The sequence below is a fragment of the Nicotiana sylvestris genome, chromosome 3, assembly GCF_000393655.2.
Source record: "Nicotiana sylvestris chromosome 3, ASM39365v2, whole genome shotgun sequence".
Classification (NCBI taxonomy): Eukaryota; Viridiplantae; Streptophyta; class Magnoliopsida; order Solanales; family Solanaceae; genus Nicotiana; species Nicotiana sylvestris.
The window spans coordinates 103021973-103166151 of NC_091059.1; the positions used below are offsets into that span (position 1 = coordinate 103021973).

The 144179-nt window shown below is 38.8% G+C and overlaps 1 protein-coding gene across 1 annotated transcript; it reads right to left on the bottom strand.

Moving 5' to 3' along the window:
* Nucleotides 1–100833: 100833 nt before the first annotated feature.
* On the bottom strand, nucleotides 100834–101950 carry LOC138887771 (uncharacterized). Its single transcript, XM_070169555.1, has 2 exons — nucleotides 101645–101950; nucleotides 100834–101550 (listed from the first exon to the last, which is right to left on the bottom strand). The coding sequence occupies exons 1-2, from the start codon at nucleotides 101948–101950 to the stop codon at nucleotides 100834–100836; spliced, it is 1023 nt and encodes a 340-aa protein (XP_070025656.1).
* Nucleotides 101951–144179: the final 42229 nt, after the last annotated feature.

Here is a 144179-nt window from a genome sequence, read left to right on the forward strand (position 1 = left end):
AACAATATCAACAAGGCATGATGTGAGCCTAAAACTACCCGGACATAAGCATAATTAATAGCTACGTACGGACTCTCGTCACCTCGTGCGTACGTAGCCCCCACAAGTAGAAGCACATAATAATTTAGTTTACCTATGAGGTTAATTTCCCCTTACAAGGTTAGAGATGAGACTTACCTCGCTCTGAAGTTCCATAACTGGCTCTCAAGCCCTTCAAACACTCAATGCTCGACGCTCCAAAACTAGTCAAATATTGAGAAATTTCATAAATATATACTCTAATATTCATCATAATCCTATTTACAATAATTTTCCAACTCTGTTCGAAAAGTCGATAAAATCACCCTCGGGCCCATGTGCCCGGATTCCAAAATTTTTTGAAGATAAACTTTATCCACAACCCCACGAATTCAAATATATAATGTATTTCTAATTCCATGCCCAAAGTCGTGGTCAAAATCCAAAAATACCAATTTCTAGATTTTTCTTCAAAATCCCTAAATTTCTACAATTTTACATGTTTAAAATTCATATATAATCCTTGCATTTAACCCATAACTAAAAGAAATCACTTACCTCTTGATGACGACGGAACCCCATCTCAAATACTCTAAAAAATCGCCTAAGACCAAGTGGGAAATGAGAGAAATAGGCTAAGTCTTGGAATAAAAAGCCCTTGGTTCCAGTCGCAGATATCGCATTTGCGACAGGGAGATCGCAAATGCGATGAATGCATCGCAAATGCGACCCCTGACTGAACTGGCCCATTTCGCAAATGTGATACAGGGTTCGCAAATGTGAACCCTTCAGACCTCGCAAAAGTGACCCATTTGTCGCAAATGTGAACCATCCCCTTAACCGCCCATGTTCGCAAATGCGAACAAAACCTCGCAAATGCGATGACCGCATTTGCGACCAAAGCATCGCAATTGCGATCGCACCAGTACCATAAATCCACTTCTCAACAAAATGCTTCGAAGCTACTCTGAAACTCTCCCGAGCCCCCGGGGCTCCAAACCAAACACCCGCACAAGTATAAAAATATAATACGGACTTGCTCGAGGCCTCAAATCACATCAAACAATGCTAAAATCACGAATCACAGCCCAATTCAAACTTGATGAACTTTAGAAAATCAAACTTCTTCATTCAATGCCGAAACCTATCAAATCACGTCCAACTGACCTCAAATTTTGCACACAAGTCACATTTGACATTACGGACCTACTCCAACTTTCGAAATTGGAATCCAACCCCGATATCAAAAAGTCCACTTCCGGTCAAACTTCTCAAAAACTTTCAAATTTCTAACTTTAACCAAATGACTCCAAAATGACGTACGGACCTCCAAATTTACTTTCGATCACGCTCCCAATACCAGAGTCACCATACGGAGCTATTCCTAGACGTAGAATTCCAAACGGACATCGATAACAGTGAAATGCACTTCAACCCAAATTTATGAATTTCTTCCAAAATACCAACTTCCACTATAGACGTCGAAACGCTCCCGGGTCATGCAAACCCCGATGCGAACACACGCCTAGGTCCAACATCATCATACGAACCTGTTGGAACCTTCAAATCTTATTTCGAGGCCGTTTATTCTAAAATCCAATCTTAGTCAATTCTTCTAACTTAAAACTTTTAAAATGAGAATTTTCTTTCCAAATGAAATTCGAACTCCCCGAATTCCAATTCCGACCATGCATACAAGTCATAATACCTGAAGTGAAGCTACTCATGGCCTCAAACCGCCGAACGACGCGCTAGAGCTCAAAACGACCGGTCGAGTCGTTACATTCTCTCCCACTTAAACATATGTTCGTCCTCGAACGTACTGAGAATTGCGGTGGAGGTGTCTGAAATTATTATTTAACACCTCGTGCACCTAACCGTGCTACTACAACTCAGTTGAGCACATTAGCTCGATCAAATATGAAGATATTCTCTTTTATTCAAACAAATAAGCTTAGAACCCCATTTCCAACATCTGAATTTCTCTGTCAGGTCTGCTCCTAACATAAGAACACCGTATCAATCACCACACGATGCACCGATACATGATTTCCTACCTTTTGCTGAATTCACACTATGTACTTCATAACTCACATGGCCATAATAACATCCTCTGATAACAATAGCCGAAATTCCACGAATCTGATGCACCTCATGACATATATAAGTCTTGTCCCAACTTTTGCAATACCGCCAGGACGGAAGAGATGTGTAGAAACTCATAACCAACTGCTGAGTCAACAAATCATTGAGTCTATTCTCCTGACAGGAACCATTACCTCATTATGAACTAAATAACGATATTTGCACTTTAATATACTTAATATAATCTGATCGCACTAATCCTAGATCCAATAATCGCGTCTCACCCAGTATAAGCTAACCAGACAATAAGCCACCTCAGTCACTACTAAAAGTCTCATATGATGCCACAGTGTGCCAATAAGCTGCAAACCTGAATATGACACATAAGGAAAATGAACTCTAGAAAGGATTACTCAACCCGCGTAACTAAGACAACCGAAAGGTGTCATGAACCTTCCTCAGAAAATGGAAAACAAAACACACCAAAATAGCTATAGGGGATTGTACCCAACATCACTTTGTTGTGGCGTGCAACTCGATCCAAACAATATACCCGTGGTGTGGCACCACCCGATCCACACACAAAATCTACATAAGGAGATACTTACCGAGCTAGAACACTCATAACTACGAAATACCTAAATATTGGTCACAAGCACGCCAAGTGCATAATACCATCCTGGAGGGACAGATAGCGCCATACTCTACAAAACTCAATCACAACTAAGGTGCGATATACGATCTGCAGCTCGAGAGCCATCCTACTCACATAACACCATCGTTGCACGGAACCTCAACACATATGAATTTAACAAGTCGTTTCAAAACTCACACGACATAAAATAGTACTACATGAAGTAGCCGACGACGAAACAACATCCAACATTCGAATACTCCTCCATGAAGAGCGCTATGCTGAAATGAACACGTCTGGCCTGATATAGAACCCATATTCATATTTAAATCCATTCACAGACCTCAAGCCGATTTTGATCACACCGTATTAGGCTAATAACCTTTTAAGGGTTCATTTTAACCCCTTCTTCCCATAACACACAAGAACAACCATCATAAACTAAACAAACTCCCACAGTCCACATCCAACTGAACCGTGCGCCCTCCAGGCATAAATTCTCAAATACGCGATATTACCACATTCTTCATACTTAGTTTAAATCTTCAATCAATCGAGTGACTACAATGGCACACTTGTACAATCTTCCCGTGAGATATGCTTCCACGACCTTCCACACCAGATAATAAGTCTGCGCATCCATACTACCGGCCGCACAAATGTCTAACCATCTGAATCCATTCCCACTCATCCGAGATCTTGACATTCTTGTCGATACCAAATTGTAACCTTGATCCTCAACTTTGGAATCCCATGCCAATCACTACACATAATCATGCCAATGGGCAAGAGCACAAGAATTTCATCTTAACTTCCAAACTACCAATAAGGTAAACACTTCATCATATAGAAACCTTTTAATTAACTCATTCCAAGAGAACCATTGCAACACGCGGCTGAATCCTCATATCCGCAGAAAATACCAACCTCAAGTAGTGGTCTAACCTGCCATAACCCTTCCGGGATCTATCTGCACATAACAGGCCATAATACTCGAAAGCCTCCAAATAAGATTAGTTACAGTAACCGTCAAACCTCGCATGTACCGTTACAAATCACATAAGTAACTCAACACGCTGAAGGAGCTGATCATTGCCATCATCATGCCGATTCAACCATTGCTAACCGATCTCACTTCTTCTAATTTACCCTGGACTTGCCTTAGGAATAATAGTAGCTCCATTCAAAACATAACGAACTCAGTCTGCACTCATCTTGAGTGACCCCATTTCACAAGACCACATTGTCTCAAAACTCACGAACCATTTCATACCCTCCTTGTGTGCATAATCACGTCTTCAACCGGTACACCCATTCTGCCAATTCTTCTATAAATCCAAAGTTACATGCTCCCATTCCTCTCATAATACCCCGTATACCAAATATAACACGGAACACTCCAAGCTCCCTTATCATAATCCGCTGCAAAATCTCGATATTCAATCATACTATGGACTCGAAATCCTTAGGCACTACACTTTAACATTTGACTCCACTAGGGCCGTTGTTGAGAGTTACCCACTCTGACTTAGTCCCTAATAATAATCAACCCCAAGGCTCTTCTAGCACATGAACACTCTCTCGATGAAGTACCTGATTGAATCACTTCCCTTGTAAATCACCTTTGTACGAAGCATAAATCCTGAATCTTCCCAAAGCCTAAACATGAGTCAATAAGGCCAATTATAGCACACAATCATCAAATCCTTTGCTCAAGTTACCATTTATGTTCTCTTCCCTTATCCGTAATAATCCACCAATACGCTGATAACCGAAAACCTCACCAGTAAATAACCATGCAACCTAAATCGTAGGCGATAGGACTCTCCCACTTAGCTTGGAGCCACCCATTATATAACTCTGGAACCCACCAAGATTCCTTCTTTATCGTCGACCTGATATTGCACAACCAACTTGCCAAACTCCCCGAAATCCTTCTGTTTGACCTTTCATGAACAATCTGGATCACTAACCACATTCACATATTCGACCTCTTACCGGATAGCCAGTAGAATTCTTCGTATCAAGTAAGCTCTTTTCTGTCGCATCCGGTCCCCCGCCGTATAATAGCCAATATTCCAAGTTAAGCCCATAGACCTAGTCATTGTCCACCATAATTCCCAAATCACTCTAAACTCTTCTCATGGCATGTAATCATCCTACTACAGAACCCATGTGCTACTCTTCCACTCTCCCACTTTGGTCAAACTCACTCCGTTAAGCAACCATTCGACTCCCGTTCCTCACTCTTGACCTTACAGAAAATTTAACCACTGCAAGGCACCCCCCACAAGTACTTACTCATCCTTCGCTGCGCAGTTGTTGCCTTAAAGGAAAATCTATTTCTGTAGCACTTGAACCAATAGATTGCTACTAACTTTAAACCCCTTCAAAGGTCATCTTTCTTGAGTCATCAACAGTAGGAACACCGATTCACTCCTGAACCACCGCACACTGTGATCTCTGATAGGTGCTTCTCTGGCACTATTCACAATACTCTACCCCAAAGGCAAATTGGAGAAAACCATGATACCAGCAAACTTAACGTATTTAGCAGGGACAATGACCACCTCAGAGATGAAAATTCCACCACGCACGGAAATACCAAGTCTCGTTACTCCATCAACCCAAATTTGAACATTCTTAGTCTGATTGTCTTTCCTCTATCGGAAATAAAATATTGAACCTCTGAATCATGCACTGAGTAAATCTTTCGTTCAAGTCATTCACTGCTTCGACGCATAGACAAGCATCCTACCATCACACCATACTGTAAGATAACAATGCACGAATCACCATCACAATCAATGCCAAATCTCAAAACTTTAGGTAGTACTGATGCTGAGCTGAAATGATAGGGCAACCTTCCGAAAGACGACGGTAATGGCCCAATCAAATACGCAGGTAAAAACATCCTATACCATATCTGTGGTACCATGACAATTCCTCAACTCTCAATCCATAACAAGCGCTTCACGTCACATAAGATTGAATAGGAAAGAACAAAGGTACGAGCCTCAAAAAGATCAATTCGCACGATGAGGAATCAAGAAGGAAAATACTCCTAACAGCCCCGTAGCCTCTCGAAGATAAGCACAGATGTCTCCGTATCAATCCGCAAGACTCTACTAGACTTGCTCATGACTCGTAAGACCAAAGTGAACTAGTGCTTTGATACCACGTTGTCACGACTCAAATTCCATTAAAGGTCGTAATGGCGCCGGACACCACTGTCAGGCAAGCCAACATTAAATAATCGATGTAGTTCTCGTTTTAGTATTTTTGAAATCATAATTTTTTTTCTTTAATTTAACTGGTAAAAGATGGAATTTACAGAATAAATAATAATGTTTTAACAATTTCAATACTGAATAACCCATAATAATCCCAAAACCCAGTGTCACAAGTGCATGAGCAATTTCTAGGAAGTAAATGTAATATAATAACCGTCCGGAATACAAATTGGACGGTAGAGAAAATACAATACAATACTCCGAGAGAGACTCTAAAGGCTGCGGGTCGTCTTGAGAGATGCAGCTCACCCAAGCCTCTGTATCCACCATGCCGCTGCGCCCAACGAGGCCACTAGACGTACATGTGCCTGTGCAACAAAAATGCACAGCAAGTGTAGTATGAGTACAAAAATAAAGCGTACCCAGTAAGTATTCTGTCTAACCTCGAAGAAGCAGTGACGAGAGATCGACTTCGACACTTACTAATGGTCCAATAATATCATAATATAAAGTTCTAATTTAACATGATATGTAGAGAACACAACCAAACTCAAAACAAGAAGAGAACTGGACAATTCTTTCATTATTATTAAGGAACCCCAAAACACTCCCTTCATTTAAAATAAATGATCTTTCAACGATGAATTTATACAAATTATAAAAAGGGTTTCCAGATATATTGTCACACATAATTTTCACCGAGGACGTTCGACCCGATCCAACATAAATATAAATTGTGCACTACCGAGGGTCGAACGGTGTGAACCATAGATGCATCTATTTCCCCGCTCTCGAATCATACATGTGACGCAGTCCCCGCTCGCGATCATACATGTGACGCAGTCAAATATAAATTTAAGAAATTACCCCGCTCGCAAATCATACCTGCGACGCGTTCAAATATAAATTTAACATTAAAATCATATCTCTTTCTTAATTCATTTTAAAATAAGGGAAATTCAGCTTGTAGCTTTTTTAAGGAAATTACCCCGCTCGCGAAACATACATGCGACGCGGATGCACATAGATTTCTTAAGCTGTTATAATATTCCTCAATTCTTTTCGAAATTACGAAGTTCAAATGAAACCTTTTAAATATTAAATTCTTTAATTTCAACTCCTTTCAAAATATTTAATAAGCAAACTCAATCTCGCTCCCTCTCAAGGCAACAATAAGCATAGATCAAAAACAATATCGAAAAGGCATGATGTGAGCCTAAAACTACCCGGACATAGGCATAACTAATAGCTACGTACAGACTCTCATTACCTCGTACATACGTAGCCCTCACAAGTAGAAACGCATAATAATTTAGTTCACTTACGGGGTTATATCCCTCTTACAAGGTTAGAAATGATACTTACCTCGCTCCGAAGTTCCATATCCGGCTCCGAAGCCCTTCAAACAACTCAAATCAATGCTCGACGCTCCAAAACTAGTCATATATTGAGAAATTTCATAAATATATACTCTAATATTCATCATAATCCTATTTACAACAATTTTTCAACTCTGTTCGGAAAGTCGATAAAATCACCCTCGGCCCCACGTGTCCGGATTCTGAAATTTTTTAAGATACACTTTACCCATAACCCCACGAACTCAAATATATAATTTATTTCCAATTCCATGCCCAAAGTTGTAGTCAAAATCCAAAAATACCAATTTTTAGATTTTTCTTCAAAATCCCTAATTTCTACAATTTTACATGTTTAAATCCATATATAATCCTTGAATTTAAGCCATAACTAGAAGAAATCACTTACCTCTTGATGATGATGGAACCCCTTCTCAAATGCCCTCAAAAATCGCCTAAGACCAAGTGGAAAATGAGGGAAATGGGCTAAGTCTCAGAATAAAAAGCCCTTGGTTCCAGTCGCAGATGTCGCATTTGCGAAAGGGAGATAGCAAATGCGATACAGGGTTTGCAAATGCGAACCCTTCAGGCCTCGCAAAAACGACCCATTTGTCGCAAATGTGAACTATCCCCTCAGCTCCCAGGTTCGCAAATGCGAACAAAACCCCACAAATGCTATGACCGCATTTGCGATCAAAACATCGCAATTGCGATCGCACCAGTATCAGAAATCCCACTTCTCAACAAAATGCTCTGAATCTACTCCGAAACTTACCCGAGCCTCCAGGCTCCGAACCAAACACTCGCACAAGTCTGAAAACATAATACGGACTTGCTCGAGGCCTCAAATCATATCAAACAACACTAAAATCACGAATCTCACCCCAATTCAAACTTGATGAACTTCAGAAATTCAAACTTCTTTGTTCAATGCCAGAACCTATCAAATCATGTCCAACTGACCTCAAATTTTGCACACAATTCACATTTGACATTACTGACCTACTTCAACTTCCGAAATTGGAATCCGACCCCGATATCAAAAAGTCTACTTCCAGTCAAACTTCTCAAAAACCTTAAAATTTCTAACTTTAGCCAAATGACTCCAAAATGACTTACGGACCTCCGAATTTACTTCCGATCGCGCTCCCAATATCAAAGTCACCATACGGAGCTATTCCCAGATTTGAAATCCCAAACGGACATCGATAACACTGAAATGCACTTCAACCCAAATTTATGAATTTCTTCCAAAATGCCAACTTCCACAATAGACGCTGAAATGCTCCCGGGTCATCCAAAACCCGATCCGAACATACACCCAAGTCCAACATTATCATACGAACCTGTTGAAACCTTCAAATCCCGATTCCGAAGCCGTTTACTCTAAAATCCAATCTTAGTCAATTCTTCCAACTTAAAAATTTTGAAATGAGAATTTTCTTTCCAAATCAAATTCGAACTACCCGAATTTCAATTCCGACCATGCGTACAAGTCATAATACCTGAAGTGAAGCTACTCATGGCCTCAAATCGTTGAACGACGCGCTAGAGCTCAAAACTACCGGTCGGGTCGTTACATTTAGCTTTCAGATTAATTTGGAATTAGAAAGATAACCCAAAATGACGAATGAGCAACTGGTGAGGAAAAAAATAAATGAGTAATAGCATCTAGCACGTGTTGTGTCTACATTTAAACATGTATGCTTGCTATTGACATGTGAATTATAGAAATGTCCTTGGTCGTACCAAGGCACTTCCACTTAAAGGAGTACCAAAAGTAAAAAAAACAAAAAAAACAAAAAGGCAACCAGAAGAAAATTAAACGGAAAGGGAGAATCACAAATTAGACAAAATGGAGAACCTTGAAACTGAGATAAAGACCCACGAAATGAAATAAACCATGAAAGTAATGCACTGATAGAATATATATAAAAGAGAAGTAGATGAATGAGAGAGAGAAACCATTGAAACCGAAGTGGTTAGAGGATCGTACCTTTTTCCAGAGAAGAGATGAAGTGGCTGGACATTAGACAATGGAAAGTGTAATAGAAAGGCAATAAATGGTAAAGTAAAAAGTTGAGCACGTGGAGAACAAAAGGACACATGTAGTCCACTTTCAATGAGTCTTGTATTAACATAATAATGGGTCAGGTTCGAGATATATCTATGTATGAAATTATCAAAACACCCTTGGTCGTCGAAGGAACCTTTGCTTATTATATAGTTAAATACAAAAATAAATATAATAATATAATTCATAGAATTTGTATTTTTTATTTGTCTCTTTTCATATAAAAAGAAAAGAAAAGAGCCATGAATTATGCTATTGATTATTTTTTTAAAAAGAAGTGGAATTGTATCTAGAAGCTTGAAATGTTATGGTTTTCTCACACTACTTCTCATTTTAAAAGAATCTTGGTATTTCAATCTTGTCATTTAGCAAGGTGCCTCAAGGCTTCGAAATATCTCCTTATTCAGATGAAGTTTCATTATTAAAATATTTCAATATTTTACAATAAAAAAATTTATTTTCTAAAAATGACTTTATGCATGCTCAAGGAAAACTTAAATGGATTTGATTTTTTTTATTTTCGATTTTCAGTCTATTATTTAGGGTCAAAGAAAATAAGTATCTTTTGATCTGGATAGTACCAGGACCTTGTGCCCCGACCCTTGATCAGATAAAGATGCCCGCCTTATAATCCACTGTTACGATCCGGATTTCCCACCCTCGGAAGTCGTGATGGTGCCTACTCATGAAAGCTAAGCAAGCCGCGTAATATAGAATCACTAACCCTTTTATTTAGCTCTTTTAACAATTTAAGTTAACAATGAAATAACAGTGACATATTAACGATAAATAGATACAAGCGGAAGACTTAATTTGATAAATTAACCATAAACAGTACGACAATGCCAATATACATCTCTGCCCGGAATCCGATGTCACAATATCACGGAATCTCTATGAATACTACATACAAATGTCTGAAAAGAGAGTAAAATCTGTCTCGGACGCAAATGAAAACAGAATACACATAAAAATAGAAGAGAACGTCGGGCCTGCGGACGCCTGCAGGACTGCCTCGGGATCTCTAACTGGACTGAAGGCAGCCACCCAATGCTACTGTACAAAAGTTGTCGCTCCAGGATCTGCACATAGTGTAGAGTGTAGTATTAGAATAATCGACCACATGTGCTGGTAAGTGCCTGGCCTAACCCCGGCGAAGTAGTGACGAAGCTAGGACCAGACTACCAAATAAATCGTTCAGTTATATAATATGCAGCGGAAAAATAAAACAGGAATAACAAGTAAAGATGGGAGGGGGTACATGCTGTGGGGGGAATATCAGTACCAACAGTAAATTAAGAGAAAAACATAAGAACAATTTAGGATTTACAACAAAACAATAAGGAACTCGTAACCAATCTATAAACACTTCGTATTATCAATTGTTGCGGCGTGCAACCCGGTCCCAAAACATAATAACTCTGTTGCAGCGTGTAACCCAATCCATATCATTTATCACTATTGCGGCATGAAACCCGATCCAATTATATTACTGTTATGGCGTGCAACACGATCCAAATATAGTATTGTTGAGGCGTGCAACCCTATCCAAATATAATATTGTTGCGGTGTGCAACCCAATCCCAATATAATATTGTTGCGGCGTGCAACCCAATCCAAATATACAGTTCAACACTAATCACAACAAGGGTCCCGGTAAAGGATCAATGAAGAACAACACTATCCCGGCAAGGAATCGATAGTATAAGTAACTACGTCCCGGCAAGGAAAATCAGCTATAACCAAACTTGTTCCAATATCTAACTACCTCAATTAGCTCAAATACTCAATCATAAGTATTTCCTATGAGAATAATCATAATCCTTACTCAACACAGAGAATCTAAGGGTGTATTATGGGCCGGACCCAGCCCAGATCAAACGGGCAGGTCTCTAGTGGTGCAAAAGCCCATAGCGGGCCGGTCCTTACCAAAAAGCCCGCAAGCCCGGGACCGGCAGGGGGGCCTGGGCCGGTTCAACCAGGCCAAACGAGCCCAATGACTAATTTTTATTTTTTTTTAAAAAGGGACAACTGTCAAATATTTAAAATGTAGCCGTTGGACTGCATTTTTAGCCGTTTGGCACTTTAAAAAATAGCCATTTTGGCCCCAAAATTTGTTTTAACCCCAAACTTTTTATAATTACACTTTTCCCTATTCTCAACTATAAATATCTCCTCATTCTTTCATTTTTACTCACGAATTCATCAATCTCTCTCTAATTTTCTTCTATAATTGCTTATTTTATTATTACAATTTCGTGAAAAATTGTGAAGTTGGTCAATTGAAGTATTCAAGTCTTCAACGATATTCAATTTTCAAGAAGTTGTTCGTCAATTCGGTAAACTCGTTTCAACTCTTAAGTTTTAATATTATGGTTTTGTGTGTTTTATTTAGTATAATTATAATTAATATGGACTTTTCTTTGAAAAAAATATTTGGGGGTAAGGGTAAGGGAAAATCTAAAATTGGTGAATCTAGTCGCCAAGCTATTACTCTTCCTCCGGCTCCCCAACCCAGACCTGTTACCCGTCCTCCTCCACCTGTTATTCTTGATAGTGATAACCCTTGTTTTCAATTTTTCGATAGTTAATTTTGCCATCATGTTGCACCAGGTCAACAATTAAATGAAGAAGTTATGAATGCTCTTTATCCTAATCAAACTATCTTTGAAAATATAGAGGAAAATGATGATTTAGATGAAACACAACCGGATTTAGATGATACACCTACTAGTCCTGTTAATAACCCAACCGATGCCCCGCCTGACCCTCATGTAGTAACCCCTACTTTTAATAGACAACCTTCTAAATGACCCGAAACATCTCTTGTTTGGCACTTTTTTACTCAACTAAGAGAACAAAATAAGGCTAAGTGTAAAACTTGTGGGTCTTTGACGGCTCATAAATATACTGGAGACTGTAGCGGTACAGGTAGTTTGACTAGACACATAAAGACACCCTAGAGATAAAGCTAGATATTTACAAATGAAAGTTGCGCAAGAGGGGACAAGTGTAGATAGTACGGTTAACCTTAGTACAGGGTCAAATCTAGTTCAACCGGGAATTAACACTATTACCGGTGGCATTTTATATTATGATCAAAATAAAGATAGTGAAGAATTGGCAAAAATGGTTACTGTTATGTGCTTACCCTATAGTTTTCCTTCTAACCCTCATTTTGTGCATTATATTAGAAGAGTTGTTAATGCTACTTATAAAGGATGACCTCGCACAACTGTAAAGAGCGATATTTATAAATATAAACATGAATATGAACAATATTTGCACTATTTATTTACTCATATAGATTGTCGCATTGCTATTACTACTGATATTGGTAGAAGTGGTAATGACTGTGATTATCTAACTATTACAAGTCATTGGATAGATGAGGACTGGATAATGCAAAAGCCACACAGCTAAGTTTATTGCTAACACAGTTGCAGATATTTGAAGATATTTTTGCATTAGAGATAAAATTATGTCTGTTTCAATGGATAATGCTTCTAGTAACACTAACACTATAGGCTTGCTTACAACTACACAAAATCCTGCATTTAATAATATTTTTCATATTAGATGTATTTGTCATATTTACCATTTAATCGTCGGTGATGGTATGAAAGTTTTAAATGTAGAAATTAAAAAGGTTAAAATGGCTCTTAATTGGCTTTTTTATTCAAACCGTAGAAGTAGACTTAGAGACTATTTTAAAAAATGTGATAAATTTGGCCTTATAGAAAGAAAGGTTCCTAAATCTTGTCCGACTAGATGAAATTACATGTATGAAAGTTTAGTTGTTGCATATGAATATAGGAACCCAATAAGCGCAACATATAATGCTCGTGTAGGTGATGATGATGATGATGATGATGATGAGTACCTTACAAATCAAGATTGAACTAATGTTAAAATGCTTGTAGACTTTTTAGAACAATTTCATATTGCTACAAATGAATTATCTGGGCAATATTATCCTACTATTTCTAACTGTTTAGTTTATATTGCAACACTTGGAGATTTGTTTACTCAATTTTCAGAGGGTGGGGTAATTTATCAACTTGCTATTGATTCTATGAAAGCTAAGTAAAGAAAATATTTTTTCCCTATCCCCCCTATTTTTGGTGTTGCTACAGTGTTAAATCCTACAATAAAATTAGGAGGTCCTCACTTTTGGTATTCAAAAATTTATAACGCTTTATCACTTTCAGCTGAGGAATATGCTACACTTGGAGATGCAAAAACCTCAATTAAAATAAATGCTCAAACAATTTATAATGCTTATCAACTTGCCTTAGATCATACTAGACCAAATGTTCCAACTCCTACTTTGTCTAGTTCACAATCATCTAAAAGAACTGAGGGCCTAAAAGCCCTTAGTTCTTGGACGGAGTTTAGGGGTTCTCAAGGTGATAATATTGGTGATAGTTCACAACTAAATGAGCTTCAAGTTTATTTGTTGCAGGGACTTGAATCAGAGAATCCCGACGGCTCCTTCGATGTTTTGGAATGGCGGAAGGACAAACAAAAATACTATCCGGTTCTTTCAAGGATGGATCGAGATATTTTAAGTATTCAAGCTTCAACAGTTGCATCAGAGAGCGCTTTCAGTCAAGAGAGACTTCAAATCAGTGATCATAGAGCGTCTATGAGGGAGAGCTTGAAAAAATCAGTACTCTTCAGAGATTGGATCCGTTCGGAAAGAAGAAATTTTGGACTTGCAGAATCACAACCGGAGATAGATGAAGCTTATGAAGAAATGCTAGCGGAACTTGCGCAGGATGCTGTTTCGCCCAAAAGTGGTGATGAACAAGCTTCTTTTCCACCACCACCAACGGAAATTCCTCCGGACCTTGAAGGATTTATGAGATTTGTTAGAGATAATACATTGACTAATATGTAACTTATATTTTGGCACATCTTCCTTAGTTTTTTTCCTTTTAATGGTGGTATTAGTACCTTGTTATACTCATTCCCATTAGGGGGAGGAAGACTAAGAAAGATATTGCCATTTTTTATTAATGTCGTAATAATAAAAATTATAAGACATTCCCTTGAATATTTCTTTGCAGTTTATTTTGTGTTTAAATTTGATATAGTATATATTATATATCTAATACATATAAACTCTCTCTCTCTCTCTCTCTATATATATATATATATATATATATATATATATATATATATATATATATACCAAGGAGAGAACCGGATCGCTTCCAAATAGGGCTCGAGAATACAAGAACACCAGTCTTGGCCTAGCCACTAATCTCTAGGGAAACCTTAAACCACGATGCTCTTCACAACCCTTCAACGGCCACCTGCCTAAACGGGTTAACGAGCACCACCGGTTAGCTTGGGACTAACCAAGGTTTACTGTTGAGACTAGTAACTGCCTAGTCTATATACTCCTTAACCCAAAACCCCATTGGGTTTGATACAGTAAACTCTTAACTACCATAAACATGAATAACAAATAACCATTGAGAACCAAGTTTAACACTTACCTGTTTAGCCTGTCATTTAGGCTAACAATATCGTATAAATGGAAGAGGGAGGGAGCAGAACAATACCAGCACAGAGACCCTGAGTTGTGGCCAAGTGACCTTTTAAATTTTTTATTTCAGAACGAAAATATTACAAAGGGGAATTTTTACAGAGAGAAACTAGAGAGAAGGTAGAGCTAATGTTGGCTAAAGCCTCCCTTTAACTAAAGAAGAGTGATCCTTATATAATGGATCTGTCTACAAACAAACAAAATGAAGAAGTAAAAATGGCCGACAAAATAATTAAAACGTGGCCAAAAGAAAAACCACATTATTACAATCGGACAAACCACTTTTATAAAAATAGATTCCTTCCGATAATGGAGGGACCCCTTACTTTATTAAAGTTGTCTGGGGGACTTATTACTTTATAAAAGTCTTTGTCTTTTTACCCCAATAATCAATTGGTGGGGCCTTCTATTTCTTTATTTCTTTATGCTTTATCCTTTCCTTTGTCATTTTTCTTTACAGAAGATGCTTCTGCACTTGCTTTCAATTTGTTGATGAAGTCTTCAATTTTTGTATCACTAACTTCATCTGTATCTGATTGATTTTCTGCTTCTCCGGCTAAACACACATCTTCATTCGAAGTACTGTCAATAGAAACCATAGAGATATCATCTCCACAATTAGTACCAAGATTTTTTGCTAAATCCTTTTTTATTTCTTCAAAATATGAAGCAATGATTTCTTTATGTGAAACAGCTCCCTTCTTCATTTGGAGCCTCTTGCTGATAATTTCCAAAGGACTTAGATCTTCTTCTTCATCCTTTGTATGATCGATTTGTGAATAAGCCTCTATTTTGGCCTGTATCTGTTGTATTAATTCTTCCCCATATAACTTTTCTTGCTGGTTTGACTGTAGCAATTTGGACCAGAACTTATGATAGAAAATTCTGTTAAGTCAAGGAATGTCTTCACTAGTATAACCGGCATGTACATCCCATTTCATAATCTAGGGAATAGAAAATTCAATAAAGAAATACATGGTAGCAATACCATCATAAAAAATATGATCTTTTTGGAGAGAAATAATTTTGGGAGATATATCTACCCATTTAGAATATAATCCTTTGAAGAGAGGGTTTAACATCTCTAATGATAGTCCGTATAACTTCCACCATTTGAAAACCCAGTTCGGAATTTTGTTGTCCGAATAAATTAGGACAAAGTTTTATAAACCAAGAATGTTTTCTCGTAGGATTTTCATATAGAAAAGTTTTATTAAAACTTTCTACATAATCCCAATAATTGAATTTGACCGAAATCTTTTGGTCTGGATGTATATATTCACGATCCTTGAGTGTGCTGATTCCCCATTCATCAGAAGGTATAACCTTCTTAATTATAATCTTCGAAAAACTATAAGTCTTTCTAGTATTAGCAGGATAGAAATACTGAATATCTGCAGATCCTGTTGTTGAGAGTATAATCTCATAATGCATTCTGTATTTTTATGTAGGAGTAGCGTATGACGCTGTATCAAAGTATCTTGCCATAATTTGCCAAGGATTATCCTTCCATTTAAGGTCGGATTGTTCCAAAAGAATTATTAACTCTTTGGATTCTTTTTGACTATAAGTCTCAAAATTGTCATTAGCATCCTTTGATATAACTGAGGAGTATGTAGGTACATTAGATGATGACGTACCTTCATCTTTTTTGGATTTTATAAAATCCATAAATTCCTTGTATAAGGGATGTTCGGTATTACCTTCTGTAATATTAGCGGCTATAAGCCTTTGATTTCCCATTTGGGCAAGAATATTATTCTCTCTGCTATTAGTAGCTGCCCTTCCTCTTCCTCGTTGCCGAGGAGGCTTGTATATAGGTCTCATAGTCTATAGACAAAGTAGTAGAACTATTAGTTCAGGTATTCTCTAGTAAGAAAATCAGGAAGGGTATTATCTAACCCTTTTTAGTATATAATTTCAAAATCAAAAGGGGCTAATAAAGCTTGCCACCTTGCAAACATTTGTTTGGAAACATCATGCTTGAAATCTTTATTAAAGATAAATTTAGCAGCCTGACAATCAGTTTTAATAATAAATTTTTGATTATATAAGTCAGTCTGAAATTTCATCACACATTTAACAATAGCAAGGATTTCCTTAGCTACAGTCGCATAATTTTTCTGGGAGTTATTCCATTTACCAGAATAAAATTGAACAAGGTATTCCTGTTTATCTACAGGGGAACATTGTTTCAGTATTCCGCCATAACCAATATCAGAGGCATCAGTTTCCACAACTTTTTCCCAAGTAGGATTGGCGAGAGTCAAACAGGGGAGGTTATTAACCTTCTGTTTAATTCTCTTGACTACTTCATTATGACTGTCAGTCCAAGCTTTAGGATTCTTCTTTAATCTTTCATAAAGAAGAGAAGTGTCTTAAGCAAGGTCCTTTATAAAAGGGGAAATATAATTTAAGCTTCCTAAAAATCTTTGGAGCTGAGTTTTATCAGTAATAATATCGGGGAATTTGGATGCAAATTCAACACTTCTATTAATAGGGATAATCCTACCCTTCTCAATGTTATGACCCAAAAATCTAACAGAAGTTTGAAAAATCATCATTTTCGGTTTTGATATAACTAAACCATTTTGTATAATAATCTTTTTAAATAAATCAAGATGTTTGAAATGAGATTCTATATTTTTTGAAAATACTAGAATATCATACATATAAACAATTATGAAATCCGTATAAGGAAGGAAAATATCATTCATAATTTTTTGAAATTCTGAAGGTGCATTTTTCAAACCAAAGGGCATAACATTCCATTCATACTGATCCATTGGTACATTAAAAGCAGTTTTGTATCTATCTGATTCAGATACCTGGATTTGCCAATAACCTGATTTTAAATCAAATTTTGAAAATATAATGGCATCATGAAGTCTATCCAGTAAATCCTTTTTATTGGGGATAAGGTATATGATCCATTTTAACACCTTATTAAGGGGTTTATAATTTATGACTAATCTAGGAACTCCTCGTTCCTGTTCTGCATGCTTATTAACATAAAAAGCAGTACAAGACCATTTGGAATTTGAGGGTCTAATTAAACCATTCTGCTTTAAGGAATCAATTTCCTTCTTGCATAACTCCAAATAGTCGGAGTTCATTTGACAAGGTCGGGCCTTGGTAGGGATATTATCCTCAGAAAAGTCTTCTTCATAAAGATGACTTCTATATATCACCACATATAGAAGTAGCAAATTGATTTTTGAGAAAATTAATCTTTTCTACTAGTTTGGGATTTTTTAAGTCCCGTTCTATAGTAATGGAACAAATCTCATTTTTCAAAAATTCAATCTGATTGATTTTTGAAGAAATATTATTAGAAATTACTTCGTTCAAAATTCTTTGGACTGGCTCGGTTATAAACTCAAAAGTAATACTCTTACCATTATAAGTACCAGTAAAACTCTTTGTGTCCCAATATAAAAAAGGCATCAATTTTATAACAAATGGGACTCCAAGTATCACTTCCTGGTGGATGTCTTTTACTAAAACAAAACTTTCAGGAATGCATGTATCCTGCTGACAAATATAAGCTTTAGGTAATTTATACGAAATACCCATTGTTCCACCGCTAGCATTGTTTAAACGGTGAGTGATTTTATGAAAATATCTGGAGGGTATAATTCCTTCTTTTACATAATTCAGATCTGCTCCACTATCAAATAGAGTGACAAACTCTTTTTTGAAATTGTAATAAATTAAAAGAGTTATTTTTATTAAAAATTCTTGAGTGATAAAATATTGTAATTTTTCTAAAAATTCATCTTCAGGAAAATCCATTACTGCCAATAAAGTACTAGCAGTCTTTTCTTCTGAAGGACTAGGAATATTATCTATCTCAGTAATCTTAACACCAAGATCTGTATTAATCCCCTCAGAATTTTCTAATTTTCTAATTCTTTCATCTAAAGCTATATTTGAAGCTTTTAATTCCGAGATTTCTTTCTTCAGATAACTTATCTCAGTACCTAAATCTTGGACAGTAGCAAGCCTTTCAGGCTGGGAATTATTTTTCACCATCTTCTGATTTCAGACATGGTGTAAGGTCCTTTCTGAGATGGAATTTCTTCCACCTCTGTTCCTACCTCTCGATTTGTAGGAATTTTATCTATTAGTTGGGACCTTAATTCAGGGTCTTTAATAACCCTAAACAAATCAATCAAATTGTCATTAGACAAAACATTAATCTTTAAATCCCTAAATTGAGAGTATATATTAAAAAATTCATCGTCGATATTACAACAATGATTTGAGCATTATCCCTTATTACAGGAATCTTTCTCTTCTTCAGAAGATAAAGTATAACTTTCTTTATGAAGGACCCTTAGGTCTTAACTTGTTGATGAAGTTCCTTCATCAGTATCAGATATTTCTGGAGAAGAATTCAGAAGAATCTTACATAAAGAACCTTTGATATGATCATCTAAATCCAGTTCTTTGATCTTATCTTTGATCTTGCAGTCTTTTGCATAGTGGCCTACTCTACCGCAATTGTAACAGGTCTGAGGGTTCTTTGATTTAACAAAACCCTTTTTGGCTTTATGAAAAGCCTTTCTTTTTTGGGTCTTTTCGCGCCGTTTATCCGGCGAACCCCTTTTCCTTTTGAAATCCTTTTTATGAGATTTCTTTCTTCTGGATGGTATATAGATGGCGAATTGTTCACAGAATTCACCTAATTGTTGTCTCTCAGTGAGACGATGTTTCTTGATTTGTTGGCTTAGCTTGATCTCATTACATAAAGCTAAATCTTCCTGAGTGCATACACTAAAAAGTTTACCGTATGAGTAATTATTATAATCAATACTCATTCTTGTGCCTCTAAGGACCTTTCGAATCCTTTCAGCAAATAAATGAGGGAGTCCATCTATGAATTTAGACTTCCAATGAGTACTATTACTCTCTGGTAATTCCATCACTCTGGACAAGAAAACATCTTTATACCATCTAAAAGATGTGAGGGTTTTACACCTCAAATTCTGGAGCATTGTTCTAATGGTCTCACTATTATTAGACCATCTTCCAGAAAAGTGCTCAACGATATTCATGACTAAAGAATAGACTGAGTTTTGAACAATCTTATCATCTTCAGTCTTTGTGGCATGCATTATTTGAAATCGCTGGTCTTGGGTGAGATAATTATCCCATCAGCCTTTCAGTTGACCAGTAAATCCGGCAATAATCATTTCTGCAATTGCCCTATCTGTATTCTTATTAACTTTACATATAGTATTGTACATAAGCATTCTATGTACTGTCGTATAGATTTGTCTTTCAGCAAGACCATCTCTACTCCATTCATAAATATCAGACCCACTATAACCCTGGTGGTAATGATCATTGTCCTGTTCTTCTATCAAGACATCTTGAGGGGTAGGTCTTGGTTAGTAAAACATTCTTTGGTATGGTTTTCGAGCATATTTCTCAGAGATTTTATTAATCTCGTCATCTACTTTGGTACTGCTAGTAGATGCATGCTCTAAACTTAGAGGACTAGCTCTAAATTCTCCAAATTTCTTATTAAGAAGTTCCTCAATATCATCAAGACTTTTTAATTTAAAGTCTCTTACCTCAGGAGGTGGTTGGATACTAGTAGTAGCGATTTGCTCTTTACCTTTAGTATCCTTCTGTTGGATTTTTTGGACTTCAGCTATAAGCTTGTCCAATTTCTCATGAACCTTAATAACCTGTTCACCTAGAATACTCACATACATATTAGTATAATTATTTTGGATAAGCATGGTATTCAAATTCTTAGCAGTTATGGTAACAACATCATTTTCAAATATTTTTGAAAAAGCAGTGCAGTAAATGATTTTATCTTTTTCCCCTATATGAAAAGATTGTTGGGGTGGGAAAATAGAATTAACAATATTACCATTTGTGAGCGTATAATCTCTTTCCAACACAGAAACATAGTTATAAACATGCTTAGACATAAACCAAGGAACAAAAGCAATAATCTTATTATTCTTGCTAATGTCTGTATAAAAGTCATGTCTAAAAAATTGTACTAATTCAGGGGACATATTTTCAAGAAACCATTTTCTGAAAACTGCCTATCTAGGTTTTAGAAATTCTTCTAAAATCATTTTTCTTGCCGGTGAACCCGGACTAAAATCTATTTGGTTTTCAGTCATTTTTAAAACCATTTGAAAAATCCATTTCGGATGCAGTAGGTTCAAGGTCTGAATTATTATTGACCTTAACAATATTATCACTACCAATGCTGACTTCATTGATTCTATTATTTTCTCTAATTTGTGATGTGGATGCTCTCGAAGGAAATTCTACCACATGATCAATTGGAGAAATATAAGAAGAATTAGATCTAGTTAATCTAGATGATAAACTGATATTATCAGTTTGATCGGGTTCATTGAACCTGATTTTGATAGTGCCATCTAAGGTTTGTTCTAGTTCTGTAATCTCAGTATTACCAGTGTTTCGAGGGGCAACAACCTCTTCTATGAACCATTCTTTTGGGAAATCAATTTCATCCCATTTAATAGGTATTCTAGTAGTTACTTTGGATTTACCAAAGTTGGTTTCTATAAAAATAGTTTCATTCTTCATATCCATTATCTTACACATAGGATTCAAAGTGTATAATGGTTTGAAATGAATCCTATAACAGATGCATATAACTTCTGTACCAGGCAAATAGTCATAACCATGTAATTTGATGCTAAGTATTAAAGGATTCAAAGAATTTTCATCATTAAGGGAAATTTGTAAATTAGGATAGGCATTAAAATAAACAGGGCCATAGGCCAAACTGGTTTGCATAGTCCCTATAAGAGACTTTTTTCAGTTTTGGTTTCTGCCATCTTTGAGTGCTGCTATAAAGCTTTCAGGTAAGGCTCTTAGAGTGAGTGGCTTGAAGACAACTTGTATTAAGCCTATATGCAAAAATCTATGTGAATCCCTATAAGGGGCTAGGTCATTTTCAGATAATAATCTGAATGTAGCATGGTCACTATCTACCGTGAGTGTTTCTTCAGTAGTTTTAACTACTTGTTTTAAACCTATTCATTCAAAAGTACCTAATTGGTATATAACAGGCTTAACCATTAGAATAGTCCACTTATTAAGTAGGTCTAATTGTTGGGGAAGCTCATATTCTTCCTTTCTACTGTTTTTAACAGTATTCTTTTTCCTAATGATATTCATTAAGAAATTAAGTGTTAGACTTAGACTCTAGGTTTTCTACAAAACACGGCTCTGATTCCAAATGGGGTCCTTCTAAACAGGTAAGTGTTAGACTTGGTTCTCAATGGTTATCTGCTATTCATGTTTATGGTAGTTAAGAGTCTACTGTATCAAACCCAATGGGGTTTTGGATTAAGGACTATATAGACTAGGCAGTTACTAGTCTCAACAGTAAACCTTGGTTAGTCCCAAGCTAACCGGTGGTGCTTGTTAACACGTTTAGGCAGGTGGCCGTTGAAGGGTTGTGAAGAGCATCGTGGTTTAAGGTTTCCCTAGAGATTAGTGGCTAGGCCAGGACTGGTGTCCTTGTAATTCAATTCCTTAGCCCTATTTGGAAGCGATCCGGTTCTCCCCTTGGTATCAGAGCCATGTTTTGTAGAAAACCTAGAGCCTAAGTCTAACACTTAATTTCTTAATGAATATCATTAGGAAAAAGAATACTGTCAAAAACAGTAGAAAGGAAGAATATGGGCTTCCCCAACAATTAGACCTACTTAATAAGTGGACTATTCCAATGGTTAAGCCTAAGGTTATATACCAATTAGGTACTTTTGAACGAATAGGTTTAAAACAAGTAGTTAAAACTACTGAAGAAACACTCACGGTAGATAGTGACCATGCTACATTCAGATTATTATCTGAAAATGACCTAGCCCCTTATAGGGATTCACATAGATTTTTGCATATAGGCTTAATACAAGTTGCCTTCAAGCCACTCACTCTAAGAGGCTTACCTGAAAGCTTTATAGCAGCACTCAGAGATGGCAGAAACCAAAACTGGAAAAAGTCTCTTATAGGGACTGTGCAAACCAGTTTGGCCTATGGCCCTGTTTATTTTAATGCCTATCCTAATTTACAAATTTCCCTTAATGATGAAAATTCTTTGAATCCTTTAATACTTAGCATCAAATTACATGGTTATGACTATTTGCCTGGTACAAAAGTTATATGCATTTGTTATAGGATTCATTTCAAACCATTATACACTTTGAATCCTATGTGTAAGATAATGGATATGAAGAATGAAACTATTCTTATAGAAACCTACTTTGGTAAATCCAAAGTAACTACTAGAAGACCTATTAAATGGGATGAAATTGATTTCCCAAAAGAATGGGTCATAGAAGAGGCTGTTGCCCCTCGAAACACTGGTAATACTGAGATTACAGAAATAGAACAAACCTGAGATGACACTATCAAAATCAGGTTCAATGAACCCGATCAAACTGATAATATCAGTTTATCATCTAGATTAACTAGATCTAATTCTTCTTATATTTCTCCAATTGATTATGTGGTAGAATTTCCTTCGAGAGCATCCACATCACAAATTAGAGAAAATAATAGATTCAATGAAGTCAGCATTGGTAGTGATAATATTGTTAAGGTCAATAATAATTCAGACCTTGAACCTACTGCATCCGAAATGGATTTTTCAAATGGTTTTAAAAACGACTGAAAACCAAATAGATTTTAGTCTGGGTTCACCGGCAAGAAAAATAATTTTAGAAGAATTTTCTAAAACCTAGATGGGTAGTTTTCAGAAAATGGTTTCATGAAAATATGTCCCCTGAATTAGTACAATATTTTAGACATGACTTTTATACAGACATTAGCAAGAATAATAAGATTATTGCTTTTGTTCCTTGGTTTATGTCTAAGCATGTTTATAACTATGTTTCTGTGTTGGAAAGAGATTATACGCTCACAAATGGTAATATTGTTAATTTTATTTTCCCACCCCAACAATCTTTTTATATAGGGAAAAAAGATATAATCATTTACTGCACTGCTTTTTCAAAAATATTTGAAAATGATGTTGCTACCATAACTGCTAAGAATTTGAATACCATGCTTACCCAAAATAATTATACTAATATGTATGTGAGTATTCTGGGTGAACAGGTTATTAAGGTTCATGATTGGACAAGCTTATAGCTGAAGTCCAAAAAATCCAACAGAAGGATACTAAAGGTAAAGAGCAAATCGCTATTACTAGTATCCAACCACCTCCTAAGGTAAGAGACTTTAAATTAAAAAGTCTTGATGATATTGAGGAACTTCTTAATAAGAAATTTGGAGAATTTAGAGCTAGTCCTCTAAGTTTAGAGCATGCATCTACTAGCAGTACAAAAGTAGATGACGAGATTAATAAAATCTCTGAGAAATATGCTCGAAAACCATACCAAAGATTGTTTTACTACCCAAGACCTACCCCTCAAGATTTCTTGATAGAAGAACAGGACAACGATCATTACCACCAGGGTTATAGTGAGTCTGATATTTATGAATGAAATATAGATGGTCTTGCTGAAAGACAAATCTATAGGACAATACATAGAATGCTTATGTACAGTACTATCTATAAAGTTAATAAGAATACAGATAGGGCAATTGCAGAAATAATTATTGCCGGATTTACTGGTCAACTGAAAGGCTGGCGGGATAATTATCTCACCCAAGACCAGCGATTTCAAATAATGCATGCTACAAAGACTAAAGATGATAAGATTGTTCAAAACTCACTCTATTCTTTAGTCATGAATATCATTGAGCACTTTTCTGGAAGATGGTCTGATAATAGTGAGACCATTAGAACAATGCTCCAGAATTTGAGGTGTAAAACCCTCACATCTTTTAGATGATATAAAGATGTTTTCTTGTCCAGAGTGATGGAATTACCAGAGAGTAATAGTACTTATTGGAAGTCTAAATTCATAGATGGACTCCCTCCTTTATTTGCTGAAAGGATTCGAAAGGTCCTTAGAGGCACAAGAATGAGTATTGATTATAATAATTACTCATACGGTAAACCTTTTAGTGTATGCACTCAGGAAGGTTTAGCTTTATGTAATGAGATCAAGCTAAACCAACAAATCAAGAAACATCGTTTCACTGAGAGACAACAATTAGGTGAATTCTATGAACAATTAGCCATCGATATACCATCCAGAAGAAAGAAATCCCATAAAAAGGATTTCAAAAGGAAAAGGGGTTCGTCGGATAAACGGCGCGAAAAGACCCAAAAAAGAAAGGCTTTTCATAAAGCCAGAAAGGCTTTTGTTAAATCAAAGAACCCTCAGACCTGTTACAAATGCGGTAGAGTAGGTCACTATGCAAAAGATTGCAAGATCAAAGATAAGATCAAAGAACTAGATTTAGATGATCATATCAAAGGTTCTTTATGTAAGATTCTTCTGAATTCTTCTCCAGAAATATCTGATACTGATGAAGGAACTTCATCAACAAGTGAAGACCTAAGGGTCCTTCATGAAGAAAGTTATACTTCATCTTCTGAAGAAGAGCAAGAGTCCTGTAATAAGGGACAATGCTCAAATCATTGTTGTAATATCGAACGATGAACTTTTTAATATATACTCTCAATTTAGGGATTTAAAGATTAATGTTTTGTCTAATGACAATTTGATTGATTTGCTAAGGGTTATTAAAGACCCTGAATTAAGGTCCCAGCTAATAGATAAAATTCCTACAAATCCAGAGGTAGGAACAGAGGTGGAAGAAATTCCATCTCAGAAAGGACCTTACACCATGTCTGAAATCAGAAAGATGGTGAAAAATAAGTCCCAGCCTGAAAGGCTTGCTACAGTCCAAGATTTAGGTACTGAGATAAGTTATCTCAAGAAAGAAATCTCGAAATTAAAAGCTTCAAATATAGCTTTAGATGAAAGAATTTTCAAATTAGAAAATTCTGAGGGGATTAATACAGATCTCGGTGTTAAGATTACCGAGATAGATAATATTCCTAGTCCTTCAGAAGAAAAGACTGCTAGTACTTTATTGGCAGTAATGGATTTTCCTAAAAATGAATTTTTAAAAAAATTACAATATTTTATCAATCAAATTTTTTTAATAAAAATAACTCTTTTAATTGATTACAATTTCAAAAAAGAGTTTGTCGCTCTATTTGATAGTGGAGCAGATCTGAATTGTGTAAAAGAAGGAGTTATACCCTCCATATATTTTCATAAAACCACTCACTGTTTAAACAATGCTAGCGGTGGAACAATGGGTATTTCGTATAAATTACCTAAAGCTTATATTTGTCAGCAGGATACATGCATTCCTGAAAGTTTTGTTTTAGTAAAAGACATCCACCAGGAAGTGATACTTGGAGTCCCATTTTTTATAAAATTGATGCCTTTTTTATATTGGGACACACAGAGTTTTACTGGTACTTATAATGGTAAGAGTGTCACTTTTGAGTTTATAACCGAGCCAGTCCAAAGATTTTTAAACGAAGTAATTTCTAATAATATTTCTTCAAAAATCAATCAGATTGAATTTTTGAAAAATGAGATTTGTTCCATTACTATAGAACAGGATTTACAAATTCCAAACTAGTAGAAAAGATTAATTTTTTCAAAAATCAATTTGCTACTTCTATATGTGGTGATCATCCGAATCAGTTTTGGAGTAGAAAGAAGCATATTATAAGTCTTCCTTATGAAGAAGACTTTTCTGAGGATAATATCCCTACCAAGGCCCGACCTTGTCAAATGAACTCCGACTATTTGGAGTTATGCAAGAAGGAAATTGATTCCTTAAAGCAGAAGGGTTTAATTAGACCCTCAAAGTCCAAATGGTCTTGTACTGCTTTTTATGTTAATAAGCATGCGGAACAGGAACGAGGAGTTCCTAGATTAGTCATAAATTATAAACCCCTTAATAAGGTGTTAAAATGGATCAGATACCCTATCCCTAATAAAAAGGATTTACTGGATAGACTTCATGATGCCATTATATTTTCAAAATTTGATTTAAAATCAGGTTATTGGCAAATCCAGGTATCTGAATCAGATAGATACAAAACTGCTTTTAATGTACCAACGGGTCAGTATGAATGGAATGTTATGCCCTTTGGTTTGAAAAATGCACCTTCAGAATTTCAAAAAATTATGAATGATATTTTTCTTCCTTATACGGATTTCATAATTGTTTATATTGATGATATTCTAGTATTTTCAAAAAATATAGAATCTCATTTCAAACATCTTGATTTATTTAAAAAGATTATTATACAAAATGGTTTAGTTATATCAAAACCGAAAATGATGATTTTCCAAACTTCTGTTAGATTTTTGGGTCATAACATTGAAAAGGGTAGGATTATCCCTATTAATAGAAGTATTGAATTTGCATCCAAATTCCCATATATTATTACTGTTAAAACTCAGCTCCAAAGATTTTTAGGAAGCTTAATGTCACGACCCAAACCGAAGGGCCGCGATGGGCACCCGGTGCTTTACTCAACCGAGTACCAACGTAACATATCTTTCTTATCATGTTATCATGAGTAAATGAGCCAGAAAACCCGTCATGAGATAACAAGAATAAAACATAAGGGAATACTCAACATATGAAGACCCAACATGATATACAAACTAATATATGTGACATATGGGCCTATAAGGCCGACATGACCATTAGTAAACTAGAAATATAGGCCGACAAGGCCATACAAGTATCCATACACCTGACATCTGTCTACAAGCCTCTAAGAGTACATAAAATCATAAAGGTCGGGACAGGGCCCCGCCATACCAATCAATACATATCCAAAGCATACTGACCAAATAGGCAACTCCGGAGCAAGTGGAGTGCACCAACACCTTCGCTGAGCTGATAGCCTACTAGGAGGACTGTCAACCTATCAATCGGGACCTGCGGGCATGAAATGCAGCGTCCCCAGGCAAAAGGGACGTCAGTACGAATAAAGTACCGAGTATGTTAGGCAGGAAAGCATAAACAAGAACAGTAATGTAAAGAGAGAGATAGAGGAGATACAACCTGTAACATCAGAGTGCCTCTGGGGGTTACTGATATGAAATGCATAATACATATATATACATAAACTTTTTAAAACATTCGCCTCTGTGGGCATCATCATCATCATATCATACCCGGCCTCAAAGAGGACTCGGTAAAAGCGTACCCGACTGTAAGCACGTGATTTTTGCTTTACGGACATTCGCTCCAAAAGAAAATAAAAATAGTGACAAATGGCTTCGTTGTACAATTGTTCGAGTTTTCATGTGTTGTTAGTCACTTGTGGATCTGTCCATTCTTTTTTTGCATTTAATCATTAACAAACAAAATACAAAATATATGTATTAGGATGGTTAAACCATAATTCGGTCAGTAAAAGAAAATTCAAAAAATATATATGTGCACCGTTCGCCCTAGGCTCTTAGCTAACCTACGTAAATATTTTTGTGATAATTGTGTTAAAATGTTGCATTGTTGTTTAATTCCGTTACCTTATTATTTGTTATTTTTATTTTGTTTAAAAGAAAAGAAAAAATAATAAGAAAGAAAACAAAAGCAAAAGAGTAGGGAAAATCGGTTTGGGCCAAGAAATGAAACAAAATAGGCCCAAGACCAGGACACAGATCCAGTCCAAACACAGGCTGCCCGGACACGTCCCAAACGACGTCGTCCCTCCTCAATGGTTAGATCCTGGCCCTTGATCTCAATTGATCCAATGGCCAGGATCTAAACCCTCAATACATATATAAACCTAACCCCCTTACCCCACGCCCCAAGCCACACCCCCCCCTCGGCCACTATTCACCATCTTCCCCAGGCTCCCTTTCCTCTCAAACCCTAGCAGCCTAGGTTTCCCACCATAAGCCTGGCAACCACAGTTCCGATGACCACCAAAATAACACCCCCGATGCACCCGACCATCCTGAACACGAATCCACTAACCACAAGCCTCGAATCACTTCCGTTCGTCTCGAATCTTCGTTTGAAGATTTGAGTCGAACCTGGACCTATGCCAAACCACCCCATCTTCATGCTAGACACTCTCCTGACCTTCCTCGTGACCAAACCAAGCTTGGTTTGGTCCGAATCCACCCACAACTCCCAAAAATCCAGATCTGGAAATCCAGACTTCTGAAGCACATGCACCTGGGGAACCCGGCCAGTTTTGACATAGGTTTGAGGTCTAATAGACCTTAACCAAGGTGTTCTCATGTGAGAACACCCTGATTAAGGTTTGTTCGGCCTCAAAGGTTCGAAGTCGAGTTTGATTTGGGTCTGTTTGGTTTAAACATTTTGGTAAGTTTTCCGTTCTTTTGTTTTATTTCCAAATAAGTTGTCAGCATATCTCTTTGTGTTTGTTTGTTATTTTGTTACTTCTTCCAGATTTCTTTCATCTCTGTTAAAGACCCTTTATTTGGTCGATTGTCTTCTGTTTGTTCTGAATACACTCTGTGATAAACATGATCGTCAGTTAGATTAATCGTCAAAGGAACTAATTCATATAGGCCCAGTAATTTAATAAAAGTTGTCTGATACCCTTTAGGTCCCCGAACGTGTTGTTTATATGAGCGACTGATTATTACCTGCTATAATTAGTATAGTCGACTCGATAAATGTCGTCGATTAGTTTTCTATAACTAATGGATCGAAGGAGCTAGGAGTTTCACATAACTAATTAAACTCGGACACTGGCTGGATGACCTAGTAATGTTTGAAATGGTCTGTTGGCATTATAAAAATGACTAAAAGGGTTCAGTCTAGGCAGTCCTGAGTTCGAGTTTTCATCAGTGCAAAAATGCCCTAATGCTGCAATAGGCAGGGGCAGTAATAATCAAGGTTAACGGGGGTATTCTGGGGTGTTTAAAAAGAACAGAAGTAATTAGTTTAAGTGAGCTGACAAAAAGGGTACTAACTTAGGATTAAACTAATACCAATGGGGGAACAAGACACAAGGGTATGGGGGCTCAAAATGAATAAACAAATGAGCCCATAATTCTGGATTAAACAAAACCAGGCGTGGGGAATAAAGGGAGCTGACACCAAGCATGCTGAGCATGGGCTTAAAGAGTATGGGCATTCTGCCAATTGGCAGGCAGGGCAGCTCAGCTGTAATGGTGCATTTGGCCTATAAATAGGCCATTTGATAACTAAAACAGGGGCTGAAGTTTAAGGGTCTTAGGCTGGACTTTTAGCTTTCAGAGAGGGAAAAACAAAGGGCTGGAAAATTTGTAGTCTAAAGAGAGGTCTGGTGAGTTCAAAGAAAACTGAAAAACATAAGTTAGTTTCCAATAAACACTGCAACCAAACACTGCCTGAAAGTTGTATAAGAGTGCATATTGGTCAAGCTGTCTTGGCCAAGTTCTTGGTTTGCATTGGTTGAGCTGTTTCTGGTTATTGAATTGGTAGTGTTGCTGCATTGAATACTCTGTTTGCTGTTGTTTCATCTTTCTTTTCTGGGTTCATTGGTTTGGTACTCGACTATTGGTTGTTCCTCTTTGTTCTGGGAAATATTGTTGGTTCATCATTCTGCCTCTGGGACTGTTTGTTTGTTGCTCGACCACTTGTGAGCTCCATCATTGTGGCTGGTTGTTGTTGCTGTGTTGTTGGTGTTTATCTGCTGTTGCTGTATTTGCTGCATACTACTCAGCTGACCATTCTCCTTCTTCTTTTTCTTTGCTATACCAGGTACACGATTAATAGTGTCAATGTAACTTGAAAGTTGAGCATGAATATAAAAGAGAAGAGCTGAAGATGTTTATTTCATACATAGACTGTTATATTAAACTTCATGTAATGTATAATAGCTTACTTTCTTGTCTAGATACTGAAGCTAGCCTGCATGCCTAGTAGATATCAATGTGTGGTGATAGAATGTTAGTTTGTATATATGGGTTGATAGATAAAAGTATTCCCAATGCAATAGGTTGTACCTAGGCTTTATCTAATTGCGTTTAACATGTCTTTAAATGCATAAAACCGTCCATGTTAGTTAACTTCATTGCCTCCTTATAATTGGCGAACCATTGCTTTAAAATAAACAGCGCAAGTCTGCACTTCTCAACCTCACGAAGGTCGAGCCCGAATCAAACGAACCCAGCAGGCTTTCATCAGAAAGGCAGCGGCCCAGGCCCAGCCGATACTATGTTGGCTGGGTTTGGGCCCATAATGACCGATTAGCTGCCCACGTGCATGGCCATGTTTTCTGATTTTGCGCAAGCACTCGGAATTCTGTTATAGATAAACTCGCAATCATGTAATTAATTAGGACTGTCTACCGTTTTCAATTGATAGAGACGAACACGACAAGAAACGTAGTTGCTATAGGATGTCCTTTTAAAATAAGAACGAGATGAGCCTCGATGAAAATAAACAAAACACGCAGATGCGGGGCCCTTGTTAAATGTAAATCATTGAAGCATTTAGTTTCCCGGACGGGTTGTTTAGCAAATCTCACAACCCTCCTAAAATAACAACACGTTAGTCTCTTTAGGACACGCTTTAATAAACCTTACCTTCCTAAACTTGGGTGCACATTTATGTGACCCAAATCCAAATCTCGACGGATTCGAAATGTGTCTCTAATCACGGGTACATTGATTGTGACGTGGTTCGAGGTGCGTGTCCATGACGTTGCAAATTCATTTCAAAAAAAAAAGAAAAAAAAAAGGAATGAGATGAGCCTCACCAAATAAAATACAAATTGCGGGGCCCTCAGTAAATATTTGCTTTAAAAATTGTTTAGACTTCGGGATGGACCGTTTAGTAAAATTCCACGGTCTTACCCAAAATAAATACGCTAGTCGCTTTAGGCGCGCCTTTAATAATTTAATTTCCTTAAACTCGGGTGCACATTGATGTGACCCAAATCCAAATCTCAACGGAGTCAAAGTGTGTCGACGACCACGGGTACATTGATTGTGACGTGGTTCGAGATACATTTTCACAACGTTGCAATTCTTGATAAAAACAGTAAATGATAAAAGCGGTTAAAAGTTAAATTTTGCACATAAGTTCACACTTGTATGAAATCAGATAATCAAGCCGAATATAACAGTTGAGCGACCGTGCTAGAACCACGGAACTCGGGAATGCCTAACACCTTCTCCCGGGTTAACAGAATTCCTTATCCGGATTTCTGGTACGCAGACTGTAATATGGAGTCATTCTTTTCCTCGACTCGGGATTAAAATTGGTGACTTGGGACACCCTAAATCTCCCAAGTGGCGACTCTGAAATAATTAAACCAATCCCGTTTCGATTGTCCTTTACTTGGAAAAAACTCCTTTGCGCCCATGCGGGTGCGGAAAAAGGAGGTGTGACAGCTCTGGCGACTCTGCTGGGGGATATGACCCAGAACCACTGGTTCAGGGTTAAGAATTCGAGCTTAAAATAATTGTTATTATTTGGCTTTATTTATTATCTGATTATTACATGTTTTGAGCCTAATGTGCTAAATGCTGCTTTTACCGCTTTGATATTATTTGAACTGTATATAAACTGTGCCGAAACCTTTCTCTTCTTACCTCCGGGGATGTGCTTACTGGTTGAGACTCCCTATTCTGTTAGTGTCATACCCCAAATAAAAGAGGTTCGGAAAGTTTCTAAGCCGGCTGGCCTTTTGGTTCCCGGAAAGGAGCTCCTTCCTCAACTCGAGTTGTCCGCTCGGGTACACTGTCTAGAACACCGACCCAGGTTTTGAACATAGAATAACGTGACTTCATGCCGGATCCCTAGTAGGAACGCTTATTTGCATCACGTTGCATATGACTTAGGGGACTCAACACAGGGGTTGGGTCCGTCTAGGACTAGCAACCTGATATGAAAAGACCATTCTGGTGCATCCCACTGTTCTCCGTGCATTTATTTGTCTCATACCCGCATGCTGACCGGTGTTTTTGATATTTGGAATATTGTGAAAAAAAAAAAGGGAAATAACGGTTGGGAATTGATTTTGAAAAAAAAAACAAATACTGTCAAAACTCGGCCAAAATTTTGAAAAGTCGTTGTTCTATCTTTCATAATAAAATTATATCAATAGAAATATAGAGTTGTCTTATCATAAAAATCAAAAAAAAATCTTATTTTTAAAATTGTTTTTTATAATAATAAAAAAAAAAAAAAAAAGTCTTGTGTTGTCTTTACTTTTATCATTTGTTACAAATATATGTATATATATATATGAAAAATTCGAAAGTTTTGCTTTATTTCCAAATGTATATATCTTTACTTATGGTAAAAGTATTTATCTTGTTATAAGTCTAGAAAAGTCCTTTCAGGCTCCCAGTTTTTCGAAAAAAAAAAAATATAATAAATAAATAAACAAATAAACAATAAAAATAATATATATTGACTTCTTTAGAAAGTTTTATATATATATACATGAAAATTCAAAATTCAAAAAATCGCATATGTTTTTGCTTTTAGCAGGATAAGTGTCGTTTGTTAAAATCTTATTAATAAATGTGCAGAATGAGCACGATTCCGAATGAACCATTTTCAATCATGAATAAAATTCCCCTCCAATTGCGGCTCTGGTGGAATGATTTGGGCAAAGAGGGGCATGACGAAATCAAGAAGTATCTGAAAGGCCTCACGAGTTTGTTGGATATCAGGCCACGAGGAGATATCATAAGGGCACTAGTCCCCCACTGGGATCCTGCGCACAATGTCTTCCGCTTCTCAGATTTCGAACTTACCCCAACTTTAGAAGAAATAGCAGGGTATATCGGCAGCGCTGAGACTCCTTTGAGGCACAAATATCTGATTGCTCCGAGAGCTGTGGCAGTACACCGGTTCCTGGACTCCTTAAAAATAGTCAGAACAATTCATAACCCTGACTTGGCAAAAGGTTTTTGCAGCATGAGTTTCATATATCAAAGATATGGTCACATAGGAGGATTCGACAAGCCAGAAAACCAGTTGTGCAGCAAAGGTAATCGCCAGAAGTGGGAAGAACATAGACGAATTGCTTTCATGATAACTTTCTTAGGACTACTAGTATTCCCAAGAAAAGATGGGAATATTGACATAAAGATAGCAGGGGTCGTCAGTACGTTGCTCACACAGAGTGATAGTACGTTGGCGCCCATGATAGTAGCTGATATATTCCGGGCACTCACTTCTTGCAAAGCCGGAGGAAGCTTTTTCGAGGGTTGCAATTTGTTGTTGCAAATGTGGATGACCGAACACCTATGTCACCGAGCCCCGTTTCTGAGCCATGGATCCGCAGGAAAGACCTGCATAGAGGAGTTCTATACCAGAGTTAATGAAACCTACCTGCCAGAAGGAGTCACAGCATGGACCTCATATTTCCATACCCTCAACGCCAGTCGAATACAATGGGCGCTAGGATGGTTATCAATCGACGAAGTCATATACATGCCAGCAGCTAGGCCCCATTTCCTCTTAATGGGACTTAAGAGCATTCAACCATACGCACCACATCGGGTTTTAAGGCAACTTGGGAGGTATCAGATAGTGCCGAAAAACGAGGATCTGAGCATCCAGGTAATCGAGATCAGTCCCGACGGCCAGTTTCCTGAAGCAAGGGTTCGTCAAATTTGGAGCCAATGTCAATACTTAGAAGCAAATACTTGTGTAATGAATCAGGCAAAAGGGGAAGTTTCGCCCGGGTATCAGGCCTGGTACAAAGGGGAGACATCATCTGGAAGACCGACCAAAAGACCTCACCTGCAAGAATTTGTCAAATCTTCACAAGAGCAGTGGGGCTGGTTGGCCAAAGAGCAGGAATATCTCGTCAAAGCAGGCAAACTAAAGCAACAAGTTCAGGATATGAGGTTTGAGTGCCAATTACAGTCTGCTGCCCACGAGGGAGAAAGGAACAAGTTAATCAGAGAAGGCGAGGTCCTCAAAGCTCAGATCCGGAGAATGAAAAAAGAGGCTAATAGCCAGCTGAGAAGCCGGGCAGATAAAAGATTGATAGCAGGGTTAAAGGATCAGGTTGCGAAATGCCAGAAAGAGTTGGAAAAAGCCAGGGCCAGCACGGCAAAATTGCGAACCAAGTGGGCAAACGGTGCGATGGCTCGGAGGCAGCACCTGCAACAAGTCATAAGGGAGTATGAATTGAGCATCGGGACCTTAAAGGAAACGAATGCCTCTCTTCGAGAAAGGATCCTCAAGCAAACACGAAATGCCCAAGCCGACAGAAGGCAATGTTACGATGCAATGAACAGAATGGAACGACAAATGGAGATATTCCAGGATCAGCTTGCCAACAACGCGCGAACACTGGGATTGAAGAACCGGCAGATAAGGCATTTGTTCGCAGAAAGGGACAACATTCGAGGAAGGATCGACGAGATTGGGCATTACATCTACGTGAGATGCCTGGCATGCGAGCAAATGCCCCGGAAGACCCTCATTGTTTCCATCATGGGTTGCGTTCACCGAATCATGAATGAGTTGAAAGGTCTGCAGAGAGACCTCACACCAAGGGCCGCGGAAAGGCCGAATGATGCCTCGTGGGCCCCTAAGTTGGAAAATTAATCTTTGGTTGAGTTTTGTTTATTTGGTTTTGTTGTTTTTCCATATGTTGTTTTCTTTTCTTTTAGTCAAAACGGCTTAAGAACTGTGGAGTCCTGTACTATTGCTATTCCTTGCTTGAAGTAATTTGTAATAGCAAAATTTTGAGAATGAATTTAACGATTTCACAAGAATTTTGTGTTTCTTTACTTTAAGGCAGAACTACGCCTGGTCTGATTCACGCGGGGACGTGATACGTAGGCAATCCCCATAAGATTCGACCGCTTTTAATAAATAAAAATAAAAATACAAAATAAAAACGCGGGGTTTCGCATAATACTCTAAAAAAGAGACGAATGAACAAACCGGGATGACGCATGTGGTTTGAAGCAAAGCATGTAGAAACGGTTAACTGCCTAGGTGCATTGCATCCTCTATGTGTTATGATCAAATCTGTTAAGCTCTAACACTAACAAAGTTTGTTGTTGTCTGATACCAGACAGTTAGTTGTTAAAGAATTCTGGCAACACATTCATACCAAACCAGATCCAAAGGACCGGTAGCAACAAGCATGACCACTTCTGAGAATAGTAATGAGGAAGAAAGGCCGATGAGCCAGTTGCTAAAAGAGGCAATGGAAAAAATTGAGAGGATGGGACTGGAGATGCATGCCATGCAGCTAGCCCTGGCCAAAACGCAAAAGAGCCCTGAGACACTGGGACACGTACCGGAGTACCCTCACTCTGGCCCTTCCACAAGCCGCCCAAACCCCCTCTATCATCAAGAGAGAAGCCCTCATGATTCCCAAGCTCCACCACCCCACCAACCTCTCCCAACATCCAATATTCCCATTTTTGTGGGACCTGCATCAGCCCCTTTGCAGCGAACGACCAGTGAGCCATTGTTTCAGGCTCACGATACACAGTACTATCCCCCTGAGCCTACATTCCACGCACCGGAACCACAGGTTTACAATCCCCATTTGGAAGTACCGGCAGAGGTTGAGAAGCCTGTTAAGGCCCCAGAACAGGATGAAGTGTTAAGAAAGTTCAAAAGCCTGGAGCAATCCTTCAGAAACTTGCACGGGCTGGGCAATCAAGTCAGCGTGGCATACAAAGATCTGTGCCCTTTCCCAGATGTCCAACTCCCGGCTGGGTTCAAGATGCCCAAGTTTGATTTATATGAAGGGCACGGTGATCCCATGGCACATTTGCGGGGGTTCTGTAGCAAAATGAGAGGGGCAGGAGGCAAGGATGAGCTTTTGATAGCTTACTTCGGCCAAAGTCTGAGCGGATCTGCGCTGGAATGGTATACCAGGCAGGATTTCAGCAGGTGGTACACGTGGGATGATCTGGCACAGGCTTTTGCAGGTCATTTCCAGTACAATCTAGAGATAGTCCCTGACCGTCTCACGTTATTGAGGACTGGGAAGAAACCCGGGGAAAGTTTTCGCGAGTTCGGGTTCCGTTGGAGAGAACAAGCAGCTAGGGTCGATCCTCCCATGAGAGAGGGAGAAATGGTAGACTACTTTTTGCAGACATTGGATCCAACCTACTTTGGTCACTTGGTGACAACGGTTGGAAAATCTTTCAACGAGGTAGTCAAAATAGGGGTCATGATAGAAGAAGGTTTGAGGTCGGACAAGATCTTAAACTATTCGGCACTTAAGGCCACGACCCAGGCTATTCAAAGCGGCACGGGAGGTGCGCTAAGAAGAAAGAAAGAAGAGGTTGCCACGATCGAGGCAGGCAGTTGGTCCAGGGCTGGCAGGCCACACTACAACCAACCCAGGCCTCACAGGTCAAACTATCCATACAACCCACCACAAAATTTCTATCCACCTCGAGAACCACATTGTTCCGTACACCAAGCCCAGGTATACACTCAGCCTCCGGTTCGCCCACAATGGCGCGCACCGGCTCCCCAGAACATATATGCACCACCACAAAACACTTACCCTCCACCAAGGGCATATAGAAATCCTTCAGGGGCAGGTTTCCGGGGAAATCCAGATGCCAGAAATGACAGGTTGCGGAAGCAAAGAACCTTCACCGAACTGGGAGAAACCTACACCGCTGTGTTCCACAAGCTGCGGCAATTGGGTTTGGTTAGTCCCGTCCATACTCGGGAACCAAATCCCCCGCCTCAGAATTTGGATCGTTCAATCAGTTGTGAATACTGTTCAGGGATGCTCGGGCACGATACCGAGAAGTGTTGGAAGTTAAGGCATGCCATACAGGATCTTATTGACACCAATAAGATCGAGGTCCAGACACCGGAGACTCCTAACATCAACCAAAATCCACTGCCAGCGCACCACGAAGCTCACATGATTGAGTTGGTGTGTGAGGGAGGTGAATTAAGAAAACCCTCACAAACAGTGATGATGATCCAAGCTGCCCCAAAAGAAGTCTTAACCAGGGGAGGAACAAATGCACAGTCGCAGGGAGAAGGTGTCAAGCCGGTAGTATTATGGGGGAAGAACCCGTCCGTCATAGCAAGCAAACCCGAGCCAAGCAAGTTGGTAATACCAGGGATCCTGCCCACACCGGCGGTCGTGTTGATAGGGGTATGTAGAGAACGGGTAACCATAAAGCCGGTGGTCCAACTGCCAATGCTTGACAGCAGGGCTGTCCCCTGGAAATATGAAAAAGCAGTGGTAACGTACCAAGGAAAACAGGTGGAAGAAGTCAGTTGTGAAGCGCAAGGGCTGACTCGATCAGGTCGATGTTTTGCTCCGATGGAGTTAAGGAAAACCAACCCAGTGGCAACCAAGAAGCCAGTGTCAGAAGAAGAGGCCGAAGACTTCCTGAGGAAGATGAAAGTGCAAGACTATTCTGTGGTTGAGCAGCTGAGAAAAACACCTGCCCAGATCTCACTATTGTCATTACTCCTCCATTCCGAGGAACATCGCCGAGCCCTGTTAAAAATATTGAACGAGGCCCATGTACCCAGTGAGATTTCTGTAAACCACCTGGAAACCATTGCCAGCAAGATTTTCGAGGTGAACAGAGTGACATTCTCAGATGATGACCTGCCGGTGGAAGGTACAGAGCACAACAAAGCTCTATACCTAGCTGTCAAATGTGAAGACTCGGTGGTAACCCGAGTATTAGTGGATAACGGCTCAAGCGCCAATATTTGTCCATTATCCACCCTGGACCAGTTAAAGATTGACCGTGGAAGAATCCGGGAGAATAGCATCTGTGTCCGAGGGTTTGACGGAAACGGAACAGCCACTGTGGGGGATGTTGTACTTGAACTAACCATTGGCCCGGTCCTGTTTACCATGGAATTCCAGGCAGTGAAGTTCGAGTGGGAAAGACAAGAGGTCGTGTTGCACGGTGAGGATACAACATGCACCATGGGCGGAACCATTGTGCCTTTCATAGAGACCACTGATGACAAGGGTCCTTGGGTCTACCAGATTCTCGATACAGGGTCGGCCAACAAAATCTCTGAAGGAGAAATCATCCCGCACCCTAGGGTAGCTGCCGCGACAGTCATGATGGTATCGGAGATGCTGGGTAATGGGTTTGTGCCGGGAAAAGGCCTGGGAGTTGAACTTCAAGGGATAGTCCAACCTGTCTCCCTTCCTAAGAATCTGGAAACTTTCGGGTTGGGGTTCAAACCAACCCCAGCAGACAGGAAGCAAGCGCGAAAAATGAAGAAGAGAGTCTGGTTTCTGCCTAAACCAGTACCACGCCTCTCGAGGTCTTTTGTTAAAGCTAGTACCAAGGGGTCAGCAATCCCAAAGATTCGAGGACCTTTGATCGGAATAAATGAAGACCTCAATCAGAGTTTTGAAAGGCTATTTGCGGATGTCAGTATGGTGGAAGCTGGAGAGGGTTCCAGCAGGGCAGAGATACAATTTGTGGGGCCTGAGGCCAAGACCAACAATTGGACGGTTACTCCTCTTCCTGTCCGAGGGGAGTCTTGGTAGTAGGCTTTGATTAATGTTTTGTTTGTTTGTTTGTTTGATCGGATTATCCAAGGGTGTAATCCCAATTTTACTTTCGTTTTGTAAAAGTGTGAACCCTTTTTATCCTGCGAATTTAATAAAGTTCTTTTCTTTTGTCCCATTTTAATTTCTTGTTTTGTTCTTTTTCTTTCTGAACAGTTCTCTTTTTACTGGTCCTAATGACATGGCATGCACAGCGGATCTTCGACCTAGTCTAATAAATCAATCTGAATCTGACTCAACAATGCAAGAGGTCGTTTGTGATAATGAACCCGAAGGTGACGAAGGGGAAGCCTTCGAAGAAATAAATCGAGAACTATGCCAATTTGAAGAGAAACCCAAGCCTAACCTAAATGACACTGAGGCTGTGAACCTAGGAGACGCTGATAACATCCAAGAGACCAAAATTAGCATCCACATTGAGCCGAATGTCAAAGCAGAATTGATCAAAACTCTCAGGGAATTCAAAGATGTTTTTGCATGGTCATATGATGATATGCCTGGATTGAGCACCAATTTAGTGGTTCACAAATTGCCCACTGACCCGGCACACCCTCCGGTCAAGCAAAAACTAAGGAAATTTAAAACAGAAATGAGTGTAAAGATCAAAGAAGAAGTGATCAAGCAATTACAATCGAAGGTCATTCGGGTCACTCGGTATCCCGAATGGTTGGCCAATGTGGTACCAGTCCCAAAGAAGGATGGAAAAATCAGGGTGTGCGTCGACTACCGCAACCTCAACAAAGCAAGTCCCAAGGACAATTTCCCGTTACCCAACATTCATATCCTGATCGATAATTGCGCTGGGCGCGAGATCGGATCCTTTGTGGATTGCTATGCGGGTTATCATCAGATCCTAATGGATGAGGAGGATGCTGAGAAGACAGCATTTATTACGCCATGGGGAACCTACTGCTATCGGGTAATGCCGTTCGGTTTAAAGAACGCTGGGGCAACGTACATGCGAGCAATGACTGCTGTGTTTCATGACATGATACACAAAGAAATAGAGGTGTACGTCGATGATGTGATCATCAAATCTTGGCGTCAGGAGGACCATGTGGCAGACCTAAGGAGATTTTTCCAAAGACTCCGGAGGTATGATATCAAGCTTAACCCGGCCAAATGCGCATTCGGGGTTCCATCAGGAAAGTTGCTAGGATTCATCGTCAGTCGACGGGGGATTGAGTTAGACCCATCCAAAATTGAATCCATCCGAGATTTGCCACCGCCAAGGAACAAAACAGAGGTAATGAGTTTGCTGGGTAGACTCAATTACATCAGCAGGTTCATCGCTCAACTCACAGCAACTTGTGAGCCCATATTTCGGCTACTGAGAAAGGATGCTGCAGAAGGTTGGACGACAGAGTGTCAAGAGGCTTTCGACCAAATCAAAGGGTATCTGTCTAATCCACCCGTGTTGGTCCCGCCTAAGCCCGGGAAACCCCTAATCCTTTACCTGACAGTCTTGGAAAATTCATTTGGTTGTGTACTGGGGCAACATGATGACACAGGAAGGAAGGAGCAGGCCATCTACTATCTTAGCAAGAAATTCACAGTGCATGAGGTCAAGTACACTCAACTCGAGAAAACATGCTGCGCCCTGACTTGGGTAGCTCAGAAGTTGAAGCACTACCTGTCCTCATATACTACTTATCTCATATCCCGCTTGGACCCATTGAAGTATATCTTTCAGAAACCTATGCCCACGGGAAGGTTGGCAAAGTGGCAAATTCTGCTCACAGAGTTTGATATCATCTACGTAACAAGGACGGCCATGAAAGCCCAGGCACTAGCAGACCATTTGGCAGAGAATCCCGTTGACGAAAAATACGAGCCTTTAAGAACGTATTTTCCTGACGAAGAGGTGATGCATACAAATGAGTTGGAATTACCCGAGGAACCGGGTTGGAAGCTTTTCTTTGATGGAGCGGCAAATGCAAAAGGGGTGGGAATAGGGGCAGTACTCATCTCTGAAACAGGACGGCATTATCCTGTTACGGCCCAACTGCGCTTCTATTGCACTAACAATATGGCCGAATATGAGGCTTGCATTCTGGGTCTGCGCTTGGCTGCTGACATGGATGTCCAAGACGTCTTGGTCTTGGGAGACTCGGACCTCTTGGTACATCAAATTCAGGGTGAATGGGAAACACGAGATCTGAAGCTCATACCATACCGACAATGCTTGCATGATCTGAGCAAGCAATTTCGATCGGTGAAGTTCAAACACATCCCGAGAGTTCACAATGAGGTTGCAGATGCTTTAGCCACCTTAGCATCAATGCTGCACCACCCTGACAAAATGTATGTTGATCCTCTGCATATCCAAGTCCGTGATCAGCACGCCTACTGCAATACCATAGAAGAAGAAGCAGATGGCGAACCCTGGTTTCATGATATCAAGGAATATCTCAGAATGGGGATATATCCAGAACATGCCTCTGGAGACCAAAAAAGAGCCCTTCGGCGTTTGTCGAATGGTTTCTTCCTCAGTGGAGGAGTATTGTACAAAAGAACCCCGGATTTGGGGTTGTTGAGATGCATAGATGCCGGGCAGGTAACGACGGTTACGGCGGAAGTACATGCCGGAGTTTGTGGGCCACACATGAGCGGATATGTATTGGCAAGAAAGATCCTTCGAACAGGGTGTTATTGGCTAACCATGGAACACGACTGTATCACTTTCGTAAGGAAATGCCATAAGTGCCAGATACATGGAGATTTGATTCATTCTCCGCCAACAGAGTTACATACGATGTCAGCACCCTGGCCGTTTGTAGCATGGGGCATGGATGTCATTGGGCCCATCGAGCCAGCAGCGTCCAACGGTCATAGGTTCATTCTAGTGACCATTGATTACTTCACCAAATGGGTGGAGGCTAAAACCTTCAAATCGGTAACCAAGAAGGCGGTGGTGGACTTTGTTCACTCCCATATCATCTGCAGATTTGGGATCCCAAAAGTGATCATTACGGATAACGGCGCGAATCTTAATAGCAGCCTGATGAGAGAGGTGTGCCAACAATTCAAGATTACACACCGCAATTCCACCCCATATCGTCCCAAGGCGAATGGAGCAGTCGAAGCAGCCAATAAGAATATCAAGAAGATACTACGAAAAATGGTGGAAGGGTCCAGACAATGGCACGAGAAATTACCCTTTGCTTTGTTGGGGTACCGCACTACCGTCCGGACCTCCATAGGCACAACTCCTTATTTGTTGGTGTATGGAACTGAGGCCGTGATACCAACGGAGGTCGAAATTCCATCCCTCCGAATTGTCGCTGAAGCCGGGATTGATGATGATGAATGGGTAAAAGCTCGATTGGAACAGTTGAGCCTGATAGATGAGAAAAGATTGGCAGCAGTGTGCCATGGTCAACTGTATCAGAAGAGAATGGCAAGAGCATATAACAAGAAGGTGCGCCCCAGGAAGTTTGAGGTAGGGCAGCAGGTGTTAAAGAAGATCCTCCCACATCAGGTCGAAGCAAAAGGCAAATTCGCCCCAAATTGGCAAGGGCCTTATATCGTGACCAGAGTATTGTCCAACGGCGCTCTGTGTTTGACAGATATCGAAGGTAGATGTGTCGACATGGCTATCAATTCAGATGCAGTCAAGAGATATTATGCGTAATTTCTTTAATTATGGCAATTTTTGGTTTATTTGTTTGTATTTGGCATTTGATGGATAATGAGATGACGGAGGCAATTCTTTCTTCTATCCAAACACTGTTTAACCCTTGCTTCCCCCTTTGAGCCTTAAGTAATCCTTTCATACCCCTCTTTTGGAATCACTAATGGAAAGGACATGAAAAAAAAAAAAAAAAGAGAAAAGAAAAAGAAGAAGAAAAAGAAGATGAAATCATAAAGAAATACAAAACCGTGGGAACTACGTTTGACCTGATTCCTCAAAGAGGATACGTAGGCGCCTCACGGCTCGGTCATAGTATGCATCATAATAAATATAGGATGCATAATGTACATAGTATGCATAATAGACACAGCGTGCGTAATGCACGTAGCACAACATAAAAGTAAAAAATAAATAAATTCCCCAAGCAAGAAAACTGGGGCAGAAGTTATGTTTTAAGTTCCAACAAAGGTTTGATTCCAAAAGTTGTAGCACATCACCCTCCAAGTTGTTTTCATTTTTTTTTTTTTAGCCTTCCTTCAATCCCACACCAAAACCAACATCGACATCCAAAAGACCTCCCGATCAATGTTCGAGAGATGCCAAATCCGGCAAATAAGGCCGAGAATGATACACCGATCCCCAGCAAAGAAAAGGATCGTAAGACTGGGAATGAGTTGATAGTCAAAAGAATCTCCAGAAGAGAGGATCATATCTACAACACCCCGATTCCTCGAAAAGAAATAAAATGAGAGAGTCTCATCGGTGAAAACCTTCACAGGCACCGAGAGGCGATGTAAGATGAGGGAAATGAAATGAGAGAGTCTTATTGGTGAAAACCTTCACAGGCACCATAAGGCGCCGGGAGATGAGAGAAAAGAGAGAGTCTCATTAGTGAAAACCCCTCGAAGGGCACTATGAGGCGACAAGATAGAGCAGCGAAACCTACCACATTCGCAACAAGATGAACATCCATTTATCATCCCCAGCAAGTCAGCCCGTCGGACAAATCAATTGATACAAATAGACTGGGTCGGGAATCTATGGTGCATGTCATGATCACGGGGACCAGTTGTGTCATCCAGATAAGTTCTTTTGATTGTCTCCTCCCACAAAAGATTGGTTCAGAAAGATTTTCTCTTTTCCATATCTTTATTTTCTTTTCCTAAAAAAGTGTTCTTTAAAGGATTTTTCAAAGCTTACTACCAGAAACCGAAGGGAAATTCACCCAATGCAGGGTAATACAAACAGTCTTAAAAGGCCGGCCCCAGGCGATGCAGGGACTGTGCTCGGAAATGTTGGAAGAAGTAAGCTCCAAAGGGAGTGGTTTCGGGAGTTAGAAGCAGACTCCCACATCATGTGTTTTAAAAGAAAGCAGAAAAGGGGATAAATTGAAAACCATATCCCCAGCAGGCTAGAGATCCCCAACAGGCAACTTTGCCTGCCAACCAATTATGGGGACAAAGAGCAAGAAAAGGGGAAGAGAGAAAAATGGCTCGCCAGAAAGGCACCCTCTACCCCCACGATTAAAACTGACTAAAACCTTTTGTCTTTTGCAGGAGAGCAAAGAATTGATGACGGCAACAAGATGCAATGCCATGGAAGTTACCAAAAACCGGGGCAGAAAATTTTCTGCCGATTGTCGAAAATTTTCTCGGAAGAACGGGGAAACAATTGGAATACTTTTAAGTTCTAGGTCGCCCACCAGTATAATGCGGGAATACTTTTAAGTTCTAGGTCGCCCACCAGTATAATGCGGGAATACATTTAAGTTCTAGGTCGCCCACCAGTATAATGCGGGAATACTTTTAAGTTCTAGGTCGCCCACCAGTATAATGCGGGAATACATTTAAGTTCTAGGTCGCCCACCAGTATAATGCGGGAATACTTTTAAGTTCTAGGTCGCCCACCAGTATAATGCGGGAATACTTTTAAGTTCTAGGTCGCCCACCAGTATAATGCGGGAATACTTTTAAGTTCTAGGTCGCCCACCAGTATAATGCGGGAATACTTTTAAGTTCTAGGTCGCCCACCAGTATAATGCGGGAATACATTTAAGTTCTAGGTCGCCCACCAGTATAATGCGGGAATACATTTAAGTTCTAGGTCGCCCACCAGTATAATGCGGGAATACATTTAAGTTCTAGGTCGCCCACCAGTATAATGCGGGAATACTTTTAAGTTCTAGGTCGCCCACCAGTATAATGCGGGAATACTTTTAAGTTCTAGGTCGCCCACCAGTATAATGCGGGAATACTTTTAAGTTCTAGGTCGCCCACCAGTATAATGCGGGAATACATTTAAGTTCTAGGTCGCCCACCAGTATAATGCGGGAATACTTTTAAGTTCTAGGTCGCCCACCAGTATAATGCGGGAATACATTTAAGTTCTAGGTCGCCCACCAGTATAATGCGGGAATACATTTAAGTTCTAGGTCGCCCACCAGTATAATGCGGGAATACTTTTAAGTTCTAGGTCGCCCACCAGTATAATGCGGGAATACATTTAAGTTCTAGGTCGCCCACCAGTATAATGCGGGAATACTTTTAAGTTCTAGGTCGCCCACCAGTATAATGCGGGAATACTTTTAAGTTCTAGGTCGCCCACCAGTATAATGCGGGAATACATTTAAGTTCTAGGTCGCCCACCAGTATAATGCGGGAATACTTTTAAGTTCTAGGTCGCCCACCAGTATAATGCGGGAATACATTTAAGTTCTAGGTCGCCCACCAGTATAATGCGGGAATACTTTTAAGTTCTAGGTCGCCCACCAGTATAATGCGGGAATACTTTTAAGTTCTAGGTCGCCCACCAGTATAATGCGGGAATACATTTAAGTTCTAGGTCGCCCACCAGTATAATGCGGGAATACATTTAAGTTCTAGGTCGCCCACCAGTATAATGCGGGAATACTTTTAAGTTCTAGGTCGCCCACCAGTATAATGCGGGAATACTTTTAAGTTCTAGGTCGCCCACCAGTATAATGCGGGAATACATTTAAGTTCTAGGTCGCCCACCAGTATAATGCGGGAATACTTTTAAGTTCTAGGTCGCCCACCAGTATAATGCGGGAATACATTTAAGTTCTAGGTCGCCCACCAGTATAATGCGGGAATACTTTTAAGTTCTAGGTCGCCCACCAGTATAATGCGGGAATACATTTAAGTTCTAGGTCGCCCACCAGTATAATGCGGGAATACTTTTAAGTTCTAGGTCGCCCACCAGTATAATGCGGGAATACTTTTAAGTTCTAGGTCGCCCACCAGTATAATGCGGGAATACATTTAAGTTCTAGGTCGCCCACCAGTATAATGCGGGAATACTTTTAAGTTCTAGGTCGCCCACCAGTATAATGCGGGAATACATTTAAGTTCTAGGTCGCCCACCAGTATAATGCGGGAATACTTTTTCTAGGTCGCCCACCAGTATAATGCGGGAATACATTTAAGTTCTAGGTCGCCCACCAGTATAATGCGGGAATACATTCAGCTCTAGATTTTGGAATCAGTCACCCCACCTGAAGACGGAAGGTTACGACAGAGATCCCCAAACGGGAAACAATAAAATCCTCAGCACCAAGAAGCAGACAACTGCAAAAGCAAGCGCACATTCAAAGGGAAGAAGGAACGCGTCTCAAAAGAGCAGTTTGGGAACGCTATGGCATGCCCAACATAACAATTCTGATGAAAAGCCATACCACTGAGGAAACCATTGAAAGATTTAAAGAAGAAAGTCGTATCCCCAGCGGGTCAAGCAAAGTGACGAAAACTGGCATTCAAACGTCAGCGAAGGATCAGCATCATCTCCAAGTTCACAAAATACAGGCGTCAGAGGAAAGCATTAGCCGACAAGAAAGCAAGACAACAAGAACAAGTGGGAGATAGATGAGACCTCATACTCTAGCTTAACTTCTTGTTTTTCCTTTTAGAGCAATGTAATAGGGAGATCGGTTGAGCAGTAGCATCCTACAGCAGCATGCAACAGCGCACAACAACAGCAAGCAATACAGTCACATGGTAGTCCCAGCTACCAAAATTTCCCGAACTACATTGACCTGATTCCTGTTCAGCCCAGGATATGTAGGAAACCTCCGAAGCAAAGGTTCGGTCAAATCTTTTTCAAAAATGCTTCACACGGAGTATTCGGACGGGCAAAAATCGCTCGCTTTATCTTTGCGCGAAAACCCTTCGTGTCTCCGTGCAAAGAGGGGCAGCTGTAAGCACGTGATTTTTGCTTTACGGACATTCGCTCCAAAAGAAAATAAAAATAGTGACAAATGGCTTCGTTGTACAATTGTTCGAGTTTTCATGTGTTGTTAGTCACTTGTGGATCTGTCCATTCTTTTTTTTGCATTTAATCATTAACAAACAAAATACAAAATATATGTATTAGGATGGTTAAACCATAATTCGGTCAGTAAAAGAAAATTCAAAAAATATATATGTGCACCGTTCGCCCTAGGCTCTTAGCTAACCTACGTAAATATTTTTGTGATAATTGTGTTAAAATGTTGCATTGTTGTTTAATTCCGTTACCTTATTATTTGTTATTTTTATTTTGTTTAAAAGAAAAGAAAAAATAATAAGAAAGAAAACAAAAGCAAAAGAGTAGGGAAAATCGGTTTGGGCCAAGAAATGAAACAAAATAGGCCCAAGACCAGGACACAGATCCAGTCCAAACACAGGCTGCCCGGACACGTCCCAAACGACGTCGTCCCTCCTCAATGGTTAGATCCTGGCCCTTGATCTCAATTGATCCAATGGCCAGGATCTAAACCCTCAATACATATATAAACCTAACCCCCTTACCCCACGCCCCAAGCCACACCCCCCCCTCGGCCACTATTCACCATCTTCCCCAGGCTCCCTTTCCTCTCAAACCCTAGCAGCCTAGGTTTCCCACCATAAGCCTGGCAACCACAGTTCCGATGACCACCAAAATAACACCCCCGATGCACCCGACCATCCTGAACACGAATCCACTAACCACAAGCCTCGAATCACTTCCGTTCGTCTCGAATCTTCGTTTGAAGATTTGAGTCGAACCTGGACCTATGCCAAACCACCCCATCTTCATGCTAGACACTCTCCTGACCTTCCTCGTGACCAAACCAAGCTTGGTTTGGTCCGAATCCACCCACAACTCCCAAAAATCCAGATCTGGAAATCCAGACTTCTGAAGCACATGCACCTGGGGAACCCGGCCAGTTTTGACATAGGTTTGAGGTCTAATAGACCTTAACCAAGGTGTTCTCATGTGAGAACACCCTGATTAAGGTTTGTTCGGCCTCAAAGGTTCGAAGTCGAGTTTGATTTGGGTCTGTTTGGTTTAAACATTTTGGTAAGTTTTCCGTTCTTTTGTTTTATTTCCAAATAAGTTGTCAGCATATCTCTTTGTGTTTGTTTGTTATTTTGTTACTTCTTCCAGATTTCTTTCATCTCTGTTAAAGACCCTTTATTTGGTCGATTGTCTTCTGTTTGTTCTGAATACACTCTGTGATAAACATGATCGTCAGTTAGATTAATCGTCAAAGGAACTAATTCATATAGGCCCAGTAATTTAATAAAAGTTGTCTGATACCCTTTAGGTCCCCGAACGTGTTGTTTATATGAGCGACTGATTATTACCTGCTATAATTAGTATAGTCGACTCGATAAATGTCGTCGATTAGTTTTCTATAACTAATGGATCGAAGGAGCTAGGAGTTTCACATAACTAATTAAACTCGGACACTGGCTGGATGACCTAGTAATGTTTGAAATGGTCTGTTGGCATTATAAAAATGACTAAAAGGGTTCAGTCTAGGCAGTCCTGAGTTCGAGTTTTCATCAGTGCAAAAATGCCCTAATGCTGCAATAGGCAGGGGCAGTAATAATCAAGGTTAACGGGGGTATTCTGGGGTGTTTAAAAAGAACAGAAGTAATTAGTTTAAGTGAGCTGACAAAAAGGGTACTAACTTAGGATTAAACTAATACCAATGGGGGAACAAGACACAAGGGTATGGGGGCTCAAAATGAATAAACAAATGAGCCCATAATTCTGGATTAAACAAAACCAGGCGTGGGGAATAAAGGGAGCTGACACCAAGCATGCTGAGCATGGGCTTAAAGAGTATGGGCATTCTGCCAATTGGCAGGCAGGGCAGCTCAGCTGTAATGGTGCATTTGGCCTATAAATAGGCCATTTGATAACTAAAACAGGGGCTGAAGTTTAAGGGTCTTAGGCTGGACTTTTAGCTTTCAGAGAGGGAAAAACAAAGGGCTGGAAAATTTGTAGTCTAAAGAGAGGTCTGGTGAGTTCAAAGAAAACTGAAAAACATAAGTTAGTTTCCAATAAACACTGCAACCAAACACTGCCTGAAAGTTGTATAAGAGTGCATATTGGTCAAGCTGTCTTGGCCAAGTTCTTGGTTTGCATTGGTTGAGCTGTTTCTGGTTATTGAATTGGTAGTGTTGCTGCATTGAATACTCTGTTTGCTGTTGTTTCATCTTTCTTTTCTGGGTTCATTGGTTTGGTACTCGACTATTGGTTGTTCCTCTTTGTTCTGGGAAATATTGTTGGTTCATCATTCTGCCTCTGGGACTGTTTGTTTGTTGCTCGACCACTTGTGAGCTCCATCATTGTGGCTGGTTGTTGTTGCTGTGTTGTTGGTGTTTATCTGCTGTTGCTGTATTTGCTGCATACTACTCAGCTGACCATTCTCCTTCTTCTTTTTCTTTGCTATACCAGGTACACGATTAATAGTGTCAATGTAACTTGAAAGTTGAGCATGAATATAAAAGAGAAGAGCTGAAGATGTTTATTTCATACATAGACTGTTATATTAAACTTCATGTAATGTATAATAGCTTACTTTCTTGTCTAGATACTGAAGCTAGCCTGCATGCCTAGTAGATATCAATGTGTGGTGATAGAATGTTAGTTTGTATATATGGGTTGATAGATAAAAGTATTCCCAATGCAATAGGTTGTACCTAGGCTTTATCTAATTGCGTTTAACATGTCTTTAAATGCATAAAACCGTCCATGTTAGTTAACTTCATTGCCTCCTTATAATTGGCGAACCATTGCTTTAAAATAAACAGCGCAAGTCTGCACTTCTCAACCTCACGAAGGTCGAGCCCGAATCAAACGAACCCAGCAGGCTTTCATCAGAAAGGCAGCGGCCCAGGCCCAGCCGATACTATGTTGGCTGGGTTTGGGCCCATAATGACCGATTAGCTGCCCACGTGCATGGCCATGTTTTCTGATTTTGCGCAAGCACTCGGAATTCTGTTATAGATAAACTCGCAATCATGTAATTAATTAGGACTGTCTACCGTTTTCAATTGATAGAGACGAACACGACAAGAAACGTAGTTGCTATAGGATGTCCTTTTAAAATAAGAACGAGATGAGCCTCGATGAAAATAAACAAAACACGCAGATGCGGGGCCCTTGTTAAATGTAAATCATTGAAGCATTTAGTTTCCCGGACGGGTTGTTTAGCAAATCTCACAACCCTCCTAAAATAACAACACGTTAGTCTCTTTAGGACACGCTTTAATAAACCTTACCTTCCTAAACTTGGGTGCACATTTATGTGACCCAAATCCAAATCTCGACGGATTCGAAATGTGTCTCTAATCACGGGTACATTGATTGTGACGTGGTTCGAGGTGCGTGTCCATGACGTTGCAAATTCATTTCAAAAAAAAAAAGAAAAAAAAAAGGAATGAGATGAGCCTCACCAAATAAAATACAAATTGCGGGGCCCTCAGTAAATATTTGCTTTAAAAATTGTTTAGACTTCGGGATGGACCGTTTAGTAAAATTCCACGGTCTTACCCAAAATAAATACGCTAGTCGCTTTAGGCGCGCCTTTAATAATTTAATTTCCTTAAACTCGGGTGCACATTGATGTGACCCAAATCCAAATCTCAACGGAGTCAAAGTGTGTCGACGACCACGGGTACATTGATTGTGACGTGGTTCGAGATACATTTTCACAACGTTGCAATTCTTGATAAAAACAGTAAATGATAAAAGCGGTTAAAAGTTAAATTTTGCACATAAGTTCACACTTGTATGAAATCAGATAATCAAGCCGAATATAACAGTTGAGCGACCGTGCTAGAACCACGGAACTCGGGAATGCCTAACACCTTCTCCCGGGTTAACAGAATTCCTTATCCGGATTTCTGGTACGCAGACTGTAATATGGAGTCATTCTTTTCCTCGACTCGGGATTAAAATTGGTGACTTGGGACACCCTAAATCTCCCAAGTGGCGACTCTGAAATAATTAAACCAATCCCGTTTCGATTGTCCTTTACTTGGAAAAAACTCCTTTGCGCCCATGCGGGTGCGGAAAAAGGAGGTGTGACACCGACCATCATAAGGTTCGGTAGAATCATACCCGACCACGTGGAGTTCTGTAAACCAACTGATCAGTGGTTGCACAATAGGTGCCGTACCCGGCCGACTATAGCGCGGCTCGGTAGAGTAAAATAGATACATATATGTAATGCATTCTCAACTCATGGAATCACCTTGTAAACCTTTTGGAGTGACTTAAGAGCACTATGGACATCCATACCCTCAATATGAACCTTAGTAGGATTCAAGGATCATACACACTTGCTTAGAATAATTTTATAAGGAAAGAACAACATGGACAACCTTAGTTGCTAGGAGTAGATCCGTTATGAAGTAGCGTATTCATTTCACTTTAGATCATGCCAAAAGAAAGAAGAAAGTGCCTTAACATACCTTAAACCCGTTGAGTCCCTAATCCCTTTCCAAGCAACTCTTCAAACAAGTCAACTCAATCTATCATAGTATAAGGAGATTCAAAATCAGTGCTGAGCAAAGGCTAAGTCTATAACTTAAGCTAGTAGCTCGTTTACGTAAATTTGGGCAGCATCTCCCTTGTAACAAGGGCCTCCTCCAATACCATATACCAACAACAATTACCAGAGCAATCCATCAATACATAATTATCAATATCAAGACACCATATAACAACAACAAGTCACAACTACATTACGACGAGCGGCAAGCTCCGATTGGAATCCGTATACCCCTTATCAATCCTTATAGACTTCTTACTTCAACATAAAAGTATCATTAACTTGATAATGAAGTCATTAATCAATGATTCCAGCCTTATACCATATATTTATAACAACGAAAATAATCCACAACTTCAACTATCCCCAACTAGCAACTTTATTCACTAGTTCAGGTCTAGCCCATCCATTTAACTTAATCTTAGAGGGTTCGAATGTGAGTTCTGATGGTTCGGTTAGCTTCGGGAGGTGATTTGTGACTTAAGAGAGTGATCGGAAGTGGTTTTGGAGGTACGGTATAGAATTAGGCTTGAATTGGCGAAGTTAGTATTTTGGCGAATTCCGGTTGATAGGTGAGATTTTGATCCGAGGGTCGGAATGGAATTCCGAGAGTTTCTGTAGCTTCGTTATGTCATTTTGGACTTGTCTGCAAAACGTGAGGTCATTCGGACTAGTTTTCATGTGTTTCGGCATCGGTTGTGAAATTTGAAAATTTAATAAGTTCTTAGGCTTGAATCCATGCATAATTGGTGATTTTGATGATATGTGATGTGATTTGAGGCCTCGACTAAGTCCGTGATGTGTTTTCAGACTTGTTAGTGCTTGTGGTTGAGGTCCCGGGGGCCTCGGGTGTGTTTCGGGGGAGTTTTGAGCGAGTACGGACACCCCAGAACTTAGAAAAATGGAGAGGGCAGCAGTGGCGGCGCGGACCGCGCTCCTTCTCGCGCTGGGCGCGCGGCCCTGCAGGGGAAGAATCTGCAGGTCACTGGTCCTACTTAAGAAGCTCATATCTTTTGATCTACAAGGAATTTTGAGGTGATTCAAAAACGAAAGTTGTAGAGCTTTGAATCTAGTTTTCAGAAACATATTATAATAGGCATTTGGACATTTGTAGAGAAAGTTACGGCCTAAAGAGTGAAGCCTGTCACTGTAGTCAAATTGTTGCGCGGCCGCGACCATTTTTGTGCGGTCAGCACTCCCTGGGCGCGGACCGCGGTCATTTTTGTGCGGTCAGCACTGTCGGAATCCGAGGGGTACTCTATAAATACGAGATTTTGGGTTTTATTTGATATTTTGACCTATAGAGCTCGGATTTTGGCGATTTTTCGAAGGTTTTCCAAGAAATTGGTCGGGGTAAGTGATTGGATGTTATTTGCTACTTGCTAATGTGGAGTACGGTGTATAGGCATGGTGACGGTTATCTATGCACCGGAGTCTAGCATGACCGTGGGTCTTAATTGCTTTTAATTCGAATAATGTGACACAATCTCTTTGTTTACTTGATGAGTTTCATATAATGTGAACGATTGAGGTAGAATTGTGATTGGTGTACTTTTGGAGCGTTAGCTCGAACATGAATGTGTTAGTTGAGGAAGAAGTGATTTAAAAAGAGAATGTGTTGTGAGTACTCCCTTGCCGGGATGTGTAGACTGATATATGTACTCTCCCTTGTCGGGATATTTTTGGTTGTTAGCTGTACCCTTGTCGGGTTAAAGGTATTGAGTTGTTATCCTCCCCTGAAGGGGCCTACTATATAAAGTCAGATATTATATATGATATTATGGGATCGTGTGGCACGCCGTCCACTTATATATGATATTATGGGATCGTGTGGCACGCCGTCCACTTATATATGATATTATGGGATCGTGTGGCACGCCGTCCACTTATATATGATATTATGGGATCGTGTGGCACGCCGTCCACTTATATATGATATTATGGGATCGTGTGGCACGCCGTCCACTTATATATGATATTATGGGATCGTGTGGCACGCCGTCCACTTATATATGATATTATGGGATCGTGCACGAAGGGTGATGACGTGTACTTTCTGTTTGCTATGTTTACTTGTTATTGACAATTCAAGTGTATTAACTGTTTAGATCACTTTACTGTTGTAATCCGTTGTGTTGGAATCCATAGTGTTTACAATACTTTGCCTTATTATTTTAATATGTTCAATACTTCAAATTTCAAGAATTGTTACATTCTTAGCTCAATTGATTTCTCGACTAAAGTTTCCTTAAACCGTTTGAGGTTGTACTTTACTTAAAAAGGAATTTCTACTATGTTTTGATTTATTAACTTTTCGTATTAAAGGTAATGATTCCTTCGATATTGTACTTTTATTGAAAATGGTATTTTCTTTATCAAATGATTTCTAAAAATAACTTCATCTTTTCTTGTTGATTTCCTAATTGGGTAGGAAGTTGTACTCTACTTTATGTTAAGTGAATGAGGCTCCTTGAACATTCTTAATTGTACTGGGTTATGGAACCTATGAGCTGAGTAACATGAGAATATTATTGTGCAATGTGAGACAGAAATATGTGGGCACAAGGTGCCGGGGAAAATATTATGGTTTTATTTAATGGCACGTGAGCTGTCCGTGCGGTTGTGACATAAATGTGGGCACGAGGTGCTGTGAAATTTTGAAAGTGGGCTGAGACCTATATTATTTATGATTATGATATGAGGTGTCACATGGTGACCTTTACTCGAAAGAATTATATTCGAAAGATGCTTATATGAAAGATATCTATTTGAAGGAAATATATTCAAAATATATTTATTGAAAAACATATTATCTTAGAGATTATTACTTGAAGGATTTATAGGCGAAAGATTTATATTTGAAGGACTTGATTAATTGATTGCACTTGTATTTATTATTGGTTGAGAAACATTTATGGTGTTCTTGTTGCCTGCTATTTATCTCATTGGTTGATCATTGTTGCCATCGTTGTTACTTGCTTCCTATTATTTTTGTACGCTATATGGCACAGGTTTATTCGGTAGTCTGGTCCTAGCCTCGTCACTACTTCGCTGAGGTTAGGCTAGGCACTTACCAGCACATGGGGTCGGTTGTGCTGATACTACACTTCTGTATATTTTTGTGTACAGATCCAGGTATTTGATCAATAGTAGCTGTTCGTTGCAGTGGAGACTCGAGATAAACCCACTGCAGCCTTCGCGTCCTCGGAGTCACCTTCAATTGTACTTATTTCCATATGTTCTTTTTGTTCGGAACAGTGATGTACTTATTGTGTATAACTCTTAGAAAAAAAAACTTATGACTTGTACTACCGGTTTTGGGAATTGTATTTTGTTCAGTGTAATTTAATTTAAAGTTAGTGAATACCCATATTATTATAGTAAATGTTAGGCTTACCTAGTTTAGAAACTAGGTGCCATCACGACTTCTTTGGAGGGATTTTTGGGTCGTGACAAGTTGGTATCAAAGCTCTAGGTTCATAGGTGCTACAAGTCATAAGCGAGTTTAGTAGAGTCTTGCGGATCGGTACAGAGACGTCTGTACTTATCTTCGAGAGGCTACAGAACTAGTAGGAAAAATTTCCACTTCATTAATTCCTTATCGTGCAACATTTATTCATCTTGAAGCATATATCTTATGTTCTTTTGCATCCACTCATGTATGGAATTGCACACTACGCCAATGGTTTGTGATACCGTAAAAGGTTATAAGAGAGCCAGGGCTACTCAACCATTGTTACCACGTGTCGTTCAGAATTGAAGATATGGAAGCGCAAAAAGATCTTTCAGTTGTGCGCATGGGGATTTCAGACATTTGGTTGATAAGTAATATCTTAAGAGGGCTTAATTAGTTGCCTAATCATCACAATCGTGGCATGGTCACGAGGTGGATGTAGATCCGAAGATAGTTGGTGGTATTAGAGATAATGTGGTTTGTATGGGATTTCTATTTGGCGGAGGGTACATATTAGCAAGCCAAGACACTGGAGGAAGCGAGTTTAATTGTCACGAGGATGACATGCGCCAAATAAATAGCTTGAGGTGTCTTAATTGTACGAGCGATAGTGGTTAGTATTGTGAATCATCAGAATGTTTCATATGGCTTCGTGCTAAGTGAAGGGAGTCCACTATCAACGATCAAATTGTAGGGTCATGTGTCATATCAGTTTTGGCCTGAGATGTATTTATGTGGTATTCAAAGGTTCTCTGAAACTTGTATATTAGTAAGAGCTGAGATTTGTATAGGAAGATGTTGGGACTTTCGATATTCCTGTGTCCATAATAATTCTACATTTCGGTATTAGCAGGTACATGGAAACAATTTCAGAATACTCGTAGTGCTCCAATTAATCAAGGCACTCTCATGGGACAGTCATCTTTTAATGCACCACTGGCATATGATTCCTTCAATGGTTATCCTAGTTATCCGACACAGACTCAGAATGAGAAGCCGAACTGTAGATGAGTTGTTATGAATGTGGTGATACTAGGAACATCATGAGAAATTGTCCCAGACTTGAGAGAAACCTACTTTAGTAGAACAGTCAATCCACACACTCCATTATAGTTACTAATCTACATACACTACAAGTTAGAGATAGAGGACGAGCGAGTAGATAACGCCTAAGAGGTGGAGTCCCGACCCATTGATATAATTGTTATGGTATGGCTGAGGCCACTACACCAGATGATGTCGTTACAGGTACAATTCCGATTGTTATAAAAAAGATATTTTTTCCTTAATTTGATTTGGTTATAAAAAATTGAGGCGAGTCCTCCTATTATGCTCTGCTTATGGGTGAGCTTCATAATTTTGTGACCCACTTTTAAGTTTATCCCTGTTGGGAGATTTGATGATGTTGGCCCGTGTATATCATTTTATTTTGTACACTATTAAGGGCTATAAGTCCAAAAAAAATTTCTTTCTATTACTCACTACAGTGGATTTGATGTGATTTCGGAATAATTGATTTCAATTTTTATGAATCGTACACCCTATTGGTATGGGGGTTCATTCTGTGTTGTGATGTTTATCGGAATTTATGAGAAGAAAGAAAAGAAATGGAAAGAATTCAGTTGGCACAATGTGCAATTACTTGTGATGCAGAGTTGGAGGACGAGATCCTCACAATTTTTTTTATATGATGTGAAATATTTAAAACGGGCTACAAGCCACGGTGGAAGTTATATAAGGACGAGGTCCTTGTGGTGAACAATTTATATGTTTAAATTCTCCCTTTGTGAAATTTAATTTGTACTATAGTATTAACATGTAGTCATGCATGTTAGGCTTATTTGATAAAAATATTTTTATGTGATTCTGTGCATATTTAGCCATATTTGTGTTGTAACTATTGAGTTTTGACCTACGAGGTGAGTGCCCAGGTGGCGTTAAATGTGATTCGTTGATTTGGGTAAATAATGATGAGGTTTTCATGCCTCGCGATTGGTTGTCAGTGTTGTGGAAAAAAAAGGGAATTGAAATGAGATTTTGGTTAACATGAGATTAATTGACGATTTTGTAATTGATTGTGAACAACTAATGAGATCAGAGATGTGGTTAAGGTCATACATATGATGCGTTTTATGTCAAGATATCATTGTGATAATGTCATGTTTGTAATGCTGATATTAGTGTTATTGACATATACATTGTGGTGCTTTGTTGGGTTGTATATGTGTTGTTAGGAGTTGTTTAGAAACTAGACTCGTAGACCTTCAATTTGGTAGGTAGAACACCCCATGATTCCAAGTATATTTGGAGAAATTCTCAGATACATTTGACCTAAATTTCAGCAAATTTATGAATGTAACTTGTGATGACCTTTGCCAACTCTTGTTCCACAACTTGCTTGCCTTCAAAATGTAGAAAATGAATATCATACGACTAAAATAACTCATAGAATAACCTCCTTATCATGTTAATAACCCTAGTCTCACCCCAAAGTACATGTTATAACATTCGAAACTTGTCGACTTTCGACGAAACTTATTTTCTTCAATTGGTTTAGCTTCTAAGATTTCCAACCCTCTTGGTAATCGTTATTCATGATCTTAAATATTTGTAACCTCCAAGGTAACATTATTAACTTACTTTATTTGCTTCCAAATAGAATCTCATTTCCGAGCTTACATCAATGACTTACGATGTACTCTCACGTATGAAAACTTGGGGTGTAACATCATTCCCCCCTTTGGAACATTCGTCCTCGAATGTTGACTGATGCACTTATCAATTTCATAAACTATGGCTCTTACAAATAATTTAATGCTCATCTTTCCATCTAAGCAACTGTTTTGTGAATAAATCCAAACGCTTGGGCATTCCCCCTTTTAGGCCTCTTTGTCACACCATGACATGTGGTTTGAATTCTTCCAATATCGTAACATTTGATACCTTATGTCATGCAGTATGTACGACTGTGTCCTTGTATGAGCGCCTAGCGACTCGTCTTCTTTTTTTCCTCCATCTTTTAGCCAATCTCTAAGCCTCACTTTATGAACATATACAGAATTATGACAAGCTGTACCTCTAGGCATCTATAGGTGTACTGATGTCTTTCTCTTGGTACTTTATCAAACTTAAGACTATTTCTATCTCTTGTTTCATAGCCTTGTATATCTATCATTATGGATTTACTACATCTAGGTTGGTTATACTATACCATAAAACTTACTTCGGTTTATTATTACCGAGGTTTGCTACCCAACTCCAGGTTACTCTCTCGCTGCTTATCCTATATGTATAAATCTAAGTCCTTTAGTGCTTCCTCATTATTATTCATCTAAGAATAACAAACAAATCTCATCTCGAACTTTGGAACTTGTACCCATCTATTGTTTATTCACCTTAATGTTGATCTATAATCTATCACTGATAACTTGCAACCTCTTACGTAATACACTGTCACTAGGGCTCACATCTTATCGGGGAACATATGAAGTGATTTTCCTGATCCACCTAGGGATAATACTATACTTCAATAACCGTATTTCATTGCATCCCAATGCGATTCATCTTATGGGGGTATTCTAATCCCGTGCAATTAATGAAATCCCTTTCTCGTTAAATCGTTACTCAATCAAAGGCCTAAGTATCATCCTCTTATCTATCACAATTAGACCCTTATTCTACTGCCAGGGCAACATTCCATCTCTTCTAAATGCACCTAGTCTCAGACTCCTCTGTGTTCATTCAGGCTGTACCGAGCTTTTTATTACATATGGAAATCATCAGCTCCCTTGTTTTGATGGGTTTAATCCCGAGGACATACATATTCTCGTCACCTTCTCACTCACCTTTTCATATCCTTACTCCTATCTACCTAAAACCTTGTTGCTCTACAATACTTTACCTTAGGACCTACACCGATCTATTTATACTACTCGCAACCTTCCTTTAACTTGCTAGCACCATAAATTTCCTTTCGTGCCTTCTCAGTTGTCCTTAAATGTAAGCAATTACTTTTGTTGGTCGTTCTATCACTTGTTGCATGAATACTTGGCTTGTCTTTTTGCCCACGAATACTATAATTTCCTGTACCTCATATGATCTCAAACATCACCTTTGATGGCTTTTTTTTACCATTCATTAGCCATGATAGGTGCCACTTTCTTATGGAGTGTATACAATATTGTAGTGAGACTGTTGTTACAGGATAATTTACTCTTTAGCTCACTATGCTTAGGTGGAAACCTTCTTCCTTATTTCCTCAGCTAGTCTTTCATTGTAGTACTTAGGGAGACCTTCTGGCTCTTGTAAAGTTGCGAGCTTGATATATCGTACACCCGAAGGTAATTTTCGTTATTCTTACTCGCCTATAATAATCCTTAGTTACATAAATTTATGCCTTTGTGCTCGTAGGGTTACTTCTAAGATCAAATTTTTATTGTCTCCTTAGTGGCACTCTCTCTTATTTTTATAAACCTTAAAAATGGTACCTTTAATTGCCTCAGCTCCTATCTGAATTTTTTTCAAATGATTGCGATCTCGTATCTGCAAGACTGAATTCACTATGTTGCGGTTCACTACATTTATCTTGCATGATCTATTGATTTATCCGTGACCTCTTGTCTAGCCATAACTGGGCTCTTCCTGAATCAACTACTAATTACTCGTTGGTCCATTCTCATATATATATATATATATATATATATATATATATATATATGTATGTATATGTCAAATATATTAGTTTGTATATCATGTTGGGTCTTCATATGTTGAGTATTCCCTTATGTCACATATATTAGTTTGTCTTTCATTCTAGTTTCCCTTATGAAGACCCAACATGATATACAAACTAATATATGTGACATATGGGACACACACACACACACACACACACACATATATATATATATATATATATATATATATATATATATTCTGCATAATCCCTCTTGGGATATATCCTTTGTCTTGACTTCTCTCTCGCCACTAGCTCCTAATGTATCAAGTGTCCATTCACACTTATTTATCAATAACATCCTGGCCGGAAACTTTTATTGCCTCTCCCCGGTGTCGTGCTTGTATAATGTTCTGGAGTCGCAATATATCTGCAGGAACTGAATAAATGCAACATCATCCCTTTCTCCCTTTTACCACATTCTTCCTTTACCATTCCATAGTTAACTGAACCGCTTAACTCCGACTTAATATCATATCACACCATATTCCCCTTCAGGGGAGTACTAAGATTTAGTACTACGACGATCTACCTATAGTTGTTTTACCTCTTCATCTTTGGCGTCTTTTCACATTATCAATGAACCTTAATCACCTTATTGTAACCTTCTGTACCAGGGATAACTAAATTTATTACGCACGAAGGTGACACCTACGGTAACTGGCACACTTAGTCCCTTAAGATTAACTCTGCTCAGAGTGCTTGCTTTAGGTAAGCGACTTCCTAAATAACCTTTAAAGGTTATTCGTCTGTTGTCTATTCTATTATTGTTGGAGCACGATCTTTGAAATTCTCACGATGTCGACCATTATCAAATCCTCCGGTCCCTAATTCATGTTCGGTTTTATCTTGTTCACCAGCCCATACTGATTTTTATTACTCTGGGGTCTAACCTTTCCTCCTGGTAATCACGTTGAAGTCACCAACTCATTTCTCGAAATAAGAATATGACTTTATGGCTTATACTCTTTTATTGCCTTAAGGCTTGTCACCTCTTGTATTTTCCTTCACTTGACTATAGACTCTATCATCGTGTCATATTTTGATTTACTGTTATCACCCATATATCACATCTTACTCATGATGCTTCATTTATTTTCTTCTTATTCTCCGGATAATATTTCTTTTGTCTATCACTTTATTCTGAAAACTTCAACAAAAAGTTCTTTCCCTATAAGCTCCCCTAGCTTCATCTCACTGGCTCTTGGGAATGCCTAACATTCTTTTTTTTACTCAAGGCTAGAGTCATACTAAGGTAAATATTTGTCCCTTCTAGGATCCCACTGCCTATCTTCTGAAATTTTTGAATATTCCAGTATTTGTATCTGATTGTACTACTCTAGAGTTCACCATCTGAGTGTCTTAGAAGTAGATCTATTACCACATTTGCACCATCTTTCGGAAATGTTAGTTAATGATAACAACCTATCCACAATTTTTGGGTTACTCTAACTCCAACTGGATCCTGATATCCCATCTTTCTCTTAAATAATATCTGTTAGCTCCCATAGAACATAACTGAGATGGGTGTGGCCAATTGTACTTACCTCTGTCATTGATGAAGGTACCAAAATGCTTATATTTCTCTGCCTGATTTGAAAATATTGATAATCTTCATTATCTGGGTGCCTCGTACCCCTCTTCACCTTACTTCTTTTACTTGTTAAAACTTGTATCTAGCTTCTGAATTCCTCATAGATTTTCACCATATTCGTGCATAGATATCCGTGCCTTAAGGCTCCTTATTAAGAAGCATACACATCTTAGTACACACATAATCTGTTGAAGACCTCATATTTACTCATCATAAGCATGATGTGAAATCGAGTTCCTCTAACTCAACTCTTCCACATCCACATGCAATCTCTTACCAACTGTCTTTGTGGATGTAGGTATCGTTGTATTACGACTAAAGTCAAATTTAGGAGTTTGAATTCTTATAACTGAGCTCTACTACACGATCTAGAGTAAGAAGAAAGAGTGACAGACCTAAATGCCCTGTAGCCTCCTGCTTATAAGTGTGGTGCACAACACACCCATAAACAAGACTCTACTAGACACGACTTGTAGACTCCCTAGGACAGAACTGCTCTGATACCACTTCTGTCACGACCAAAACCGAAGGGCCGCGATGGGCACCCGGTGCTTTACTCAACCGAGTACAAACGTAACATATCTTTCTTATCATGTTATTATGAGTAAATGAGCCAGAAAACCCATCATGAGATAACAAGAATAAAACATAAGGGAATACTCAACATATGAAGACCCAACATGATATACAAACTAATATATGTGACATATGGGCCTATAAGGCCGACATGACCATTAGTAAACTCGAAATATAGGCCGACAAAGCCATACAAGTATCCATACACCTGACATCTGTCTACAAGCCTCTAAGAGTACATCAAATCATAAAGGTTAGGACAGGGCCCCGCCATACCAATCAATACATATCCAAAGCATACTGACAAAATAGGCAACTCCGGAGCAAGTGGAGTGTACCAACACCTTCGCTGAGCTGATAGCCTACTGGAGGACTATCAACCTATCAATCGAGACCTGCGGGCATGAAATGCAGCGTCCCCAGGCAAAAAGGACGTCGGTACGAATAAAGTACCGAGTATGTTAGGCAGGAAAGCATAAACAAGAACGGTAATGTAAAGAGAGAGATAGAGGAGATACAACCTGTAACATCAGAGTGCCTCTGGGGGTTACTGATATGAAATGCATAATACATATATATACATAAACCTTTTAAAATATTTGCCTCTGTGGGCATCATCATCATCATATCATACCCGGCCTCAAAGAGGACTCGGTAAAAGTGTACCCGACCATCATAAGGTTCGGTAGAATCATACCCGGCCACGTGGAGTTCTGTAAACCAACTGATCAGTGGTTGCACAATAGGTGCCGTACCCGGCCGACTATAGCGCGGCTCGGTAGAGTAAAATAGATACATATATATAATGCATGCTCAACTCATGGAATCACCTTGTAAACCTTTTGGAGTGACTTAAGAGCACTATGGACATCCATACCCTCAATATGAACCTTAGTAGGATTCAAGGATCATACACACTTGCTTAGAATAATTTTATAAGGAAAGAACAACATGGACAACCTTAGTTGCTAGGAGTAGATCCATTATGAAGTAGCGTATTCATTTCATTTTAGGTCATGCCAAAAGAAAGAAGAAAGTGCCTTAACATAACTTAAACCCGTTGAGTCCCTAATCCCTTCCAAGCAACTCTTCAAACAAGTCAACTCAATCTATCATAGTATAAGGAGATTCAAAATCAGTGCTGAGCAAAGGCTAAGTCTATAACTTAAGCTAGTAGCTCGTTTACGTAAATTTGGGCAGCATCTCCCTTGTAACAAGGGCCTCCTCCAATACCATATACCAACAACAATTACCAGAGCAATCCATCAATACATAATTATCAATATCAAGACACCATATAACAACAACAAGTCACAACTACATTACGACGAGCGGCAAGCTCCGATTGGAATCCGTATACCCCTTATCAATCCTTATAGACTTCTTACTTCAACATAAAAGTATCATTAACATGATAATGAAGTCATTAATCAATGATTCCAGCCTTATACCATATATTTATAACAACGAAAATAATCCACAACTTCAACTATCCTCAATTAGCAACTTTATTCACTAGTTCATGTCTAGCCCATCCATTTAACTTAATAAACATCAAGATAACCTTAGGCACACGCAAGATCACAATATACATACCTTATATAGTAACTTCAAGTCAAAATCCAAGTTATATTCAGTTTACAACAACCCTTAATAGCAATACAACACCATAGAAGTGACTTAAGCTAATCCTAGTATTATCTTGTAGTTTATCATCCTAACAACTTAACCAACATACAAGCAAGATTAAGCACAATTAGTAGGCTGTTATACTCACCTTAGACAGCAGCAAAAACTTGGAATTTCATCCAAATACAGCCCACAACAATCCTCAATGACAACACAACCTCAAAGAGGTGTTGTTCTTCACTAGAACTAAGTTTTGATGTTGAAATATGGTGTAATCACTTTGGAATCACTTCAAACCCTTGTGGTATATGTTTAGGAGGGTTAGGAGAAGTTTGGAGACAAATTTTAGTTGAAAAATGAGCAAAAATAGGCGTCCAAATCGTTTATAAATTGAAGTAGGTCAACCACCGCCTAAGTGGGTCCCATTGGGAGCTGCTTGCGCTGTCTCGCGAAAACGCGAATATCTCTCTACTACGATGTTGTATTAATGAATGGTTTAATGAGTTAGAAACTATACTTGTACACCTTAAATTTGGTAGGTAGAACACCCCATGATTCCAAGTATATTTGGAGAAATTCTCAGATACATTTGACCTAAATTTTAGCAAATTTATGAATGTAACATGTGACGACCTTTGCCAACTCTTGTTCCACAACTTGCTTGCCTTCAAAGTGTAGAAAGTGAATATCATAAGACTAAAATAACTCATAGAATAACCTCCTTATCATGTTAAGAACCCTAGTCTCACCCCAAAGTACATGTTATAACATTCCAAACTTATCGACTTTTGACGAAACTTATTTTCTTCAATTGGTTTAGCTTCTAAGATTTCCAACCCTCTTATTACTCGTTATTCATGATCTTAAATATTTGTAACCTCCAAGGTAACAAGATTAACTTACTTTATTTTCTTCCAAATATAATCTCATTTTCGAGCTTACATCAATGACTTATGACGTACTCTCACGTATGAAAACTTGGGGTGTAACACTTAGATTATATTTCCCCTTTTATAAAGGACCTTGCTCAAAACACTGCTCTTCTTTATGAAAGATTAAATAAGAATACTAAAGCTTGGACTGACAGTCATACTGAAGTAGTCAAGAGAATTAAACAGAAGGTTAATAACCTCCCCTGTTTGACTCTCGCCAATCCTACTTGGGCAAAAGTTGTGGAAACTGATGCCTCTGATGTTGGTTATGGCGGAATACTGAAACAATGTTCCCCTGTAGATAAATAGGAATACCTTGTTCAATTTTATTCTGGTAAATGGAATAACTCCCAGAAAAATTATGCGACTGTAGCTAAGGAAATCCTTGCTATTGTTAAATGTGTGATGAAATTTCAGATTGACTTATATAATCAAAAATTTATTATTAAAACTGATTGTTAGGCTTCTAAATTTATCTTTAATAAAGATTTCAAGCATGATGTTTCCATACAAATGTTTACAAGGTGGAAAGCTTTATTAGCCCCTTTTGATTTTGAAATTATATGCAAAAAAGGGTCAGATAATACCCTTCCTGATTTTCTTACTAGAGAATACCTGAACAAATAGTTCTACTACTTTGTCTACAGACTATGAGACCTACATACAAGCCTCCTCGGCAATGAGGAAGAGGAAGGGCAGCTACTAATAGCAGAGAGAATAATATTCTTGCCCAAATGGGAAATCAACGGCTTATAGCCGCTAATATTACAGAAGGTAATACAGAACATCCCTTATATAAGGAATTTATGGATTTTATAAAATCCAAAAAAGATGAAGGCACGTCATCATCTAATGTACCTACATACTCCTCAATTATATCAGAGGATGCTAATGACAATTTTGAGACTTATAGTCAAAAAGAATCCAAAGAGTTAATAATTCTTTTGGAACAATCCGACCTTAAATGGAAGGATAATCCTTGGCAAATTATGGCAAGATACTTTGATACAATGTCATATGCTACTCCTGCATACAAATACAGAATGCATTATGAGATTATACTCTCAACAATAGGATCTGCATATATTCAGCATTTCTATCCTGCTAATACTAAAACAACTTATAGTTTTTCGAAGATTATAATTAAGAAGGTTATACCTTCTGATGAATGGGGAATCAGCACACTCAAGGATCGTGAATATACACATCCAGACCAAAAGATTTCGATCAAATTCAATTATTGGGATTATGTAGAAAGTTTTAATAAAACTTTTCTATATGAAAATCCTACGAGAAAACATTCTTGGTTTATAAAACTTTGTCCTAATTTATTCGAACAACAAATTCCAAACTGGTTTTTCAAATGGTGGAAGTTATACGGACCATCATTGGAGATGTTAAACCCTCTCTTCAAAGGATTATATTCTAAATGGGTAGATATATCTCCCAAAATTATTTCTCTCCAAAAAGATCATATCTTTTATGATGGTATTGCTACCATGTATTTCTTTATTGAATTTTCTATTCCCTGGATTATGAAATGGGATGTACAGACCGGTTATACTAGTGAAGGCATTCCTTGCCTTAATAGAATTTTCTATCATAAGTTCTGGTCCAAATTGCTACAGTCAAACCAACATGGAAAGTTATATGGGGAAGAATTAATACAACAGATACAGGCCAAAATAGAGGCTTATTCACAAATCGATCATACAAAGGATGAAGAAGAATATCTAAGTCCTTTGGAAATTATCAACAAGAGGCTCCAAATGAAGAAGGGAGCTGTTTCATAGAAAGAAATCCTTGCTTCATATTTTGAAGAAATAAAAAAGGATTTAGCAAAAAATCTTGGTACTAATTTTGGAGATGATATCTCTATGGTTTCTATTGACAGTACTTCGAATGAAGATGTGTGTTTAGCCGGAGAAGCCCAAAATCAATCAGATACAGATGAAGTTAGTGATACAGAAATTGAAGACTTCATCAACAAATTGAAAGCAAGTGCAGAAGCATCTTCTGTAAAGAAAAATGACAAAGGAAAGGATAAAGCATAAAGAAATAGAATGCCCCACCAATTGATTATTGGGGTAAAAAGACGAAGACTTTTATAAAGTAATAGGTCCCCCAGACAGCTTTAATAAAGTAAGGGGTCCCTCCATTATCGGAAGGAATCTACTTTTATAAAAGTGGTTTGTCCGATTGTAATAATGTAGTTTTTCTTTTGACCACGTTTTAATTATTTTGTCGACCATTTTTACTTTTTCATTTTGTTTGTTTGTAGACAGAACCATTATATAAGGATCACTCTTCTTTAGATAGAGGCAGGCTTTAGCCAACATTAGCTCTACCTTCTCTCTAGTTTCTTTATGTAAAAATCCCCCTTTGTAATATTTTCGTTCTGAAATAAAAAATTTAAAAGGTCACTTGGCCACAACTCAGGGTCTCTATGCTGGTATTGTTCTGCTCCCTCCCTCTTCTATTTATACGATATTGTTAGCCTAAATGACAGGCTAAACAGGTAAGTGTTAGACTTGGTTCTCAATGGTTATCTGCTATTCATGTTTATGGTAGTTAAGAGTCTACTGTATCAAACCCAATGGGGTTTTGGGTTAAGGACTATATAGACTAGGTAGTTACTAGTCTCAACAGTAAACTTTGGTTAGTCCCAAGCTAACCGGTGGTGCTCGTTAACCTATTTAGGCAGGTGGCCGTTGAAGGGTTATGAAGAGCATCGTGGTTTAAGGTTTCCCTAGAGATTAGTGGCTAGGCCAGGACTGTTGTCCTTGTAATTCAATTCCTGAGCCCTATTTGGAAGCGATCCGGTTCTCCCCTTGCTCTTATTATTTGAAATCTGCGCGAGCACCCTTCACGACCACAACAGGTTTACTTGTAACCCCTGGTACCACCACTTTAGCTTTCTCTAGTTTCACTGCAACAGTACTTGATGACCCTTTATCGGCTACCACAACTGGCTTGTTGTCTACCTCTTTCAACTGAACCACTGATTTCCCGCTGGTTACCTTTTCCTTGGGACTGGTTTCACTGGAACGAATCATCATCACTGTCTACGAGGGTTTCTTAGGCTTCCTTACCTTGTGTATCAACTCAATCATATGGGTTTCATGGTGAGCTGGCAGCGGATTCTGGTTGATATTTGGTGCTTCTGGGGCCTGAACCTCGATCCGATGAGTATCAATAAGCTCTTGCACAACTATTTTTAGTTTCCAGCATTTCTCTGTGTCATGGCCCGGGGCCCCTGAACAATACTCACAACTCACCGAGCGATCAAGATTTTTGGGAAGGGGATTCGGCATTTTGGCCTCGATCGGATTCAACATATCCAACTGTCTCAGTCTGTGGAATATGCTGGTATACGATTCTCCCAATGGAGTGAAAGTCTTCTGCTTCTGCAACCTCTCATTCTTAAAAGCTTGATTGGGCCGAAAACCTATTCCAGGAGGATTTCTGTAGGCTTTTGGGGGTGGATGTGTATTTTGTGGAGCTTGGTAGGGACTCTATGGAGCTAGCGCATGCCATTGTGCGTAAGCGGGGGGTTGGATATAGGTTTGTACGTGATGGACAGAAAAATGTGGGTCTGGCGGTGGGTAATAGTGTTGTGGTGGGCTATATGGTGTGTGGGGGTAAGTTTGGGGATAGGGTCGCGGCTGGTTGTAGTAACGAGGAAGGTTCCTAGATCCACCCCAAGCTGCCGACTCGATCGTCGCAATATCCTCTTTTTTCTTTTTTCCGAGTACACCCCCAGTACCATTTTGAATGGCCTAGGTAGTCGTTTTGATTGCTGAATAACTCATGATCTTGTTGGACTTGAGTCCTTCCTCAACCATGCCTCCCATTTTCACAACTTCATTAAAGGACTTGCCTACTGCTGACACCAAATGAACAAAATAAGTGGGCTCCAAAGCCTCCAAGAAATAATCAACCATCTCACTCTCTTTCATCGGAGAGTCAACCCTCGCTGCTTGCTCTCTCCAATGAAACCCATATTCTCGGAAACTCTCACCGGGCTTCTTCTCGATCTTCGTCAATGACAGACGGTCTAGGATGATTTCGAGATTATACTAAAAATGACAGGCGAAGGCTTGGGCCAAATCGTCCCATGTGTACCACCGGCTATGATCTTTCCTGGTGTACCATTATAGCACCGATCCACTCAAACTTTAGCTGAAATACGCCATCAGCAATTCATCTCTTCCACCTGCTCTTCTCATCTTGCTACAGAACCCCCTTAAGTGTGCTACCAGGTCACCATGTCCATCGTACAGATCAAACTTGGGAATTTTGAACTCTGCTAGCAACTGAACATCTGGGAACAAACATAAGTTCTTATAGGCCACACTCACTTGACCTCCTAGCCCCCTCATATCTTGGAACAATTTCTCTAAGCTTTTGACCTTTTTGATCATCTCTTCATGCTCGGGATTTTTGGGCGGTTTCTCGGTCTCTGCCGGGATATCAAGATGAGGAGTGTAAGGATACGATTCTGGTGGGTTCAAGGGGGGATAGTACTAGTTGTCGTGAGTTTGGAACAGGGGTTCACTGAAAGATCGGTGTAATGTAGCAGGTGGAGGTGCCACAAAAACAGGTGTAATTGGTGGAGGAGGGTATGAGACTTGTTTGGGTGGTGGAGCTTGAGAAGTATGGGAAGTGGCGCTATGACATTGTTGGTAGAGGGGAAAGGCTGGAGATGAGTTCATAGTGGGAGGCTCCGGAGGTTGGGCTGATGGTGGGATATAAGCAGGATTGACGGGATAAACCGGTGGTAGATGCCCCTTCGCCCAAGCTTGGTACATTTCAGCCATCTGTTGTTTCAGCTTATACATTTCTTCCCTCATTGCATTAACGTCCATTTCTTCTACCTCTTTCAATGGGTCGACAATACTTGTTTCCGGTTCCTGGTCGACCATATTCAGCCTGTCTTTCGATCGGGTGTTGTAGGAGTGAGTTGCTAGAATGCTAGTCAACTAACCACCTGCCTAGACTGAATACATCAAACAGACAACCTTGTTAGTGATTAGGCTTTAACAGATTGGTAACCACACATTAGGCATGAATGCACCTAAACAGTTAACCGTCTCTATTATGTATTTGATCGGTTGCATGCGTCATCCCGACCTTTTATTTCTTTTAGTTGCAAACATCCCCTTTTCTTTTCTTTTCTTTCCTTTCCTTTCATTTTGGTCTCTGTTCTCTCTTTGTTTTTACTTTCTCTTATTTTATTTTCTTTCTTTTCTTCCTTGTGTTTCCACTCTTTCTTTCTCTCTTTTATTTGGTTATGGTCGAATCCTATGGAGATTGCCTACGTATCATGACCCCGCATGAATCAGACCAAGCGTAGTTCTTGGGGATACGTGTAAAATAAAGTAAAAACATTTTGGGATTTTCAACTTTCATATAAAAACGCTATTACAAAGATTGAAACTAACAGACTTGAAAGAAACTAACAGACTCGAGATACAGACTCAAAAACAAACAACCCACATACTTAGAAATACAGACTCCACAACAACTGGCAGACTTTAACGGAAAGAAAACACAGACTCATGAAATCACGAATACATCAATGCCTCAACTGTCCCTGGGACCCGCGGGGCGTCATTCGGCCTTGCTGCGGGCCGACTTGCTAAATCCCCCTGAAGGTGATAGAGATCTTCCATTACCCAGCGAACAAAAATCATCACAGTAGCGAAGAACATAGATCTCGTCATATCCTCACAGCTACTGCACTTCATTGCGATATAGTTGGCGACCCTTTTGACTCGCTCTCTTATGACGCCCTTTTCTTGCAACAAATGCCCAATTTGTTCGGTTCTGGCTTCCAAAGTTCGCTCGGCTACCTGGTTATGCTCTTGGAGTTGTTGCAAGTCCCTTTCTAGCCGTGCCATTAAGGCATAACAATGTTCTCTTTCAGCCTTAAAATTTTTGGTTTGTTTAGCCATTTCACCCTCGAGGTTGCCGATTGCCTTTTCCCAACCTTTGACCCCTCTTTCATATCTTTCTTTCATCTGTTGAATGAAAGCTGCACGCCCTTCGGTGCTTTTAGCCAACCTTGCCCGTGCTTTTGCTAGTTCAGGCTCAACTTTCTGTAGGTTATCTTCATAGTCACATACCTTTTGAGTGAGGTTGTAAATGAGCCTCTCGTCTTTCCTGCTTCGGCCTGGGTTCTCGGCTTCAATTTTCAACTACCGAACTTGAGCTCTGAGGGCCTCATTTTCTCGCACCAATCTTCTCCTTTCATCTTCGGCCTCTTGTGCCTGCAAATCATTATTGAAGGTGACATTTCTCAATTCTTCTCGCAGACCATGGATAATGGCCTTATATTCCTTTTCCTTCTCCCCCCAAGCTAACCTCTCTTGAATTTTATTATCAAAGGCTTGAACATGAGGCCTTTTGGCGGGCCTCTTGGGCTTTGGCTCGTTATTTACATAAGACATTTTCTCAAACCAAGCAGCATAATTTGGATCTACTTCCCCCTTAGCGATATCTGGTACCTGGGTGCCATTTTTTAGATACCGATAGCTATTCCAATCCTGCTGAACTACAGCCTCAGGCACTGCAGCTTCTGGATGCAACTCTATGACTTGGGTGCTTAGATCTTCATCTTCAGGCACGACCTGATACCTTCCCAATTGCCTCAAGACCCTATGCGGTGCATATGGTTGAATACTCCTTACGCCCATTATCCTCAGGTATCCTTTGGTAGCAGTCATATAGATAGCTTCTGTCCTCGGGAGCCATCCTATAGTCCACTCAACCTGACCTGCGTCAAGAGCTTTCAAATGAGAAACCCATGCTTTGAATCCTTCTGGTGCGTTATAATCTTTTACCCTCTCCTCATAACTAATGATGAAGTTATTTGGGCTCGAACCGTAACTCATGAATCTGGGATGATGTCAAAGATTCTCGATCAACCACATTTGCAGAATGATGCTGCAACCCTCAAAAACCTAAGCCCCTGCTTTGCATAAAGTAAATGCGCGATAGATATCTGCTAGCACCACCGAGGCAAGTGTATGATCTTCCTTGGTAATGAGGATTTGTGCAATTCTAGCCATACGAATATCCCCCGTTCTTTTCTCATTTGGAAAAACCATGATCCCCAAGAATGCCACAATAAATGCGAACCGACGATGAATTTGCCAAAGGCCCTTGTTTTGTTTATTGCTTAGACCCTTTTCATGCGTTTCAAAACCAGCAGAATGCCCGAACCTGAAGTATAAGAAATGGAAAGCACAACACCCATTGCTCACACGTTCCTTATTCGCCTGTTTACTAATATTGAGTAGGTCAAAGAACTTGTGCACCGATGGAGCCCTTGGAAATACAAGTTGTTGCTTCCTCAAATCCCGTCCGAATTCAATGTACCCGTCTATCTCCTCCAAAGTAGGGGTGATCTAAAAATCCGAGAAACGAAAGACATTGTGGACAGGATCCCAGAAAGTTACCAAAGCTTTGATCAAATCTTCCCGTGGTTTGATCTCAAAGATGTCTATAAGAGCACCCAAGTGCTTTTTCACCCATTTCTGACCATCTTCGTCTAGATCATTCCACCACATACGCAAGTGTAGCTGAGCCTGTTCCCTGACCACTTCTGGCGGTTCCTGGATGGTATTCATTTGTTCCTGTGGAAGATTAAGGTTAAGGTTGACTCGAGTGGACCTTTTTGTAAACAGTTTTTGAAGAAGAAAAGAAAAATAAAGGGAAAAGAAAATAAGAAAAGAACCATAATTTCTTCCCCTATATGCCAACTTTAGCCAAGTGACTGTTTTTGCAAATGCGGCCCCTTCCCAATTTCACGAATTTTGAGGCCGGGGGGAATTATTTTATGACCCTTCACAAACTTGTCCATTCTTTTGTGAAAATAGCCTTTTGACAACTGAAGAATACTCTGAGGCTATCTCGGCAAGAACAGTTTAAGACATTGCCGAAGTAGGATCGGCTTATTTCGACCAAAAATCAAGATTGCATTCACTCAACCACCGACTCTCTTTTCTTGTTTTTATTTCTCTTTTTTCTTTCAAAAATAAGGCCGAACCTTATGTAGGTTGCCTACGTATCCCACATCCGGTGAGAATCAGACCTGTGTAGTTCGGTCAGTTTTGACACATTTGAAAGAACACAGTGTTTGACTTTTTTAAAAATAACTATTTTTCTATTTTATTTTTTTTGAAAAATTTTGGGCTTTCAAATACCGGGATGTTTAGAACCGGGTTTTATTTCCTTCTCTATATCACTCTTGGTTTTCCTCTCTTCTTTTTTCGCTTTATTTTCTCTAGCCGGTCAGCATGCAAGCCAAAACAAATAAATGTTCACGTAGCACATAGGATGCATCAAGATGGTCTGTTATTTCGGGCACACCTGTCCTAGACGGACCCAACCCCTGTGTTGAGTCCCCTAAGTCAAATGCACATGATGCAAACAAACGTTCCTACTAGGGATCCGGCATGGGGCAGTGTTTTTCTAGGTTTAAATCTTGGGGTTTTGGTCGAGACTTGGGTTACCCAAGCGGACAACTGGGGTCGAGGAGGGGGCGACGTACCGAGAGCACTAAAGTCTACCTGGCCTTGTCGTTTGCCCAACCTCGTTTTATTTGGTATAATTTCTACAGAAAAAGCGGGCTACGCGAACGTATGCACTATTTTCAGAAGACTCAGATGGGTGGCGTAAGAAGACAGTTATATACAATCTAGATGATATTAAAGCGGTAAACATATAACATTTAGCACAAAAAGTTCACAGAATACAGTAATATCAACAATAAATAGAACCAAGCAGAATCATATTAACAAGCTCGAATTCTTGAACCCTGAACCAGAGATTCTGGGTTCGATCCCCAGTAGAGTCGCCAGAGCTGTCACACCTCATTTTCACCTACACCCCGTAAAGGGCTATAATATAAGGGAGTTTTTCCAATTAAAGGACAATCGAAATGGGATTTATTTATTTAAAGATTCAGAGTTGCCACTTGGGAGATTTATGGTATCTCAAGTCACCGGTTTAATCCCGAATCAATGAAAAGTTTGACTCTGTTTAACAGTCTGCGAACAAGAAATTCGGGTAAGGAATTCTGTTAACCCGGGAGAAGGTATTAGGCATTCTCGAGTCCCGTGATTCTAGAACGGTCGCTTTGATCATACTTGGCTTATTAAAATTATTTAATTACTGATTTTGGAACCTATATGCATTTATCTTTTACCACTTTTTAATCAAGAAATTATCTTAAAATGGGTCACGCGCACGTGTACCCATTTGTTTGGCGCGTCAAAAATCATGTCACGCAAACGTGTCCACAATTAATGACACTTTGTTAAGAAAAGTTTGGCCAAAGTTGCGCGGACGCATACTTCGGTTTTGTTTTTAAAAAATTGTAATCATGTCACACGAACGTGTACACAATCACAGTTGTATTTTAAATGCACCTAAAGGCTTTTCTAAAGACAATTATTTTGAACGTCTATGTTGTAAACTTAATATGAGGGCCATAGGGATTTAATTATGAATGGCACAACTCGGCCTAGAGAACTACATCTAATTTAGCGGCCTATTAAATGTAGGTGATTCTCTACCTGGATTTAAATCGCAAGACAGCGAAGCCATCAGCTGCTGAAGTTGCACTCAAGCAACTTGTAGATTCTAGGGCAGTGGTGTTGTGCCTTTCTCAGCCAGTGCATCGGACAGGCCTGTGCAAAAATATGTTGCAAGACTATGCTCAGAAGAATGAGTTGTGCAATTCCACAATATGAAATGTGGTGGCATGCAACAAAACGCAAAATCACATGTTCATTTTCCTGTACTGTTGAGATAAGGGGGAATCCAATATATTGGAGGGGGTAGCTATGACATAGAAGGAACAGAGATCAAAGATGCTAGAACTGCACTGCTGGCTATTTGCGATTTTAAACCCAAAATCAACTTCTTTGGAATTAAAGAAAAAATCTGATTGTTTTTGAAGCCTTCAACAAAGACAAAGCTAAAACTAACTTCCACAAAATGAATAGTAGCAGTAGCCCAACATTAATGTGTTTTCTTTCGGACTAAACTTGAAGTACCATTTTGGTACTATTTTCAATCACGACAACTCAAAAATGCATAATAACTTTAATTCTAAAATAACCTTAGTGCAAATCAACCTTAAGTTGGACCTCATCTAACCATTCACCCATTAAAACGACTAAGCCAAACCTACAATGAACATGTTAAAACAAGTGCATAGTCTCTGAAAATGCAAATAGGTCCTGGGCAAATTCATCTCAGTAACCAGACCCATATCATGAGGAACAGGACTGAACCAAACTTTCATATCTTAAAAAAGGTTAAACGAGCGCAAGAAATCAGACCCAATGAGACTAACCAGCAAATCAAACCAACGAGAGCCAACAATCAGAATTTGCTCTCAGAAAACTAAGTAAATGCGCTGTTTGCACAGTGCGAAACAGGGCAGATGTTCAGCAGTCCAACACCCAGACAAATGCCCAAAACACTGCATGTATCAGCTCGATTTATTGCTCAAATGGGGCTAATTGAAACTAAACGAACTGGTGGGCTTGAAACGGGCAGAAATGTATTTGGTACAGACATACATGAAGAACAGCTTGGCATTCTAATGAAATCGAACACGAAATAATATGATTGATTAGCTATCCATACTGTCAAAAGAAGAATTCAAACACATGAATGCAGCGAACTCATCTCAGGCATTACTATAGGCCATTTGACTCAAATTTACCAGTCAATGAGACAGAACATAGATTCACCCTATGGTGTTATAGCAGCCATGAGTCCAAACAAATTTAAAGTCTACTTTAATACTCGCGAAAATTAACAGAAGAAAACAACGCAGAAACCAACAGCCAAATTTGGATAACCCATCAAGAGGAAATCAGCAAACTCAATGGCACATGTTAATTTAACCCATAACTAATCAGATTAAGTGAAGGGAGGAGAAATGAACCTGAAATCAGAAATTCTTTCCCTAATAACAGAAGAATACAAAGTTTTGCTCCAAAATTCCAACGGAAAGCAGCCACAGTATCGAATAGAAATTGCAAACCAAAATCCAAATCGTGAAGATTAACTCGGACTAAACTCGAACAGTACCAAGCAAACCATGGAACAGCAAGCAATTTCAATCAAACTCCATCATAAGCGAGATGGACCCAGAGACGGGATGCAAAGAAATCGAAATTTTTTGTATTTTTGTTCTCTGATTTTAACAAAGAAAAACGAAACTAAACACGAAAAGAAACTCAACATGATTTTAGCTGCATTTTTTTGTATTTTCAACGAAAAAAAACAAAATAGATGAAATTCGAAATAAGAAAATTTTCAGAAAATCAGAAGTATCTGTAGAACCCTCGTCCAAATTTCTCCTAAGTATCCCAAAAATCCAAAAAAAAAATCCTCCTATTCTTACCCGAAAATCCTTACCTTATATAACCCCTCCAAAATCTCGAACCTACTTCTAAAAATCTAGAAATCCTTTCCATCTTCCGTGAATGATTTAGGGACAGATTGAGGGCATGGATTGATTTCCATCCATCCACAGCTCTCATATATCCAACAAATCGCTCAAGAGGTGAAAGGTACGTGAGAAATCCGGAAGGACCCTTCTTATTTTGTCAGAGGCCGTTGGAATCTTGCTGACGTGGTGGGATAAGGGTGCGTGTGAGTGAACTTGCCTGAGTTTTCAGGCGAGTTGGGGTTGAATCGGACTGGAGAAGAAGAACAGTAGCTGGCGCCGCTTTGAGGGGTCTTTAGGATTTTAGTTTTTTTTTTAGGATAGAAATGATATAACAAGTTATGCAGTAAGGGGAAAATAGGGCGGGTTTGGGGCAAACAGACCGAGGGTCTTGGGCTGACCGGCGGGTAATTTTGTTTGGGCTGGGAAACTTGGACTGACTTTGGCCCAGATTTGAATTCCTTTCACTTCTTTCTTTTCTCTTTCTTTTTTTTCAATTCATTTTTCTTTAAAAAAAATCTTTTTCTTTTTTCCAAAATTGAAATTAAAACCTAAATTAAATCCTAAACCAAATTATCCTACCATATTAAATTAATTAACCCTAATAATTGTTACTACAAATAATTAAAAACTAAATTAAAGGAAAAACTACCAAAATTCAAAATTAAAATTAAAAGTGCAAGATAAACTATTTTTGTGATTTTTTCCAATTTTATAAAATAACTAGTTTGTCAATTAATCCAAAAAATATAAAATTAAATCCTAAATGCAAATGCAACATATTTTTGTAATTTGTATTAATTAAATAAAAATAAAAATGCACAGACAAATGCAAATAATTACCAGAAAATGCCACGAAAAATCCCCAAAATTGCAAACACCGAAAGAAATTATTTTATTTTAAATTTGTTGGAGTAATTTATATAGGGCAAAAATCACGTGCTCACAATGTCCATCTCTTGGTTCTAAAGCATTTATCTATGATCTTCAATCATGTCCAACTCATTCTTATGTCATGCCTAGCGATGCACACTGGTATGTTGATGCTGGGGCCTCCTCTCACATGACCCCAAATCCTGGTAATGTATCCTCGATTCTCCCTTACAATGGTACTGATCGAGTTTTTGTAGGCAATGGTACTCAACTTCCCATTTCATACACTGGTCATGGTACTATATTTACTCCTTCTACCCTTTTTTCTCTTAAAAATATTCTTATTATTCCTAATCTCTCAAGTAATTTGCTGAGTGTTCGTAAATTTACTACTGATAATAATTGCACCATTGAATTTGATCCTTTTGGTTTACTTATTAAGGATCTCAAGACCAAGAAAATTCTTCTATGGTGCAATAGCCTAGGCCCTCTTTATTCATTGTCTTCCTTGTCTTATGGTGCGGTTTATCGAGCTTTTGCAGCAGTGCGACGTTCTCCAAATCCTTGGCATCAACGATTAAGCCATCCAAGCTTTGCCATTCTTGCTAAATTAGTTAGAGAAAATAAAGTTTCTTGTAGTTCTTTCAAACAATTAGATTTCTTATGTAATGCTTGCCAGCTTGGCAAGCATAATAAATTACCTTTTGTGGAATCTCAATCATTCACGACTTCCCCATTTGGATTGATACATAGTGATATATGGACATCTCCTGTAACATCTTTTACAGGCTTCAGTTATTATATTCTCTTTCTTGATGATTATTCAAATTTTTTATGGGTGTTTCCTTTAAAACGTAAATCAGAAGCTTTTTTAAAATTTAAATCATTTTATTCTTATGTCTCAACTCAATTTTCCACAAAAATAAAAGCTTTGCAATGTGATGGCGGTGCTGAATATGTTAAACTTTCTTTGTTTCGTATTTTTCTTGACGAAAATAGAATATCATTGCGTATCTCATGTCCATATACGCATCAGCAATATGGCAAGGCTGAACGGATGCATCGCACTATTGCAAATATGATCCGTACCCTTCTATTTCAGACCTCTCTTCCTCCTAAATTTTGGGTTGAAGCTCTTCAAACTATTGTTCATCTATTGAATATACTTCCCTCTTCTAAACTTCAATTTAAAACTCCATTTGAAGTTCTCTGTGGCAAGCCTACTACCTATGACCATTTACGTGTATTTGGATACTCATGTTATCCGAATCTTAGTGATTACTCTTGTAACAAGTTAAGTTCTTATTCTAAACATTGTGTTTTTCTTGGTTATCCATTAAATTATAAAGGATTTCGGTGTCTTGATCCATTAACAAATAAAGTTTACATTTCTCGACATGTTCGATTTGACGAGGAATCCTTTCCGTATCTTACTCTTTTACAACCAACTTCTTCTTCTTGTGTTTCAAATATTTTATTCAACTCTCCAACAGAGTTTACCTTCCAACCTCTGCTACCTACTGTATCTCATTCGATCTCTTCACCCCCTAGGACTCTCCCTTTATCTTATACGCAAAATACTCCAACTTCTAATCAAATTCCTAGTTTAATTCCAACTAATCTTCTTGACAATATTTCTCCTACTTCTAATCAGATTCCTAATGTATCTCCTACTAATTTTCTTAAGAATATTTCTCCATCTTCTAATCAGATTCCTAATTTATCTCCAACTAATTTGTGTAAGAATATTTCTCAAGTTTCACCGCCACTGGATTCTAGAACTTCTCCTACTTGTTCACAATTTTATCCACCTTTCAATGTTGACTCCTCATCAGCTTTGACTTCTTCATATTTGTCTGCAATTAGATGTAATTCATTCTTACGTACTATTCCTTATGAATTTCAAAATATACAGTCTACTACTTCTCCTATACACAGTAGACTTGTAAGTCCTTATCCCTCTAACGTTCGATCTACATCTTCTCCTCTCTTACCTTCTTCTTCTTGTGCAACCACTAACACACATGCTGATCCTTATCCCTTTTCAAATGTTTATGTTCCATATCATTCTACTTCCCCCACCATACGTTCCCCTCCATTATCTCCTATGGTGTTACGTCACTCTCCTCACACAATTCCTACTCTTCCAAAAATTCATCATATGGTTACTCGTTCTCAAACAGGAAACCTTAAGCCTCAGGTTCTTCTTTCTCTCTTATCCCAGAAAACATCTAAGAAAGACACCCCATCCATTCCTCCCGAGCCTACTTCATTCAAGGAAGTTAATAAGGATCCTAACAGGAGAAAAGCCATGGCTGAAGAATATAATTCCCTGACGACCAACAATACATGGCAGTTAGTGTTGCCTCCTATGAATGCTAATGTTATTGGTTGTCGTTGGGTATACAGAGTAAAAAATGTTCAGATGGTTCAATTTAACGGTTTAAAGCTCGCTTGGTAGCGCAAGGGTACAATCAACAACATGGGCTAGATTATGATCAAACATTTAGTCCTGTGGTGAAACCAGTCACGATTCGTACTGTTCTTACTTTAGCTGCCTCTAAAGGGTGGCTAATTCATCAACTGGATGTTAAGAATGTCTTCTTGCATGGCACTCTTAATGAACTGGTATACATGAAACAACCTATTGGTTTTGTTCACCCAAACTTTCCTAATTATATTTGTCGGTTGAACAAAGCCCTTTATGGCTTAAAACAAGCTCCTAGGGCATGGTTCCATCGTTTTACCACATTCTTGCTCCAAATTGGTTTTAGAAATAGTATGTCTTACTATTCTCATTTTGTTTATAAGTCTAAAAAGGACATTGCTATTTTACTTCTATATGTCGATGACATTCTTCTTACTGCTTCATCTACTTCTTTACTTCATTCTCTAATCCACACTCTTAAGTCTGAATTTGCTATGAACGACTTGGGGCTTATTAATTATTTTCTTGGTGTTTCGATCACGACTCGTGATAATAGTTATTTTCTGTGTCAGTCCAAATATATTCAAGATCTTCTTAGTCGTGCAAATTTGTTGTTCTCAAAACTTGTCTCTACACCTCTTTCTTCAAAAGCATCACTACATACATCTGACTCACCTCCTTTTTCTAATCCCACTCTTTATAGGAGTCTTGTTGGAGGACTTCAATATCTTACTTTCACTCGTCCAGATATTGCATTTGCAGTCAATCAAGTGTCTTAGTTTATGCACTCTCCTTTAGAAGTTCACTACACAGCTGTGAAACGCATATTGCGTTATTTGAATGGCTCGCTATCTCATGGATTGTTCATTTGTGGTAGTTCTATTGATCATCTTACATGTTACAGTGATGCAGACTAGGCTGGTTGTCCTTCCACCCGCCGTTCTACCTCGGCATACTGTCTATTTCTTGGAGCAAATCTTATTGCATGGTCTTCTAAGAAGCAAAGTGTTGTATCTCGCTCAAGTGCTGAGGCTAAATATCACTCTGTTGCACATGTCGTTGCTGAAATTACTTGGATGCATTCTCTCCTTAAAGATCTTCACATTTCACTTGCATCACCTGCTACTATCTATTGTGATAATGTTAGTAGCATTTACTTATCTCATAATCCAGTTCAACATGCTCGCACGAAGCACATTAAAATTGATATTAATTTTGTTCGTGAGAAGGTTACTTCGGGTAACTTGCAAGTTCAATACGTCAATACTGCTGATCAACTTGCTGATTTGTTAACCAAGCCTCTCCCATCTCCAAGGTTGATGCTTCTACATGACAAGCTCTGCTTCCTTTCTACCTACGCATCGCGTGGGGGGGGGGTGATAATATATTTATTTAGTGTATATCTTTTTTATTTATCTGATCAGTCCTATTCTTGTGCTTGTTTGTATTATAAATATTATACTGTAATTATACTTTGTACTTATCAAGCATAACATTGTTTCAATATCTTGTAAGAGATTTTTCAAAACTATATTTAGTTTTTAGAATTTTGCAATTCGTAAAACCTTACATTTAAATCTAATGACACTAATGCTTTAATCTTTAATGTCATATTCTATGCTGTAAATTTTTTACGGTTATCTTGTACTTATAGTGACATTTTCAAGTAAACATAACAACTTATGTTTCATCCTAGATTAGAAATTAAACTTGATATCATTTAATAGAAAAAGCAATGAACCAAAAGGGAGAGCATAAATATTTAAGAAGATCACAACAAATCCATTTTTCACTAGCATCCTCTCTTACTGGCCTATGGCGATCAATCAATGGCCTAACCTTTATTGAAGTTTTTACAATTTGAAGTTTTGCTTAAGATGGTGGGAATTCTTACATAGAGGATTCTGATCTTCCAATTGGGCGTGAAGGTACTTGGGCTTGTTTTTACTTAAGGGGTTTTTTTCCTTCCTATACCATATATGAAACTTTATTACCAAATATGTGCATAGTATCTAAATTACCCGTCTAGTCCATATTTTTCCTACAATTTCTGTACCATTCATTTATTAGGAATTAATAGGGCATAATCTTCCCTTAATAACGCGTGAAAAATCAGGAAAGAATCTTGGGATTGATTGATTCCTCAATTTTAGCTCGACAAATTAGGAATATTCAACTACTATTAATAGTTTACGAGTAAATCAGAATATTCTAAAAAGATTTGACGTAAATCAGATCAAATCATATTCTTCCAGATATTCCCATTTAGGCGCGCTACAATTATGGAAGTAAATATTCTTCCAGATATTTTCCACCATTGATAGCCATTAAAAAGCTTGAAAGCTTTGAATTCAAATTTGGGTTTTCAAATATCATTATTTGTTTGGATTGGGTGTTGTTGAAAATAATCGGGAATATGATTTGGAGTTTATATCTCAATTTTGAGGGGTTTTGGTGAAGATTAGACTTGGTTTTGACTGAATTTCAGATTGAAACTCGAAGAAGAAGAAGAAGAAGAAGAAGAAGAAGAAGAAGAAGAAGAAGAAGAAGAAGAAGAAGAAGAAGAAGAAGAAGAAGAAGAAGAAGAAGAAGAAGACATATTGCAGAAATTGTAGATAAATTATAGATTATTTGTATTCTTATTGTAGATGCTTTATTTTCTGTTTTCACAAATAAAAAAATGACTAAAACTTCTACAAATCTTCTGAAAAAACGCAATTATGTCAAAAATCCCAATTATGCTACAATTGAATAGGAATTGGGATATTAAAATTTAATGTACCCAGTTTGTAGATATTTTGTAGATAATTTGTAGATTTTCAACATAGATTGTAGTTTAATTGTAGTATAAATGTAGTAATTATGTAGATACCCTTACAAATAATACTGTGTTATACATACTTAAACTGATTTGTAGTATATTTGTAGAATTTTTGTAGAAAATTTGTAGATGAAGAGAAAAATTTTGTAGTCAACATTTTTTCAACATAGATTGTAGTTTAATTGTAGTATAAATGTAGTAATTTTATAGATAATTATGAAAACAATATTGCTTTATACATCCTAAAACTGATGTGTAGTTTATTTGTAGATAAATGTAGGAATTTTATAGATATTACCGTAAAATCAGACTTCCATAGAATTTGAAATATATGTGGCATAAGAATGTAAAAATCTCTTTTATTTATTTCAAATTCTGATCAATCCAACTGTAACTACTTTATATTTTTGTTGTATCAAATGTGTGTATAAAGTGTGCGAAATCAAGAAACTCATATTAGAAATAAAAAAAGTAAAACAGAAGTAAAAATAAGAAATGGAGAATGGAGAAGTAGAGAACAGAGGAGTTTCCTCGTCGGAAACCGTCAACGGTTGCGAAGATGTATTTAGTTCAAATTCTGATCAATCTAACTGTAACTACAATTTATCTACAATTTATCTACAATTTCTGCAATATGTCTTCTTCTTCGAGTTTCAATCTGAAATTCAGCCAAAACCAAGTTTAAATCTTCACCAAAACCCCTCAAAATTGAGATATAAACTCCAAAACATATTTCTAATTATTTACAACAATACCCAATCAAAATAAATAATGTATTTTAGAAAAAATTTCACAAACCACTATTGTTTAGTGGTTATTAGCTAGTTGTAGTTATCATTTACTATATTACTTCCTATAACTATGTTTTTAGTTTTGCTAGAGTGTATTCGATGTATTTAAGCTACTATATTCATGAATACAGTAGCAAAACTCGGCGTGAAACGAGGGAGTACAACTAGGCAATTATTGTATTCGACTGTATTCACGATATGTATTTGTGAATACAATAATGTAAATAGCGTAAATCATGGTCTATTCAGCTATTTTTAAATGGAAAGTGAATGAACTAACACAAATAGACTCCTAATATAACTTAACAAACTCAATTATAAATCTGAATACATAAATACATCCGAATACATAAATTATATTAATTAAAAAAACATATGAATACATTAATGGAAAATAGCGAGACAATGATTACAATAAAATACATGGAATACAATGAGATATATTGAAATACAATGAAAAAAAGATAATGAATACAATGAAATACATATAATACAACGAGATACATTGAAATACAATGGAAAAAAGGTAACAGACTCTTCAAGTTGCTCAGCCCAAACTCCGTCGTCTTTGTTTAAGAATAACTCTAATGTCATCTCGTCGATAGCAGATTTCGAACCTCCATTGTCAGCCTCAATTTACCCTATGTCAGATTTCGACATTGATGCGAAACATAAGACTTGCTAATGCTAAATCCCCATATTTTCTTCGCTGGCGGGGTTTTTTTTTTTTTGACAATATCTTTTATTGGATTGGATATAGGAGCAAGTATGATAACAAAAGGATTGATGCAATGGTGTCATTGGATTCGGAGAAACAAGAGGTTGACACAATGGCACTACCAAAAGGGTGTTTTTATCCCGATAGAGCTTGGTGGAATGGAAAGGTAGAGGTGTACAACCGAACCAGAAAACCGCATCAAACCGAAAAATGATTGTATTCTAGGGCTTGATTTCGACATTGATTCAGAGCCCCAGGCCACTGACAATGAAAATTTCGTTCGATAATGGAGATGTATCAGTGGAGAATTGCAGTTGTATTCATGGAGAAAGACTGGCGTTGAGAGAGAGGGTGGGGAAAAATCTAAAAGAATTAGAGAGAAAAATAATACAAAGCGTATTTTATGGCTTAATGGTAGGAGGTGATCATAAGTAGATATTTGACTATAAAAATCAAAAGGTAGTTATAGAATATAATTTTTTAAAAGGGTATTTATTTAAAATAAATAAAGTATCAACCTTTGTTGGTAAAAATTCCTATATTATATGTGCATAATCTATTTAGACATGCTATTAAAATAAACAGTAAATTCAATCAACTATTTATGTCCCCAACCCTCCGTGTCGACCAACACCCTTCATGGGATCAAAAGGAGATAAAAAGGTAAAGATTTAAAATTCCATCCCTGTCCCACATGAAAGGGTTCTAATAACACTTTTGGTCCTTCCGTTATTCGTACATTCTAATTTTGGTTCTTGTAATATTTGGCTTAAGTATATTTTAACTTTCAATGCACAAAAATATGTATAAGAAATATATTTTATTTCGACTAATTGTAAAATTGAACGTACAAATAACCATAAAAGTGAAGCCTATAGGCTGCTTTTTTTTTGGGTCCCTCCTCATCTTGATTTGGGAGCTAAAAGAGGAATTAAGAAAAGGAGAAAAAGTAAAGTTAAAGAAATAAAGTAACTATGGGGTCATATTTCCAACTTCACAGTAAGTAACGTGCTGAAACCTTTTCGTTTGTAATGTTGAAAATAATAAAAAGCGGACAAAGGAAATAAAAGCAAATGGAAAAGGACAAATATTTGACAAATAATTGAGAAAACCCTTCTGGGAAATGGCAGCAGACAATTGGAACATATAACATCTATTATAGTGATTGAATTACAAACGAGGGCAAGTATATATATATATATTTTTTTTTGCTGAAGAAGATATATTTTGTATAAATATAGATTAACTGTTACAAGATGTGATACTTATCCTCAATCTCTAATTTGACGGATCATTAGTGTTTGACTCAAAAGATATTGGAATTTTTTAGAACAAATCAATTAAAGAAAGTGAAAGAGGTAAATCTTAGTTAAACATAATAAATCCCAGATCAATAAGCTAATTGAACGAATAGTATATAAGATGAAATAGAAGTAAACAATCTTATTGAAACTTTTGTTGCGGCTCTCATTAATCAACATGGGAGGTTGTTTTACATGTTTTTTTGGGAGATTGCTTCATTCTTCTTTTTCTCAAGAAGATTGTAGAGGAGGGAGGAAAGGAGAGAGGGAGTAGCCCCCAAACCGAAGGTTTTTCTTTACTATATATAGTCATGTGACTTTTGCCATTTATTCGGTCTGGCTCTTTCTCGTACTATCTGTCTTGGTCGTCCCCTGGACGTCATGTCGCGAATGCGGGATGTAAAATGGACCATGTCGTCTTTCGATACCCTATCGCTTGGACGAGATGTTGGTCAGCTTGACCGCATTGATCAGATTTTGACCAACACAATTAGTATAATAATCGAATACAAAAGAAGACGGTGAACTGAAACGTAGAAAGATTGTCGTAGCATATTGTTCATATAATTATGTGAAATTCAAGGTATGCGACGTGATAAGTTGATGGAACAATTCTCATGCTAGCTAGATAAGATGAGTCGAGACGTTTTTTCAGCAAATGTTGCATTCAAAATTTCAAACCCCATAGTCGAGACGTTTCATTAGCTTTCGTATGTAGTCAATTAGTCATGGTCGTAATCAATCAGTCTGAAACCCCATAGTCGAGATGAGTTAATATTTCCTGCTTCTAACCTCGCAAATGATTGAAATGAAATAAAAGTAGTTCAATTCTAGAAAATTTCCAATTACAGTTATGGAAGTAATTTAATCCATTTTAATTTCTTTCCTTTTTTTTTTCTATTTTCTGAGAAATTCATTGAGACCGAAATTGAAATAGTGCCATTTTTGGCACAAAATACGTTTCTACTGTTTCAAAAAAAAGTTACATTTCTACATAAAATACAGTATAATACTGCGTTTTACCTTAACGGAAAGTTAGCCGTTAAAGTTAAACGCAGTATTATACTGCATTTTATTAAAAATTAATTTTTTTTATAGGAAAACGCATTACACTACTGCATTTTCCTTCAACGCAGTATTGTACTGCGTTTCCCTATAAAATTTGGGCCCACCTCAATAAAGTTCTGCAGGACTGTAGAGAATATTTGTTTTTTTTACTGTAAAACATAGTATAATAGTGCGTTTTACACTTAAACGTATTTTTATACTGCGTTTTACACTAATTTTTGGGCCCACCAATAAGTGTTCTGCGGATAACTGACATAACAATAATTCAAATACATAAAACGTGGTATTGTACTGCGTTTTACATAAAAAATTCTGCACCCCAAGCTCGGACTTGCCTTATTTAAAGGCGTTTGAATTTTATGAAAATCCATTCAAAACTTTCTTTCAAACTTCCGTTCATACTTCTCTCTTCTTCTTATAAATCATTTTTTTATAATGTCTGGAGAGCCAAAAATAAGGGTTTCATTATATTGGGGGAGGGTGAGGTTGTGCTGGAGAATAACTCTATGAGGTATAGCTCACCTCCACAGTGTAATGTTAAATTGCCGCTTACAATGGAGTACGATAAATTGATATTGTTGTTACGTAAAAAAATGAGTGTGAGGAAACGTTCGGTTAACCTTAAAGTAACCGGTAGATTTCCGTATTCAGTGACTCCGCAGGGGTTTGCTTATTATTCTGAGTTTAGCATCGAAGATGATGAGACTCTTAGAGATTTTTTTGCTGATTCCGGATGAATACAGAGAATTTATTGTAATAAAATTATTGGAAATGTACGTCAAGGTTGAAGATGTTCTTAATAACGAGGGCGTGCATAATAGTGATAACCCCCAGTCATCGGGTGGTTATTTTGGAGCAGTTTTTGCCGAACAGATTGCTGATGAAAGAGCTTCTCTTGATTTAAACTTGTCACCACCGGCGAATGAGCAGCCACAAAATAATTTTTTGACTTTATATAATCCACAAGACGACTGGTAAACTTCAATTTTTCTATAATTTAGAGATGTTTATTTTATGTTTTAATTGGATTTGTATTAACAGTCATATTTTCATAGGGGTTACCGTACGAATATGAATTTTACAAGTTATGACCCCGCCCCTAGTTGGAATATGCGTAGTTCTGGCGTATTGGACCACGGTGTTCCATCCGAGAGTCATCACTAAAAAGAAAATATCCATCATGAAACGTCAAGACATTACAACTTGTAAGTAAAGTGATATAGCTATATGTAAAATATTTATCTAGTTGGGTAGCTTATCATTTTGTTCTTTTTGTGCAGTGAAAACGAGCATCTTGATGTTTCTGACCTCACACAGCTGCCCATAGACAACGTACTGACTCGTGATTTGGCAGATGCGCAGAGTCAGGAAGATGATAGTGATTATGACAACAATGCGGATGAGTCTGGAGATGATACACCCTTCCCTGATGAGGGTGATGTCGAGAAGGAAGTGGATGCCGAACCTGAGCTGACGAGGGAGCATGCTCCTCCACCTCCCGCTAGACCAAGAGTGTACGAGTCCCACGTGCCATTTCATAAGCGTAATATTCCCTACCTTGATAATTTGCAAAGTATGCCGGACGTGGATGCCCTCATAAGGGATGATGATGAAATTCGGTCAGGGATGTGGGATGAGTCTAGACCAGCGGTGCTGGCAAAGGGCATGTATTTCCCCGATAAAGCTCGCCTAATTAGGGCTGTAAAAATCTACAGTATAAGAGAGTGTCGTGAGACGACGGTAAGTGAGTCAACTATGGAGGTATACAAGGCTGTATGCCGTAGAGACTTTACGGGTTGTCACTGGATGTTGCGTGCCAGCAAGAAGAAATCAGGTTTGTGGAAAGTGGGTAAATTTATTAGCACCTACAGATGTGAAATGGACATATTCAATGAGAATCACTTCAACCTGGATGTGGACTTGATTTCTCTAGTTTTGATTCCATATTTAGAAGTGTCCATTAGGTTCAAGATTAAAGAGTGTATTACAGCCGTCCACCGGAAGAATGGTTGTACTATAACCAAAATAAAGGCATATCTCGGTCACAAATGTGCCTTTGAACTTATTTATGGCGACTGGGATAAGTCTTTTTCATCTCTGCCCAGGTACATGGCTGCACTACAACACTTTAACCCCGGGACTGTTGTTGAATGGAGGCGTGAGCGGAGTCCGGACAGACCCGAATATATTTTCAACTATGTGTTCTGGTCATTTAAACCAGCAATTGATGGTTTTGTGCATTGTCGTCCGGTAATTTCCATAGACGGTACTCATGTCTATGGAAAGTATGATATTAAGTTTTTGATTGCAGTTGCAGTAGATGCCAACGGACAAATATTTCCACTTGTTTTTTCCATTTGTGCCAACGAAAGCGAAGAGACGTGGACGCGTTTTTTGAACCACTTGAAGCAGCACGTTGTCAAATAGCGTTCAGGTATTTGTCTAATATCTGATCGACATAGTGGTATTTTAAGTTCTGTACGGCATTTGCCTGAATGGCAGGAACCCTATGCATACCACCATTATTGTGTGAGGCACCTGAAGGCCAATTTCCAGAAGAAATATCCTGACAAGGCCTTGCATGACTTAATGTGGATGGCTGTAACTGAGCACCAGTAGTGCAAATTCATGAGGTGCATGGAAGCGATACGATAGTTAGATCCACAAGCCTATACTTGGCTGATGGGACATGATCTTCACATATGGACATTGCATGCTGATGGCGGCAGACGATGGGGAGCCCTGACTACAAATGTTTCGGAGTCGTTCAACGGCTTGTTGAAGTTTGCCCGTGGATTGCCTGTCACTGCCATGGTCCGCATGACATTCAAACAGAGTGCGGAGAGGTTAGTTGAAAGGCATGGAGCTGCATCAACATTGATGGACAGGGGTGTTCAATTTATGCCAATACCCATCAGAAGATTTGAAAGGTACATGAGTCGAGCACATTGGCATTTATTTTTACAGTACGATCGCGACCGGGGTATTTTTGAAGTTAAGACCGCTATCCACGGACACCGTGGGAATAATCTACAGATGGTGAATGAAGCCAGAAGGTTGTGTTCATGTAGGAAATGGGCCATCTACCACATGTCATGTGCACATGCCTTGAAGTGCTTTCAACAAGTTGGTTTTGGGGCAACCAACTATATCAATAGACAATACAGTGTTGCTGCATACGTAGACACGTATAGAGGGCAATTGCGACCATTAGGTGCTGAGCATTATTGGCTGCCGGAATCTTTTAAGATGGTGTGTAACAAGGACTATTTGCACAAGCTGCAAGTGCAAAAGAGAACGCATATACAGAACCAAATGGATGTCGGTGACACCGTTTATGAGCGTAAATGTGGCATATGATTGCAAACAGGACATGACCATCGTAAATATCCTTTAGGTGGTGTGTGGCGGTGGTAATCCAGCTACTGGTGCAAGTTCGTCGAATGTACAATGATACCCCTAGTCTTTTGTTTTCGTTTCGTTATTTGTAATACATGTCTGTACTTGTGTATGTTGCAATATCTATCAAATAAAATCATGTTCCACAATCTTGTTACATCTTATTTTTTAACATGACCTTTGATATGGTTGTTCAAATAAGCTGTTTCATTGCAGAAAAACTTTAATATGTAAAGCGTGGTACAATATTACGTTTTATCAGTTGTCTTGTCGTTCTGAAAATAGCTGAAAAGACTGCGAAAAAGGTGTTTCATTTCAGAAAACTTTAGTATGTAAAGCATTGTATAATACTACGTTTTATGTGAAATCTTGCCTATAAATAACGGGTGCATTCTAGTTATTTTCTGCGCTTAACAATAACCAATAGCAAATATTTTCATAAAACCAAAGTTTCTCTTTAAGAAATGTCTGAACAACCCTTTATGTTCCAAGGTGCTATTGCGGAAAAAAATGCAGTATGTACAATTGGTGGGAAGAAGGTGGACGCCGCTACTAGGCGTGTATGAACAAGTTTGATAGGCAAACCAACGAACCTACATGTGATTTTGAGGTATGGATGGATGAACCATGTAAGCAGGAATACTGCAAAGACAAAATTTATGATCTTCACAATTTGTGTACCAGGCAATGGGAAAGAGAGTGCCAATCCAACCAAGAAATTAAGGAGTTGAAGGCGAAACTCAAGGAGGTGGAAGAAGAAAAAAAAAGCTGGAAGACCAACTCAAGTGGTTGGAGCAGAAAGTACTAGCCGGTCGTGACTAAACAGTGGCTTGTACATGTTGAGCGTAGTAGTGTATCTTTATGTTCCCCTTGTCAAGTGTTTTCATTACTTGTACTGTTTGTTTTTGTTATGTGTATCTTTAGGTTTATCAGTTGTGTTTGTGTTGTCATGTTAAAATAAAATTGTTGAAGTCTTTTCTGTTACAATAAAAATGTTGTTAAAATAGAATTGTTGCAATTATTTACATAATGTAGTATTTTCTTCATAGAATTGCTAGATATTCAACTTATTGATGTTACTAAAGAAGACCAATCTAAAAATTTAAAAAAACTATATGTAAAGCGTGGTATAGTACTACGTTTTGTGAGTTGTCTTGTCGTTCTCAAAAAAGCTGAAACGACTACAGAAAAAGTTGTTTTGTTGCAGAAAAATTTAATATGTAAAACGTTGTATAATACTACGTTTTGTGAGTTGTCTTGTCATTCTAAAAAAGCTGAAAACCATGTGAAAAAGCTGTTTTGTTTCAGAAAAAATTTAATATGCAAAGCATGGTATAATACTACGTTTTGTGTGTATGTAAAGCGTGGTATAATACTACGTTTTATGTGAAATCTTGCCTATAAATAACGGGCGCATTCTAGTTATTTTCGGCACTTAACAACAATCGATAACAAATATTTGCATAAAACCAAAGTTTCTATTTAAGAAATGTCTCAACAACCCCTTTATGTCCCAAGGTGCGAATGCGGAAACAAATGCATGATGTACGATTGTAGGGAAAAAGCTGGATGCCGCTACTGGGCGTGTATGAACAAGTTTTATAGGCAACCCGACGTACCTATATGCAATTTTGAGGTATGGATTGATGAACCATGTGAGCAGGAATACTACAAAGACAAGTTGTATCATCTTCATAATGTGTGTACAGGGTAGTGGGATAGGAGCGCCAATCCAAGCAAGAAATTGCGGAGTTGAAGGCGAAACCCAAGGAGGTGAAAGAAGAGAAAAAAAGCCGGAAGACCAGCTCAAGTGGTTGGAGCAGAGAATACTAGGCGGTCGTGACTAAACAATGACATGTACGTGTTGATTGTAGTAGTGTATCTTTATGTTTCCCTTGTCAAGTGTTTTCATTACTTGTATTGTTTGTATTGTGTTAGGTTTGATATGTTTGTGTTTGTATTGTACTATTAAACTAAAATTGTTGTTCAATTGCAGTTAAAATAAAATTATTGTTAAAATAGAATTGTTGCCATTATATATATAATGTAATATTTACACAAAGTACAAACATAAGTAAATCAATGAGTCCTGCAGCTTATGTGCTTCAGTGCTATTGCTGGCCTGAGTCGTATCCCCTGTCGTCCAGGTACACTATTGGGATCATCATCATCAAGTCGCCTCTTTATGTGAGGATGCGCAGCAGCGTCGACAGTACAGCAGGCAGGATCGGGAAAAGAGGCTGTCGGTCGGTCAACAACCTACAAAAAAAGTACTAAGATTAGCATGTGAAAATGTATATTAGTATTGTACTTGTTAAGTCAAAAACGTTTTCTCACCGTGGTCTCGTCGGCCTCCTGAGTATATGCATCTGTGGTGTCCTCATCAGTGCATACAGTGGCCTCCGTGATGGGTTGGGACGAAGCCTTAATAAGAAAATTAAAAATTAATTAATGGCAATTCATTAAGGAAAAGAAACCAAATTGAAATTTACAGTAATAAAAACATGCCTGCGCCTGTGGTAGATCCGGATCAACCGCCGGGGATGAGGCATAACTCAACCTGCGCCCACCATCCACGTCCCGGGTCGGCCGATCCTCAGCTGCAGTAGATGGGCCTGAAAAGAACTGGTCTACATCTCCGTCGAATGTACCCGTGATCAACAATGCATCTGCTGGGGTGACCTACGATGCTGGCAGAGGTAGCTGAAGGTTGTACGACGGCATACTGCTGGAAGGCTCATCTAGCTGAGGGAAATAACCCGGCTGATCATCTCTAAGATCCTCATCATGTGTCTCAACAGTTGGGTCGACAGGTGCCTCAATGCCCCTTGCTAGGGACCACCTCCTTGCCGTCCCCCACGACCTCGTGGGGCACCCCTGCCTCGTGGGGCACCCCTCCATCATGCCCTACCCCTACCTCGTGGGATAGCCCTACCCCAATGGTACTTCTCTGGTGCCGCATACTCAGCCTCGTGATCCAACCTTGCGCCATCTCTCGCTTGATACAGGGTCCGACGAGCCAGCTCTTCCATCCGCCGGCCATACTCAAATACTGCAGCACTGTCGCCATGCTGCTGCATCTCCTGTCCCAACTGGTAGAACATGTGATGCCCAATAGCATGTGCAACATTTAAAATATTAATTAAATAACGCTATATCACAATTATAAGATATTAATAAGCCACAAAAACATACCAGTGCCTCGTGCCTCCCGGCGTATGGTCTGTACCGATTGCCAAGTACATGAATGGTGTTCCCGATCAGCAGTCGGGTGTGACGGCGGTACCATGACGTATGCAACTCAATAGTGGCCTCCTGGATATGTGAAGGTGGTGGTGGAATACGGTGCTCTTGCTGGTCCCAAATATGAACCTGCTGCTCTATCCATCCTACAAATGCATCGTCCACCCTGATACGGTCATCCCACTGATAATGTGTAGGCACCCATGCAGGCTCCCCCGGTATAGGCTGGAGACGGTGAAACTGGCGAAGCACATGCTCTGTGGCATGATGCTCAACCACATCGAAGAAGATCATCGGGATGGAAGTGCTCCAAGGCAGTCAGTCAACTGAGCAATAATCGGGTAGCTGAGCTAGCAACTCGTCGTTGTATGGCGTCCAGATGAACTATCAAATAATAACATAAAAGTGAGTATGCGCAACACAAGTGAATTTATAACAAGTAAGTTTAGGAACATATTTACCTGTCTGGCCACCAGCATATCTAACACATCCCTGACAAGGGGGAGATTATGATGAGCATCATTCCCTCGGTAGTTTCGACGCCGGAGAACCCACTTCGTAGCTAGAGGGAGAAATAGAGGTGCTACACCCGACTCTAGTGGTGGTAGAGGTGGCTGCAATGGCAGGATCCGCTGCCAGGCCCAAACCTAAGATAAAAGGTTAACGTAAAATTTAAGAGTCATTTTGACCATATAGAATTCGGAGTAATAAACAGAGTATTCGAAAATGTTGTCACCTCTAGAAGTGGCAGAAATCCACATATGTCCACCTAGCTGCCCATGCTCGCCTAGCACATACTCCTGTACAGGTATGCTAGAATAGCAACACCCTAGTTGTACTAGGGTAACTCATCTAGCTGCTGCAGATGATGCAGAAAATGCATACTCACTAGATTTCCCGAAGTGTTCGGGAACAAGACACCCCCAAAAAGAAGGAGTAGCGCCAACCTCGTGTACTGCTATGGATAGCCTATGTCTCGCCGGTAATGTCTGGGTGCAATACCTCCATATGCTCTCTGATAGCTGTAATAGAAATGCGACTGCCCCCTCTAAGTGCAGCCTCACCCTGTGGTCTGTAACCAGTATACTGCCCCATCAAATCCAAATATTGGGGACGCGTCATAGCTCTCATGTACTGGGGCAGTGCAATGGCCAGTCCGTCTACACGCAGCCCATACAAAACCTGAACATCCTCAAGCGTGATGGTGGCCTCTCTAGTGGTTAAGTGAAAAGTGTGCATCTTCGGTCGCCACCTCTCTATCAACGCCGTGATGAGAGACCAATCGAGCTGCATCCGTCCAATCCAAAAAATCGTAAGGAAGCTCGTAGCCTCTAGGCGCTCGACTACACGGGGATGGAAATGTTTCTGCCCAAGAAGTCCCACAAATCGTCAGGTCTCATGGCGGGGAGAGTCTGATCCAATAGATGTCCCTCCCATACATAGGAGGACCTATGGTTGCCCTACAACACTAATATCTGATCCTCGGCTGGTCCAGGATGCACAGGCGGCAAGTCCGTGTCGTCTACTGTAATTTAAACATTATTAATTTTGTGTTTGTGTTATAATAAATTAAATAATTAATTATTTAATTGGACTGAGTAATTATCTATAGGTTCCAGACTCGATATTTGAGGCCCGGTAGCACCAAGTTATCCTTAATTATTATGTGTGTCAATTTCAACATTTTTAGAATTTTGTTAGTTTAATAAATAAAATAATTAATTATTTAATTGGAATGAGTAATTATCTATGGGTTCCAGTCTCGATATTGAGGCCCAGTTGCACCAAGTTATTCTTAATTATTATGTGTGCCAATTTCAACATTTTTAGAATTTTGTTAGTTTAATAAATTAAATAATTAATTATTTAATTGGACTAAGTAATTATCTATGGGTTCCAGGCTAGATATTTGAGGCCTGGTAGTACCAAGTTATCCTTAATTATTATGTGTGTCAATTTCTAACATTTTTAGAATTTTGTTAGTTTAATAAATTAAATAATTATTTTTTTAATTGGACTGAGTAATTATCTATAGGTTCCAGGCTCGATATTTGAGGCCCAGTAGAACCAAGTTATCCTTAATTATTATGTATGTCAATTTCAATAAGTTTAAAATTTTGTTAGTTTAATAAATTAAATAATTAATTATTGAATTGGACTGAGTAATTGTCTATGGGTTCCAGGCTCGATATTTGAGTTAATTTGACAACATATATTAATTTGTTAGTTTTGTAAGTTTATTTTTATAAATTAAATAATTAATTTTGTAAAGTGTAATTGGATAGAGTTTGTAGTTAGTACATACTTAAACTACAGAGACTCTACGCTAAAAGGCTCTATATTTTACTACGTTAAAAGGCTCCATATTTTACTACGCTAAAAGGCTCTATATTTTACTATGCCACAAGGCTCTATATTTTACTATGCTAAAAGGCCACTATTACATATAAAAACAACAAACATAACATACATATGAACAAAAAACTAAATAAATAATATTTATTTATTATTTAAGCAAATAAAAACATAACATTAACAATAAAAATTATTTATCAAGTTTTAACTATTTTTTGTCCCAAGGCTAATAATTCAATCCGGGTAAAAATAACATACAAATTTAAACATAAACATAACACAAATCAACGTGGAAACACATTCAACAAAACAAATATGCATATGCTCTACGAGTTTCGACATAAACAAAATCGAAATACCTCGATTTAAGTTTTTTGAAATAGATCCAAATCGAATTTTTGAACCCGAAAGAAGGAATCCAAGGCTTGTGCTATGTGCGGGACCTACACTCTTCGCTTTTTGTATGACGGGTGGGGCCCAAGATTTTTTTTAATTCGCGAGGGGAGGGGGACCAGCAGTGGTGGGGATTTTTTTAAAAAAAATGGAGGTTCTGTCGTGATCGTGGGAAAGAAGAAGGGGCCCTATATTTTATTATAGGAAAACGCATTACAATACTGTGTTTTCCTTAAACGCAGTATTGTAATGCCTTTTCCTATAATAAAATATAGGGATTTAATTAAACGCAGTATAATATAGGGTACCTATATTTTTTATAGGGAAACACAGTACAATACTGCGTTTAAGGAAAACACAGTATTGTAATGCATTTTCCAATAAAAAAAATAATTTTTAATAAAACGCAGTATAATACTACGTTTAACTTTAACGGCTAACTTTCCGTTAAAGTAAAATGCAGTATTATACTGCGTTTTATGTAGAAATGTAACTTTTTTAACCGTAAAAACGTATTTTGTGCCAAAAATGGCACGATTTCAATTTCGGCTTCTAGAAAATTTCCAATTACAGTTATGGAAGTAATTTAATCCATTTTAATTTCTTTCCTTTTTTCTATTTTCTGAGAAATTCATTAGTGGTGTCAGTTGATCAGTAGTGAACTAGAATTTACATCAGTAGATTAACGTACTAGTAGAATCACTACTCATTTGTGATAATAGGTGAGAAACATGTGAACCTCTAATTAATTGTGGTAATGATCCAAACTTAGTGTAAATGTCTTCTATACACTTCAAATCAGTTCAATTATTAATAGATGTGATTCATTTATCAAACATAGATTTTCCTGTAATATAAGTTGATTCAACAGGTTTTGCGAATATTGCCGGAACCAAATTAAAGAAGTTTTTTTTGGTGAAATATAATATAAAAGATATTAACCCAGATACATTTCAGGCCCAGTCGACAGAGGCCCAATCGAACAAAGGCAAGCAGAAGGCCTACTTATAAAACTTAGCCCACACTTGTAATATTTTCTTCTATGTAAATACTGTACATTTTATTTTTTTTATTTTACATCTGTAAATATATATAGACCCCAATACAATAATGAGATCAGTTTTGGTCAATTATGTTTTGACCGACTCAGTCATGTCTCTCTTTTTCTCTCAACCCTCCTAGGGTTTTCTCTCTTTTAATTCCGCCATAGCTGACAAATTCCTAAGCTAACATGCTATCAGAGCAGGAATATAGATTCCTCTCGTCACGCACTTACTTCCGATGGTAATCTTGGTTGAAATCGTCAATGTTTGATTCAGATTGTTGATGTCGAGGGTACTGCGGTGAAATTTTTGGCTTCTTTCAATCTCCACCTTTAATCGACTGTTCGTGCTTGGATCTTTGCTAATCTTCAAGTTTCTCGAAGGTTTTTGCTGAATTTCCCTACCTTGGGTTCATGACTGAACAAGACCTTACTTCTTCGAATTTTCAGAAGAAGGCCAGTAACGTTGCTACTCCTATTCACACGTTTTGATTTTTTTTACTGTTGTTGTTCATTGCATGTACTGATTTTGGTTGTATCTCTGATTACCCAACACATTGTTGTAGTTACTCAGTATTAGTTTTAATTACTGCTGATAATGGGTAGTGTTATGGATAATGCTGACTCGGCTTCACTCTCCAACGGGTTTGCTTCATTTTCTGTGGATCCCTCACATCCCTTGTATATCCATTCTTCTGATAACCCCGAGAGTCAATTGGTATTTGTACCATTCAATAGATGTGGGTTTGTGTTGTGGCGTAGCAACGTGTTTACTTCCCTTTCTGCAAAGAACAAGCTCAATCTATTAGATGGCAGAGTCAACCAACCCACTCCTGACTCCCTTTACTATCCATATTAGGAAAGATGTAACGATATGGTCAAAACCTGGATAATTAATTCAGTATCTAGAGAGATAGCTATTGCTTTAAAACTTCTAAGGATGTCTGGAAAGACATAAATGAGATGTTTGGACAGTCAAATGAGTCAAAATTCATTCAAATCCAAAGGGAGACCAACTTTACTACTCAAGGCTCCTCTGATATGGCTTTTTTAGTTCACCAAAATGAGGAGTCTGTGGTAGGGGTGGACGTCGGTCGGTTCGATCGGTTATTATGAAAGTACGGTTCGGTTTATCGATTTTTTATTTTGTAATATTAATAATCAAATCAAACTAAAGTATTTACGGTTTGTTGCGGTTTTTTCAAAGTTTGGTTCGGTTATTTCTGGTTTATTTATTCGGTTTTAAACGGTTCAAGTAAATTTTAAAATCAGTATCTAATAAAGGAGGAGGGAATAACAACGTGGAAAAGTTTGATGTAAATCCTACAGTAATCTGCTTCTGATCAACAACATAATCTGCACCAAGGAGATAAATACGCTGAAGGTGGTTGGTTCACAGGATCTCCACGACCTTTCTGCACAACTACATTCACATGGAACTAACCAGATAAAATTATGCATTACTTTATTAGTCAATAGTGTAGTTTCTACATAACTATTAGAGTAATTTTAGTAGAAACTTGTTGTCTGCCCTATTCTCGGACAGGAGCACCTTCGTCTCCAATACAGATTTAGAGGGAAAAGTTTCACTTGCTTCCGTCGAGCTAGTATTATTTCATAAACAACTACAGAAAAGAACTCTGGACGACAATTATTGTAAAGGCAAGAGCTAATTAGTAGTAGCTCAAACGTTTAATCAGTGGATAAGCAAGCAGCCTTACACTACATATGGTTGTGCAGTGATGTTTTAAGCGTCAATACCACACAAGAGGGGGGGGGGTGATTTGTGTGGTATCCAATTTTCGATCTAGAAGAACCAGGTTCTTCTAGGTGTTCTAACTACTACTGTTTGCAGAATTAAAAGTACATAAAATAAAGAACACAGAGATTTTTACGTGGAAAACACCCGGCTCAAAAGGTGAAAAAATCACGACCTACTACTCAGTAGGATTTTCCCCAACACTGAGCTAAATCACTGAGCTAAAATAACATTTACAAAACTCTTTGTAAACCTAAGGATTACTTCTAATCCCGTTGTAGCAACCAACCGCTAACTGTTGCGACAACTTCAAGTTAGCCTATAACTTGAACTCTCAAAGTACCTAATACAATTGCTTATATGAAAGCTGGAAAGGTACAACTTTGAACCACCTACTCAATTGAACTAGAATAAGAAAAAACACAATGGAACTGGTTCTTCTATCTCGTTCAAGTAGCTTCAGGAGTGCACACTCAAATCTCACATAAATTGCTTGCAAAATTGCCTTGCTCTTTTGCTTTCAATTTAGTTTAACTTCTACGTTTGTACGATACCTATAAAAGAGAACAATCACTGTTATTTAATGAGCTAGTAATTAGAGTTTGATTGAGACTCAATTGCTGATCTTCTATCGAAGTTGAGTCCTTGAACAACACAAACTCCAACACTATCTTTTATCCGAATTGTATTCTCTTCACATAAGGAGACTTTCTCCCCTTATCCAATATGCAACCTTTTAGATCAGATCAGAAGATATTGCTGCTTGATCAGTGGGACTTATCTTCTTCACGTGCATCTCACATGTATAGGTTGATCATGACTATGCTTCACATGATGGACCTGGTCCATGACTGAGTTCATTTGTTATTCTTCAAAACTTCACCTGTTCTTGGGCCAACAAATTGCCCCTTTTTGATGATGACAAACTTTGTGCTTTTTACTGATTAAAAGACCTGTAAGAACTCAACTTAACCATCAACACTAGACTTAGAAAATTTACTTCTCATCAAGGACCAGGTTAATTAGATTATAAATATCACTTATTCAGAATAATGTATAAAGCACAATATCTCTTCCCCCTTTTGGCATCATCGAAAAGTTGCATACACAGTATGAATTCCAGATTTTAATAAGTATTCATGGCCACTAGGCAACTGCAAGTGAAAACATGGTGCAATTATCAATAATCAACAGACATATTTAAACTATTAAGGTTAGAATCATCATAGAATAAGAGAAAGCTGGTGTTGTCATTGATCATGATATGTTGCCATTAACAGTCCACAAAAAGAAAGAAAAACTTTCAAAACATGAGCAAAAATAGAAAAATCCCTAATCCGGGTCGCTGGGGTTCACTGGGGGTACTAGACAGGTTCAGAAGACAAGTGCTAGGAGACCTAAGGCTTAGAGGAACTAGAGGGTTGAGTCTGGAGAAGGTTCAGCATATTCTGAAGGATTCCATCACTCTTCTACTTTTCTTTTTCTAGCTCAGTTCTAAGGCTATCCCTCTCAGTTTCCAATTCAGCCACACGAGCCTTGAGCCTACTAATTTCAGCATCCTTAGTTCTACATTCCTGAACCAAAGTCCTAACCTTGCTGTTGATGGGTGTCTTCAAAGATGAACCAGGTTCAACTGGGATGGCATTGACTGGATAGTCACAAGCCAGAAGAGTCTTAATGCCAAAATGTTCCTTGCTTGATGCCATTTCCCATTTCTTTAAAGGCACATTCAGCCTGTCCAGAACAGTGGTCAGTATGAAGCCATATAGAGTAGCATGAGCCTTGGAGCCATTGATGACCCTGTCTAGCAATTTTACAATGAGAGCAGGCCAGTTGATCTGCTTTCCTCTCTCAAGGCACCCCATAAAAACTAGGTCCATGCAATTTGCAGTATGTCTTCTCTCTTGTCTGGGCAGTAGGCACTTGTTGACAAACTCAAACACAACCTTGTGCTCAGCCCTCATCTCACTTTTCTGCACAGCCCTGGCTTTATTCACATCCTCTGAATCACAGAACCTCTTGGTGATCTCAAGAGCAGTAGGTAGGGAATCCAGGTATGGCCACCTTTGCCTAGTGTAGTCATCAAATCCTTCAGAGAGTATATTCAGAATTTCTCCCAGTTTCGCAGCATCAAATTGCACTAGGACTGCTTTCACCAAGGTACTGACAACCCCATCCTTAACATCAACATTAGCCATGAACTTAATTAGTTCCTTTCTGGTTAGTCTCCCATCTATCTGAAGGACCATGTCCTTCCAACCTTGAGCAGTTAAAGAGTCAACCAACCTCATCATCCCTGGTTCCATCAGGTCCTTCAACAATCTACCTTTCAAAATTTTTCTTCTGCCAAAAATGACAAACTTGTCCAGTTACTTCTTAGATTCCTCTTCTTCTTCTTCTTCTCCACTCCACTCTTCATCATCTGGAACTTTTGCTTGTTTAGCTTTCACTGCAGATCTTGTTCTCTTGGCTAGTGAGGGTTCAGCAGACACAGGTACAGAAAAAGACTTCTTGGAAGAAGTCTTGGACTTTGTAGGTTTTAGTGTAAGAACCTCCACTGTTGTACCCCTTTCTTGATAGACCAGTTCCATCTCCTCTTCCTCTACAACCTCAGAGGATTCTGCAACCTTTCCCTTTCCCTTCTCCATTTTCTTTTTCTTGCTTTCTTCTAGAGCCTTTTGTAAGTCAGCTTCACTTTGCTTTACCCTTGTTCTTGTGGCTCTTCCCTTAGGCATTGAAGAGGCAGTAGGTTTTGGGAATGAAGGTTTTCTTTTCTTGGATGGCTTGGGAACGTTTGGGGCTTTTGGTGTGGTAGCTTTGCGTTTCTTTGTGTCATAACTTGTCTCAATATTTCTCAGTAGATCAGCTAAGGTCTCTTCAGTAGATGAAACGAGTTCATCTCTCCTTTTGCTCAGATGAACCAACCCCTTAGCAGCCTCCCCAAACCTACTTCCCCCTGACTTCATGCCACTCTCTTCTAACCTCTCTTGTGCAACCCCACATATAACAAGAACTACTCCCTTCCCATTTCCCCTTTCTTTACCACATGCACCCTCTCTCTTTTTCTTTTTCAGACTTCTTTGTACCTGCACTCCTACTCGTCTCAACCAACTTAACATCCCTAATGGGTCCAACTAGAACAAACCTAGTTTCAAAGTTTTCAACAACAGGTGAACTTACCTCAGTAGGGAATTCTTGAGTCTTTTCAGAGTCAGAAGACCCATGTCCTTCCCCCTCAGTCATAGATTGAAAGGATTCAGACTCAGAACTGGAATCAAAATTTGGAGTTGGGCTTTCTTTCACTTGGCTAGCTTTCAATCTTTCATTTAAAACCTTTCTCAGAGCCCCATATGCTACAGTTTTTCGAGCCAACATTTTTTGCCTTCGAAACCTAGGTTTTGGGGATTCACTAGGAGGAGTAGATGAGGATGAATTTGAGGATGATGGTAGCGGAGGAGAACCAGGATGATCTTGTGGGTTAGACATTTTTGTTCGTTTCTTGAGTTAATTTGGAATTTTGGAGAAGAGAGCAATTAGAGTTGAAGAAGAGAATTTTTGACGGTTTTAGAATAATGAAGAAAATTAGAGATGTGGTGTGTATTTAAAGAGAATTAGACATTAATTCAGTAACATCAGTTTTTCAGGGGTCAAATAGAAGTCTAATCAAACTGTAATTCTGGACTTTTAATGATTATTTGGCTTCCCTAGATATTAAGCAAAAATCACGGTTTTAGAGTTCTAAATGGACGAAACTGGTTCAATGCTTCAACGGATAGAATTTTCTAGGAATTTGGCAAGTATAGGACTTCTGCTCATGATTGAATTGTTAATCTTTCTAATTGTGCAAAGTATTGAAACCATACCTGAGCTTTCACATGAACTCATATTAGTGAACCAGGAGATCAGTGAAAAACTTTGTAAGAGATCAGTGAGTCATATATACACATGTCACAGGAGTATACTAATTAAAGTATGAGACTGAGTAAGAATTAATCTAGATAATTACACAAAGTTAGAATTCCTAGCCAATTTTTTTTGTATTATGAGCTGGACCTATTACGTGATCTTAATCATCCATAATTCCAACCTGTTCCTCTCAAAGTTTTCTCTATTCAGTGCTTTAGTGAAGATGTCAGCAATTTGCTTATCAGTAGCACAAAATTCTATGGAGATCAGACCTTTCTCATAGTTGTCTCTTAAGAAATGGTGCCTAACATCTATGTGCTTAGTCCTTTTATGATGAACAAAGTTCTTTGTCATACTTATAGCACTAGTGTTATCATAGAATATAGGAATGCAACCTACTTCTATACCAAAATCTACCAGCTGTTGTTTGATTCATAGCAATTGAGCATAATAAGAAGCAGCAGCAACATATTCAGCTTTAGTAGTTGACAAGGCCACAGAATTTTGCTTTTTAGTAGCCCATGACACAAGACATGAACCAAGGAAGTGTGCCATACCTGAGGTGCTCTTCCTATCCACTAGAAATCATACATAATCAGCATCAGCATATCCTACGAGATTGAAATTACTACCTTTGGGATACCAAAGACACAGGTCAGTGGTGCCTTTCAAGTATCTTAGTATCCTTTTGACAACAGTCAGGTGAGACTCTTTAGGATTTGCCTGAAAGCGAGCACAAAGCCTTACACTAAAAATAATGTCAGGTCTGCTAGCAGTAAGATACAAGAGTGAACCAATCATACCCCTATAAAACTTTTGATCAACTGATGAACCAGGTTCATCAACATCCAATTTAGTGGCAGTTGCAATGGGTGTGTCTATTTCTTTAGATTCATCCATTTTAAACTTTTTGATTATCTCCTTTGCATACTTCTGCTGATGGATCATGGTTCTATTTGGACTTTGTTTGATCTGTAAGCCTAAGAAGAAGTTAAACTCACCCATCATGCTCATTTCAAACTCACTCCCCATTAATTTTGCAAAGTCCTTGCTTAGCTTATCAGTAGTGGCCCCAAAGATTATGTCATCAACATATACTTGTACAACAAGGAGATCCTTACCTTTTTCCCTTAAGAATAAGGTACTATCAATTTTACTTCTTTTGTAACCATCACTACAAAAAAAATGGATTTAGCTACGAACGTCGTCGCTAATCTGTCGCTAAAATGCTCGTTGCTAGAAGAATCTTTTGATAATCCGTCGCTAATCCGTCGCTAAATGAGATTAGCGACGGATTTTTCTGTTTAGCTACAGATTTTGTCCATCGCTAAACCCTGGTTTTTTTAGTAGTGCATGCTCCAGCAGGAATTTGGACAATCGTTCATACCATGCTCTTGAGGCCTGCTTGAGTTCATAGAGAGCCTTGTCTAACTTGTACACATGCTCTGGACATTCCTTGCTCTCAAACCCTGGAGGTTGCTTCACAAACACTTCTTCTTTCAGGTAGCCATTCAGGAAGGCACTTTTGACATCCATTTGATGAAGAGTGAATTCCATGCGTGCTGCAATGGCTATGAGGAGTCTGATTGCCTCTAGTATTGCAACTGGAGCAAAGGTCTCATCATAGTCTATGCCCTCCTCTTGGATGTAACCTTGGACCACCAGTCTTGTCTTGTTTCTTGTAACTGTTCCATCTTCATCGAGTTTGTTTCTGAAGACCCACTTTGTACCAATGACTGATCTGTCCTTAGGTCTTGGAACTAGATGCCAAACTTGACTTCTCTCAAACTGATTGAGTTAATCTTGCATTGCAATCACCCAATGTGCATCCTGCAAAGCCTCAACAACATTTTTAGGCTCAATAAGAGATAAAAGGCATCAAAAGCACACAGATTCTTTAATTGTGATCTAGTTTTGACTCCAGATGTTGGATCAGTGATAATGTTCTCAATATGATGAGAACTTTGATACTTGTGAGGTTTCACAACCAACTGGTTTCTGCTAGATGTTTCTCCCATGTTCTGTTGCTGAGGAACAGGGTCATGAACAAGTTTCTTTTAGGGGATTTATTTCAATTCCTCCTTGATTAATTCCCCATGTTAGGTTACCCTGGATGGAAGAACTTGTTCCATCACCTGTTTCTTCTTTTGGTGCCACTTTGACTTGTGCTGAGGCTTCAGTCAGATCCTTTACCAATCTAATGGCTTCATCTTCATGTTCCTGTCTCTCAGAAAGAATGTTAGTTTCATCAAATACTACATGTACACTTTCTTCTACACATAAAGTTCTTTTATTTAACACTTTATATGCTTTGCTATGTGAAGAATATCCCAAGAATACTCCCTTATCACTTTTGAGATCAAACTTACTCTAGGGAGTCTTTTCCATTATTGTGCACAAAGCACTTTCAACCAAATGCCCTAAGCTATGGGGCAATTTACTAGAAAGAAGCATAGCCCTAGACATGTCTTCAAGAGTCCTATTCTTTCTTTCAACTACTCCATTTTGTTGAGGTGTCCTAGGGGCAAAGAAGTTATGATCTATACCATTTTTATCACAAAATTCAGAAAACTTAGCATTCTCAAATTCATTTCCGTGATCAGACCTAATTGATGCAAGTTGATTTCCTAATTATTTCTGAGTTTTTCGAACAAAGGCAGTAAACATGTCAAATGCTTCATCTATAGATGTTAGAAACAGTACCTAGGTAAATCTAGAATAGTCATCGACAAGTACCATTACATACTTCTTTCCACCTCTGCTCATGGTTCTCATTGGACCACATAGATCCATATGGACCGGTTCCAACGACTTGATTGTGCTTACCATTTTCTTGCTTTTGAAGGATGATCTTACCTGCTTCCCCCTTGCACAAGCCTAACAAACTTTGTCTTCCTTGAACTTGATGTTAGGTAACCCTATCACCAAGTCCTTAGAGACCAATTTGTTTAGCTGATTCAGACTGGCACGACCAAGTCTTTTGTGACACAGGAGGGGATTATTATCCAGCACACTTAGGCAGGTTAGTTCATTTTCTGAGAGAGTGGACAAATCTATAATGTAAATATTGTTAACTCTTTTTTCCTGCAAAACAATCTTGTCAGTGGTAAGATTAATCACAAAGAATTTAATAGAGGTGAATGCTACAAGGTTATCTCTGTCACACAGTTGTGACACACTAATAAGGCTGTATTCAAGCCATCTATCAAGTAGACATTCTCAATAGAGTGAGAGTCTGTCTTACCTACCTTTCCAACACCAATGATCTCACCTTTATTCCCATTTCTAAAGCAGACATTGCCTCCCTTTAAGTCCTTAAGTAAAAGGAACTAGTTCTTGCTTCCAGTCATATGTTTTGAGCAGCCACTATCCATGTACCATATTTGGCTGCTTCCCTTCACTTGGACCTGCAAAAAAAAATTAGGGGTTAGTCTTAGGAACCCAAACTAGTTTGGATCCCTTTCTATGGGCAAAGGGATAAATCAGATTCCTTCTAGCCCACCCAGACAACATATTTTTTTCTTCAACAAAGGTTTGTTCTTTTGACTGGCCTTTTCTTTTGCATTACATTCATTTTTGTAATGGCCAGTCTTGCCACAATGCGTGCAAATTTTGTTTTTAGGAAGAGTGAGGTACTTGATTTTAGGATCCCACTTAGGTGCTTGAGTTCCATAACCAAGTCCTCTTTTGTTGCTACTGTGATGTTCGTGTATCCAGGAGAGTGCATCAGAAGCCTTGTTCCATTTGCAAGTTCTGTCTAGTTCATGTTTTACCTTCCCTAGATCTTCTTTTAGTACTCTTATCTGCTCATCTTTACTGTATAGCTTATCCTTCATTTTTCCTAAGTTTTCTTCTAGGGTGAGATGAGTGTGATCAGCTTTCTTCTTTCCTATTCCTAGTTTCAGTTTTACGTTCTTAGACCTAAGTTCTAGGACACTAGTGTCAAGTTCAAGAACTTGGTTCTTCAACTCAGTATTTTCACTTTCACTCTCATTAGCCCTATACTCTAAATTTTTGCACTTGGCTTTTAGGATAATACATTCCCTAAATAGCTCTTCCTTTTCATTGTTAATTATCTCAAACTCATCAATGAAATCCTACAATAGCTCAGACAACCTTTCTTTCGACAGGAATTTAATCTTGTCTTTGAGATGAAGAATACTTACCTCTTGTTCATCATCTGATTCTCCTATGGCCATAAGAGCTTGTTCATCTCCAGCTTCATCTTCTGATTCCTCATCTGATGTTTCTCCCCAGGCAGCAACCATAGCCTTTGTTGATCCTTTATTCTTTTTTGGTTGAACCTGTTCCTTCTTCCTGCTCCTTTGTCCAGCCCTTTCCTTCTTCTACTCAATTTCCCATTGAGGGCAGTTCTTGATCATGTGATCAGTCTTACCACACTTGTAGTATCCCTCATTGGTTTGTTTCCCAGGAGCCCTTGGTTTGTTGAAGGTTGTACCTCTTGAAGAACCATTTCCTCTCATCAAGTAATTTTGAAATTTATAGTGATCATAGCCATTTCATCATCCTCCAGATCTGAACCTTCAGCAATTCTGAGAGCCAGACTTCTTTCCTTCTTGGGTGCATCCATTTTCATGGACTGCCTTCTCAGTTCATAGGCAGTAAGGTTTCGTATTAGTTCATCCAGCTTGAGGGTAGCAATGTTCTTTGATTCCTGAATAGTAGTGATTTTGCTTTCCCAAGAGACTGGCAGAACCCTGGTCAAAATCTTCTCAACTTTGTCTTCTTAGAGAATAATCCTTCCAAGAGATTTAAGTTCATTTGTCAGTATGGTGAACCTTGTATACATCTCTTGGTTGGTTTCTCCTTCCTTCATGGTAAAGTTCTCATACTGGGAGTACAACAGTGTTACTCTGGACCTCTTCACTTGAGGTGTTCCTTCATGAGCCACTAGCAAAGTGTCCCAGATTTCCTTAGCAGTAGTACAACTTTGAATTCTACTGTACTCATCTGGACCTAGTCCACACACAAGCCATTTCTTGGCCTTGGAATTTTTCTCCCACTTCTTCAGGTCTTCAGCAGTGCAGTCAGCCCTTGTCTTAGGCACATCCACTCCTTCAGCATTCTTCTTTGTAGTTGGTAGAGGACCATCAGTGACTATATCTTAGAGCTCATAGTCTTCTCCTATGATGTGATCCATCATCCTGTTCTTTCACTAAGAATAGCACTGACCATTGAAAAGTGGAGGCCTAGCAGTGGATTGCCCTTCCCAGTTCCCAGGTGGTGCACTCATGTTGATCTTTTCCTAAGGTGTTAGCCTCTTCAAGGATAACCTGCTCTGATACCCATTGATGTTTTAAGCGTCAATACCACACAAGAGGGGGGGTGATTTGTGCGGTACCCAATTTTCGATCTAGAAGAACCAAGTTCTTCTAGGTGTTCTAACTACTACGGTTTACGAAATTAAAAGTACATAAAATAAAGAACACAGAGATTTTTACGTGGAAAACACCCAGCTCAAAAGGTGAAAAAACCACGACCTACTACTCAGTAGGATTTTCCCCAACACTTCACTAAATCACTGAGCCAAAACAACATTTACAAAACTCTTTGTAAACCTAAGGATTACCTCTAATCCCGTTGTAGCAACCAGCCGCTAACTATTACGACAACTTCAAGTTAGCCTATAACTTGAACTCTCAAAGTATCTAATACAATTGCGTCTATGAAAGCTGGAAAGGTACAACTTTGAACCACCTACTACAATTGAACTAGAATAAGAAAAAACACAATGGAACTGGTTCTTCTATCTCGTTCAAGTAGCTTCAGGAGTGCGCACTCAAATCTCACATAAATTGCTTGCAAAATCGCCTTGCTCTTTTTCTTTCAATGTAGTTTAACTTCTACATTTGTGCGATACCTGTAAAAGAGAACAATCACTATTATTTAATGAGTTAGTAATTAGAGTTTGATTGAGACTCAATTGCTGATCTTCCATCGAAGTTGAGTCCTTGAACAACACAAACTCCAACACTATCTTTTATCCGGATTGTGTTCTCTTCACATAAGGAGACTTTCTCCCCTTATCCAATATGAAACCTTTTCGATCAGATCAGGAGATATTGCTTCTTTATTAGTGGGACTTATCTTCTTCACGTGCATCTCACATGTATAGGTTGATCATGACTGTGCTTCACATGATGGACCTGGTTCATGACTGAGTTCATTTGTCATTCTTCAAAACTTTACCTATTCTTGGGCCAACATGCAGAAACGTTTGATGTAAATCCACTTCAGATTGAGAACTTCACGTCCAACGACCAACAGGGGTAAATGGAAAACAATTCCACTTGGGAAGTAACGTACGTGGTTGTGGGGGTAAATTGGGTGGGGTGGACTTGGACTATTGGCATTTGGGCTTAAGCCTAAGATCATAAGATGGGTTATAACTTATAAGTTTTGAACGTGAATTTCGGTTTTTCAGTTTAATCGAAAACCAAAATACAAAAACCGTAAACCGCACCGAAAAACCAAAAATTAATAATTTTAAAATCGTGCACCGACCGAAAAACCGATTAAACCAAAGCCGAAAAATTGAAATTCACGGTTCAGCCGGTTTTTTCGGTTCGGTCGGTATTATGCCCACCCCTAGTCTGTGGGATGATCTGAATTCTTCATATGTGGGTCCTGTTTCTTCATGTGGAGCACTGCCCATATTCATATAGGACCAACAGTTATTTCAATTTCTTAATGGCCTCAATGATTCCTACACAACTGCCAGGAGTGCCATCATGTTGATGAATCCTCTCCCACCTATCAACAAAGCTTATTCCCTCTTGCAACAAGATGAGAGTCAAAGAGAAGCTCACTCTGCTACTCCAAACTTCACTGGTGATGCCACCTCTTTCTTAGTGTCTCCTGCTATTTCTACCACAAATAGGAACTTCAGTCAAAGGGTGAACTTTGAGGCAAGAAAAAGTACTACAAATGTCTCTTACAAGTACTGCAAGAAACTTGGCTACAGTGTAGACAAGTGCTACAAACTTCATGGGTTTTCTGCTAATTTCAAATTCACTAGGAGTAAGAAGTATGCTTCTTTTGTCCAGACTGAAAGTCCACCTACTACTGCTGTCACTTCCACCTCTCAACATGCTGATACCTTAGCCCATGGATTCACCGAGGAGTAGTATTGTTGACACCTAATTTTGTCCCTCCTCCTATTGAATTTATTCCTTTGAGCTTCTATTTTTTTGTAAATTATAAAGATGCTATTTTTTACTTATTTTATCACAATACAAAGTTTATATTGCTGTCATTTATTATTATTATTATTATTATTATTATTATTATTATTATTGTTATTATTATTATTATTATTGATTATTGATTACTATGATTATTATGTTTTTTAGTTAAAATAGTAGCCCAATGTCACAACACGAATTTTCCACCCTCGGGAGTCGTGATGGCGCATACTAATACGAACTAGGAAAGCCAATCAATTGCACAGTTTACCTCTTTACCCATTTTATATTCATTAACCATTTCAAAATAATAAGTTAAACAGTAGAATTTAACATAAGCGAAAGAAACAAACAAAAGCTATCTGAACATGAATATCCAATACAACTATTTGAGTCTCGACTACCCAGAACTGGTGTCACAGTTTCACAGACGGTCTAAGAATACTACAAATAAAGGGTCTAAAAGAAAGAAATAAATATAACACTGTCTCTAAAAATGCATGAAAGAAATAGGAATAGTAGATAGAAGGAGACGCCAAGGCCTGCGAACACCTGTAGGACTACCTCGGGTCGCCTGATGATCAAGAATCAACAATCTCACTGCGATCCAAAGTCCACAACACTGGGTTCTGCACAAAAGAGTACAGAATTTAGTATCAGCACAACCGAACCCATGTGCTGGTAAGTGCCTATCCTAACCTCGGCGAAGTAGTGACGAGGCTAGGACCAGACTACTAAATAAACCTGTGCAATTTAACTATATACAGCGGAAAAAGAAGTACAAAAAGAAACTGTCATATACAGTCAAGTATGGGAGGGGGAAACATGCTGCAGGGAACATGGAATAGTAACAGAAGAGCAACAAATAAGTATGAGGTTCACCACAGTTCAATTGAAAATAGGAGGGGGAAATCATGTTGCGGGTTACAACAAGTATCAAAAGGAAACCAACAATTTAGTGTAGAGAAACCGTAACACAGTTATCAATAAAAATTTGGAAATCAAATACAAGTGCACGACATCATCCTTTGTGCTTTTACTCTCTTACCAAAACAGTACACAGCATCACCCTTCGTGCTTTAATACTCTCTCAACAAAACAATACACGGCATTACCCTTCGTGCTTTACGCTCTTCCTCACCCAAACAACAATCACAAGGAAAATAGGGTAAGGGAATCTATAACCTCGAAATAAAATCAAGTAATAACATAATATCAGGAAATAAACGTAAAGGACAACATAATTCAATTATCAGCAAGAATCAGGGAAAATCAAGGATAAGTGCACGGCATCACCCTTCGTGCTTTTACTCTCGTCCTCACCATAAGAATCAATACAATAGGCACGGAATGGTACATCGTGCGGCATGACATCACTCTTCGTGCTTTACACTCTTTCCTCACCATGAAATTAATATAATAGGCACGGAATGATACATCGCGCGGCACGGCATCGCCCTGCGTGCTTTACACTCTTTCCTCACAAAAACAATGCACGACATCACCCTTCACGCTTTAACTCTCTTCCTCACCCAAACAACAATAACAAACAATAGGGCAAGAGAATAACTGGAATTTGCAATAAGAATCCCGGCAAGGGAACAATATCAACATCCCGACAAGGGAGATAATAAATAAATCAACAATAGCCCGACAACGGTGACAACATAATGATCTCTTCTCTTTCTGACTTTTACTTCACAATTCACTTCACAACTCGAGCCAATGCTCTAGAGGTTCAATTATCACTTATACTTTCACAATTCGTTATACAACTTGATCTAACATTCCTCAATGTTCATAGGTCATCAATCCTTCCACAAACTTTATACAACAATTAGAAACCACCACTAAGGCATGAAAGATACAATGAAGTCATGATAATCACAATATAAAGACTCACGGGCATGCTAGACACCAACGTATAGATACTCATCACCATGCCTATACGTCGTACTCAACAATTACCGCATAGCAAAATAGGACTCAACTCCTAATCCCTCAAGCTAAGGTTAGACCAAACAATTACCTCGATGCCACAAATACAATTCACGTTTCAATTATAGTTTTACCCCTTGATTCCAACACCAATTCGCTCGAATCTAGCCACAAGTTACTTAATTACATTAATAAACGCTAAATGAATCAACTCCAATGCATGAAAATGAGTTTTCAAAAGTTTTTACCCAAAAAGTCAAAAATCGTCCCGGGCCCACATGGTCAAAACCTGAGGTTCGAACCAAAACCCGATTACCCATTCCCCCACGAACCCAAATATATGATTTGTTTTGCAATCGGACCTCAAATCGAGGTCCAAATCCCCAATTTTTTGAAAAACCTAGGTTCTACCCAAAACACCCAATTTCCCCCATGAAAATCATTGATTTTGAGTTGAAATCATGTTAAAAGATGTTAATGATTGCAGAAAACTAGTTTAAAATGACTTACAATTGATTTGGAGAAGAAGAAGCCTTTGAAAAATTGCCCTAGTGTGTTTATGTTTTGAGAGGATATGAAAAATGGGTTTAAAATCATCTAAAGTTGCAGGTATGGAAAATACGAACAGGGGTTCGCAATTGTGAAACCCGACCTCTGCTAAGCTGGGAAATGTGAAACAGGGCTCGCATTTGCGAACCCTTCATAAATGCTGGACTTTCACATTTGCGACTTGGGAATTGCGACTACAACATCACATTTGCGATCACTAGCCAAATGGGAAACTTCGCATTTGCGAGGATAACCTCGCATTTGCGAGAGGGAGCTAGCCTGGGCTTCTTTCGTAATTGCAACAAGCCGCTCGCATTTGCGAGCCAGGCTTCGCAAATGCGAAGTCTGCAGGCCTGCTATGCACAACTAAAAAACCTGCAATTTTCTAAGTTCAAAATGCACCCCGTGGCCTATCCAAAACTCACCCGAGCCCTCGGGCTCCAACCCAAATATACACACAACCTCAAAAACATCCTATGGACTTATTCGTATAATAAAATCATCAAAATAACATCATGAATATCGAATTAAACTTCAAGATTAATGAAATTTCTCAAAACTTCTTTAACATCAAATTTTGCATTTAAGGTCCGAATCACGTCAAACGGATTCCGTTTCTTACCAAACTTCATAGAATTATCTTAAATCATATATAAGACCTGTATCGGGCGCTGGAACCAAAATACAGCCCCGATACCAACACGTTCTAATCAAAATTCATTTCCAAACCTTATGAACAATTTCAGAAAACGATTTTCTTCAAAAATTCATTTCTCGGGCTTGGAACTTCGGAATTTGATTCCGAGCATTCGCCCAAGTCCCGTATTTTCCTACGGACCCTCCGGGGCTGTCCAATCACGGGTTCGGGTCCGTTTACCCAAAACGTTGACCGAAGTCAAATTAATTTATTTTATAGTAAAAATTTATCATTTTTTTACAAATTTTCACATTTAGACTTTCCGGCTACGCGCCCGGACTTTGCACGCAAATCGAGGTGATGCTAAAAGAGGTTTTTAAGGCCTCGAAATGTAGAATCATTTTAAAACAATTGTTCGTCCTCGAACGGACAGAAGAAGGAAGTACCTGAGTCGGGGAAAAGATGGGGATAATGGCTCCGTATATCGGACTCGGACTCCCAGGTCGATGCCTCAGGAAGCTGATCTCTCCACTGAACACGAACAGAAGGAAAAATCTTCTATCTCAACTGACGAACCTGCCGGTCTAGAATAGCTACCGGCTCCTCATCATAAGACAAGTCCTTGTCCAACTGGACAGTGCTGAAATCTAATACGTGGGATGGATCGCCGTGATATTTCCGAAGCATGGACACATGAAACACTAGATGTACGGCCGATAAGCTCGATGGCAACGCAAGTCTATAAGCCACCTTTCCCACTCGATCAAGAATCTCAAACGGGCCAATGAACCTAGGGCTAAGCTTGCCCTTCTTCCCAAATCTCATCGCGCCCTTCATAGGCGATACTCGAAGCAATACCTGCTTACCGACCATGAATGCCAAAGCACGAACCTTGCGGTATGCATAACTCTTTTGCCTGGACTGAGCTGTATGAAGCCTATCCTGAATAATCCTGACCTTGTCTAAGGCCTCCTGAACCAGATCCGTACCCAATAACCGAGCCTCTCCCGAATCAAACCATCCAACCGGAGACCGACACCACCTACCATATAAAGCCTCATAAGGAGCCATTTAGATACTCAACTGGTAGATGTTGTTGTAGGCAAACTCTGCTAAAGGAAAAAATTGATCCTATGAGCCTCCAAAGTCAATGACAAAAGCTCGGAGCATATCCTCCAAAATCTGAATGGTCCACTCGGACTACCCATCCGTCTGAGGATAAAGTGTTGTGCTCAACTCAATCCGCGTGCCCAACTCTCGCTGAACTACTCTCTAGAAACATGAGGTAAACTGTGTACCTCGGTCCGAAATGATAGAGTCAGGCACACCATGAATACAAACAATCTCCCGGATATAGATCTCAGATAACCTCTTAGAAGAATAGGAGACTGTCACAGGAATGAAATGCACTGACTTGGTCAGCCTATCAACAATGACCCATACTGCGTCGAACTTCCTCCGAGTCTATGGGAGTCCAACAACAAAATTCATAGGGATCCGCTCCCACTTCCACTCGGGAAGCTCAATCCTCTAAAATAAACCACCGGGCCTCTGATGCTCGTACTTAACCTGCTGACAATTCAAACACCGAGCCACATACGCAACGATATCCTTCTTCATTCTCCTCCATCAATAATGCTGCCACAAATCCTGATAAAATCAACTCTCGGAGTCCATCCACATTAGTCATACAAACTCGACCCTGCAATCTCAAAACTCCATTATCACCCAAGGTAACCTGCTTGGCACCTCCGTGCTGCACCGTGTCTCTAAGGACACATAAGTGGGGATCATCATACTGTCGATCTCGGATCCGCTCCCATAATGAAGAACGAGCAACGGTGCAAGCTAAGACACGACTGGGCTCAGAAACGTCCAATCTCACGAACTGATTGGCCAAAGCCTGAACATCCGAAGCAAGCAACCTCTCACCGAGCAGAATATAAGCAAGACTGCCCATACTGGCTGACTTCCTACTCAAACATCGGCCACCACATTCACCTTCCCCGAATGATATAAGACGGTGATATCATAATCTTTCAACAACTCCAACCACCTCCTCTGCCTCAAATTCAACTCCTTTTGCTTGAAAAAATATTGAAGACTCATGTGATCCGTGAACACCTCACATACCACGCCATACAGATAATGCCTCCAAATCTTCAACGCGTGAACAATGGCTGCCATCTCCAAATCATGAACCGGATAGTTCTTCTCATGAATCTTTAACTACAGCGAAGCGTAGGCAATGACTTTGCCATCTTGTATCAATACCGCACCAAGTCCAATACGAGATGCATCACAATAAACTGTATAGGGCCTTGAACCTGTGGGCAAAACCAACACCGGTGTCGTAGTTAGAGCTGTCTTGAGCTTCTGAAAGCTTGCCTCACACTCGTCCGACCATCCGAACTGGGCACCATTTTGGGTCATCCTGGTCAACGGGGCTGCGATAGATGAGAACACCTCTACGAACCAATGGTAGTAGCCTGCCAATCCCAAGAAACTTCGAATCTCTGTAGCTGATGCTGGTCTAGGCCAGTTCTTGACTGCCTCAATCTTCTTCGGATCAACCTGAATACCCTCTGCTGATACAACCATGACCTAGAAATGCAACTGAACTCAACTGGAACTCACACTTCGAGAACTTAGCATATAACTGACCATCCCTCAAGGTCTGAAGAACCACTCTAAGACACTTCTTGTGCTCCTCCCGACTACGGGAATATATCAAAATATCATCAATGGAGACTATCACAAACAAATCCAAATAAGGCCTGAATACTTGGTTCATCAAATCCATAAAAGCTGCTGGGGCATTTGTCGACCCGAATGACATCACCAAGAACTCATAATGCACATACCGAGTGCGGAAACTGTCTTAGGGACATCAGATGCCCTAACCCTCAACTGATGGTAGCTAGATCTCAAGTCAATCTTCAAAAATACCTTGGCTCCCTGAAGCTGATCAAACAAATCATCAATCCTCATCAGTGGATACTTATTCTTGATTGTAACCTTGTTCAACTGCCGGAAATCCATACACATCCTCATCGATCCGTACTTCTTCTTAACAAACAACACTGGCGCACCCCAAGGCAAAACACTCGACCTAATGAAACCCTTCTCAAGCAAGTCTTGCAGCTCCTTCAACTCTTTCAACTTAGGCCGGGCCATACGATACAGCGGGATAGAAATGGGCTAAGTGCCCGAAGCCAAATCAATACAAAAGTTAATATCCCTGTCGGGTGGCATACCCGACAGGTCTGAAGGGAATACCTCAGGAAACTCACAAACAACGGGCACAGAATCAATAGAAGGAACCTCAGCACTAGAATCACGAACATATGCCAAATAGGCCAAACACCCCTTCTTGACCATACGTCGAGCCTTCACATAGAAGATAATACTACGGGTAGAATGACAAAGAGTCCATCTCTACTCTAAACGAGGTAAACCCGGTAAGGCTGAGATCACAGTCTTGGCATGACAGTCCAAGATAGCATGGTAAGGTGATAACCAGTCCATCCCTAATATGACATCAAAATCAACCATGTCCAAAAGAAGCAAATCTATACGAGTCTCAAGACCTCCAATCACAACTATACATGAATGATGGACTCGATCTACCGTAATAGAATCACCCACCGGTGTAGACACATAAACAGGATCACTCAAAGAATTACTAGGCATGACCAGATATGGTGCAAAATAAGAGGACACATACGAGTATGTAGACCCTGGATCAAATAACACTGAAGCATCTCTATCACAAACTAGAACCGTACCTATAATAACTGCATCGAAAGCCTCAGCCTCTGTCTTGGCTGGAAGAGCATAAAATCGGGGCTGGGCCCCACCACCCTAAACTACATCTCTAGGACGACCTGCTGCTGGCTGGCCTCCACCCCTAGCGACCTGAGCTCCACCTCTAATACCTCTACCTCTACCTCTAGCACCTCTACCCCCACTTCTAGCTGGCTGGGCGGGCTATGGAACACCTGGTGTCTGAACCATGGCACAGGAACACTAATGTTAAGAGCTACTCAGTGCTCAAGGGTAATACCTAGAAATGTTCCTCGTGGTTCCACAAGTAAAACAAGCCCTCGGCTGCTAGGGCTGACGACCCTGGAAACACTGAAGCGGCGGTGCATTGATAGGAGCTGATGGTGCACTATAGGACTACTGATTAGAATACTGCATCACGGCCACCTGAAGCACCATGAGAAACCTGAAGTGCTGACTGAAAAGGCCTATGAGTATGGCCTCTACCATATGAATCCCTACCTCCAGACGAGGTACCACTGAATCGGACTGAATGACGGGGCTCTTGTCTGACCCATGACTACCTCCCTGCGACAGAACCATCTCCACTCTCCGAGCCATATTGGCCGCCTCCTGGAAAGATATCTCACTCCCAATCTCCCTAGCCATCTGAAAACGAATCAGCTAAATAAGTCCATCAATGAACCTCCTCACCCTCTCTCTCAGTGGGGAGTATGACAAGATCATGACGAGCCAAGTCGATGAATCTCGTCTCATACTAGGTAACAGTCATGGAACCCTGCTGAAAATTCTTGAACTGCCTCTGATAGGCCCCTCTCTAAGTGATGGGGAGAAATTTCTCTAGTAATAGCTGAGTGAACTACTCCCAAGTCAAATCTGGCGATCCGACTGGTCTAGCCAAACAGAAATCCCTCCATCAAGTCTCGGCGGATCCAAACAAGCGAAAAGTGGCAAAATCGACCCCATTGGTCTCAACTATCCCCATGTTCCTAAGAACCTCATGATAGTTGTCTAGATAATCCTGGGGATCCTCAATAGATGCACTGCTAAAAGTAGTAGTGAAGAGATTGGTGAACCTATCCAGCCTCCACAAAGCATCGGCAGACATAGCTGCTCCATCATCGGTCTGAGCTACCACACCTGGCTGAACTGCTCCAACTGGCAGAACTACTGGAATCTGAATCTGGGGAGCTACCTGCTCTGGAGTGCGAATAGCAGGAGTCTGGGCTCCTCCTCCAGCCTAAGAGACGACTGGTGATATAGGAAGCAAACTGCCCGGGTGACACTCCCCATAAGGCCCACTAGATGGACCAGAGCATCCTGAAGAACTGGGGTAGCAATAAACCCCTCTGGGACCTGAGCTGGGCCCACCGGAAGTGCTGGGTCCGGAACCTTATCATCAAAATCAACTTGAGGCTCCGCTGTAGGTGTTGCTGCTCTGGGATGAGCTCTGCCCCTACCTCGGCCTCTAGCACGGTCTCGGCCTCACCCTCTGCCCCTCGTGGGAGCTCCTATTGGGGGCTCGGGCTGCTGGTCAGTGGATGAGGAAGCACGTGTTCTCGCCATCTGCGAAAGAACAGAGTAGAAATTCAATTAGCATTGAGAGACCAAACCGCACGATAGGAAAGAATAAATGTGAAGTTTTTCCTAACTCTGTAGCCTCTGGGGGATAAATACAGACTTTTCCATACCGATCCCTCAGGCTCTACTAAGCTTGTCTGTGAACTGTGAGACCTATGTAACCTAGAGCTCTGATACCAATTTGCCACGACCCGGATTTCCCACCCTCGGGAGTCGTGATGTCACCTACTAATACGAGCTAGGCAAGCCAATCAATTGCATAATTTACCTCTTTACCCATTTTATATTCATTAACCATTTCGAAATAATAATAGTTAAACAGCAAAATTTAATATAAGTGGCAGAAACAAACAAAAGCTATCTGATCATGAATATGCAATACAACTATTTGATTCTCGACTACCCAGAACTGGTGTTATAGTTTCACAAACGATCTAAGAATACTAGAAATAAAGGGTGTGAAATAAATAAATAAATACAATGATGTCTCTAGAAATGCAGCGAAAGAAACATGAATACTAGACAGAAGGAGACTCCAAGGCCTGCGGACGCCTGCAAGACTACCTCGGGTCGCCTGATGATCAAGAATTAACAATCTCACTGTGGTCCGAAGTCCACAACACTGGGGTCTGCACAAAAGAGTGCAGAGTGTAGTATCAGCACAACCGACCCCATGTGCTGGTAAGTGCCTAGCTAACCTCGGCGAAGTAGTGACGAGGCTAGGACCAGACTACCAAATAAACCTGTGTAATTTAACTATATACAACGGAAAAAGAAGTACACAAAGAAACAGTCATATACAATCAAGTATGGGATGGGGAAAAGAAACAGTCATATACAATCAAGTATGGGAGGGGGAAAACATGTTGCGGCGAAACATCGAATAATAACAGAAGAGCAATGAATAAGCATGAGGTTCACCACAGTTCAATTGAAAATAGGATGGGGAAATCATGTTGCGGGGTACAACAAGTATCAACAGGAAACCAACAATTTAGTGTAGAGAAACCGTAACACAGTTACCAATAAAAATTAGGAAATCAAAGACAAGTGCACGACATCACTCTTTGTGCTTTTACTCTCTCTCTCTCTCTCACCAAAACAATACACGGCATCACCTTCGTGCTTTAACACTCTCTCACCAAAATAATACACGGCATCATCCTTCATGCTTTACGCTCTTCCTAACCAAAACAATAATCACAAGGAAAATAAGGTAAGGGAATCTATAACCTCGAAATAAAATCAAGTAACAACAGAAAAACAGGAAATAAATGTAAAGGACAACATAACTCAATTATCAGCAAGAATCAGGGAAAATCAAAGACAAGTGCACGACATCACCCTTCGTGCTTTTACTCTCGTCCTCACCATAAGAATCAATACAATATGCACGGAATGGTACATCATGCGGCACGGCATCACCCTTCGTGCTTTACACTCTTTCCTCACCATGAAATCAATATAATAGGCATGGAATGGTACATCGTATGACACGACATCACCCTTCGTGCTTTACACTCTTTCCTCACAAAAACAATGCACGACATCACCCTTCGCGCTTTAACTCTCTTCCTCACCCAAACAACAATCACAAATAATAGGGCAAGGGAATAAATCAAATTTGCAATAAGAATCCCGCAAGGGAACAACATTAATAACATCAACATCACACAAGGGAGATAACAAATAAATCAACAATAGCCCGGCAAGGGTGACAACATAATGATCTCTTCTCTTTCTCACTTTTACTTCACAATTCACTTCACAACTCGAGCCAATGCTCTAGAGGTTCAATTATCACTTATACTTTCACTATTCGTTATACAACTTGAGCCAACGCTCCTAAATGTTCATAGGTCACAAATCCTTCCACAAACTTTATACAACAATTAGAAACCACCACTAAGGCATGAAAGATACAATGAAGTCATGATAATCACAATATAAAAACTCACAGACATGCTAGACACCAACGTATAGATACTCGTCACCATGCCTATACGTCGTACTCAACAATTACCACATAGCAAATAGGACTCAACTCCTAATCCCTCAAGCTAAGGTTAGACCAAACACTTACCTCGATGCCACGAGCATAATTCACATTTCAATTATATATTTACCACTTGATTCCACCACAAATTCGCTTGAATCTAGCCACAAGTTACTTAATTACATCAATAAACGCTAAATGAATCAACCCCAATGTATGAAAATGAGTTTTCCAAAGTTTTTACCCAAAAAGTCAAAAATCGCCCCCGGACCCACATAGTCAAAACTCGAGGTTCGAACCAAAACCCGATTACCCATTCCCCACGAACCCAAATATATGATTCATTTTGAAATCGGACCTCAAATCGAGGTCCAAATCCCCAATTTTTTGAAAAACCTAGGTTCTACCCAAAACACCCAATTTCCCCCATGAAAATCATTGATTTTGAGTTGAATCATGTTAAAAGATGTTAATGATTGAAGAAAACTAGTTAAAAATGACTTACAATTGATTTGGAGAAGAAAAAGCCTTTGAAAAATTGCCCTTGGTGTGTTTATGTTTTGAGAGGATATGAAAAATGGGTTTAAAATCGTCTAAGTATAAAGTTGCAAGTCGCAGGTATGGGAAATGCGAACAGGGGTTCGCAATTGCGAAGCCCGACCTCTGCTAAGCTGGGAAATGTGAAATAGGGCTTGCATTTGCGAACCCTTCATAAATACTGGACTTTCGCATTTGCGAAAATAATGTCGCATTTGCGACTTTGGAATTGCGACTACAGCATCACATTTGCGATCACTGGCCAAACGGGAAACTTCGCATTTGCGAGGATAACCTCGCATTTGCGAGAGGAAGCTGGACTGGGCTTCTTTCGTAATTGTGACAAGCCACTCGCATTTGCGAGCCAGGCTTCGCAAATGCAAAGCCTGCAGGCATGCTATGCACATATGAAAAACCTGCAATTTTCTAAGTTCAAAATGCACTCCAAGGCCTATCCAAAACTCACTCGATCCCTCGGGGCTCCGACCCAAATATATACACAACCTCAAAAACATCCTAAGGACTTATTCGTATAATAAAATCACCAAAATAATATCATGAACATCGAATTAAACCTCAAGATCAATGAAATTTCTCAAAACTTCTTTCAACATCAAATTTAGCATTTAAGGTCCGAATTGCGTCAAACGGATTCCGTTTCTTACCAAACTTCACAGAATTATCTTAAATCATATATAAGACCTGTATAGGGCACCAGAACCAAAATACGGGCCCGATACCAATACGTTCTAATAAAAATTCATTTCCAAACCTAATGAACAATTTCAGAAAATAATTTTCTTCAAAAATTCATTTCTCTGGCTTGGGACCTCGAAATTCGATTCCAAGCATACGCCGTAGTCCCATATTTTCCTACGGACCCTCCGGGACCGTCCAATCACGGGCCCGGATCCATTTACCTAAAACGTTGACCGAAGTGAAATAAATTTATTTTATAGTCAAAATTTATTATTTGTTGTTACAGATTTTCACATTTAGATTTTTCGGCTACGCTCCCGGACTACACACGTAAATCGAGGTGATGCTAAAAGAGGTTTTTAAGACCTTGAAAAGTAGAATTTCATATTAAAGCAAGTGATGACCCAAAAGGTCATCACACCCAAATACTCCCCTATTTATCTAGCCCAACATGCGCTCTCTGTCCAAATGAAGCCCACTTCACCCAACAATATCCTAAGCCCAACCACTTTAAACCAAATCTCAACGAGACTAACCCCAAACCAATTCTCCGATATTATACCTTCCTCGCCAGCAACAAACATCAATTTTCCCTTCTTTAGTCCATTATCTTATTTATTCTCTTACTTTCCTTCCTTTTTCTATTTAGTTATTTATTTAATTATTTTACTACTTTATTACCAAATGTCATAGCATAGTTTCTTCACAAATCACTCAAAAATCAGAAATTATATCTCTTCCCGTAAAGAAGGAATTTTAGTGGAAGATTTGGGTACGAATTTCATTAAAAAATCTGTTCAAGTTCATAGGAGTCCCCAAATAGGTAAAGATTTTGATTTTATCGCGGGTTCCGCTTTCTTTGATTTGATATAATAATTTTCAGAGAAACTCAATCCCGTAAGTTTCTTTCCTTCTTGACATGATTTAGTATTGCTCTAATTATATTATAGTTGAATTTGATAAATATTCATATACTTTTTATATGTAGAAAGAATCACTTTTTCTCCCAAAGTTGTGGTCTCCGATTTCTGCTAATTGATTCTCTCAAGTACTAATTGTTAGCCTTAATTTCTATCCTTTTTACTTAGAGCATTAATAATTTTTAGCTATAAATACTACTACTATTAAGGCAAAGAAAAAGAAAAAAGAAAGAGGAGGAGGACTTTTGATCATTGCTCTTCATCACTTCCATAACTTTTCTTTTACTGTGATATACTCTGCATTCACTGCTCTTCGGCTACTTCTTCGCTTATTGCAAGCCAACGCAAAATTTCTTTTCTTTTATTTCACTCGACACAAGTGTTGCTCGAAATTCTTAGAAGTTTTGGTGATCTCGGAGCATCGAGATTTGAGTATTGGTTTCTTGTCACTATCATTCGAGTTTTTTTCATTGCAATCACTGCGTATTTGTAGAGTTTGTTTGGCATATTTACTGTTGTTGACGCTCTGTCCGTGAATCATTGTTTAGATTTCTAATTTTCTTATAAATTTGGTACTCCACAAACCGGTTAGTTTCCTGATGCCGCATTATGATTCCTTTATGTGTTGGTTGTTGTTAGAATAGACTAGTCCTTCTCTTTAGTTTTGTATTCTATACACTCTTGGCCATGACAAGATATCGAATGCCATGCGGCACTCTATTGAAATTATGTCAATATAATAACTAGGTACGTCTCTTAAATTCAGGTGTGTTTTTGATCTTTTGACTTTACGTGTGAGTTTTTGAATATGAGCCGACCTGACCATAAATGTCTTTAGGATTTGTTCTGGCACCCTAGTAACTAGGAAATAATTTCTTTTATTTAGGACTAAAGATTGCATAAATAAAAGTAGCACCAACTTATCTGCTATGTTCAACGATTTAGTGTAGGAATTCTGCCTAAAAGATTTTGAATGATATTTGTAAGTTCCATGATCTTCATTCTTTGAATAGAGCTGAATTCATGTTGCATAAGTATCATTTCAGTGAGTATTTCTTAGTTAATAAAAGGCGGCATTGGATTGTTAAAACTTCCTCCCTTAAACCTTAAGGTTGTTTGCCGGTCTTATGTAGTTAAAACTACCCTGCCTAAATCAGTGCACTTGTTTTGACACTTAGACACCATGTTTAGGATAAACTGGCCTAATATACTGCATTTCCAGTTGTGGATAGTATGTCGGAAGCTAAGAATTATATTTGTTTGCTTTGTTGGCTATAACATTACTGCCATGATGTTCTTAAACACGGATACCATGTCCTTAGGATTTTAATTCATCTAGATATTCAGTCTATGGATAAAGCATCCAGATAACTTGTTATCCAATAATGCTTGTACTTTATTTTGTTTGAGTAATTATTTATTTGATTTGAACACTAGAGGTGCTCTATTTAGAAACTAATAGTAAGAGAAGTCAACAACTTCGTTGGTGTTAATGGCTAGCGAGTTGTATTTTTCAGCATGTTCTTTATCTTTACATGACTAAATTACAAATCGTTTGAACCAAATACTTGAAGTTATATTATTTGGAAGTAACGAGTTAAATTTATTTTTGCGATAATTCGATCACCATGTGCGCTGCATATGTGTTCTGGTTAGGCTATGATGTTACAGGATGGCCTAATTCGAGCATTGAGCGAGGATTTGGAGTCGCCTGGGAAAGGGAAGGTTTAAGAATTATTGTGTTGGAATTTACTTTGCGCCTGAAGCTCATTAGTTTAGCTTGTGTTGTAATGTTGGCCTTATAGTGCTACAAATAATCTGTAATTGTGTAAAAGGGATGATTGGGGCTGAAACTTGTTTGTCACTTGTTGCTGCTATATGCTATTTGCTATTGTGGTTTGTTTCTATTTTTACTAATCATTGAAGTCAAGCTTTCATTTTCAATATTATTACCATGCGTATAGAATTTAAGTAATAGGGAGAAGTAATTTTCTGTTTGTGTTATTGTGCTAGTAATAATAATTTTTAATGCACTCAATTTTCTTTTAACAGTGGAGATTGCTAATTATTTTAAATCTATCATCAAACTAGTTTTACAAAAAACATCCTTGATTCATTTCATGGAAACAAGAAATGTTAAGTAAGTATAGTCTTCCTATAATATTTTTATTATTTATTAAAGGCTTGGGGGCTAGTAACAATCTTTGTATACAGGTAAATTTTCTGGCATACGATTTTCAAATCAGGTATCTTATTTCAATTCCTCTTTCTTATCTACCTTTAAACAAAAGAGTACGTATCTTTATACTTTAATCCAAACTACTTTATCTTCTACTTGACATTTTTAGTAATTTTATAATTATGTTTATTCTAGTATGCTTATACTTGAGTTGCGTAGTATCAATTCAAGAAACTTATTATATTATAAGAGTTCATTTCACTACTTCAATTATCATCTCTCAATTTAATTAATTCGGAGGCCAACATGAGCCCTCACATGCCTTATGTGTTACTTGTTTAAGTCCCAATGTGCTCCCTTTTATGTGATGCTAATAAGAATAGTAATAGAAACCTGATTTTTTTTTTATGTCTAGAGCAATCCTTTTAGAATAGTGTCCAAAGCCTCCTGGACTATAAGAAGGGACGGATAGTTTTAAATTAAGACGCGCTTTAGAATTAACTAGTATGCTCTTAGGTTAATAACTCGAAGATAGTAATGAGGGTAGCTGGACATGATACACAAATTGCCCGAATAGCCATTGCATTTTTTGGCTATAAAAGTCTTAGCAAACTTTGTACGGGAGTTGATCCATCAGGCTTAAAAATTTAAGTCTCCCCTTTAATGTAATTAAGTAGGCTGAAATAATTTACCATTCTTATATTTTTGTCATGACTAGTTTTAATTAGTTGCTTTTAATTGATGTATATGCTTGACCACTAGGATTAATTCACAGCTTAGCAACCTACAACCTAGTTTAATTCAATAATCCCACATAGTCTAAAATTCGGTCGGGAACCACAGTTGTGGACCTCGAAGAGTGCCTAACACCTTCTCTTTGAGGTAATTTGAGCCCTTACCTGATCTTTGCTGACGTTGTTTAGTTAAAACAGAGTTATTTGCAAACAGGTGCCCTAACGCACCTTAAAATCGTTAGGTGGCGACTCTTCTCTTTTAATACCCATTTAAAAGAGTTGTCACACGTTAAAGCCCTTCTTCACGAGAAAATGGGGCGCGACAGCATGGCGAATCTGCTGGGGATATACTTAGGCTCTTACCATAATGAATTTTGCTTGTGTAGATTATTGGATTGCTTGTTCGATTTCTTTCATGTACCTCCCTTTCCCGTTCCTTTATTTGCTCAAAATTGCTATAAACCTCCCTTCCTTTTCTCCTTTATTCGTTTCATTTAACTATGTTTTGAATTTTTTTTGAACTATGCTAACCTATTTCCTTTGTTTTTTTTTTCTTCCCTTTCTCTTTTGCTTTTTTTATCGCATTATTTAATACTACCTTTATATGCTTTCACCATGTAAATTACTTGATCATATGTTATGACTTTTGCATAAGCATATTTTAAACTCATATTCTACTCGTGCTAAATATCAATATAGCGACCCTTGATGAGTGTCCGCGCTCTTCCCATATATCACTCTTTAAATTCGAAAAGGCATATTTGCGGTAAAACTAGTCGATCAGCGGTGCATTCGATGGTTCCGTGCCTTTCCCCTTCAAGTTGTCCGCTTGAGGGTCCCAGTCTAGACCTCTATAGCAGCCTTACTCTGATCAATTGCGCATGCATCATGGTCAAACTTAGCCGGGTTAATATGTTGTCCACATAATAACCCTTTAAGATAAGCCTTGTCCAAAGTCCACCGGGATTTTCATAATCCCAATGGACACAATCACCTTATGTGCATTATTTGGAAAAAGATGTGTTAATATGCTGACTGTTGTCTTAAATTTTTAAATTTAGGAGTGTTAGGGCTAAATCAACCTTATCTCTTTTGCCATCCCCATAAATGCTTATTTGCACATTATTATGTGTATCTATATTCTCTGTCACATATTTCCATTTATTCGTTTGCTATTTATTTCAAAGTACTCATGACATATTCTTTCAAAATCACTCTATGCCTAATACAATCAATTTTAGGGCATTTCTTCGACTTCTATCCTTAGGCTAAAATCATACGAATCTTGGGTCTGAACAAACTATCTCCCCGTCCCAAGGGCATAATATCCTATTTTGCCTAACGAGAGTATTTCGTCCATTGATTACACGACTTGATTGACATATCATTTTCATCAGATGTAGTTAATGACGTAATTTCTTCTTCAAATGATGTTACGTCTCAATTTTTCTCATATGGGTATAACATTTTCAAAATGAGATGTTTTACCCTTCAATTGCTTCTATCCTCTATTGAACTCAATCCAGATCATACTTAGGGCTATTGTCCGACTAATATTATTTTTGGGTTTTTGTTTTGTATCCCAACTTATGCAATACTAGAGTCTTCTAGTGACTTTCTCCAAACTGGCATAATATTCTATTTTTAAAAGATAGGACATTTTCACGTTCATACAATCAATCTTCCCTCTATCCGATTAATTCTATTCTGTCTTAGTAGCCCAATGTGACCTAATCTTGTTCAGACATTATGGTCATGTGTCTTGCTCATCTTGCACCTTTTACATCCAAGCCATAAGACTTGAAATCCAAGTATGCTAGACTCATGTGTTTGGCTTTGGTACTTTATTTGCTCAATTCTAAAATACTCTCACAAGTATTAGTAATAATCTCCACGTACATGTTGAATCATAGAGACCTTCTCGAGAACTGCAGTCTCAATGGTCAATGCGACTGAAGCGATACGTGTTCCTATACTAATCTCCACCCACCGACCCGTGATACTCGTCTAAAAATTTTATTTCTAAGCTCGATCTTCTAGTCACACTCTATTCTTTTGGAGCATCCACCTAAACTTTCAACAGGGGACTACTCGATTACATCAATCTTGCACTTTCTAGCGATTCTATAAGCTTCAAATACAATCTATGTTTTTATCTGATTTCTGTTTAAAAGGGATACGTATGTAACCCATTATTTGGTTCAGTCTCATTATTATAAAAATTCAATTTCCCTCCAAAAAGGAAACTGGGGAAAAATTTTGAGTTTCCTCAAAATTTGGGATTGTATCATCAAATTCTTTGAAAAGGAATGATAGGTACAACAACGTCAAGAATATTCTCACCAGGCATACACTACAAAGCACGAACACCACCACCTACATAGGGATATACACAACAAAGCACAAAGTCTTCATCTTCATAAGGCTAAGAATTGCTTTTTCTCATTTACATAACTATCTTCCTCTACTTGCATAAGGCTAAACAATGCCTTCATCCTTGCATAAGGCTAATCTCTGCCTCCATATTTGCATGAGGCTAATCCTTGCCTCCATATTTGCATGAGGCTAATCCCTACCTACACACCTGCATGAGGCTAATCCCTGCCTCCATATCTACATGAGCCTAATCCCTGCCTCCATATTTGCATGAGATTAATCCCTGTCTTCTCTTTGCATGAGACTAAGCTCTGTCTCCAATCTTGCATGAGGATAAGCCTTTCCTCCATATCTGCATGAGGCTAATCCCTGCCTCCAAATTGGTATGAGGCTTACCCCTGCCTCCATATTTGCATGAGGCTAATCCTTGCCTCCAAATATGCATGAGACTAATCCCTGCCTCCATATTTGCATGAGGCTAATCCCTGCCTCTATATCTGCATGAGGCTAATCCTTGCCTCCTATTTTGCATGAGGCTAATCCCTGCCTCCACATCTGCATGAGGCTAATCCCTGCCTCCATACCTGCATGAGACTAATCTCTGCCTCCATATATGAATGAGGCTAATCTCTGCCTCCATATTTGCATGAGGTTAATTCCTACCTCCATATTTGCATGAGGCTAATCCCTGCCTCAATATCGGCATGAGGCTAATCCCTGCCTCCAAATTGGCATGAGGCTAATCCCTACCTCCATATTTGCATAAGACTAATCCTTGCCTCCAAATTGGCATGAGGCTAATCCCTGCCTCCATATTTGCATGAGGCTAATCCCTACCTCCATATTTGCATGAGGATAATCCCTGCTTCTATACTTGCATGAGGCTGATCCATGCCTCCATATTTACATTAGGCTAATCCCTGCCTCCATATTTGCATGGGACTAAGCATTGTCCCTCCTTGCATAAATATTGCTCTATTCCGGTTTTTGCTTTTCTTTCGGGCTAAGCTCTGCCCTCAAGCTCACAAGACTAAGCCTTGTCTTGTTGATTCTATCATCATATTATTGCATCTCATGGGCTGAAACATCGCCAACTTCTCCAAAGACGTCACAGTCTAAAAGGCATCATCCTCATAGCCGGAAGACACCATGCCATAGCTTGAGGATTTATCAAATTTGAATATCATTATACAAAGGCGTCATGGTTCGGAGGCACCATCCGCATGGCCCGAGAACACCATTTCATGGCCTGTGATACCTTATAATACGCTTCATGGCTCAGGACATCATGGTCTAAGGACATCATCCTCATCGTCCGAAGATAAATTTCATGGTTTAGAGGGAATTTGCATCATGTTTAAATATTTTTAGTAAATTACATTCATCGTATTAATGCTTACATACTAATTATCTTTTATAGCAATACTTGAAGTTTGCAGGTACAAGGCGCAAAATATCACAACAAGTTCTTGTTATCAAATTGGGGCAATTTTTGCATCCAGTATCTCTCTATTTTTTATTTCTACTCAATATCAACGCCACTGACACTTGAGACCGGAATAATTTCTAGAAATAACATATCCTTGAAGTAGTAAGTGCGCCTTTATCCCCTTTATAATATTAGTTTTTACTACCTGCTTTTCTTTTCTCAATTTTTGCAACAATCTCTACCTTACTCAAAATCACATAACGTCCCAATCCTATTTTTCATCATACCCCCTTCTATTTGTTTACGATCACAATATCCACTATGATCATAATTCAATACTGGGGCAAATTTTTAAGGATTCATATCCTTCCCTAATCTAGAACTACACACGACCCGATTCTCAAAAAGCCCGGAATATATGTAGGCAACTCAGAAACCGGAGTTCGACCACAATATTTTTCAAAACTCTTATTCCCAGTTATTCTTACACAACTATATCATCAGTTGGACAAAATTGGCTACTACGTCAATTTCTTTGCCCAAAAACTCTTTCATCGTTCTCGGGCAAAGAGGGGCAACTGTTGACACCCAATTTTGCCCCTCCTCCTATTGAATTTATTCCTTTGAGCTTCTATTTTTTTGCATATGTTAAAGATGCTATTTTTACTTATTTTATCACATACAAAGTTTATACTGCTATCATTTATTATTATTATTAATTATTGATTACTATAATTATTATATTTTTTAGTTAAAATAGTAGCCCAAATACTCCCCTTGCGCTCTCTGTCCAAATGAAGCCCACTTCACCCAGCAATATCCTAAGCCCAACAACTTTAAAGCAAATCTCAACGAGACTAACCCCAGACCAATTCTCCGATCTTATACCTTCCTCGCCAGCAACAAACATCCATTTTCCCATCTTTAGTCCATTATCTTATTTATTCTCTTACTTTCCTTCCTTTTTCTATTTAGTTATTTCCTTAATTATTTTACTATTTTAATACCAAATGTCATAGCATAGTTTCTTCACAAATCACTCGAAATCAGAAATTGTATCTCTTCCTGTAAAGAACGAATTTTGGTGGAAGATTTGGGTACGAATTTCATTGAAAAATCTGTCCAAGTTCATAGGAGTCCCCAAATAGGTAAAGATTTTGAATTTATCGCGGGTTCCGCTTTCTTTGATTTGATATAATAATTTTCAGAGAAACTCAATCCCGTAAGTTTCTTTCCTTCTTGACATGATTTATTATTGCTCTAATTATATTATAGTTGGATTTGATAAATATTCATATACTTTTTATATATAGAAAGAATCACTTTTTTTTCCAAAGTTGTGGCCTCCGATTTCTGCTAATTAATTCTGTTAAGTATTAATTGTTAGCCTTAATTTCTGTACTTTTTACTAAGAGCATTAATAATTTTTAGCTATAAATACTACTACTGTTAAGGCAAAGAAAAAGAAAAAAGAAAGAGGAGGAGGACTTTTGATCATTGCTCTTCATCACTTCCATAACTTTTCTTTTACTGTGATATACTTTGCATTCACTGCTCTTCGGCTACTTCTTTGCTTATTGCAAGCCAAAGCAGCATTTCTTTTCTTTTATTTCACTCTACACAAATGTTGCTTGAAATTCTTAGAAGTTTTGGTGATCTTGGAGCGTCGAGATTTGAGTATTGGTTTCTTGTCGCTATCATTCGAGTTTTCTCATTACAATCACTGCGTATTTCTGGAGTTTGTTTGGCATATTTACTGCTATTGAAGCTCTGTCCATGAATCATTCTTTGGAATTCTGGTTTTTTTATGAATTTGGTACTCAAAAAACGGGTTAGTTTCCTTAACGATGCATTATGATTCCTTTACGTGTTGGTTGTTGTTATAATAAACTAGTCCTTCTTTTTTGTTTTGTATTTTGTACGCTCTTGGCCATGCCGAGATATCGAGTTCCATGCGGTACTCTATTGAAATTATGCCAATATAATAACCAGGTACGTCTCTTAAATTCAGGTGTGTTTTTTATCTTTTGACTTTACGTGTGTGTTTTTGATTATGAGACGACCTAACCATAAATGTCTTTTGGATTTGTTCTGGCACTCTAGTAACTAGGAAATTATTTATTTTATTTAGGACTAAAGATTGTATAAATAAGAGTAGCATCAACTTATCTGCTATGTTCAACGATTTAGTTTAGGAATTCTGCCTAAAAGATTTCGAATGATATTTGTAAGTTCCATGATCTTCATTCTTTGAATATAGCTGAATCTGCATAGGTATTATAGCGACCCAAATTCTACTAAGGGTCGTGATGGCGCCGGACACCACTGTCAGGCAAGCCAACCAAAATACTTAATTAAATTCTCGTTTTAATAATTTTGAAAACTATAATAATTTTCCTTCATTTTTACTGGTAAAAGATAATCGTTTCAAATCAAATATGATTATTAAGCAGTTACTACAAGATACCCCATAATCATCCCAGAACCTGGTGTCACAAGTGCATGAACATTTATTAGGGAATGAAATAAAATGCGGTAACTGTCCCAAATACAAAGTGGACAGAAATGAAAAAAAATACAGTACAATACTGTGAAGGGGACTCTACGGGCTGCGGGTCGTCTCGATAAATGCAGCTCACCAAAGTCTCCATATCAACCATGCTGCTATGCCACTAAGCCACTAGCCACATATAACCTCGTGCAACAAAAATGCACAGCAAGTGTAATATGAGTACGAAAACAACGTATACTCAATGAGTATCCCGTCTAATCTCGAAGAAGTAGAGACGAGTGGTCGACTTCGACACTTGCTAATGGTCCAATAGTAATATTATTAATGCGATGAATCACAGATTTAATAAGAACAACAGTAAATTCAAATAAGTCACGAAACAGGAAAAAGTTCCTTTTATTTAAAAGTCTCCGAATTCATAACTCATTCATTAACAATTATCTCAAGTCGGGGAGAGAAAATATCAATATCAATAAATCTCCAGGCAAGCAATACAAGCATGTGCAAATCATGCCGAGGTCGTACGGCCTGATCCAACATAAATGTAAAATGTGCACTGCCGAGGGTTGAACGGCGCGAACCATAGATGCATCTATTACCCCGCTCGCGAATCATACATGTGACACCGTCAAATTTAAATAAACAATCATCCTACTCGCGATGCAGGTACATATAAAAATACATGCTCAAACAACCAGTTAAGAATTTATCGGGGAGCATTTATCCAAATGAAAGCCAATTATCTTTTAACTATTTAAGAAAATGAAGTTTAATCCTTTTAGAAATTTATTTACCAATTCGATAGGATTTAAGCAATTCAACTGTCAATAAGATTACAGGTATTCCAAGTATAGCATGCTTTTGGGTCCTAGACTACCCAAAATTACACATATTAGTAGCTACGCACGGACTCTCGTCACTTCGTGCGTACGTAGCCCCAACAAATAGGAGCACATAACCAATTATTTCACTTATGGGGACAATTCCCTCTTACAATGTTAGAAAGGAGACTCACCTCGCTCCAAAGATCCATAACCGGTATTCCACGCTCTTCCGAAGACTCGAATCGATGCACAACGCTCCAAAACTAGCCAATAATTATGCAATTCCATTAATATATGTTCAATTACTCATTACAATCCAATTTATAACAATTCCTAACCCCGATCGAAAAGTTGACAAAATTGCCCTCGGCCCACGTGCCTGGATTCCGAAATTTTTCAAAGATAATGTTTACCCATGAACTCACGAACTCAAATATATGATTTTCTCCTAATTTTGTACCAAAAATCGTGATCACAATCCAAGAATACGAATTTTCTAAGTTTTCCTCAAGCCCCCAAATTTCTACCAATTTACATGCAAATATTCATACATAATCAATGTATTTAACTCAAGATAGGTGGGGTAAGCTTACCTTGTTGATGATAATGAAAAACCCCACTTGAAGCTCTCTAAATCGCCCCTACCAACTAAAAATGGGAGAAAGATGACTATCTCCTGATTTTTAAAAAACATACTGCCTCCAGCATTTTCTCACCTGCGGAAATTTCTACTGCAGGTGTGGTCTCAGCCAACTCGCTAAAGTCCTCTTCTGTGGTCTCGCTTCTGCGGAAGGTTCATCGCACCTGCGGTCCCAACCAAACCCAGCCATTTTCTGCTTCTGCGACACAAGGGCTGCTTCTGCGGCTCCGCACCTGCGGCCCAAGTCTCGCAGTTGCGGTTACACCAGCAACTTCAGCTCTTCCTCCAAGTTCCAATTCGATCTGTTAACCACCTGGAATCCACCCGAGGCCCCCGGGACCCCGACCAATTATACCAACCAGTCCCAAAACACATTACGGACTTACTTGAGGCCTCAAATCATATCAAACAATGCTAAAATCATGAATTGACCTCCAATCCAAGCTTAATGAACTTTAGAAATTCAAACATCTACATTCGATGACGAAACCTATCAAATCACATCCGATTGACCTCAAATTTTGCACACAAGTCATATTTGACATTACGGACCTACTCCAACTTCTAGAATCGGAATCCGACCCCGATATCAAAAAGTCCACTTCCGGTCAAACTTCTCAAAAACATCAAATTTCTATCTTTAGCCAAATGACTCCAAAATGACCTACGGACCTCCGAATTTACTTCCGATCGCGCTCCCAATACCGGAATCACCATACAGAGCTATTCCTAGACTCGGAATCCCAAACGGGCATTGATAACACTGAAATGCACTTCAACCCAAACTTATGAGATTCTTCCAAAATGCTAACTTCCACAATAGGCGCTGAAACGCTCCCGGGTCTTCCAAAACCCGATCCGGACATACGCCCAAGTCCGAAATCATCATACGAACCTGCTGGAACCTTCGAATCCCAAATCCGAGGTAGTTTACTCAAAAATTCAATCTTAGTCCATCCTTTCGACTTAAAGCTTCAGAAATGAGAATTCTCTTTCCAAATAAACTCTGAACTTTCCGGAATTCAATTCCGACTGTGCGCACAAGTTATAATACCTGATGTGAAGCTGTTAATGGCGTCAAACTGCTGAACGAAGCACTAGAGCTCAAAACGATTGGTCGGGTTGTTACATTCTCTCCCACTTAAACATACGTTCGTCCTCGAACGTGCTAAGAACTGCATTGGAGTTGCCCGAAATCACTGTTTAACACCTCGAGCACCTACCCGTGCTACCACAACTCAGCTAGGCACCATAGCTCGATCAATCTGAAGATACCCTTTTCCACTTAGGCAAATAGGCCATAGAGCCCAATTCCAACCTCCGAAATTCTCTACCAAGACTGTTCCAATGTATGCTCACTGAATCAATAACTACACACAGCACCAAAACATGACTACATACGTTAGCTGAATTCACACCTTGCACCCCTTTACTCACAGGACCACAATAACATTCTCTGATCAATTTAGTCGAAATTCCATGAATCTGATGCTCCCATTGCACCTCATGACATACATAGGTCTTGCTCTAACTCTTACAATACCGCCACGATGGAAGGGATGTGTAGAAATTCATAACCAACTGCCGAACCAACAAATCATTAGGCCTATACTCCTGACAAGAACCATCACCTCATTCTGAACCAAATAATGGTCTTAGCTCCTTAATATACTTCATATAATCAGATTGCACTGATCCTAAATTCAATGATCTCGTCTCACCTAGTACGAACTGCTTAGGCAATAAGCCAACCCGAACATGATCAAAAATCTCATATGATGCCACAATATGCCAATAGGCTACCAATTCGAACATGATACATAAAGGAAACAAACTCTGAAAAAGAAATCCAATTACCCCACTTGCGAATCATACATGCGACGCGGTCAACATAATTGAACAGACACCCCACTCGCGAATCATACATACGACGCGGACACACAACTAATATGAGTGTTCCTCAGAAAAATAGGAAACAAAATGCATAAAAATAGATATAGGGAACTGTACTCAACATCACATTGTTGTGGCGCGCAACCTGATCCAGACAACATACCCATGGCGGCGTACCACCCGATCCACCCAGAAAATTCACATAAGGAGATACACACCGAGCTAAATTGCTCATTACAACAAAATATCAAATATCGGACACAAGCACGCTAAGTGCATAATACCATCCCAGGGGAGACATATAGTGCCATAGGCTACAAAACTCAAGCACAATTGAGGTGCGATATATGTTCTGAAGCTAAAGAGCCATCCTGCTCACATATCACCATCGCTACGCGGAACCTCAATACATAAGAAAATTATCGAGTCGTTCACAACTCACACAACACAATATAGCATTGCATGAAATAGCTGACGATGAAATAACACCCCATGTCTGAAAATTCCTCCATAAGAAGCGCTATGCTGAAATGAACACAGGCCCATATTCACATTTAAATCCATCCACATACCTCAAGCTGATTCTAATCACATTGAACTAGGCTAATAACCTTTCGAAGCTCCATAATAACTACCTTTTCCTCAAAACACACGAGAACTACCATCATAACCGGGACAATCCTCCACAGTCCACAACCCAATAAGTCGAGTGCCCTCCGGGCATAAATTCTCAAATTAGTGATATTACCACGATCTTCATACTTGGTTTAAATCTTTAATCAATCAAGTGACTACATGTCACACTTATACAATCTTCCCGTGAGATATGCTCCCACGACCTTCCGCACTAGATAACGAGTCTGCACATCTATACCACCGGTCACACTAATGTTATAGAGCATATCAAAAATCTGTAACCAAGATGCAAAGCCTTCAACACAAAATGCCGATCTTAGGTGACGCCGAAGGCAATAACAGCTTACTCAAAATACCCAAATCCCCTTCTTGCTCATCCGAGCTCGTGACATCCTCGTCAAACATTGAACCGCAACCTTGATCCTCACTTTCAAATTTCATACTGCTCATTGCACCTAACAAGCCAACATGCGATAGTACAAGAATTTCATCATAATTTCTGAACCACTATTAGGGTAAACACTTCATCACATAGAACTTTTTTACTTAACTCATTCCAAGAGAACCATAGCTACACGCGAGTGAATTCTCATAACTGTAGAACATTCAAATCCTCAAATAGTGGCCCAAACTACCATGATCCTTCCGGGATCCGCCTACACTTAACGAGGCCATAATACTTGAATATTTCTGAATAACATCAATTACGGCGGCCGACAAGCCTCACACTTATCGTCACAAATCACTTGCATAACTTGATCACGCTGAAGGAACTGATCACTACCACCAATATGCCAATTCAACTATGTCTAGCCAATCTATCTTCGCCCAATTTATCCTTGATTGCCTTTGAAATAATAATAACACCATTCAATACATAGTTCACTCCATCCGTACTCATCCCGAGTGACCTTGAATCACGAGACCATGTTGTCTCAAATTCCACGAACTATTTCATACCTCCCTTGTGCGCACATTCGCATCGTTAATCGGTACGCCCATTCTGATAATCCCTCTATGTATCCGAAGTCCTTTCTCATTTTCCTCCCAAATGCAGCCTGCAAGTCAAAACATCAGAGAACATTCTGGGCCTCTTCTCATAAGCTGTTACAAAGCTTGATCCTTAACCGTATCTATAAGCTCGAAATCATTAGGTACCACACTTTATCCCTATGAATCCACTAGGACAGTTGTTGAGAGCCACCCACTCTGACTTGGCCCCGAATATAATCTACTCCATAAATCTTCTAGCACATGAATACCCTCTCGACGAAGCACCCGGCAGAATCACTTTCCTTGAAACCTGTATCTATACAAGGCATAAATCCTAAATCCTTCTCCAAGTCTGAACATGAGCCAATAAGACCAACCATAACACACCTTTAACAATGCCTTTGCTCAAATTACCACTTATGTCCTTTTCCCATAGCTGAAATAACCCATCAATATGCTAATAACCAGAAACCTCGCAAGTAGTTAACTATACAACCCAATCATAGGCGGTGGGACTCTCCCACTTATCTTGGAGCCACTATTACACACCTCTGGAATTCACCAAGATTCTTTATCTCTTATTGACATGACCTCGCGCAATTAAACCGCTAGATTCCTTGAAATCCTTCCATTAGCACTTCATGAACACCTTGAATTTCCATCAACATTCACATATTCGACCTCTTACTGGAATGGCCAGTAAAATCCTCCGCAGAAGCTTCGCCAACCACGCGACCCCTAACCTGCTCACAGGGAATAACCCACCTGTGGAAATTACTTTCCGACATCTTCCAATGCTGCTGCACGGGGTACAATCACTACGACATCAATAACCCATCCTGAGCCCGAGCTCACTCTTTAACTGCACAAGTCCATTCACCCCTCGTGGACATCAATTAGATATGCGACAACATCCTTTAAATTCAAAGTTATGTTGTATCCTTCTTCATTTCAAGCAGCTCCTTTCCGTTATATCAAATCTCCTGCCGCATAATAGTCTATGCTCCAAATTAAATCCGTAGGCCCCAATCACCAATCTCTAAAACTCCCAAATCATTCCAAACTCTCCTCAAGATGCATGGTCATCCTACCACCAAGCCCATATGCGACTTCGCCACTCTCCCACTTTGGCGAAACTCACCCTTTAATCGACTACTGGACCTTAGCTTCTTATACTTGGCCTTCTAGAAATTTTAACCACCACTTGACACTCCCTACATGTCCTTCCTCATCCTTTACCGCTCAGTTGTTGCCTTAAATAAAAATCTATCTTCGTAACACTTGAACCAACAAATCGCTACTAACTTTAAACCTCTCCGAAGATTATTTTTCTCGAGTCGTCAGCATTAGAAACACCGATTCAATCTAGAACCACCGCACCCCGAGATATCTAACAATCATTTCTCCAATATTATTTCACAATATCTTACCCCAAAGGCAAATTGCAGAAGACCATAACAGCAACGAACTTAACACATTCAATCGCGGACGACGACACCACATTGCAGATGAGAATCCCATCACGCTTGAAATCACCAAGTCTTGTTACTCCATCGCTTTAAATTTGGACGTCCCTAGGCTAATTGCTTTTCCTCTACCGGAAATAAAATATCAGATATCTGAATCGTGCACTGAGTAGGCTTCCTTTGAAATCATTCACTGCACCAACACATAGGCAAGTATCCTGCTATCAAGTCATTACTGTGCGATAACCTATCGTGAGCATCATAGCAACCTGTGCATAGCCTCTAAGCTCTTAGAAGCACAACTACCGAGCCGAAACGATAGAAAAATCCTTCCACAAGGCGACGACAATAGCCCAATCAACTATACTAGGAGAAACATCTTGAACCACGTCCGCAGTACCATTACAATTCCTCAATTCTCGATTTATAACAAGCGATTCGCGTCGCCTAAGGTTGAGTAGGAAGGAAACAAGGGCATAAGCCCCAAGGAGTCAAATAGCATGATGAGGAATCAAGAAGGGAAGTGCTCCTAATAGCCCTGTAGCCTCCCGAAGATAAGTACAGGCGTTTTCATACCGATCCGCGAGACTCTACTAGACTTGCTCATGACTCGTGAGACCTAACGGAACCTACTACTCTGATACCATATAGTCACAACCCAAATTTTACTAAGGGTCGTGATGGCGCCGGACACCACTGTCAGGCAAGCCAACCAAAATACTTAATTAAACTCTCGTTTTAATAATTTTGAGAACTATAATTTTCCATCAATTTTACCAGTAAAAGATAATCGTTTCAAATCAAATATGAATATTAAGCAGTTACTACAAGATACCCCATAATCATCCCAGAACCCAGTGTCACAAGTGCATGAGCATTTATAGGGAATGAAATAAAATACGATAACTATCCTGAATACAAAGTGGACATAAATGAAAAAAACACAGTACAATACTCTGAAGGGGACTGTGCTGGTTGTGGGTCGTCTCGATAAATGCAGCTCTCTTAAGTTTCAATATCAACCATGCCGCTATACCACTAAGCCTCTAGCCACATATGAACCTGTGCAACAAAAATGCACAACAGGTGTAGTATGAGTACGAAAACAACGTATACTCAATGAGTATCCCATCTAATCTCGAAGAAGTAGAGACGAGAGGTCGACTTCGACACTTGCTAGTGGTGCAATAGTAATATTATTAATGCGATGAATCACGAATTTATTAAGAACAACAGTAAATTCAAATAAGTCACAAAACAGGAAAAAGTTCCTTTTTATTTAAAAGTCTCCGAATTCATAACCCATTCATTAACAATTATCTCAAGTCGGGGAGAGCAAATATCTATATCAATAAATGCATTATTGATGGTCGAACGGCGCGAACCATAGATGCATCTATTGCCCCGCTCACGAATCATACATGCGATGCAGGTACACATAGAAATACATGCTCAAACAGCCAATTAAGAATTTATCGAGGAACATTTATCCAAATAAAATCCAATTAACTTTTAACGATTTAAAAAAATAAAGTTTAATACTTTTAGAAATTCATTTACCAATTCGATAGGATTTAAGCAAAAAAACTGTCAATAAGATTACAAATATTCCAAGTATAACATGCTTTTGGGTCCTAGACTACCCGGACTTACACATATTAGTAGCTACGCGCGAACTCTCGTCACCTCGTGCATATGTAGCCCCCACAAATAGGAGCACATAACCAATTATTTCACCTATGGGGACAATTCCCTCTTACAAGATTAGAAAGGAGACTTACCTCGCTCCGAAGATTCATAACCGGCATTCCACGCTCTTCCGAAGACTCGAATCGATGCACAATGCTCCAAAACTAGCCAATAATTATGCAAATCCATTAATATATGTTCAATTACTCATTACAATCCAATTTATAACAATTCCTAACCCCGAGCGAAAAGTTGACAAATTTGTCCTCGGGCCCACGTGCCCGGATTCCAAAATTTTTCAAAGATAAAGTTTACCCATGAACTCACGAACTCAAATATATGATTTTCTCCTAATTTCATACCCAAAAATCTTGGTCAAAATCCAAGAATATGAATTTTCTAGGGTTTCCTCAAACCCCCAAATTTCTACCAATTTACATGCAAAAATTCATACATAATCATTATATTTAACTCAAGATAGGCAGGGTTAGCTTACCTTGTTGATGATAATGAAAAACCCCACTTGAAGCTCTCTAAATCACCCACACCAATTGAAAATGGGAGAAAAATTACCATCTCCTGATTTTTAAAAGAACACACTACCTCCAGCATTTTCGCACCTGCGGCTCCGCACCTGTGGAAATTTCTACCGCATGTTGAGTCTCAGCCAACTCGCTCAAGTCCACTTCTGCGGTCTCGCTTCTGCGGAAGGTTCGTCGCACCTGCGACCCCAGCCAAGCCCAGCCATTTTCCGCTTCTACGACACAAGGGCTGCTTCTGCGGCTCCGCACCTGCGGCCCAAGTCTTGCAGGTGCGGTTACACCAGCAACCAACAACTTCAGCTCTTCCCCCAAGTTCCAATTCAATCCGTTAACCACCCGGAATCTACCCGAGGCCTCCGGAACTCCGACCAATCATACCAACCAGTCCCAAAACACATTACGAACTTGTTCGAGGCCTTAAATCATATCAAACAACACTAAAATCATGAATCGACCTCCAATCCAAGCTTAATGAACTTTAGAAATTCAAACTTCTCCATTCGATGACAAAACCTATCAAATCACGTTCAATTGACCTCAAATTTTGCACACAAGTTATATTTGACATTATGGACCTACCCCAACTTCCAGAATTGAAATCCAACCTCGATATCAAAAAGTCCACTTTCAGTCAAACTTCTCAAAAACCATCAAATTTCTATCTTTAGCCAAATGACTCCAAAATGACCTACGGACCTCCGAGTTCACTTCCGATCGCACTCCCAATACCAGAATCACCATACGGAGCTATTCCCAAACTCGAAATCCCAAACAGGAATTAATAACACTGAAATGCACTTCAACCCAAACTTATGAGATTCTTCCAAAATGCTAACTTCCACAATAGGCGCTGAAACGCTCTCGGGACTTCCAAAACCCGATCGGACATACTCCCAAGTCCGAAATCATCAGAAGCTAAGAGTTATATTTGTTTGCTTTGTTGGCTATAATATTACTGCCATGATGTTCTCAAACATCGATACCATGTCCTTAGGATTTTAATTCATCTAGATATTCAGTCTATGGATAAAGCATCCAGATAACTTGCTATCCCATAATGCTTGTACTTTATTTTGTTTGAGTAATTATTTATTTGATTTGAACACTAGAGGTGCTCTATTTAGAAACTAATAGTAAGATAAGTCAACAACTTCGTTGGTGTTAAAGGCTAGCGAGTTGTATTTCTCAGCATATTCTTTATCTTTACATGACTAAATTGCAAATTGTTTGAATTAAATACTTGAAGTTATATTATTTGGAAGTAACGAGTTAAATCTATTTTCGCGACAATTCGATCTCCATGTGCGCTGCATATGTGTTCTGGTTGGGCTATGATGTTACAGAATGGCGTAATTCGAGCATTGAGCGAGGATTTGGAGTCGCCTGGGAAGGGGAAGATTTAAGAATTATTGTGTTGGAATTTACTTTGCGCCTGAAGCTCATTAGTTTAGCTTGTGTTGTAATGTTGGCCTTATAATGCTACAAATAATCTGTAATTGTCTAAAAGAGTGGATATTGCTAATTGTTGTCATGACTAGTTTTCCTTTTAATAGTGGATATTGCTAATTGTTTTAAACTTGCAGATTATCCACTATTCAGTTGGCCATATACACTCAATTTCCTTTTAATAGTGGATATTGCTAATTGTTTTAAACTTGTCGTCAAACTAGTTTTACAAAAAATATCCTTGATTCATTTCATGGAAACAAGAACTCTTAAGTAAGTATAGTCTTCCTATAATATTTTTATTTTTTTATTAAAGTCTTGGGGGCTAGTAACAATCTTTGTATACAAGTAAGTTTTCTGGCATACGATTTTCAATCAGGTATCTTATTTCAATTCCTCTTTCTTATCTACCTTCGCACAAAAGAGTACATAGCTTTATACTTTAATCCAAACTACTTTATCTTCTACTCGACATTTTTAGTAATTTTATAATTATGTTTATTGTAGTATGCTTATACTTGAGTTGCGTAGTATCAATTCAAGAAAGTTATTATATTATAAGAGTTCATTTCACTACTTCAATTATCATCTCTCAATTTAATTAATTCGGAGGCCAATATGAGCCCTTACATGCCTTATGTGTTACTTGTTTAAGTCCCAATGTTCTCCCTTTTATGTGACGCTAATAAGAATAGAAATAGAAACCCGAGATTTTCTTTATGTCTAGAACCATCGTTTTAGAATAGTATCCAAAGCCTCCTGGATTATAAGAAGGGACAAGTAGTTTTAAATTAAGATGCGCTTTAAAATTAACTAGTACGCTCTTAGGTTAATAACTCGAAGATAGTAATGAGGGTAGTTGGAAATGACACAAATTGCCCGAATAGCCATTGCACTTTTGGCTATAAAAGTCTTAGCAGACTTTGCACGGGAGTTGATCCATCAGGCTTAAAAATTTAGGTCCCCCATTTAATGTAACTAAATAGGATTTTATAATTAACAATTCTTATATTTTTGTCATGGCTAGTTTTAATTAGTTGATTTTAATTGATGTATATGCTTGACCACTAGGATTAATTCACAGCTTAGCAACCTACAACCTAGTTTAATTCAATAATCTCACATAGTCTAAAATTCAACTAGGAACCATAGTTGTGGACCTTGAAGAGTGCCTAACACCTTCTCTTTGAGGTAATTTGATCCCTTACCTGATCTTTGGTGATGTTGACTAGTTAAAACAGAGTTATTTGCAAACAGGTGCCCTAACACACCTTAAAATCGTTAGGTGTCGATTCTTCTCTTTTAATACCCATTTAAAAGAGTTGTCACACATCAAAGTCCATCTTCGCGAAAAAATGGGGCACGACAAGTATCAACACCTGTTGACCTTTTTTAAACAAGATCAGATGTCTAATACTTACACACCTAATATCTCAAATGTGGATCATTCTGCTTTTGCACACTTTACAGGTTTGTTCAATAGATATGATGTTGATTCTGAGGGTTCTCATGTGTGTGCTTCCTTACAATTAGGTGTTAATCCTTGGATATTAGACACAGGTGCCACTAATTACATGACCCCATACAAACATTTTCTTTTTAATGTTCAATCACTAGTCAAGCCTTTTCTTGTCATATTACCTAATAGATATAAAGCTAAAGTTATATCTACTAGATATCTGCATCTTAGATATGATATAATTTTACTTCGTGTTCTTCTTGTGTCATCTTTTCACTTCACTTTGATATCAGTTCATCAACTTATCTCTCAACTAGATTGTTCAATACTTTTTACCAAAACAATTTATTCTTTACAGGCCCTTCTCTGAAGAGGCCACTGGAAATTGGTAAAGCTGCAGGCAGGCTATACTATCTTCATCCAAATGCTGACCTCTTCCCCGTTTCACCTAGTTCTACGTATGTTTCCTCTTCTAGTAGTTTACCTAATTCTGTTTCGGTAGTCTCTGATAAGTCCAGCCATATTATTACACATGTTAATAGTACTCATGCTTGTAATCAGTCACATTGCCATAATAAATTGGACTTGTTTGGAATCAAAGATTAGGACACACGCCTTATCATAGAATAAAAACTATTCCTTTCTTGTCTGATAAAGTATCTTCCAAGCAAAAGTTTATGTGCCATGTTTGTCCTCTAGAAGGACAACAAAGATTACCTTTTCCTGAAAGTGTTATACATTCTTCTGCCCCTTTTCAATTAGTTCATACTGACATTTGGGGTCCACATAACACTAGAACTTATAATGAATTTAGATATTTTTTAACTTTGGTTGATGATTATACAAGACTCACCTGGACTCACTTTCTTTATTGTAAGAGCAACGCTCTTTCTATCCTTAAAGTTTTTACTGTCATGGTTAAAGTCCTCTTTTAGTCTTCTGTTCAAACCTTTAGTTCAGACAATGCATTTGAACTTGGTGACAGTTTTGAAGCAATACATTTCTTCCATAGCCAAGGCATTCTCCATCAGACCACTATTCCACACACCCCTCAACAGAATGGGGCGGTTGAAAGGAAACACAAATATTTATTGGAAGCATCCAGGGCTCTTCTTTTTCAATCTAACTTTCCCCTCAAATATT

Excerpts from the sequence above, each read along its gene's own strand:
- LOC138887771 (XM_070169555.1), bottom strand. The coding sequence starts at position 101,950 with ATGTCTAACCCACAAGATCATCCTGGTTCTCCTCCGCTACCATCATCC. Across the intron at positions 101,551-101,644 it reads CTCAAGAATTCCCTACTGAG|GTACAAAGAAGTCTGAAAAA; the intron begins GTAAGTTCACCT and ends GTAGGAGTGCAG.